This window comes from Anabrus simplex, chromosome 6, assembly GCF_040414725.1.
Source record: "Anabrus simplex isolate iqAnaSimp1 chromosome 6, ASM4041472v1, whole genome shotgun sequence".
In the NCBI taxonomy this organism is placed as follows: Eukaryota; Metazoa; Arthropoda; class Insecta; order Orthoptera; family Tettigoniidae; genus Anabrus; species Anabrus simplex.
This window is the reverse complement of record NC_090270.1, coordinates 344,448,446-344,592,624: the sequence shown is the minus strand read 5'-3', so window position 1 is coordinate 344,592,624 and position 144,179 is coordinate 344,448,446. Positions and strand designations below refer to the sequence as shown.

Here is a 144,179-nt window from a genome sequence, read left to right as displayed (position 1 = left end):
TCGCGTATCTCCGAGTATTTACAGCGACAGTTGTTACACTACCAGGGATCAATAAACACAACAACCACACCTACCGTAACAGTCCCCTACGAAAGTTGTGTTTAAAAATGTGGGAAGATATAGGCCCAGAGGCAGAGAACCATAGAGAACTAAAACTAATATACTGATCAAATAACAAAACCATTTTAGAGAACCAACTTTAGTTAAATGAAAGGAATAAAATATTTGGCCAGGAATACTCCCACGAGAAAGAAGGAAACTAAACTCAAATTTAAATTAAACGTAGAACAAGAAAATCTTTGTTAAAATAACTATAACATAAATCACATTACTCGGTTACCCCTTCAACTAGCAAACAATTATACTCAAATTTAAATGCATATCTTCACTTGGTGTACCACCAATTAATCAGAGAAAAGAATTTTTCTTTAGCAATATATCAATGATTTTCGCAGGTAGAAACGATTTACAGCTGAATGCAAGTAAAACTAGTCTTGACATTCAGACAAGGAGAGAAAATTGCCTTGAAGGACACAATTGATTATAAGACGCCCGCCTCATTCAAGTACCTGGGAATGATTCTACAGGCCATGGGTACCACTTTCACGCTATTTATAAAAGACAAGCTTGCTGCTGCAGTAATAGCCATGAATGAAATCAAGCATCTGCAGAGTCTCTCAGTTGATTGAAGATCTTTAAAGTGAAGATGTCGCCAATAGTGAGTTATGGACTACAGCTAATATGGGACCATCTTACGAAGGTTTAGAGAAAACGAAAGCTGTTTATCTAAAAAACGTTCTAAGCCTATCAATTTATTCCCTCACAATTGGTATACGAACTAGTAAGAGAAAAGTTCTTCATAGAGGACCTACGAGGGTGGATGCTACTACATTCTACACCGGCCTACGACAGTGTTCTACAAGAACTTTATTCAAAGAAAAAGGAAATATGGAGAACGTTTTATACCATGAATGCTATGATGACTCAAGACTGGAAACAATCAAATTATGAGCTACAACATGTCATGACATGATTTGCGGTACATGGCTTCCATCATAGAATATGTGACAATATGAAACATCATGATCTGCAGGAGGATTGTAAGTGTTGGCTGTGCAAGAATCGTTGTGATTGCTATCACCTCCAGGAATGTGGAAAGAGTGGTGTCCTTGACCAAATTTTGTAGTGACTAACACGGAGAACTACGTGAACATTTATCGATGTATTTATGTATATCTATCCAATGACCATTGGCTGCATTAAATTAAATTAATACTCTTACTTAATTTATTAGGAAATTATACAATAATCACACAAATGCACTCTCCAGTTTTTGACAAATGTATTTAGAAAAGGACAGGTTTCCTCAGCTAGCTGCATTACATGGATCTGTTACAACAATAATACTGTGTGCAGGCTTAGTTCAGTTTTACACTAGACCTACTAGGTGGCAGGTAGACTGAGTCATAGAGGGAGCTACATGAAGTCATTTTCTAATGGCTCTTTTAATTGCATTTTAGGCCATAGCTTATCTGATTACTGCGTAGGGGTCTTCCACAATTTCAGAAACACTAGTGAATAAAATAATTTGCATATTGAAGTTCAAATTATATGTAGTGAATGAAAGCCATGAAAACTAAAGAAGTACAAAATAGAGATTTTGGTAAAGGAAAAGCACTTTATTATAAAATATTACTTTCCTCCCCCTCTTTTCATGGGAAGGGCACAGAATACACTTATATTAACCCTGTCGTAAGAAGTGACTAATAGGCAACCTTGGCAAGACTCACATTTTGCAGTATCGTATTGGTGAATTGGACCCCTCTGTGGATGGAATTATATGAATACATCCACAGGTAATTCCTGTCGTAAATGGTGACTAATACGGTTGTGTGGCGATCGAGGGTTTGATCCATTCAAAATTTGGGAATGTGCTTGGAGAAGAGACTCTTCCGTGTGCGTCTATACACAAAAGCCTGGACGGTATCTACACCTTGTCAGGTGGGAGCTGCATATCCCTTCGTAGTAATATCTACCTGTGAACATAGGTCCCTGCGCAGCCACCCCTCTGTAATATGCAAGGGCTACATGTCTATATGGCATTGTATAACATCAGGCCCTGGGCAATGCCTTCCAAACCAGATGCGTTCTGCCTTGTCTGCATGGTGGCTGGAGAAAATCCACGATTGGTGTCTGTGGCATTTGGGGAGGATACATTCATACATGGCTGTGAAACAGTGGTGCTCAGCTGGGCTGGCATGATGTAAATGTGGGCAGCTTACCAGTAAGCATACGTCGCAGTGAAGCGAGAAATCGAACTCACTTTACAGAAAGGAAACCGTAACGTTCGATTGCAATTACGAAGCTCTCCTCCACTATTTAGGAAAATGCTGAATGGGGTACAGTATTTAAGAAAAAACGCTATAATCGCAAGAAAATAGACCTTTTTCAAGGTATTCCGGTTTGATTTATACTGCACTTAACTTGAACAGTCAGTTTTATTTCCTTATATTTATACATTCAAAGAAAACTAACATGTTATAATTTTTGTGTTATAATTTACAATTCCTTGGATGAAAATGACTACTTCCATGTTTAAAAGGTAAAATTCCTGTTATTCATTCAACAAAAAGTGATATATTTACATAATTCAACAAGTTTACAGCTTGATATTGCACAGTGTTGTAGTGTTTTGGATTTCGCCGTTCACCAAATTTGAAAATAGTATTGGAAACTTATCAGGCGTCCGATGATAATAGCTAGTCTCTTAATGGCAAGGGGGTTTCATCACGAGTGGGGACATAGATATTTTACTATCCAAGAATAAAGTACAACAATGTAAACCTATGTACCAAATAGAGGTCTTCAAATACATAACCTGATGTTATTCCTGTTAAGCATGATTGAATTGTTGGCGAGTTTATCAGATAATTTAAACCCAAGCAACCACAAGCCACGGCTTATCCACCTTAACTCTGCATTATATTACAAATGCTTCTAAAGCACCTCTAATACCGAATATTGTACGTCGTTTCATATATTACAAAAATATTTGAGGTTGTAGGCCTCTTTATCGTATCCAGTCAAAATACATAAACTGCCTCAATTTCAAACTCGTGTATCACCGCAGTGATCAAGAGTGTCTGGGAGAACTTGGCCCAGACTTCACGGCCTGTGACAGCATAAGCACATCGCCTGCCAGCCTGCCTGCTTACAGTGCTGGGCTCCCGTGGGACGAAATGCCCATTGTGAGCACCTCTGCTGTGTAACCTTCAAAGTCAGTCCAGTGTTCATAAACATTAATTACCTCAGGAGGGCAGCCCCTTGAGAATGAGCACAGCTTAAAATAGGTCCAACTTCTCTGGGTTCCTGGTTGTTACCAGAACCAATGGGAATGACTTCAAACTGGTCAAGTTAATCTTACTCAGTAGGAACATAGAAGATGCCTACAGTGAACTTGACGATCTTGAAAAGATGTTAAACGGTAGTTCAAGACATACACTACAACTCAAGCTAATCAGTTACTTGTGACGACTTTGGGTGAAATATCTGTCAGAATGGAAGAACACAAATCTCTGCACTTGGTTCGAGGAGTAATCTTTAGCCTGATCTTAGACTAATGGAGGGACATGAACAGTGGCGTGACTCGTCAAGCACATTATACGCAAAGCCAAAGGCGAGGACATTGCAATGGTACCTTCATTCTCTCTTAAGCCTCAGGTCCCACAATAGCAAGCATGAATTCATCTGCCGTGATAGCTTCATACATAACTAAATTTTAATATGTCACATAATTTAATAATAAATCAGTGCACCCTAAAAAGCATCTTAACACATTCATGCCCGTATCCAAGTTATTGCCTATAGCGCGTGACCATGCTGTGGACCATATCCCAGTTAGGCCGGATAAGGGCAACCTTGAACTGGAGCCATTCCTACGCAGCTGGGATCTATTTTGGTAACAAATATGTGCGAGAGAGATGAAGGTAATGCTTCTACTCACCAGAAACCACATGGCCACGGCGATTTTCCCTCCCAATGCACTTGTTTTTTTCTTTTTGTTTCTGAAGGTAGCCTTGCGCTGGCCCAACTAGCTGCGTAGTTGCTTTGTGATTGCACAAGCGTGTGTATAATTGCGTTCTGAAGTGTAACCATGGTGTATAGGGACAATATAAATGATGCAAGTGGTGCGAATTTACAAAGCACAGTTTTTCAGCTGCTTGAAAGTTATCTTGGCCAGGGGTATACAGTCTATATGGACAATTATTACAATAGCGTTGGACTCGCAAAACAATTACGGGAACAGAACACTGCCGTATGTAGAACGATACGATCAAATAGGGGTGTACCAAAAGATCTAAAGGAACATCAGGGAATTCTCAAATGGGGAATAATGTGAACCCGCATACAAGTACAGTCATCTCTCTCCGACATTTCAGCTTCATCTACTTCATCAGCTCCAAGTCAACATCCCACCAGCTAAGGATCACCATTTAGGTTAGATGGGAAGAGAAAAGAGCATATTCTCCTGAATTTTCCACCATCAAATAAAGTCAAGTTCCCCTCAAGAAGGTCCAAAGTGTACTTCAAAAAATTATTAGTGAAACACGCTATTTTTGTGGAAAGTGTGGTGTTCCATTCACCTAGGAAAGTGTGACATTACCTACCACACCCTACAGAGATACCAGAGGACTTCATTAAGGTATGTGGAAAATTTAGTTTCCATATTTTGTTTAGTTTAGAAGTTATTGTGAAAAGAATTCATTGTTGTTTGCTCTGCCACTAACAGCTGGAATAACTGGGTCAGCCCTTTAAATAGCCCACTCAGATGATAGGCGTGAATTTGTTAACATCAACACAATTTTAAATTTGACGTAAGATAGATGATGCTTAGAGGCAACAATAATACAAACAGTGGCAAACAACGTTTTATCAGTGTCCGTCTTGGCTAATAAACCCATCTAAGGTGATGATACGTATTTATAAGAGTGTAAAATACAGGAGGAATAGTGAACTGTTCAAGAGTGTTTCAAACTGTCCCATAAAGTGTTACATGTACATTATAAAAAACAATATCAAGAAAAGAACAGTGTATATATATATTGGACAGAGTTAATATTAGATAAGGCAATGTTTAATGATGTTAGTTCTTAAAATGAAGCCTTAATAAAGAATATCATAACTATTGTTAACCATTTGCTCACCATTTGAAGCACATTTCCAACATCATCCTCACATTCATATGTAATTTTAATACAATCAGGTACCTGAATAATTATCTTTCAGATTGAGATTAAGGCTGAAGATGCCCGTAATTAAAGGGCGAAACATGTCCCTATAATTTTATTCAAGATTTAATTTCTTAATTAAAATCTCTATTTATGTATTGAATAGGTGGAATAAATAAATTTTAATATTTATTTGACTTCATTGTACATTTCAATACGGACCAAAACATGAGAATTATAACATGTAATAGTAGAGGTATCCGTAGAAACTCTCTTAATAAAATTCTGTCATAATTAGGATAGGCTCAATTACAGTTTAGAATTGTGTAATTCTTGTGTATTCCTTTCAGTATTCAGTAATTAACAGCAGTTTTTATCCTGTTAGGGTGTTGTAGGATAAAAGAAGAGTTTGACTAAGTAGTATTGTAGTGTAGTCGTATATTAATTACGTTAGTGTCGTGTTATCTTTGAGTACTATCCCAGACAATTTGTCCCTCCGTTCCTTTATTTGCACATAAGTTATTTTATTTTTCCTTTTCTTTTCATTTTTTCTGTAAAGAATGGATAAGGAGTGCAAGTGTAGGAACTGTGGGTGTGGCGAGACATTGAAGGGTATGAGGGAGGAATTGGAGAGTTTGAGGGAGATAATTAGGATTCTCACAGAAGACAGGAAGGAAGATAGGCCTCCCTCAAACAATGTACAGGTTACAGTAGGTGTACAAGAGGGAGAGGAAGGAAAGGGGGGAGTTGTAGAAGACAGGTGGTCTAATGTTAAATAAGAGGAAGGAGTTTGCAGGCTAAAGGCTCTATTCAGGATCAGAATTCAGGACAGGTGACTGTGCGAAATCGGTACGAATTACTCCAGGTAGAACAACACAGGGAAGATGAGAAACAGGGAACTGTTGCTGAGATGCGTGGAAGTAGGAGGAAGGGAAAAGGTAGGAAAAGGAAATGTAGAGTAGAGGATAGGAAAAGACAGGTGGAACAGAGTCATGGGAAGGAGAAAAGGGAGGAGGAAGTAGCTTCTGCAGCTATCAGGAAAGATGAGCCTGACCAGGAGGGGAGAGGATCAAATGAGGTTGATAGGATTGAGGCTCTGGTCATGGGGGATTCCATCGTTAGACATGTGGGGAAAGCGTGTGGGGGAAAGGGAACCAGGGTAGAGTGTTATCCAGGAATTAGGTTGAGGCAGATGTTGAGGAAAGTAGAAGAGAGGGAGGAGGGGAAGGAGAAGGTGGTAGTGTTTCACGTTGGTACCAACAACGTAAGGCAAGCTGATATAAGTACCAACATAGTTGGGGATGTGTGGGATCTGGTAAATGCAGCACGGGTTAAGTTTAAGGAAGCGAAGATTGTTATCAGTGGATAACTGTGTAGGAGGGATACTGACTGGAAGGTGATTAGGGATTTAAATGAAATTATGAAGTGGGTATGTGGGAAACTGGGAGTTAAATTTCTAGATCCTAATGGGTGGGTAGGAGATAGGGATCTGCGCTCAGATGGCCTTCACTTAAACCGCAGTGGTATGTATAAGTTAGGAAATTTGTTTGGAAGGGTGATATGTACATTCAGGGAAACAGGGTTGTCTAGGGTGCGGTGATAAGGGTACAGAGATCTGGAAGTCAAGTAGGGGTGACATAAAAATGTTAAGTGTTGAACTGTAGAACTATTGTAAAGAAAGGAATAGAATTAAGTAATTTAATAGATATATATTTACCAGATATTGTAATAGGAGTTGAATCATGGCTGAGAAATTATATAATGGATGCAGAAATTTTCTCATAGAACTGGAAAGTGTATCGTAGAGATAGGAATGGTGGGAGGGGGAGTATTCATTCTGGTGAAAGAATAATTTGTAAGCTACGAAAAAGTTAAAGATGAGAAACATGCAATTCTAGGTGTAAGGCTCATGTCTAAAGATAATAGGCAACTTGATCTCTTTGGATTGTACAGACTGGGAAAGGGTAGTTCTGACATGGATTCAGAATTATTTGATAAGATAATCAGCTATGTGAGAAATCACAAAGGGAAGAAATGTGATTGTAGCGGGAGATCTGAATTTACCAAATGTCAGTTGGGAAGGAAATGCGAACGACAGGAAGCATGACCAACAAATGGCAAATAAGCTAATATGGGAAGGACAGCTGATTCACAAAGTGACGGAACCAACTCTAGGGAAAAGTATTCTGGATGTCGTGCTGGTAAAACCAGATGAACTCTATAGAGAAACCGAAGTAATAGATGGTATTAGTGATCACAAAGCTGTTTTTGTCGTAGTTAAAAATAAATGTGATAGAAAGGAAGGTCTTAAAAGTAATTAATTAATTAATGTTATTTGTTTTACGTCCCACTAACTTCTATTACGGTTTTCGGAGACGCCGAGGTGCCGGAATTTAGTCCCGCAGGAGTTCTTTTACGTGCCAGTAAATCTACCGACATGAGGCTGACGTATTTGAGCACCTTCAAATACCACCAGACTGAGCCAGGATCAAACCTGCCACAGTGAGGTCTGAAGGCCAGCGCCGTAACTGTCTGAGCCACTCAGCCCGGAGGTCTTAAAAGTAGGACTATTAGGCAGTACCATATGGCTGATAAAGCAGGCATGAGGCAGTTTCTAAAAAGTAATGTAAGATTGGTGGAAAACGGTAAGTAAAAAATGTAAACAGACTCTGGGATGAGTTTAAAGCAATTATTGAGGAATGTGAAAATAGGTTTGTACCGTTAAAGGTGGTAACGAATGGTAAAGACCCACCTTATTATAATAGAGAAATAAAGGAGACTAAGAAGGAGGTGCAGATTGGAAAGAAATAGAGTTAGAAATGGCTGTGGAAGTAAGGAGAAATTGAAGGAACTTACTAGGAAATTGAATCTAGCAAAGAAGGCAGCTAAGGATAACATGATGGCATTGGCAGTCATACATATATTAGTGAAAAATGGAAGGGTATGTATAGGTATTTTAAGGCAGAAACAGGTTCCAAGAAGGACATTCCAGGAATAATTAATGAAAAAGGGGAGTGTGTATGTGAGGATCTTCAAAAGGCAGAAGTATTCAGTCAGGAGTATTTACAGATTGTTGGTTACAGGGATAATGTCCAGATAGAGGAGGAGACTAATGATAAAGAAGTATTAACATTTACATATGATAACATTTACAATAAGGTACAAAAGTTGAAAACTAGAAAAGCGGCTGGAATTGATAAGTTTTCTGGGGATATACTAAAGACAATGGGTTGGGATATAGTACCATATCTGAAGTACTTATTTGATTATTGTTTGCTTGAAGGAGCTATACCAACTGAAAGGAGAGTTGCTATAGTAGCCCCTGTGTATAAAGGAAAGCGTGATAGACATAAAGCCGAAAATTACAGGCCATTAAGTTGCGTTGCATGTAAGCCCTGGGAAGGCATTCTTTCTGATTATATTAGACATATTTGCGAAATTAATAACTGGTTTGATAGAAGGGAGTTCGGTTTTAGGTACGGTTATTCCACTGAAGCTCTACTGTAGGATTCCAGCAAGATATAGCAGATATTTTGGATTCAGGAGGTCAAATGGACTGTATCGTGATCAACTTGTCTAAAGCATTTGATAGGGTGGATCATGGGAGACTACTGGCAAAAATGAAAACAATACAACTAGACAAAAGAGTGACTGAATGGGTTGCTATATTTCTAGAAAACAGATCTCAAAGAATTAGAGTAGGCAAAGCTTTATATGACCCTGGAATAATTAAGAGGGGAATTCCTCAAGGTAGTATTATCGGACCTTCATGTTTTCTTATATATATAAATGATATGAGTAAACAAGTGGAATCAGAGGTAAGGCTTTTTGCAGATGATGTTATTCTGTATAGAGTAATAAATAAGTTACAAGATTGTGAGCAACTGCAACGTGACCTCGATAATGTTGTGAGATGGACAGCAGGCAATGGTATGTTGATAAACGGGGTTAAAAGTCAGGTTGTGAGTTTCACAAATAGGAAAAGTCCTCTCAGCTTTAATGACTGTGTTGATGGTGTGGAAGTTCCTTTTGGGGATCATTGTAAGTATCTAGGTGTTAATATAAGGAAAGATCTTCACTGGGGTAATCACATAAATATGATTGTAGAGATCTCTGCACATGCTAATGAGGGTGTTTAGGGGTTGCAGTAAGGATGTAAAGGAGAGGGCATATAAGTCTGTGGTAAGACCCCAACTAGAGTATGGTTCCAGTGTATGGGACCCTCACCAGGTTTACTTGATTCAATAACTGGAAAAAATCCAAATAAAAGCAGCTCGATTTGTTCTGGGTGATTTCCGACAAACGAGTAGCGTTACAAAAATGTTTCAAAGTTTGTGCTGGGAAGAACTGTGAGAAAAGAGACGAGCTGCTCGACTAAGTGGTATGTGTGATACAAAATCTTATAATTTTGTTAATTACCACCTATTCAATACAATAAAAACGTAATAAAACTTACATATTTATTAGGTTGTTGATATGGTACATGTTTCGCTCCTTTTTCGTGAGCATCATCAGCCAATTATTATTTACTTAAGGTTATATAAGATCATGAATCTGTTCTATTGGATTAAGGTTATGCTTATAAACCTGACTGACAAATCTTATAATATTTTACAAGTCATATAACAATAAAATTATGTCTTTAAGTTAAAACATATTTGTCTAAAATCTGTCTAAGTCTAACATTTTATTGATAAATATGTAGGTTTCAAGTAGTACAAGAACCGACTCGTCTCAATAACTGAGGTATTTGAAGGAATAGGAGACCATAAGGCTGTAATAATGGATGTAGGACTCGTACCAAAAAGGCTTAATAAGAGGGTTACACAAGACAAGAAATTGTACAGAAAAACTAAAGTTGATGAATTTGGGACTTACCTTAAATCCCAATTCAGTTGTTGGATAAGTGAAGGGAGTAACGTGGATACCTTTGGGCTAAATTTAAAGGAATCATTTGGGAAGGAGAGAAGAGCTTTGTACCTGTTAAGAAGGGTAAAACGACCTCAGACCCTGTTTATTATACAAGGGAAATAAGAAAATTAAAAAGAAAATGTAGAATAGTAAACAGGACAATCAAAGAGGGTAGGGAGAGTAGAGAAACAAGAAAACAGCTAATGAGGGAACTGAATAGAGTGAAAAAGGAAGCAAAAGAGAATTATATGAATGGCATACTTCAAGAGGATAATGACCACAAAGGGAAATGGAAAAAGCTGTATTCATATATCAGGAATCAAAAAGGAAAATGAATCCAAATTCCTACAATGGTGGGAGAAGGGGGTGAACACTATTTAACAGATACCGTACTGAGAAAGCAAACCTATTTAGTAGGGAATTCAGAGATTCAGTAGATGATTGTCAAGAGTTTTTTTTTTTTTTACCCATTCTGGAACCTAAGTAGCATAACAACCTGCTGCGTCTTAACAAGAGCCCCTTTTACCACCTCTTTTCAGAGTTCCTGAAGGGCCGTCACAGCTACCGTAGCGATCCCAGGACCCTCGAAGTCCCCACTGTACTTCACCCCTACAGGCAGTCCCCTACTTTGGCTGTCCAAACTCCTTAGACCAGGGGATGGAATTAATTTATTCACACACATTTTTTTAATTTACAATAACCTGCACTGGTCGAATGCCCTCTAACACTTCATTTATTTTCTCTGTTGCTGTTTATTCTCTTCTTGAATATCTGTACAGATTTTGGAAAAGGATCAAATACTACCCCTGGTAAACCGTTCCACTCCTTCACACCCTTCCCAATGAATGAAAATTTACCCCAATCTCTTCTGCTAAAATTCCTTCTAATTTTATATTTGTGGTCAGTCCTGCCGATATAATTATTTTCCAACTGAAGCCTCTCACGGATATCTCCCCATGCTTCTTCTCCTGTATAGGCTCTATATAATCCTATAAGTCTAGTTTTCTCCCTTCTCTTACTTAAAGTTTCCCACCCAAGTTCCTTTAACATTTCTGATACACTACTCTTTCTCCTGAAATCCCCTGTTACAAATCTTGCTCCTTTCCTCTGCACACTATCTATTTCTTTTATTAGGTATTCTTGGTGAGGATCCCAAACACTGTTTGCATATTCCAATAATGGACGAACCATACTCAAGTAACTTTTTTCTTTTAATTCTTTGTTGCATCCTTTAAGTAGCCTCATTATGACATGTAATGATCTGTATGCTTTCCCAACAATGTCATCAACATGACCCTTCCAGTGCAAATTACTTTCAAATCTCACACCTAAGTATTTGCACTTGCCATCTTTTGGGATAACTACCTCATCCAAAGTATATTCAAATTCAGTTTTAAAGCTCCTGTTTGTAAAAGTTGTAACAGTTGATTTGCCTCCATTAACCTTCATATTATTTTCTTCAACCCATTGTTGGATACTTTCAAGGTCCCTTTGTAATTCTGAACAATCCTCAATGTTGTTTATTTCTCTATAAACAATTATGTCATCTGCATACAATCTTATTTTTGATGTTATATTGTTCCCTAAATCATTTGCGTATATTAAGAAAAGTAACGGACCGATTATACTACCCTGTGCAATTCCCTTCCAAACTTTCTCTTCCTGAGATACATTATTTCCTACTTTGACTTTCTGAACCCTTGAATTTAGAAATGTTTTTATCCAACATGTAACCCTTACGTCCAATCCTATTCCCTCCAACTTCTTTAATAATACATATTCCATGTTCCACTCTATCAAAGGCTTTGGAAAGATCTATGGCTATGCAATCTAACTGACCTCCTGAATCCAATTGATCTGATATGTCCTGCTGAAATCCCACCAGTTGTGCCTCACAAGAAAATTTCTTTCTGAATCCATACTGGCTCCTCATGAACCAATTTTTATCATCACATATCCCTCTCATGTACTTTGAAATTAAACTCTCCAGTATTTTACAAACTATACTGGTCAGGCTGATTGGTCTGTAGTTCTCTGGTTTCCTTTTATCACCCTTTCCTTTATAAATTGGTATTATTAAAGATTCCTTCCATTCCTTTGGTATTACAGTATTATTTATGACATAGTCAAAGATAAATTTTAAATACGGCACTATGTACCACCCCATTGTCTTTAATACCTGCCCAGTAATTTGATCACTTCCTGCTGCTTTTCCTTGCTGAAGCAGTTGGATTTCTCTGAAAATATCTTCATTTGTGAATGAGAAGCTTCTTGTTTCCCTCTGTGTCTCTCCCTCTCTATCTTCTATTTCGGTTTCCAACTCCTGACAATCATCTACTGAATCTCTGAATTCCCTACTAAATAGGTTTGCTTTCTCAGTACGGTATCTGTTAAATAGTGTTCACCCCCTTCTCCCACCATTGTAGGAATTTGGATTCATTTTCCTTTTTGATTCCTGATATATGAATACAGCTTTTTCCATTTCCCTTTGTGGTCATTATCCTCTTGAAGTATGCCATTCATATAATTCTCTTTTGCTTCCTTTTTCACTCTATTCAGTTTCCTCATTAGCTGTTTTCTAGTTTCTCTAGCCTCTCTACCCTCTTTGATTTTCCTGTTTACTATTCTACATTTTCTTTTTAATTTTCTTATTTCCCTTGTATAATAAACAGGGTCTGAGGTCATTTTACCCTTCTTAACAGGTACAAATCTCTTCCCTCCTTCCCAGATGATTCCTTTAAATTTAGCTTAAAGTGTATCCACATTACTCCCTTCACTTATCCAACAACTGAATTGGGATTTAAGGTAAGTCCCAAATTCATCAACTTTAGTTTTTCTGTACAATTTCTTGTCTTGTGTAACCCTCTTATTAAGCCTTTTTGGTACGAGTCCTACATCCATCATTACAGCCTTTGGTCTCCTATTCCTTCAATTACCTCAGTTTTATCAACAATTTCCCATGGTTTAACCAAGAATACATCTAGTAAGTTATTGAGACGAGTCGGTTCTTGTACTACTTGTGTAAATCCTCCCTCCCAAATTAACTTATTTGCCAGTTTCTGTTCATGGGCTTCACTTGCAGCTCCATTCCATTCAACTTCAGGCAAATTTAGATCTCCCCCAATTATTACCATATCATTATTATTGTTTTTATGAGTATAATCTATTTTTTTCTCAAATATTTCCATGTCTCTTTCCTCTCTTCCAGGCCTGTATGTTCCTATAATTCCCACCTCCTTCATATTATCACAAACGAATTTTATCCCTAATATTTCATCCCTTTCATCGGTAAACCATTCATGTGAACAATAAGTTCCCTTCACCAGAATACCCCCCCCCCCCCCCGCTCCCTTTTTATCTCTTCAGTCTCTACGATAGACTGTGTACCCTTCTGGAAATACTTCTCTATTACCCACCCCTTCTCTCAACCACGATTCCACTCCTATCACCACATCAGTCTTATAAGATTCCATCAATGTACCGAATTTTAATTGTTTATTTACTACACTCTGACAGTTTACCAAGAGCAATCTCAGACCCCCTTCCTCTCTAAAACTTGACTGTTGCAATTGGGTAACGTGAAATTCCTTACTTTCCTGAGTTTCATTTTCTAGTTGGCTGAGCCAGCTTGAAGCACAGCTGGCTCTTTCTACTAGTTTTCCCAGTCAGTATTATAACTCAAGGGAGTTGCCTGTTTTACAGTACATATCTTAAGATTAATAAAATCTAGAACAATATTTGCTATCTTTTGTTTACCTAAATTGTTTAGATGAAGGCCATGCTTTGTGTAACAGTGTCTCTCGAAAGCGCTGCTATCAATTACCTGTGTATTATCAAAATGTTTACAAATTTTAACCATATCTGTATTAACTTTGTCCACTTCAATGTTCACACACGAGTCTCTAATCAAATCATGCCTGTGGGGCACGTTCACTACAAAGATGTTAGTGTGAGTCAGCTTACCTAGTGTACATTTAAGTTGAGAAATGACATTCTTTGCGTCATTGTAAGGTACGTCATTCGTCCCGCCGATGATCACTACTGCATCATGACTTCCGAGATTTCTTGCTGCCTGTTCCGTGTTTTCCAATACCTTCATGATATTATGAGCCTATCATGGGAACTAGACAGACTTCCTCAGTGCTTTGCCAGCTTCATTTACATGGAAATATGCTTTGGATATTGGGCTATGTATTGTCATGTGTCTTATCCACAGTAGCTTGTAATTGTGAAGTTACTTTGTAAATATGTATATAGTTAATTTCTTTTACCTTTATCTCATAAGCATGTTTTCCTTTGCATGCGCTAAAGAAATAGTGTTCCCAGAGAGAAGGTATGGGAAACCATGGTTAAAAAGAGACTTTAGGAAAAGAAATGGTGCAAGCAATTTACAACAACTGTGTTAGCAGGGTACTGACCCCAGCTGGAAAGACAGAATGGTTTAGGAATAAGACTGGACTAAGAAACTGTGTTGGCAGAGTACTGACCCCAGCTGGAAAGACAGAATGGTTTAGGAATAAGACTGGACTAAGAAACTGTGTTAGCAGAGTACTGACCCCAGCTGGAAAGACAGAATGGTTTAGGAATAAGACTGAGCTAAGAAACTGTGCTAGCAGAGTACTGACCCCAGCTGGAAAGACAGAATGGTTTAGGTATAAGACTGGGCTAAGAAACTGTGTTAGCAGAGTACTGACCCCAGCTGGAAAGACAGAATGGTTTAGGAATAAGACTGGGCTAAGAAACTGTGTTAGCAGAGTACTGACCCCAACTGGAAAGACAGAATGGTTTGGGAATAAGACTGGGCTAAGAAACTGTGTTAGCAGAGTACTGACTCCAGATGGAAAGACAGAATGGTTTGGGAATAAGACTGGGCTAAGAAACTGTGTTAGCAGAGTACTGACCCCAACTGGAAAGACAGAATGGTTTAGGTATAAGACTGGGCTAAGAAACTGTGTTAGCAGAGTACTGACTCCAGATGGAAAGACAGAATGGTTTAGGAATAAGACTGGGCTAAGAAACTGTGTTAGCAGAGTACTGACCCCAGCTGGAAAGACAGAATGGTTTAGGAATAAGACTGGACTAAGAAACTGTGTTAGCAGAGTACTGACCCCAGCTGGAAAGACAGAATGGTTTAGGAATAAGACTGGACTAAGACAGGGGAGGGTGCTGTCACCTCTTTTTTTATTATGGTCATGGATAAAATTGTAAAGGAAACAAATGAAGCCTACGGAGATATTTGCAGATGATGATGTGATTTGGGGAAAGAAAGCAAAGAAGTGCAACAACAACTAGATGTACTGAACAAAAAAAAGTATGGCATTAAAGTCAGTACAGATAACAGCAAGACTATGGTAATGTCGAGAGGGAAAAGGCAAGGAAAGGTCACTGTGAAAATTCGAAGTCAGAGTCTGGAAATTGTGGACAGCTTCATATACTTAATAAGTGAATTAATGCCAAATGCTAGGGTGGACGTGGAGATTAGCAGAAGGGTACAGTAGTGCATTGCATTCTACCAAAGTGTAAGAAAACTTGTTTGGAGCAAAGAAGTACCAAGGAAAAGTAAAGAGATAATGTACAAAATGTACTATGTACCCATACTGACTTACGCAGCTAGGACTTGGACTTTGACTAGCAGGCAAGAGAGTAGGATTCAAGCCAGTGAGATGAAATTCCTAAGAAGTATGATAGGAATAACAGAGTGAGAAATGAAGATGTTAGGAAGGAAGTTGGAATAGGAAAGCTAACTAAGAGAACTGAAAAGAATAAACTAAGGTAGTTTGGACATGTAAAGAGAATGGAGGAGAATAGAATTCCAAGACAGATGCTGGAAGCAAAATGCGAGGGCAGGAGAGGTAGAGGAAGACCTAGAACAAGGTGGATTGAATCAGTGAAGAGTAGCATAAGAAGGCATAATTTAGACTGGGACAATATCGTGGAAGAGGAATCGTGGAAGAAAAGAGAAAGGTGGAAAAGTGCCATAAATACCCCAACCCGACAGGAGCTGGATAACGAATGATGATGATGACCCTGTATAATTTCCCTGGAGAAATTATTACAAGCATCATTTAATACCATGTAACTCCGCCTTAACCACCTAAGGAGTGTGACCACAAGTACGTTGCCACTCGCTGAGGATTTGATCGCGCAATTCCAACAAATTGCAGGAATGCTGATGTTCCAACATGTGGGGTTCAAGTCAGGTGATTTTGCAGGCAAATCGAGATGTAATATTGTAGGGGAGTGTTCATAAAACAAGTCGCATATGCGTCCAGCCCGTTAAACTTTGCCGTTGTCATCTTGAAAAATCGGGGTATCAACAGCGTACTAATGCTGCAGATGTTGATTAAAAGGCAACACCTGGTCATCCAGAATATTTAAATAAACACGCTGGTTCACGTTAGTGGTCACCTGAGTGAGCGGGCCCACCTCTGGCTTACACTCATACAGGCCTGTGGTGCACTCGACAACATGCAGGCAGCTGCTGTCCACGTTCAACGATTTCTACCCCATTTTGAAGACGTGCTGTTTATGTGCCTGCGTGAGCAATAGCCTCTTGCTAGGTGACGGACTCCAAATTTTCATTGCAGGTAGTTCCCGTCGTAATGTTCTCTCGCTAACAGGTTGGGATGTACTTTCATTCACTGACTACAGCAATTCCTGTCTGGTTTGGAAGTGATTTTGATTCACAAGCCGTGAAACGCGTCTCTGGTCCCTCATTACTCATTCAGGACGAACATTTCATGTTCCCTACGGGAATAAACATCTATATCATCTGTGGTCCCTCTCGGTTAGGATATTTTTTTGACCACAATTCTGACATGTTTCATGGCTACGTGTAGTAAACCGCTGCTTGTAAACATGTTGAACTGCCCGCTGTGAAACACCAACGCATACAGCAACTTCATGCACCGCATGGCCATGGGAACAGCCAAACGCAATCGCCCCTTTTTACTGTTCTGTCGCATCTTTACATCTATCCATATTCACATACACTATCTGCTTGAAACATAAATTTCTCACTAATCGCTACTGCCTTAAGCTCACCTAGCGGCATGGGACTCGTTCGCTGCACTATATGTACAGGTTAAGGATCCATCTGTGCGTGCAAAGTAGGGAAACTAATTTTTTGTCCGGCGAGCTTGTGTGTTTTAAATGATCCCAGAAGTATATCTGCAGACTTATTTCTCTTTTGAACAAACAATACAGCGGCTGTGCTATGTGGCATTGCATTTTGGACATAGTCTTAAAGTTTTCGCATACATTGTACAGTCATATACCAAAGTACCTAATTATGATGCAAATCTATATACTGTATATAAAATAAGATTTTTGTCTGTACATTGCTCAGAATTTCAAAAGAATGGTATTTCTGTATCAGTCATGTCCACAGTAATAAGGAAATGCACTTTTTACCTTTCCGTAATTTCTGTCTGTATACGCGTCATGAGAAAACAGCTGAAGAAAATTTAATGAAAATTGGTATATAAAGTCGGGGGATGAGTCACTACAATCTAGGCTATAAGTCATTATTAGGGCTCGGATGTTTAAGACCTAAAATTTGCCCAAATAAGCAAGCAAATATGACCTTAAAAGTGGCGAAATATGATGTAAAAATTACAAAATATGACCCGAAAATGATTAATCTAAATGTGGCCATTTTATAAGTTATAAATCGAAACAACAATTCCTTCGATACATATTTGTTATCTGAATTATTTTTTCTTACTTTCATATTCATTTTCTGAATATATATATTTAGCAGTTATTCACAGTCTATTGTCCTTGATTCACTTATCGAACATTTGTGAATACATACCTATAAAGTACTAAGTTCGCTAAGATTATCAATCACACAACATTTTAAAAGTCAAAACATGTTTGCACCCTTCGTTGGTGGTTTGAAATACGAGAAAACTAGAAATCAATCTATTTAAAAAAATATTTTGGGATGTTTAAGCCCAGATTACATTAATATTACTTAAATGCGTTAAAGTTTAAATTGAGCACCACGAAACGAAGTAAGTAAATGTCTTTCGATAGATTATGGTAGGGCGGCAGGGCAAATAGTGCAAACTCCCATAACTTTTTCATTTTTCTCTGTGGATGGTATTGAAGTGTATAACAAGATTCATCTTCAAAGCATCAGGCACGAAAGACCTCCGATTATCACTTAAAACATTCTTGTAAGAAGAGAAGCTCCTTTCTACATCACAAGACGTTATTGGTGCCTATTTAAATAATATTAAATCACTGCTGTCGAGTTCGTACTCATCTTGAAATGTACTGGTACCTTCTCCTCTAAGAACATCATTCATCTTGCACACCAGCGAAAAACGCCACTTTGATTAAGCATCTTTTGAAGTTTCCAATTTTACAATGACGCTAACTATTCCACGTGATTGTTGTTCTGAAAGTTCAATACTTCTCACAATTTCAATACTTGCATGAATTTCTAAGCTAGCAACTTCTAAGTCGTCTCACTCATCAAATACTCCGTTTCGATTCTTCGTCACCATTTATATGGAGTTCATGCCATTTAACATGGTTAATTGTAACCTATCATTTTTTTAAACGTTAATCTTTTTATCTTTCCTCAAAATTGTTATTGTGTATTATTCTGTGTCTTATGGCAAATCTAGGGTGTCCCGGATCAGACTAAATAAATAAATAATAAATTGCACTCGATATAATTCCAAAGTTCGACTTAGATATATGCCAGACTTTCTGACAAACTGCTGGAAAACAATTCCTGCACAATCTTGATAGAGGAGTCAGAGTATTCCGCTTGTATTAACTACAGATGTGATTCGATAAAGCAGTTTTGTGAATACTAGTTCTCATACGGAAAGTTGACTATGATTTTGCACAGCTACAGCCGTCGCCAAACCACCAAATTAGACCGAAATATGACGTTTCTACGAAAATAGCTCAAAATATGACCTTATGACAAAAAATAGCCAAAATATGCATTTACATGACAAATAAAAATCACTTAATTATGACGATAATCACCTGATTTGCACCAAAACCCAATCAGGCAAGAAAATAGAGAAAAAGAAAAAAATATGACTTTTCCTAAACATCCAAGCCCTAGTCATTATATTCACATTGAGTGAAATGGCAGTTTAGGGGAAGGCCTAAAATTTAATTATCAAATATTTATGTTATTAGTGGTCCTATTGATGAATACTACATAACTAAAGTTATACAGAATTAAATTTCCAATCATTTATGTCTTATACACTTTTACCGTACCAGCTATGATAACACAGATATTCATGAATTTGTATTTTTGTTGTTAAGTCCAAATCAATGCCGAGCCATGAAAAAATGGGTTAACAGAATTTAATGAAAATCTGTATAATAGAGTCATGGAATAAGAAGCTACAGTCTAAGCTATAAACAATTTTATTCACCCTGCTTGAAATGGTAGTTTCGGGGAAGGCGCCTAAAATTTCATTTTTAAATACCTATATTATTGGTCCTAATGAAAAGTACTACATAACAAAAGTTAGAGAGAATACAGCTTCTGATCATTTATGTTTTATTCACTTTTACCATACCGACTATGATAAGTGTGGTATTTCAGAGTCGGAAGAAAACTAAATGTGAAGGCCTACAATATGTATCTTATGCTGCCGCTCAACTCCGATAAATGGGATTACTACTGCGTACCTAGTGTAACAGCCCTTCTGATTATTAGTGGGGAATAGCTGAGGAGTTAGAAAACTTTCTTCTTCAGCATGCCAATCCTCTGGTTCATACATTTTCTGATAATGCTGGTACGTAACTCACTAGTTCATCATGGCTTTCCAGCCTTTCGATCCCTACTCTGACGCAATGTTTCGAATGAGCAGTGTGCACATTTAAGTAGTAGTACGACCTGGTCTAGAATTACAGTTTAGGCCCATTCCAAATTATAGCACCACAATTCACTAAATAACTCAAAATTCAACCCTGAAAAGAGCCATTTCTTAATAAGAGCTTCTTCCTCTTCACTTTTATTCAATTCTACATTAATTTTATTTTTCTGCAGCCAGTGTAGTCAATTGAGATTTTCCAACTCATCAGGTAGTCCTAGGAAACAGATTAGTAAAAGGGCATACTTTTTGCCCTGGGACTCTCCACTATTCGACGATCCACCCTGAAAAAAGACGAAGAGTGTTCATGGATCACGGCTGTCTGCGGCCTGGTCATTCCAGCTCTGGAACTTTGGACTGTTATATCGGCAGCGTAGTTACTGTTCGTTAAAAGTGAGAAAATGTGTGGTTTTTCATTTGATTGAGTATTTCATATGAAAGCATTGGTTTTACTTGCGCCATTCCTACTGACATAGTTGTAATGACCTATGTTCATTTCAGTTGGGAAAACCACTAAGACAGTCTTTCTGAAGATGTAAAAAAGCAGGTGGAGAGTGAGTGTCTGCCATTATAATGAAAACTTCCTGACTTAATTGTGACTGATTACAACGAAAATTCCCTAACGCAGTCTTAATATGAGAAAAGACATTTGGTAACTTCCCAGTCGCGTTTGTAGGGTAACGTTAAGAGCTATGCAATTTAATTCTATCTTGCTCACAACGTGTACATTACCTAACCTACAATTCCGTATACAATGTAGAATTCCGTACGGGTACATCAACTAGTACTCTATAAAATTGTAAGGATTTGCTTTCTTTGTCACCATAATGTCGGTGAACTCAAGCACTGGTCAAATGGATATTGAATGTGGGGTCTGATAAATTGAGTGACAACGATATGTACTAAGTAGCCATTCATTCGTGTACTTACTGCTGCATAATATACCAGAATGAATTGTTAACATTCATTTCCCCTTTTCCAGCTCCTGCCTCTCCTTCCACCACTCCTCTTCAGTAATTGTATACCAGTCCAGTCTTCTTTTTCTTATACCGTTCTTGACAGAGCCCATCCATCTTGCTCTGGGCCTCCCTCTTTCCCTCTTAGCCTCCAATACTTGTTTTAGTATCCTTTCTTCCTCCTCCATCCTCATAACATGTCCAAACCTTCTCAATTTATTCTTCTGCAACCAATCACTCAGTTTGTTTTACCCCTATCTCTTTTCTGACCTCAACATTTCTTACTCTATCACTGCTTGTCTTCCGTACTCATACTCCTCAGAACTTCATCTCACTGGCCTGAATGTTACTCTTATTTCTTGCTGTCACAGTCCAAGTCTCTGATGCCACTCCAGGTTCCTTACATTGTATACCCTTCTGCTGCATTATTCCACCTCCCAAATAATTGGAGTATTCAACAACCTCAAGCATTTGTGGAGACAATACACTTCCAGTTTTGTTTCTAAACAAATCTGTTCTCCGCTTCTTTCACTAGTTCCCTTGATCGCCTTCCACACCTTTACACTATTAACACTCGTATGCTTTCTTTCAATCAAGGAATGCCATCACCAGATTTTTCCATATCCCCACTGTTATTCCATCAGTAATCTCATCGTAAACATAGGGTCTGTCATTGACCTGCCCACTGCTCTTCTTTCCACCCTTCCTCTTCTCTCTAATATTTTGGCTACTTGTGACAACAGTGTAATTCACCTTCCTGTCAAGTTTCTGGTATTAGTACACCTTTACATCAGTCATCAGGTACTTGCTTTTTCCTCCATATACACCTTAGCAGCGTATATAACCAATAGGTCGTGCTGCCTTTACCATTTCCAAACATATTTCATCCATCCCTTCTGCTTTTCCTGTGCCCCTTTGTTTAATAGTCAATTCCACCTCTGTCATTGCAATATCACACTCATTTCTGGATCATCCCAATTTACCACTACACTCTCTTCTGCATCATTTCTCACATTCAGGAGTTTATCGAAACAATCTTTCCACCTATTCTTTATCTACCCTGGGACTGTTATTACATTTCCACCTTCTCCCTTCACTTGTTTTATGTAGATTTTTTCTTTTCTCTTATTTTTTATCAATCCATACATCATCCTTTTTCCACTATTTACATCCTTTTCCAACTCTTGTGTGAATCTCTCCCAACACTTTTTTTTTTTTTTTTTTTTTCCTTTTCCTCAGTTACCACCTCTTTACACTTACTTTTAATTTCCTGATACTTAATCTTACTTCCTTCTTTCCTATCTCTATTCCATTCTTACCATGCTTTCTTTTGTTTAATAACCTCCTTCACCTTTTCATTCCACCAAGGTGAAAAGATGTTGATTCCCATAGGCAATCTTTTCCTTCACTCTTGCCGAAATTGTGCCACAAATCTTTTCTTCACAGCTTACATATATATATATATATAAAACTGGATGTTGGTATATTTGTAATTAATAGACTCAAAAACTACTCGACCAATTTCACTGAAATTTTCAGTTTGTTCTTATTACATTTGAGAAGGATTATGAAGTGGTTTGAATGAAATTGGATAGGTAGTTTTATTATTATGAGTAATTTTATTTGACTTTATTAAAATGCAAAGCTGCACCAAGATTGAATCGACTTGATGGACAAATTGTTGCTAGGCAACAGCAGCTTACGCTATATCCCGATAGTCCATTAAGAAATGCTGTATATAGGAGGATGGGAACACGTCACCATGGTTTAGAAACTACCATCCCTTGCTAAGATCTTCATGAATGACGTGGCTGTTATTTGAAAATAGCAATCCATCATGCCGTGATCGAGACGTACTTTCAATATATAGGACCAACTTTGAAAGGTCTGCTCAGTTTGAAGAATGTAGCTTTATATTAGACGTGTAAAATATTTGAGAAACTGTGAAACACATAGAATATCAAGAGTGGAATGACACGAGTTATCATCCACTCCTAACGAAGAGCAACTGGGGGTTCCCAACGAGCAAAGGCGAGTCATTGTAATCTATCTATAGATCTATATACATCAATGTCATTGTACGTGGATATTTATCTATTACATCTCCTAAACCACTGGAGCAATTTCAACCGAACTTGGTACACTTGTGACTTAGTATCAGAAGACAAACTTTGTGAGGTCAAAACACCACAAGCACCCTTAAATGCGAGTGGGGGGGAAGGGGCTGATTTATAAAAATAATCGATAATAGCATCTAATCCATATTCGGGGTCGCTGCGATGAATAGTGACACTCCGGATATTTGAAAGTCCAAGTTCAGCCCCCTTTGGTGTGGGGGAGGGGAAGTGAGATATAAAAATAATCTAAAGTAGAGTCGAATCCATAGCTCTCAAGGTCGCCGCGATGAATAGTGACACTCCGGATTTTGTATCCCTTAGGGGTGGGAGTCGAGGGGGAGATACAAAAGTAATCAAAGATAGTGTTTAATCCATTGCTTTTGGGGTCGCTGAGATGAACAGTGACACTCTGGATTTTTAAAGTCCAATTTTAGCCCCGTTTGGGGCGGGGGCGAGTGAGATATAAAAATAATCGAAAATAGTGTCAAAATCAACAGTTTTCGGGATCGCAGAGATGAATAGTGACACTGCGGATTTATTAAAGTCCTATTTCAGCCCCGTCTGGGCTGGGGACGAGGGGGAATGAGATATAAAAATAGTCGAAAATAGTGTCGAATCCATTGTTCTCGGGGTCGCTGAGATGAATAGTATCACTCTGGACATTTTGTCACTTACGGGTGGGGGTCGAAGGGGGTGATATGAAAATAATCAAAAATAGTGTCGAATCCATAGTTCTCGGGGGCATTGAGATGAATAGTGATACTCTGGACTTTTTATCCCTTACAGGTAGGGGTCGAGGAAGGGGAGAGGTATAAAATAGTCCAAAATAGTTTTCAATCCACAGTTTTCGGGGTCACTAAGATGAATAGTTACATACCGGGTTTTCTGAAGTCCATATTCACACCCTCTGGGGTGGGGGACGAAGGGAGAGCAACACATAAAAATACTCAAAAATAGTGTCGAATCCATGATTTCCGTGGTAGATGAATAGTGACACTTCAGATGTCGTATAAGTCCAAGTTAAGCTCCAATCGGCAGGGGCGAAAGAAGGGACGAAGAAATAAAAATGTCCAAATGACCATATATTATGGATGTTTATATGTTGTTCCAGCATGTCAGCTAAACTTGGTAAAAATATTACTGACTATCTGGAAAAAATACTGTGGGGGGGCAAGGCACCCCTTGAAGCCCTAAAGAAGGGGGCAAAATAACTAAAAACGACCTATATTAGTGTTGAATCCATACTTCTCTGGATTACAGGAGAGATTTCAACCAAACATGGCACACTTATGACTTACTTCCAGGAGACAAACTGCGAGGAGGTATGGTAACCCTAGCACCCCTAAGGGTGGGATGGGAGGGGCTGAGATGTAAAAATAATCGAAAATAGTATCGAATCCATAGTTTTCGTGGTCGCTAAGAAAAATAGTAACACTCCAAACGTCACTGAAGTCTATTTTCAGCCCCATCGGCAGGGAGATAAGAAAGGATGGAAAGGAAATTGCCCAAAATGACTGAAATTATGGATGTATATGTGTTTCTTCCAACATAGCCCTCATACAAAATTGGTACACATATTTCTTACTATCTAAAATAATACTGTTGAGTAAAACACCCCTAGCACTCCTAGCGGAGGTGGTGAAATATGAAAATAAACGAAAATGACTTATATTAAGTTGAATGCCATCGTTTACGAGGTCGCTGAGTTGAACTGTTATACTCTGGATGGTTAAGTCTTACATATGGGTGTTTGTGGGTATGTTCCAGAATAGTTCTCAATGAATCTTGGTACACATATGACTTACCATCTGGAAGAACAATACTATGGAGATAAAACATACCAACCCCTGCTGGGGGTGGGGAATGGGAGGAGATGGCATTTGAAAATAGAAAATAACCGATATTAAAGTCTAATCCAATGTTTATGTGTCGCTGAAATGAATTGTGACAATCTGAATACCGTTTAAGTCCACGTTCAGCCTCCATTGAGACGGGAGGAAGAATGGGGTTTGATAGTAAATAGTCTAAAATGGCCGAGATTAGTGTTGAATCCACTGCTTTTGGGGTCACAAGGCTGATTGGTGACACTCTCAAAGAGAGTTGAAATCATGTACATCATATCTATAACACGACAAATACATACATGTAGTTACCCCTTATTAATTTTTTGAAAGGATCAAGTACTTCCCAGTCAATTCGAGCTTCCACAAGGAAAAAGTTTTACTTGGTGATTAAATAATCGAAAACTTGAAATCAAACACATCTAAATAACTCTAAAGCTTCATAATAGATGTTAAAAATCAATATCCCAAAAAGGAATTCTATAAAAATTCACTTCGCACATAACTAACTATTAATACTAATCTTAAAAGTAAACATTCAAAAACCAATCGGCAAAGCCGGGTACTGCAGCTAGTCCTTTATAATTGTTATACTGCATCAGTAATAGACGTCTGTAGAAATAAACAGCCTAGTCGCTTGTTGACACATATTTATGAAATGGAAAAGGCCTGTAGTTGGCTATTCGCATACTAGGCACAACATTCACCTCCGTCTACCTGTAACCCTGCAACATACTGCTCACCGCATTATGCGGGGACAATGCCCTCAATATTTCTTAGCGAGAAACAGGTGCTTGGGCTAGTCTTAAGAAAACTCAAGACCACATCTGACTGCCCATCACTAATACCTGCAAATTGTCTGCTTTTGATCACAGAAGAGCTTCCCACTGGAGTTGAGGGGTTGTGATAAATTTTTACTTTTTGGATCTTCTATATCTGCTAAAGCTGACTTTAGAAATAGTGGATTACATAATAATGTACTAACAGCCTAATTGTCTCGACTAGAAAAAAGAGTGACTGAATGGGTTGCTATATTTCTAGAAAATAGATCTCAGAGAATTAGAGTAGGTGAAGCTTTATCTGACCCTGTAATAATTAAAGAGGGGAATCCTCAAGGCAGTATTATCGGACCTTTATGTTTTCTTATATATATAAATGATATGAGTAAAGGAGTGGAATCGGAGGTAAGGCTTTTTGCGGATGATGTTATTCTCTATAGAGTGATAAATAAGGTACAAGATTGTGAGCAACTGCAATGTGACCTCGAAAATGTTGTGAGATGGACAGCAGGCAATGGTATGTTGATAAACGGGGTTAAAAGTCAGGTTGTGAGTTTCACAAATAGGAAAAGTCCTCTCAGTTTTAATTACTGCGTTGATGGGGTGAAAGTTCCTTTTGGGGATCATTGTAAGTGTCTAGGTGTTAATATGAGGAAAGATCTTCATTGGGGTAATCACATAAATGGGATTGTAAATAAAGGGTACAGATCTCTGCACATGGTTATGAGGGTGTTTAGGGGTTGTGGTAAGGATGTAAAGGAGAGTGCATATAAGTCTCAGGTAAGACCCCAACTAGAGTATGGTTCCAGTGTATGGGACCCTCACCAGGATTACCTGATTCAAGAACTGGAAAAAATCCAAAGAAAAGCAGCTCAATTTGTTCTGGGTGATTTCCGACAAAAGAGTAGCGTTACAAAAATGTTGCAAAGTTTGGGTTGGGAAGAATTGAGAGAAAGAAGAAAAGCTGCTCGACGAAGTGGTATGTTTCGAGCTGTCAGCGGAGAGATGGCGTGGAATGACATTAGTAGACGAATAAGTTTGAGTGGCGTTTATAAAAGTAGGAAAGATGACAATATGAAGATAAAGTTGGAATTCAAGAGGACAAACTGGGGCAAATATTCATTTATAGGAAGGGGAGTTAGGGATTGGAATAACTTACCAAGGGAGACGTTCAATAAATTTCCAATTTCTTTGAAATCATTTAGGAAAAGGCTAGGAAAGCAACAGATAGGGAATCTGCCACCTGGGTGACTGTCTTAAATGCAGATCAATATTGATTGATTGGATTGATTGATTGTCACTAGACTATTATTGTTGTTCATAGGATTTTAATGCACAGAGCACTATTGGAGCGCAGTAAGGCATTTTGAACAGAACAGAAATCTTCAATATTATCAATAAACAAGCAAGCAAGAAACTGGCTGATGATGCCCTAAATGAGGGCAAAACATGTCCCAACAACTGAATCGATGTTAATGTAAAGATTCTACTTGTAAAGAAAAATAAATTGTATTGGAAAGGTGGACACCTTCAAAAATTGTTTTAAATAAATATTATATAACTTTAGTATTACAAATATGTTTATTGCAGCCAACGGTCATAGAGAAAATTATATAAATATGTAAATGCTAAAATTAGACAGTTCTTGGTCTGTAATCTGTATTAGGCTTCGTCTGAGCAACATATGCCAGTTCCCACAGCAGAGCATGTGATATCGACTGCATGTCTTTCCACACAAGGAACATATACAGTCTTCACATGGTTCATGGAATTGGTCGGTACAACCGACTATGAAATGAAAGCTGTGAATCGCAAACCTTGTCACAAGGTGCCTCGCCTCATAGTTCGCTTCCTTCCAGTCAGTCGACATTGCATCTGTACTGCAGAATTCGATCCATGTGTCTTTTTTAATCATCTGGTGTTCAGAAACTATTCCTTCGTAGGCTGGCATGGATGGCAATCCAAACTGTTGACGATGATCCTCCATAAGCATTGTTTCGCTGGCACAACTTGTAGCTTAATCTGGATCAGGAGAATTTAGAGACGCCGAGGACTCGCTTCATGTATGTGGTCTTCATGGAACAAAATTTGAAAGGAAACTTTGTACATCCTTTTCCTTGAAGGAAAAATCATTCATAAAATGCAATTTTCAATGCTCCATGCACTATATGAAGTGACAAAGTATCAATGAATATCTCTGGTTGTTCATCCCTTTCAGCAAGTAGAGATATTCGCAAAACTTGCAACATTTTAAGGTAGATATTTGGGCTATCTATTGACAAATTGAAACTATTCCAGTCATTCAAGAAACTTGATTGTAAATCACCAGATGTGGCAGAACTCAGACATAGGCTCTTAATGCTGTCCTTTTTGCACAACTTTATTCAAACAACACACACAGAATTTATTCTCTTTGACTTGATGTGCTAAACGTTTCTCGAAATAAGACCCAAGTCGTATTTATATATGGAATCTACATATTTTTGGCTATCATGCTATCAGAAAGTATAAATATGTTGTATTTCCAAAGTCCTTTTCTAAAGAATGAGTCATCATTTTATTCATAGCCCATATAACTAATTTAAGCTTTTATAACCTCGTCACTAAATAAAAAATGATTCAGTGAGCTTGGTTTAGTACTTACTTCAATTGAAGCTCTGGAGGAACAGGTGTTGCCTCATAATTCTAGTCCTTTTTATTACTTCTACTACAAAATGTTTTCATTCCATAACTGAAAGCAACGGGAAACTACAGCCGTAACTAACTCCCGAGGACATGCAGCTCTATCTGTATGAATGATGTACTGATGATGGCTTCCTCCTGGGTAAAATATTCTGGAGGTAAACTAGTCCCCCATTCGGATCTCCGGGTGGGGACTACACGAGAGGGGGCGATCATCAGGAAGTGGATTCTGACATTCTGCGAGTCGGAGCGTGGAATGTTAGAAGTTTGAATAGTTGTGGTAGATTAGAGAATCTGAAAAGGGAGATGGATAGACTAAAGTTAGATGTAGTTGGTATAAGTGAAGTACGTTGGCAGGAAGAACAAGATTTCTGGTCAGGCAACTACCGAATTATCAACACAAAATCAAACGGAGGAAATGCAGGAGTTGGTTTAATAATGAATAAGGAAATAGCTCAGCGGGTAAGCTACTATGACCAGCATAGTGAAAGAATTATTGTTGTTAAGATAGATACCAAACCAATGCCCACCATAATAGTGCAGGTCTATATGCCTACTAGCTCAGCAGGTGATGAGGAAATCGAAAGAACATATGAAGAGATAGAAGATTTAATACAATATGTAAAAGGTGACGAGAATCTAATTGTGATGGGAGACTGGAATGCAATGGTAGGCCAAGGAAGAGAAGGTAATACAGTAGGAGAATTTAGATTGGGACAAAGGAACGAAAGAGGAAGTCGGCTGGTTGAATTCTGCACTGATCATAATTTAGTCCTTGCCAATACTTGGTTCAAACACTACAAACGACGGCTTTATATGTGGACGAGACCTGGAGACACTGGAAGGTATCAAATAGACTTCATTATGATTAGGCAGAGATTCAGAAACCAGGTGTTGGATTGCAAAACTTTCCCAGGAGCAGACGTGGACTCTGACCACAACTTGTTGGTCATGAAATGCCATCTGAAGCTGAAGAAATTGAAGAAAGGAAAGAATGCAAAAAGATGGGATCTAGACAAGTTGAAAGAAAAGAGTGTGAGGGATTGTTTCAAGGAACATGTTGCACAAGGACTAAATGAAAAGGCTGAAGGAAACACTATAGAGGAAGAGTGGAGAGTCATGAAAAATGAAGTCAGCAGGGCTGCTGAAGAAATGTTAGGAAGGAAGAGAAGATCAACTAAGAATCGGTGGATAACTCAGGAGATACCAGACCTGATTGATGAACGACGAAAAAACAAGAATTTTAGAAATGAAGAGGGCAGAAAAGAATACAGGTGACTAAAGAATGAAGTGGATAGAAAGTGCAAGGTAGCTAAGGAAGACTGGCTGAGAGAGAAGTGCAAGGATGTCGAAGGTTGTGTGGTCCTAGGAAAGGTAGATGCTGCACATACAGGAAAATCAAGGAAACCTTTGGAGAAAGGAAATCTAGGTGTATGAATATTAAGAGCTCAGATGGAAAGCCACTTCTAGGGAAAGAAGACAGAACAGAAAGATGGCAGGAACATATCCAACAGTTGTATCAAGGTGAAGATGTAGATAATTTGGTTCTGGAACAAGAAGAGGGTGTTGATGCTGATGAAATGGGAGACCCAGTTTTGAGTTCAGAGTTTGACAGAGCTGTGAGCGACCTAAATAGGAACAAGGCACCTGGAATTGATGACATTTCCTCTGAATTACTGACTGCCTTAGGAGAAACCGGCATGGCAAGGTTATTCCATTTAGTGTGTAAGATGTATGAGACAGGAGAAGTCCCATCCGAGTTTTGGCAGAATGTTGTTATACCTATTTCCAAGAAAGCCGGTGCTGACAGATGTGAAAACTATCGCACCATTAGTTTAGTATCTCATGCCTGCAAAATTTTAACACGTGTTGTTTACAGAAGAATGGAAAAACAAGTTGAAGCTGATGGGAGAAGATCAGTTTGGCTTCAGAAGAAATGTAGGAACACGTGAAGCAATCCTGGCTTTACATCTGATATTAGAGGATCGAATCAAGAAGGATAAGCCCACGTACATGGCATTCGTAGATCTAGAAAAGGCATTTGATAATGTTGATTGGACCAAGCTATTTAAGATTCTGAAGGTGATTGGAATCAGATACCGAGAACGAAGAATTATCTACAATTTGTATAAAAATCAGTCTGCAGTGATAAGAATCGAGGGCTTTGAAAAAGAAGCAGCAAACCAGAAAGGAGTGAGGCAAGGCTTCAGTTTGTCCCCCCTGCTTTTCAACGTTTACATAGAACAGGCTGTAAAGGAAATCAAAAAGAAATTTGGAAAGGGAATCACAATCCAAGGAGAGGAAATCAAAACCTTGAGATTTGCCGATGACATTGTTATTTTATCTGAGTCTGCAGAAGATCTCGAGAAGCTGCTAAATGGTATGGATGAAGTCTTAGATAAGGAGTACAACATGAAAATAAATAAGTCCAAAATAAAAGTAATGGAGTGCACTCGAACGAAGGCAGGTGATGTAGGAAATATTAGATTAGGAAATGAAGTCTTAAAGGAAGTAGATGAATATTATTACTTGGGTAGTAAAATAACTAACGATGGCAGAAGTAAGGAGGATATAAAATGCAGATTAGCACAAGCAAGGAAGAGCTTTCTTAAGAAAAGAAATTTGCTCACTTCAAACATTGATATCGGAATTAGAAAGATGTTTTTGAAGACTTTCGTGTGGAGCGTGGCATTGTATGGAAGTGAAACATGGACGATAACTAGCTCAGAAAGAAAGAGAATAGAAGCTTTTGAAATGTGGTGTTACAGAAGAATGCTGAAGGTGAGATGGATAGATTGTATCACGAATGAAGAAATACTGAATCGAATTGGTGAGAGGAGATCGATTTGGCTAAATTTGACGAGAAGAAGAGATAGAATGATAGGACACATCTTAAGACACCCAGGACTTGTTCACTTGGTTTTTGAAGGAAGTGTAGGTGGTAAGAATGGTAGGGGTAGACCAAGGTATGAATATGACAAGCAGATTAGAGCAGATGTAGGATGCAGTAGTTACGTAGAAATGAAAAGGTTAGCACAGGATAGGGTGGTAAGGAAAGTTGCATCAAACCAGTCTATGGACTGATGACTCAAACAACAACAACAACAACCTGAAGGAGTATGATGGGCCTCTTAAAAGGTTATGCCTCCTCTCGGGTACTTCATAAACCCTACTGTATAAGGTATAACTCGCAATTCTCTTCAGCGGGTGCGTCATAGTGAAAACAAAATCATCCCTGCATTACGGGTTACCTACCGTACATCAAAGACATACTGTAACATTGTTTCCCATTTACTGACAAAGGTGTACCATCAGGAACGCTTCTCTCTAATAATAGGGTTTGGCGATGCAGGCAAAGGAAGTAACGATTGAGGGAATCTATGGTATGCATTAGCCATGCGTCTTGGTAGGTGTGCTATTTACTGACGAGTCCAACTTAGCACATTGGGGTGAACAGCTGGCAACCAGGAATGAGTTAGCTTGAAAATTTTTAATGTCCAATAACGAACCAACTTCAAATCCCGGTCGTTCCATGTGAGATTTGTGCTGGACAAAGCGAGGCGGGACAGGTTTTTCTCCGGGTACTCTGGTTTTCCCTGTCATCTTTCATTCCAGTAACACTCTCCATTCTCATTTCGTAGAATCTATCAGTCATTAATATACATCACTTTGGGAGTGGCGACCCCATCGTAAAAATAGCCTATATATATAATTCATTCATTACATCCCTGACCCGTTCATGACTGGAAAACAGGTTGTAGGTTTTCATTTTCAACGAACCAACTATATTGGTATTATACATTTACTAAAGGTAAGGGTGTATTCTGCCTGAAAGCAGGTCTGAACCTCTGTAGAGGTGTGCCTGAGCCAGAGTTTACATACGGTAGGGTGGCCAGTTCCTTTCCACTCCTCCATTCCCTTACCCCACCCTCCCCCACGAAGAGCGCGTGGTAACCCATCCAAATCTTGACCACGCCCAATGTTGCTTAACTCCGGAGATCTCACGGGATCCGGTGTTTCAATACAGCTAAGGTTGTTGGCGTAAATTTACTCATTCAGGACAAATATTTCAGGTTCCCTATGGGAATCTACTTTCTCATAGTGCATTGGCACTGCCGGTGGCTCCAAGTAGCTTACACAGTGGCCCCCCACAGTACACACTATCCATGCGTCTTGGTAGGTGTGCTATTTACCAGCTGATGAGCCCAACTTAGCACACTGGGGCAAAACACTGGCAACCAGGAATGAGTTCGCTGGAAAATTTATAATGTCCAGTAACTGATCAACTATATTGGTATTATAAACCCTTCCATTCTAAACTACCTCACAGCCCACTCCCATCGCACCTGGGTCTAAACCTGTACCAACCTCAACTCCCTCCACATCCATCTCACTAAGTTCTGGTACAAACTTAAACTCCTAGGTACCCCATTATTCACAATGGCATTGCTGCAGCAAATACAATGGTAATACTGGAGATTTTAACACCCACTATGACAACTCACTCTGGCTTCCTCCCCCTCCACCATACACACCCTTTGAACCTATCCCTGAATCCGAAATACAATCCGTCCATTCCAGCACCCTCTATACCTTTGCTTACTTGCTGATGCTTGTTGTTTTAAGGGGCCTAATATCGAAGGACATCGGCCCCCTCTATACCTATATCCTCAAAACTAGCTTCTACCTTGCTTCCTGGAAACACACTACCATGCTCCTATTTCCCAAATCGGTAAGCCTCCATCTGACAGATTCCTACCGCCCCATAATCCTCATCACTGTCCTAGCCAAAACCCTCGTCCGTTGCCTTCACCTCTTCCTAAAATCCAACCACTTTCTCCCACCCTCTCAGTATGGTTTCCATCCAGGCCTTTCCAAAACAGACCAACTCCTCCACCTTATCCAAACCACATACAACAATTACTATCGAGCTCATAATAATAATAATAATAATAATAATAATAATAATAATAATAATAATAATAATAATATTTGCTTTACATCCCACTAACTTCTGTTACGGCTTTCGGAAATGCCAAGGAGCCAGAACTCAGTCTTGAAGAGTTGTTTTACGTGCCAGTAAATCTACCAACATGAGGCTGACATATATGAGCACCTTCAAATACAACCAGACTGAGCCAGAATCAAACCTGCAAAGTTGGGGTCAGAAGACCAGCACCTCAACTGTTTGAGCCATGCAGCCTGTCACTCTGTCACTCGTGTTGACCCCGCACTCCTCTTCAAACTCTGCTTCATAACCCTTCCTCTTTGGCTCATCTCGCCCTATCTTTCTAACCGAACAACCCAGTTCTCCTCTCCCTTCCCTATCACTCTTGGTGTCCCTGAAGGCTCCCCCCACCCCTCTTCGTTTCATTTTATCCGAGGAAGACATTCCCCAACCCCCTCGTCCCATTCAATTGCTACAGTTTGCCAATCAATGATATCGCCATCCTTGCACCTCTATTCTGTACAGGCCATCAACTGCACCGCCTAACCCTTCCTAGACTGATTCATCTCCTGGTGTGACCGCTGACACCATAAACTAAACCCCACCAAGACCCAATCCATATTTTCCACTGTAAACGCTGCAAATTCAGCATCACTCGTGATCTCTCCCAACTCCACTAGGATGGCTGCCCAGTTCCACTTCCTCTTAAAACAATCACCACCACCACCACTCCGTGCCTGTAACGCCCCCATCCGCACCCAACCCACTCTGAAATGTGTGGGCATTCACCTTGATCAACATCTGTCCTTCCGTCCCCACTTCCTGCATCTAAAAGCCAAGACTGCCACCCGTGCCCGACTTGTCCACCATCTAGCCAGCACTCATGGGGTTGTAACTCCTCCCTACTCCTTCTTACGTATCAAACCTGTGTCTCCCCCATCATCTATGGCCCATTCCAATCCCAACCTTTAACGTCTACTCCTATCCATAGAACGATGTAATGTCCGCCATGCACTTCAGACCTCTTATGATCTCTTTCCCTTCCAAAAACATGATTCGTACATCCTCATACATTTTCAATGCACCATCCTCTGTGCTCCACCCGGGATCACTCGTTACTTTCCCAGCTCCTCCGAGGTCCATCCCCTCCCTCACCACACTTCATCCAGACCCCAGAACACCTATAACGCTCTCTATCCCCACGCTAAGGTGGGGAATGACTCCGAACTCTGGCGGGACTCCCACCACGTCCATACCCTCCTTACTGTGTTCTCAAAGTCCCATCCCTGTACTGTGCATGTGGCATTCATTCAATTTCCTGACCCGGTCGTATAACTGGAAACGCACTGTGGATTTTCATTTTTCAGTATAGTTTTGTAACAGTTCTGGGGTTGGCACAAGAAGGCTTTTGTGTCAATTCAAATTAAACCAACCAATCATCGCCCAGCTCCCTCCTTATAAATACTGCAATCTTGGACTTTATAGATCTATTTGGATCTTGTTGAGTGCAGCAACAAGTGAGGTTATTCTCACAGGAGGTTACGGACGAGCTGTGCCAGCATCTAAGGTAGGTGGCAAGAATTTTTCTGTAACGTGTGAACTTGCTCATATGTGGCAACGGGAAGATACCGGTGTTACCCTCTAGCATGTAATGGTTAGGATGAGCGCATTTATCTTGATTTTTATTGTAGGCTTACTTAAATTCAGTTTGTTTTTTAATGCATATGTTTTTAGGCTGTCTGTGTATGGAGTGTAACCACCCCAGTGGGTGTCATGTAATGTCTTAAGGACGTACGAGTGTTGACCCTTGTTCATTTTGCTTTTCGGTAACTAAGATTTTCTAAATGTTTCTTCATACTTTTCAGTAATTTCTTTCCCATTTTAATCACCAACATAGTATGGCTTATCCTCCGTCAGGGGCCTTTATGCCCCATTAGGTTTTATGACAAGTCATGTCACAGGATTGCTCGAGTGGGTTCAGCATCCCAGCCAGTTTTGTTTTCAGCCTTTCCCAATTTACCTTAATTATTCTCATTCTTCTGCTCCTGTTTTCTGGGTCCTTCGGATCTCAAATTTTGTGTTACTGTCTTTCCTTGAAATAAGGGGCAACAATGTCAAGTTGGGAAAGTCTGATAAGCTTTTAATGTAAAAGTACCTGGATGTGAACTCCAGGTCCGTGAGGCCATTGCAAAACGAAGTTGAAGGTCCGATATCCTTCTCAAAGAAAACATTATTTTATTATTGGAAGCTCTATCTTCTCATTCACTGACAAAACCAAAGATGGTTTTAAGGCTAGCAAGTCTTGTATTGTAAACTCCATTCCTAATTGTTATTTTGTTTAATGTTGGTTTGAAAATAATACTGAAACAAAAAGAAAATTTTTCTGGGGAAAAACTGAACATTCAAAATTTAAGTTTTAGTGTGGTCTTTTGTTCAGTCGCCTAGGCCCTGCCGCTTCTTGCCCTCTACTTCCCTTGTATTCCATAACGAAAAGTTCTGTTTACCTACTGTAAAGAATATTTTGAAGAAGGGATTACAGTTTTCATGACAACACTGAAAGCCCATCGCAAGCAGTCGACTACTGCAGAAGTCATAGATTCGCGTCGTGACAACACTTCGCGTATTGAGGCCATCCATGTGATCATTGAAAAAAAGAGAAAAGAAAAACACTCCCCTCAACCATCCTGCAGATAATAAGGTACCTCGAAAAGTTAAACAATATGCTGGATAGCTAGCTTTCTTACCTTTTGGAAAGCAGAGTTGGACATCGGTCTAAATGGAGAAATTCCCACACAAATGCAGAGAGAGGAGACCATTCCAAACACATTACAAGATGTTGATGAGCACGACTGGAACACACGCACTGTCCCTTCCAAATTGTTGCATCAGAATACATTCCCAGTTTCCCAAAGATGATAGTTAAGGACTTGCACATACTGTACTTTGCACAAGTACTTATTGTCTGTCACAGTGTTTTATACCCTGAAGACAACACTTTAAACCTTCAGGTTTTTTCAGGGAAAGCACCAACATTGTGAAATTTGAAGTAAGATCACAGCGTATTTATAGTAAAATGTACAACTGTTATGTTGACTAGATACTTACCACACTGAATTGGGTGTTCGAGAATCAATCGATACACCTGCGAATGTGCTAATGGCAATAGAACCATAGGGTGATATTCCCAAAACGCTGCTCTATCATCATACTTTTCCTAGGCTTGTTATCTATCAAAAATGATTCACAGGCTAAGGTTTGTAGAAAGTAGATGCCATAGAAGTACAACAGAGTGTGGACTACAACTTCATTGTGTAAACCTCAGTATTCAACAATACATTAGGGTACACTAAGTTAATACGTAAATTCTTTCCTTCCCAATCTCCCTTGTACAATTCTTATTCACCTATTTGATCACTTTCCTTAGCCCTTCTCTCTATTAAACTGAGAACCTCCAACAGTTTTTGTCCTGACAAGCTATTTTATTTTATAACTTTGTTCTTTCCTTGAATATGTTCTCCTCTAGTTTTCTTTTATTTTTTGGCTACCTGAACTGTTTATAAATGCCAATGAATGGTTTTCCATTAATAAATGATTACAAGAAATTCCCGGCTACTGTGATGTCCCTTCTTCTTTGAATCTAGTATTCTATCCTGGTATACATTCTAAAATCATTTACAATGAAGAAAAGAAACAAATGTATTATAGTTAATGAATATTCATGTTGCATAAACAACAGTTGTGGATAACTTTAGCATTCAAGCATCTACTTAAGCTCAAGTGCTCACAATTTTACGATGATAATGCACAGAGCTCGATAGCTGCATCGCTTAAGTGAGGCCAGTATCCAGTATTCGGGAGATAGTGGGTTCGAACTCCACTGTCGACAGCCCTGAAGATATGCTTAAAGTAAATACAAAATTGTAATATTCCACCTTCTCAATACTAAAAAATCATTTGATGTTTTTACAAAAACATTACAATGATATTAATAGGTACTAGTTTCGGTCCACTGTGGACCATCATCAGCCTAGCCAAATTACAACAGTAAAAGACATAGTGATAAAAATAGTGTGGAGAAATGAGAGAGGATCTAGAAGGATGGGATGGTGGTGGAATGACAGACAAAAGTGAAAAACCGTATTTGCGAATAATGATAAAAGTAACAGAAGTGTTCACATTGACAAGTAAAATCTTGTGAAGTCACATAAAAACTCTTGATGAGATAGTCTTTGGTTGGCAGTTACTCCTGTGTTGCACAATTAAAATATATAACTAAGTATATGCTTCTAGAAAGTTCTAGATGTGAGTTCCACTTCAGCGTAGAGGGAAGAATTGTCCGATGAGACCAGCATAATATTAAAAAGTTGACAAAGTTGGACATGTTCTATGGTGGAATGAAAAGCTTGCTGTGTTAAACAGAAGTAGTCTCAGTTCAATCGGGACCCCAATGAACCTGGGGAAAGAAGGTAGTGTTAACGCGAGTAATCGAATAGAGAACAAGCGAGGCACCGGAAAATATAAACGATGACTCACCTTGCGCTGCGTGGAACAAACTTGCTGTATTGAATGCAACTTACGGAGTGAGCGTAGCGCGTAGTAGATCAGCAGGAGAGGGGGTAGGTTAATACGGAGGGGAGGAAAGACGTAAGTGGTGGAGGGTGGGAGGGATGGGAAAGGTTCAAGGCGGGGTGGATGGGAGATGAAGTGATGGTGTTTGTATTGTCGGGGGACTCTTAATTGACTTAAAGAAAGAATTTTGAATGACCGATTTGTTTTTTCTGTAGTAAGTAATGAAAAGGTCAAATAAAATATTGGGTTTCTCAGTTATTTCGTTAAGGTTATAGTTGGCATTAAAGTATTGATTAAATGAATGTAAAAGTTCTCTATTATATTGAGTAGAGGTCCTTTCTTAACTATTTTGAGAATGTCCATGTCTGTTTCAATATTCGTGAATTTGTGGTTATAGTCGACCATGTTGGCCGATAGCTGAGAATTTGTTGTATCTGACTCCATTGAAGTGTTCCAAATATCTAATGTTGAAGCTCCGGCCGGTTTGCCCCACATAAGAAATATTAGAGCATGTATTACATTTAATCCTGTAGACGCCTGTTTTTGTGTACCTATTTATTTTATTAATATGTGATGTGTTATGTAAGATTTGTGTGTTGTTGTTGTTGGTTTTAAAGGCTATTTTCATACCTTTTTTCTTTAAAACATTGGTGATCTTGTGAATTCCATTGACGTAAGTGAAGATGGAAAAAGAGTCATGTTTAGGTGGTTCTTTTTAAGTGTGGTCTTGAGGCGAAATTTATGTTTGTTAATGATGTTTTCTATGAAATGGCTATTGAAGCCATTGAATCTGGCAATGTAGCGGATAGTATTCACTTCGGTATGAAGATCTTTTTTATTCATAGGAACGTTGAATGCTCTATGTACAAGACTGTTATAGGTTGCTTTTTTGTGGGGGAGGGGGTGAGCTGAATCTTGTCGGATTATGACGGCTGATTGGGTGGGCTTTCTGTAGATCTTATAGGTTAAAGATTCCTGTTGTCTAGTGATGGTAACATCCAGAATATTGATTTTTTGATCTACTTCCGACTCCAATGTGAATTTAATATGAGGATCGATGTTATTAAGTGTTTGAAGTGTGGTGTGAGCATCTTCCAAGTTCTCGTTGATAACTACTAGGACATCGTCGACGTACCTGGCCCAAAGGAGAATATTGTCGAATTTATTGTTGATTTTAGTATTCTCGAGAATGTCCAGGTAGATTTCTGCGAGAATGCCTGATGCAGGTGAACCCATTGCCAGACCGTTTTGTTGATAGATGGTGCCATTAAACGTAAAAAAGTTGTTATTTACGACTAATTTTAACAATGTAATGAAATCTTGAATTTCCAATTTACTCAAATGACTATTTTTGTGTAAGTTACTTTTGATGATGGGAATTAATTTAGAAATTGGAATGCTTGGGTACATGTTTACGATATCAAAGGAGTGAAGTGAGTAGTGAGGTTGCATGTTAAATTTATTAAGTTTGTCTAATAATTCAAAGGTATTTCTAACCGATTTATTGGATGAAAAACTGTAATTTTTGCTTAGGAACTTTTGAATAAATTGTGCAGTTTTATATAAAGGGCTCGGTCTAAAATTGATGATTGGACGAATGGGAGCACCTGCATTATGAATTTTTGGAAGAGCTCTAGCCGTAGGAAGCCCAGGGTTCATACTTATAAGGTGGCTTTTTTCATGTTCAGTGAGAAGGAAGGAGGAGTTTTTAAAGTTTGTTTAAGGAGTCTTTGGATTTTTTGTGTGGGGTGTTTTTCAATTATGGAAAAGGAACTCTTTAAAAAAGTCTGATGTTTTACGGATATATTCATTATTATCGATGATTACGGTCATGTTGCATTTATCGGCCTTGGTCACGATTAGGTCGTCCTTAATTTTTTTGTTTAGGGTGTGCAGGAGCTTCAAATCTGTTTGTACATTCCTATTATTAGAATAACCACAAATTCACAAATATTGAAACAGACATGGACATTCTCAAAATAGTTAAGAAAGGACCTCTACTCAATATAATAGAGAACTTTTACATTCATTTAATCAATACTTTAATGCCAACTATAACCTTAACGAAATAACTGAGAAACCCAATATTTTATTTGACCTTTTCATTACTTACTACAGAAAAAACAAATTGGTCATTCAAAATTCTTTCTTTAAGTCAATTAAGGGTCCCCCGACAATACAAACACCATCACTTCCTCTCCCGTCCACCCCGCCTTGAATCTTTCCCATCCCTCCCACCCTCCACCACTTACGTCTTTCCTCCCCTCTGTATTCACCTACCCCCTCTCCTGCTGATCTACTCCGCGCTACGCTCATTCCGTAAGTTGCATTCAATACAGCAAGTTTGTTCCACGCAGCGCAAGCCGAGTCATCGTTTATATTTTCCGGTGCCTCGCTTGTTCTCTATTCGATTACTCGCGTTAACACTACCTTCTTTCCCCAGGTTCATTGGGGTCCCGATTGAACTGAGACTACTTCTGTTGAACACAGCAAGCTTTTCATTCTACCATAGAACATGTCCAACTTTGTCAACTTTTAATATTATGCTGGTCTCATCGGACAATTCTTCCCTCTACGCTAAAGTGGAACTCACATCTAGAACTTTCTAGAAGCATATACTTAGTTATATATTTTAATTGTGCAACACAGGAGTAACTGCCAACCAAAGACTATCTCATCAAGAGTTTTTATGTGACTTCACAAGATTTTACTTGTCAATGTGAACACTTTTGTTACTTTTATCATTATTCGCAAATACGGTTTTTCACTTTTGTCTGTCATTCCACCACCATCCCATCCTTCTAGATCCTCTCTCATTTCTCCACACTATTTTTATCACTATGTCTTTTACTGTTGTAATTTGGCTAGGCTGATGATGGTCCACAGTGGACCGAAACTAGTACCTATTAATATCATTGTAATGTTTTTGTAAAAACATCAAATGATTTTTTAGTATTGAGAAGGTGGAATATTAAAACTTTGTATTTACTTTAAGCATTGTCTCAACTCAATACGGAACCTAACAATGAAGTTTATTACTTTGAAAGCCCTGAAGATGGTTTTGCATGGTTTCCCATTTTCACACCAGCCGAATGCTGCGGCTGTACCTTAATTATGGCCACGGCTGGAATTTTTCGATCACTGACCTAAACTTTGTTCAGTTTGAGATGTCTTCTGAATTTAGTCCCACCTGTTTGAGATCCTTTCTCACCTCCCTGAACCATTTGTCCGACACTTTCGGTCTGCTGTTTAGTATTGTGAAAATCATTTTCATTAATCTCAAATTACGAGATAAGTCATTGGAAAGCATTTGCATAGAAAGCAAGCCCCCATCGTCACCATAAAACCTATCTCTGTCGGTGCGATGTAAAACACTTGTAAAAAAAAAATGCACTAAAATAGTTCCCAACCTGTACCATCTTTATTATATTTTCGTCATCAGTACTAATGCTTGAGCTTACAACTGGAACGCTGTAAGATAATGGTGTCAATTGACTATTCGTTATATTGTCATAGCATCATCATCATGAATTCTTTCCAGCAAGCTGGGTAGAATGTTTAAGAATGATGTGTCTGCATTTATTATGGTCCTGGTACGCTTCTTTCCTCTCTAGGACTTCCCATGTTTCTCCTCTCTTCTAGAAGTCTTCTCTTATCCGATCTAACCACTTTTTTCTAGGGCGTCCAATTGATCTTCGTCCCAGAACAATTGACTCATTTCAGAGCTCAACTGACAACTTGTCACTGCCTATGGAGTTTAATATATCAGTTTTGGATTGCATTAATAACAATGTCTTCAAATTTTCACTGTTGTAAGTGGATATTGATCTTGTTTTTTAAACAAAATGAAATGGCGTATGGCTTTTAGTGCCAGGATGTGTCCGAGGACTTCAGCTCGCCAGGTGCAGGTCTTTTTGATTTGACGCTTGTAGGTGACCTGCGCATCGTGATGAGGATGAAATGATGAAGACGACACATACCCAGCTTCATAATCTATCTTCTTGATACTCATCACCGATTGTCTTGTTCATTACCGGAGGCCATACTTCAGCAAATGAAGTAATCTCTTCAATAAGCTTTCCTTTGTCATGTTCTGGAATAATCTTCACTATTTTGTCCAAGGCTTTAGGAGGCAAGGTCTCTTTATTACCAAACTACTTAGGGTCAAATCAGCTAGATCAAGTACAAGTTTTTGTGCTGGAGAAATCTACTTTCTATTGCATTATTGACAGTATTTATGATCCAGTAAAATGTTGATACTCTACAACCATTTTCTGATGTAAGACCAACATTTTCAATATTTTCATCACCAGTAACTTCTCTGGGTAGCCTTTTCACTTTCTTCTGTCGCTTGTCTTTTAAATTGCTTTCTATGCAATGCTTTCCAATGACTTATCTCATAATTTGAGACTAACGAAAAGGATTTTCATAATACTGAGACAGCAGACCGGAAGTGTCGGACAAATGGTTCAGGGAGGTGAGAAAGGATCTCAAACAGGTGGGACTAAATTCAGAAGACATCTCAAACCGAACAATGTTTAGATCAATGATCGACAAATTCCAGGAATTCCATGACGAACCAAAACTTAACCGTGGTTGGACGGAAGAAAGAAGACAGGCTGCCAGAGAAAGGATGCTAAAGTTTTGGGCTGTGAAGAAGGCTTCCAGAAACATGTAACTGTTACCTAATGTGGTCTCTTATGGCCGTAAATGAAAAAAACTGCTTTTCAATACATAAGCGATTTGAACTGTATGGGTTATCTCAAATGCTTAGTCTTATTTTCCTAAATATTATAACTTCTTCAATATAAATATTTTACATTATTAGGCCAATGGCAAGAGGGCACTATGCAAGAAGGGTGCACTGAGACATATCCCAACATTTTTTCGAGGTCACGTTGCAGTTGCTCACAATCTTGTAACTTATTTATTACTCTGTGTCCAGCATGCTCCTGCAACAAACTAATGAACTAGATAATGTTTCACTGGATTGCTTCTGCTGGTAATGAATTACACTTGAAACTACTTTTTTCTTTTTGCTAATGGCTTTACGTCACACCAACACATAGCAACGATGGGATAGGAAAGGCCTAGGAGTTGGAAGGAAGTGGCCGTGGCATTAAGGTACAGCCCCAGCATTTGCCTGTGAAAATGGGAAACCACGGAAAACGATCTTCAGGGCTGCCGATAGTGGGATTCGAACCCACAATCTCCCGGATGCAAGCTCACAGCCGAGTGCCCCTAACCGTACAGCCAACTCGCCCGGTACTTGAAACTACTAATTCGAGAATTAATTAATAGTATTTGCTTTACGTCCCACTAACTACTATTACAGTTTACGGAGACGCCGAAGTGCCAGAATTTAGTAACAGAGGAGTTCTTTTACGTGCTAGTAAATCTACCGACACAAGGCTGTCATATTTCAGCACCCTGAAATACTACCGGACTGAGCCAGGACTGAACCTGCCAAGTTGGGATCAGAAGGTCAGCGCCTCAACCGCCTGAGCTACTCAGCCCGGCTAATTCAAGACGACGGTCATAACAAGACTGTGGATGTTACTCAGATTAGCGACAAGCAAGTTTCTCACCATTTAAATGCAACTCCCAACATCATTTGGTTCAAACCTGGCAGAGGGTAGTCAAATTTTTGAAGGGTGGAAGAGCGACCATCAGACACTCTATGTCGTACAACAGCAGCATGTAAAAGATCTCTGATTACACATTTCGTGTTTACCCAACAAAACTGATTAAAACTTAGCCATAGATCACCCAAAAGAGATCCAGTTTACTCTGCCATCTGGTAAAGCGGACCGTGCAGGCTGCCTAGGCGGCTGCACACGGTAGCTGAGGCATACAATTGTTATTAATACAATCTTCTTCAAGAAATGCACAATCTTGTGCAAACACAGAAATACCAACAATTTGAAAACAGGCAATATTTAATAAAATAATGGTTACTTTCTCATCTAAATGGTCACAAATAAAATCTTCTCTAACTTTCTAATAACAGAATAGTTACAGATTAAGTACAGTTTCAGCTATAGATTACTACATATGTCCGTATCGAATTTAAAAACTGGAAAGTAATCATAAATAATAATCTCAAAAGAAAAGGTGTCTGGTATTTTTATATGTACATATTCTAATATTGAGCTCTAAACTGACTTTCTTAAGATTAGTTAATAATTTATATTAATGCAGCAAATTTTTCATCTAATTTATACACAACAGTAGTACAAGGGCAGATCAAATATAAAAGGGGAATTATTTCTTAAAATTTATTGCATCAACGAAAAAAAAAAAAAAATTTTACACATATAGAGATCACTTTTCTGCACATTGTCATAACTTTGATACACATATTCTCCATCGGATTGGCAAGTTTTTGATGCCGTCCTAATAGAAAGAAGTGGAATGTCTGCAGAGCCAGTTGCGCACAAACTCTTATACACTTGCGTCATCATCGAACCGCTGTCTTCCTAGGTTTGGTTGAGTGGTCCAAACAAATGGTTGTCGCAGGGCAATAAATCTGGACTGTACAGAGTGTGTTCCAGAGGTGTCCGGTGAATTTCCTCCAGTTTTTCCTGCGTTAAAGCGGCAGTATGTGGCCTTGCAGTGTCATGGAGAAGAATGACGTTTCGTATCGGTTGCCGGCGTCGCTTGTTGTGATATGCAGCTTTTGCTTCATCCAAAAAAGATGACAGTAATAGGCTGCATTAATTGTCCTTTGTTCACGAAGAAAATCCACCAGCAAAATGGCTGCGGAGTCTCAGAAAACGGTTGCAAGCACCTTTCCAGCAGATGGATGTGTTTTGGCCTTGACCGGAGCTGCTTCGTCTCTTTACCGCGACTTCATGCTTGTTTCTTTGACTCTGGAGTGTAATGATGCACTCAAGTTTCATCACAAGTCACAATACGACGCAAGAAATCCTCTCCCTCATCGTAGCAACTCAGGAGTATCTGACAAACTTCCTGGCGTAAAGTTTTTTTGTTCCTGGTTGAGGAGACGAGGAACCCACCTGGCAGACAATTTTCTGAAATGGAGTTCATCTCGGACGATGGTTTGAACACTTCCGCAACTTATTCCTACAGCTAAAACAATTTGCAACATTTTTATTCGCTGATCTTCTCCAATAATACTACGAATTGCAACCAATCTTGTCTGCAGTCTCCTTTCAAGAGGTTAATTTTCCACAGCTTGCCTTCCTGCCACAATTTTTTTAGCCCATTCATACACTCAAGTCTGCGAAAGCATTCCTTCCCGAAACTGTGCGTGGAGCAGTTTCAAAATTTTGGAAGTTTTGCTGCCCTTTCTTGTGAGAAATTTGATCATCATGCGTTGCGCAACAGATGTGTGCACCTCTTGCTCACTCATGACGTACTGAAGCAGCGCAGCTCTCCACCGTCGTTTGTGCATGCAAACCCCTTCTCCAGACACCCCCATCAACATCCTGGCAAAGTCCCACCTCAGAATTATTATTACCAGCAGCAGTACATTCAAATTCCCGTTTATATTTGATCTGCCTTTGTACTTCAAACTGATATCTGGAAGAATAATCTATATATATAAAATAAGAGTTTTGTCTGTACATTGCTCGCAATAAAATGGTATTTCTGTATCGTGTCCACTGTAATAAGGAAATGCACTTTTTACTTTTTCAAAATTTCTGTCTGTCTGTATGTGTGCATGTATGTACACGCATCACGAGAAAACGGCTGACGAGAATTTAATGAAAATCGGTATGTAAAGTCGGGGAATGAGCCACTACAATCTAGGCTATGAATAATTTTATTCATGCTGAGTGAAATGGTAGTTTAGAGGAATGCCTAAAATGTAATTCTCAAACATTTATATTATTAGTGGTCCTATTGATAAATACTACATAACTAAAGTTATATAGAATAAAATTTTCCATCATTTATGTCATATATTTTTACTGTACCGGCAATAACAACATGAATTTTTATTTTTGTTGCCAAGTCCATATCAACGCCGAGCCACGAGAAAATGGGTTAACAGAATTTAATGAAAATTAGTATAGGCCTATAAAGTCGGGGAATAAGAAACTACAGTCTAAGCTATAAACTATTTTATTCACCCTGGAAGAAATTGTAGTTTAGGGGAAAGTACCTAAAATTTAATTTTTAAATATCTATGTTATTGGTCCTATCGAAAAGTACTACATACCAAAAGTTATAGAGAATACAATTTCCGATCATTTATGTTTCATTCAGTTTTACCGTACCGACTATGATAAGTGTGGTATTTCACCGATGGAAGAAAATTAAATGTGAAGGCCAACAATATCGAAAGTGCAAGCAACAATAACATTACATTGCATATCTGCCAACTTTACGAAACCAAAAATCAGGAGATTTTGATACGAAAATCAGGAAAAATCAGGAGATACAATTGGTCAAAACTGCTTATTCTACATGTCTTGAGAAATACAGGAGTACTATGGTATATACTATAACACTTATCTCAAAACCCAATTGTTGCTATACGACTCTGCAAGGGTAAGTATGTGAGTGAAATGATCGGTCTCTGATAAGCCTACCGAAAACAGTATGAACTCATGATCCACACGTGTTAATAATCAGTCATGCACTTAGATGACATTACTTAGCAAATACACAGATTAATATATTGCATCACGCGCCCGCGCGATTATGCGAAGCGCAACGCCATTTCTATCAGGAATAAATTAAAATTCGCCAGAATAATCTCCAAATGGCTCCTAAAATCTTTGAAATGCTGTCACTAAATAACTAAAAACTTGGCAGGTTCGATCCTGGCTCAGTCTGGTGGTATTTGAAGGTGCCGAAATACGTCAGCCTCGTGCCAGTACGTAGAACTCCTACGGGAGTAAATTCCGGCACCTCGGCGTCTCCTAAAAATATAAAAGTAGTTAGTGGGACATAAAGCCAGTAACAATATTATTTACATTACCAAAATAGACACCAAATCTAGCGACTAGTCTCTAGAATCGACTAGACTGAAGTGAACGCAAACATAGCACGCGAGAACGAGACATTTACAATCGATATATGCGTCGCGATATACAGGTTTCAATAAACATCGCACATTCGCGCGAATTTCTCGTATTAATACACGTAGATATTTCATTTGAAAGCGGCCAATGAGCGAAGGACTTCCGGCCACTGGCGTACAATGGTGAAATGGTGGGATTTGAAAACAAATGTTTGATGTTATCCAAAAATAAGCTAAAATCGGGAAAAAATGATAGAATAATCGGGAGGCGGGAAAAACTGTCGAAAATCGGGAGTCTCCCGCGTAAATCGGGAAAGTTAGCAGGTATGCATTGACATGATCTTTGTCTCTTATGCTGCCACTCAACTCCGATAGATGGGATTACTGCTGCGTACCAAGTATAACAGCCTGACTGAACATTGGCGAGAAATGGCTGGGGAGTTAGAAAACTTTCTTCTTTAGCATGCCATTCCTCTGGTTTATACATTTTCTGATACTGCTGGTACTTAACATACTGGTTCATCATAGCATTCCAGCTGTTCAATCCCTACTCTGATGGGCTGTTTTGAAAGAGCAGTGTGCCCACTTAAGGCAGAGGCTCAGTAGTAGTAGTAGTAGTAGTAGTAGTAGTAGTATGACCTGGTCCAAAATTACAATTTAGGCCTATTCCAAATTACAGCACCACAATTCACTAAATAACTCAAAATTCAACCCTGAAAAGAGCCGTTTCTTAAGAAAAGCTTGTTCCTCTTCATTTTTATTAAATTCTACATTCATTTTATTCCAAATTGGCCGTGAAGAGGGGGTTTCTGCTCTGGCTTGGAGAAAAAATTTGCCTCCAAGTCAAGATAGGTTTTCCGCCGCCAAGATATTGAATTTCGATTTTCCGACTCATCGAGTACTCCTAGGGACCAGATTAATAAAAAGGCATAGTTTTTGCCCTGGGACTCTCCACTATTCGACTCTCCCCGCCGAAAAAAAGACGAAGAGTGTTCACAGATTATGGTTGTCTGAGGCTTGGTCATTCACGCTCTGGAACTTTGGACTGTTAGATTGGCAGCGTAGTACTGTTTGTTAAAAGTGAGAAAATCTGTGGTTTTACATTTGATCGAATATTTCATATGAAAGCATTGCTTTTAATCGCGCCCTGCCTACTGATGTAATTGTAATGACCTATGTTCATTTCAGTTGGGAAAACTACTAAGTCAGTCTTTCTGAGGATGTAAACAGGCAGGCGGGGAGTATGCCTGACATTATAATGAAAATTCCCCAACCTGACTGTGACTGATGGTATGCAAGCGGGCCTACCTTTTCAATGAAAATGCCCTAACCCAGTCTTCATATGAGAAAAGACGTTTGGTGAATTCCCCGTCGCATTTCTAGGGTAACGTTAAGAGCTATGCAATTTAATACAATCTTGCTCACAACGTGTACACTACCTAACCTAGAATTCTGTATACAGTGTAGAATTCCATAGCGAAGCATGGGTACATCAGCTAGTTATTTATATTTAAAATTTAACTCTGCTAATAAATCTATATATATATAAAATAAGAGTTTTGTCTGTACATTGCTCAGAATTTGAAAAGAATGGTATTTCTGTATCAGTCATGTCCACTGTAACCAGGAAATGCACTTTTTACTTTTCCGTAATTTCTGTCTGTCTGTCTGTATGTATGTACACACATCACGACAAAACGGCTGAAGAGAATTTAATGAAAATCGGTATGTAAAGTCAGGGTATGAACCACTACAATCTAGGCTATAAATAATTTTATTAACTCTGAGTGAAATGGTAGTTTAGGGGAAGGCCTAAAATTAATTTCTCAAATTTTTATATTAATAGTGGTCCTATCGATAAGTAATACATAACTAAAGTTATATAGAATTAAATTTCCGATCATTTATGTCTTATACATTTTTGCCCTACCGGCTATGATAACACAGATATTCATGAATTTGTATTTTTGTTGCCAAGTCCATATCAACGCCGAGCCACGAGAGAATGGGTTAACAGAATTTAATAAAAATCGGTATAGGCCTATAGAGTCGCGGAATAAGAAACTACAGTCTAGGCTATAAACAATGTTATACATCCTGAATGAAATTGTAGTTTAGGGGAAGACGCCTAAAATTTAATTTTTAAATACCTGTGTTATTGGTCCTATCGAAAATTACTACATAACAAAAGATATATATAGAATACAATTTCCGATCATTGTATTTTATTCTGTTTTACCGTACTGACTATGATAAGAGTGGTATTTCAGAGTCGGAAAAAAACTAAATATGAAGGCCTAGAATATCGAAAGCTCATAAAATTTATCAACAACATAACATTGACCATTGTTTGTTATGATGTTCTTTCTCGCTCATACTTCCACTCAACTCCGATAGATGGGATTATTGCTGTGTACCAAGTATAACAGCCTGACTGAATATTGGCAGGAAATGGCTGGGGAGTTAGAAAACTTTCTTCTTTAGCATGCCATTCCTCTGGTTCATACATTTTCTGATACTGTGGTACGTAACATACTGGTTCATCATAGTATTCCAGCTATTCGATCCCTACTCTAACGCACTGTTTTGAATGAGCAGTGGGCCCACTTAAGGCAGAGGCTCACTTAGTAGCAGTAGTAGTAGTAGTGGTAATGGTAGTATGACCTGGTCTAGAATTACAGTTTAGACCTATTCCAAATTATAGCACCACAATTCACTAAATAACTCAAAGTGAAGAGGGGTTTCTGCTCTGGCTTGGAGGAAAAATTTGCGTCTAAGTCAAATAGATTTTTCCGCCGCCATTGTACAGAATTGAGATTTTCCGACTCATCGCGTACTCCTACGAAACAGATTAGTAAAAAGACATAGTTTTTGCTCTGGGACTCTGCACTATTCGACTCCCCCCGCCGAAAAAAGACGAAGAGTGTTCACAGATCACGGCTGTCTGCGGCTTGGTTACTCCAGCTCTGGAACTTTGGACTGTCGGATCGGTAGCATTGGTTAAAAGTGAGAAAATGTGTGTTTTCTTTTAATTGAGTATTTCATTTGAAAGCATTGCTTTTACTGTTGTTTATAAGTTTCATTTCCGTATTGATGGATATTACTTTACATGAAAACAATATATATACAATTCTCCACCTTATCAATACGAATTTATTTTACATTACAAATATTCAAGACTAGTTTCGACCCCTATGGGGTCATCCTCAGTTGACATGCATTGTAAATTGTTCATAAAAACATCACGTATAGTGGTAAAAGTTTGGTATGTCTAGTACATGACTAGTGTGCATTGTTCATAAAGACACATATTACCTTACTGCTATTACTATCCAATTTTAAGTTATATAGTATGGAACACAGATATATTTGTGTAACTCAACAGTGACAAGTTCAAATATTTACAGAAATGGCTGTTGATTAGTCACATGATATTACAGAACACAGGCTTGAGCATTTTTGATTTAAGTATCAGTGCAACATCTTGCTTTTTTACATACTAGAAGCTAAATACATTTTGTAAAGTCATTACATTCTGATTGAAACTTAGTGTGAGGTTAAAATTGAATAAAAATATATTCTAATGTGGACATTAAAATATTGTTAAAATGGGCATATAATCAAAAACAGTGATATGTATGCCACACATGTCTAGTATAAAAACTCATTACATTGATGCTGTTAGTGTGCAGTACAGCATATACACTGATTTGGAATAAATGGATTTGTACATATATTGTTCCAGCAAAGTGGATCCATAAAATGTATAGGTAATTAGTATTATAATGATCCACTGCAAATTAGGTAATGCTGTTGTTTATCTGAAGATCTATTGGCAGCTACAGATGTTAAAGTTATTAAAAATGTTAATGGAGCATGTTTTCTTCCGTAGACGCGATGTTTAAGATTGGTGGCATTAGTCAAATATGATGAAAGTTATGCGTCTTGGTGCACGTTGGTTAGTTCTGGAAGCTTGTATGTAATGAGAAACCAAGGTGGAGTGTCTGGAAATAGAAATAAAAGTGTGATAATGTTGTGGATAGAAAGTGTGGTAGTGAAACGTATGTCGTTTACTTACGTAAAGTGCTGGAGCCGTGCGTTCTTAGTAGCTGCCTGTTGGGATCTGGTGCGCGTAGCTCTGAGATTGTAGTTAGCGGCGGTAGAGGGGAGGTTTGGGGGGATAGGTGGAGTGTTAGTAATAGGAGTGGGGTTGGAGGGGAGAGGGTTTTGAGGCGGTTGATTTGAACATATCGATTTTTGCTTGTTTATCCTTTTGATATAGAAATCTTTTAATAAGGGAATTACTGCATGAAAAAGGATGTTGTTTCTGTCTATACTTTCATTTAGGTTGGAGTTTGGATTCACATATTTGTCTAAATTTATGTAAAATTCTTCTATTATACTGAGTAAGGGACTTTTTGGGTTCATGTTAAGGATTTGCATGTCGTTCTTAATGTCTGTGAAATTATGTTTTTGATCGTCAATATGCTGACCCATAGCTGAAAAATGTCTGTGTTTGACGGCGTTTACATGTTCATTATATCGTATTAAAAAACTTCTACCGGTAAGTCCTATATAGCTGGCTTGGCAGTCGTTACATTTTAGGCGATAGACTCCTGAATGGTTGTATTTGTTTGTGTTATTAACTAATTTGGAATTGTATAGTATGTTGGTGTTGTTGCGTGCCGTTTTGTATGCTATTTTTAGGCCTTGTTTTTTGAAGATGTTTGTTATGGGATGTATATGGTTATTGTTATAAGTAAACAGTGCATATTCTTTTTTATTTTTAGTGATTCTGGTTAGCTTGGTTTTAGGTTGGTTTTTGACTTTATTGATGATCCGGTTTATCATTTCTCTTTTGTATCCATTTTGTTTTGCTATTTCATGGATTGTGTTTAGTTCTTTATTTAGATTTTCTTTTGAAAGTGGAATGTTGTATGCTCTATGAATCATACTATAGTATGCAGCTCTTTTATGGGCATGTGGGTGGGTGGAGTCTATCTTTATTGTATTTGATGTATGGGTAGGTTTCCTATATATATTGTATGTTAGGTGGTTGTTATGTCTGGTTATGGATATATCTAAGTAGTTTATGGTGTTGTTGTGTTCAGTGTCCATGGTAAATTTAATGTGGGGATCTATTTTATTTAGTTGTTCTAGGATTATGTTTTCATTAGTATGTCTGTTGTCCATGATTATAAATGCATCATCGACAAACCTGCACCAATAGATTATATTTTCTATTTTTTTAATTTCTTGATGTTCTAAGTGATCCATATATATATCAGCTATTATGCCTGATATTGGTGATCCCATGGGTAGTCCTTTTTGTTGATAAATAGTGTCATGGAACTTGAAATAGTTGTTATTGATAGCAAATTGTAGAAGTTTAATAAATTCATCTATTTCCAATTTGCTTAGCTTACTGTGGTTATAAAGGTTGGATTCTATGATAGTGATAGTTTTTTGTGTGGGTATATTAGGATACATGTTTGTTATATCATATGTAGCTAGCTTGTAAAAATGTTCTATTCTAATATTCTTAGTAATGTTGCAGAAATCTATTGAGTTTTTTATGGTTTTGTTTGCTTGAAAAACATAATGTTTTTTGAGGAATTTTTGTATGTATTTGGATAATTTATAAATAGGGCTTGGTCTATAATTTATTATGGGTCTCATAGGAATGTTGTTTTTGTGGATCTTGGGATAAGCTTTAGCTGTAGGTATCCCTGGATTCATGGTGGTTAATTTTGCAGTTTCCTGTTCGTTCATAAGAAAATTGGTGTTTTTTAGGAGAATTTTTAAGTTTTTCTGGATACTGTTAGTGGGATCTTTAGTCTTAATTTGAAAGGTTTCATCTTGAAAGCAGGTTTTTGTTTTTGTTATATATTCCTCTTTATCCATAATAACTGTAGTTTTTCCTTTATCTGCCTTTGTTACTATTAGGTTATTTTGCTGTATTTTATTTTTGAGTACCTTAATTTGTGTTTGGTTTGTGATATCTTGATTCTGAGGTTTTTGAGTGATCTTATCAACATATTGTGGTAGTGTTTTTTTGATTTCATATCTAATTTCATTTTGTTTTTCTTTGGGGTATTTTATTTAGAGCATCTTCTGTTTCAGTAATAACAATATATGTACAAATCCATTTATTCCAAATCAGTGTATATGCTGTACTGCACACTAACAGCATCAATGTAATGAGTTTTTATACTAGACATGTGTGGCATACATATCACTGTTTTTGATTATATGCCCATTTTAACAATATTTTAATGTCCACATTAGAATATATTTTTATTCAATTTTAACCTCACACTAAGTTTCAATCAGAATGTAATGACTTTACAAAATGTATTTAGCTTCTAGTATGTAAAAAAGCAAGATGTTGCACTGATACTTAAATCAAAAATGCTCAAGCCTGTGTTCTGTAATATCATGTGACTAATCAACAGCCATTTCTGTAAATATTTGAACTTGTCACTGTTGAGTTACACAAATATATCTGTGTTCCATACTATATAACTTAAAATTGGATAGTAATAGCAGTAAGGTAATATGTGTCTTTATGAACAATGCACACTAGTCATGTACTAGACATACCAAACTTTTACCACTATACGTGATGTTTTTATGAACAATTTACAATGCATGTCAACTGAGGATGACCCCATAGGGGTCGAAACTAGTCTTGAATATTTGTAATGTAAAATAAATTCGTATTGATAAGGTGGAGAATTGTATATATATTGTTTTCATGTAAAGTAATATCCATCAATACGGAAATGAAACTTATAAACAACAGTGGAAAAGCCAACCAGGCAAGAAGAATAGCACACAGATATCAAAATCTGAAGATTAAGATCACAAATATTGTCAAAAACATCACTTTCTTAAAACAATGCCTACTTAATAATCTAACTCCTAAATTTCTTAGGAAATATAATAATAAACATAGAAGCACATATCAAACCCAAAACACCCAAAACAAAACCAATCGAATATGGCTGAAAGAAGAAATTAAATTCATGTATAGGAAAAAACAACACCTAAACACACAAATGTATGAAGCGCACCTTAAAGCCTCACATGAGCTACCACACACATACTGGAGCAATTTCCAACAAATAACTAACGAAAAGATAGAAAACATAGCCATACAAAAGCAGAATACCTTAAACAAGAAACTTAACGCACTCAAGACATCACTAAACCAAACCAACCATACACAACATAGACAACATATTACTGTTTCTACTGATAACAACCAACATATTTTCCATCCCCCACTCCAAAACCTAACTAACACAACATTCAATGAAAAAGAAACAATTATACTGAGCAAGGGACCAAAACATAACTGGAAAAACAATTCAGTATTTGAAAACATAGCCACCATTATTACTGAAACAGAAGATGCTCTAAATAAAATACCCCAAGAAAAACAAAATGAAATTAGATATGAAATCAAAAAAACACTACCACAATATGTTGATAAGATCACTCAAAAACCTCAGAATCAAGATATCACAAACCAAACACAAATTAAGGTACTCAAAAATAAAATACAGCAAAATAACCTAATAGTAACAAAGGCAGATAAAGGAAAAACTACAGTTATTATGGATAAAGAGGAATATATAACAAAAACAAAAACCTGCTTTCAAGATGAAACCTTTCAAATTAAGACTAAAGATCCCACTAACAGTATCCAGAAAAAAAAAAAAAAAAACTCCTAAAAAACACCAATTTTCTTATGAACGAACAGGAAACTGCAAAATTAACCACCATGAATCCAGGGATACCTACAGCTAAAGCTTATCCCAAGATCCACAAAAACAACATTCCTATGAGACCCATAATAAATTATAGACCAAGCCCTATTTATAAATTATCCAAATACATACAAAAATTCCTCAAAAAACATTATGTTTTTCAAGCAAACAAAACCATAAAAAACTCAATAGATTTCTGCAACATTACTAAGAATATTAGAATAGAACATTTTTACAAGCTAGCTACATATGATATAACAAACATGTATCCTAATATACCCACACAAAAAACTATCACTATCATAGAATCCAACCTTTATAACCACAGTAAGCTAAGCAAATTGGAAATAGATGAATTTATTAAACTTCTACAATTTGCTATCAATAACAACTATTTCAAGTTCCATGACACTATTTATCAACAAAAAGGACTACCCATGGGATCACCAATATCAGGCATAATAGCTGATATATATATGGATCACTTAGAACATCAAGAAATTAAAAAAATAGAAAATATAATCTATTGGTGCAGGTTTGTCGATGATGCATTTATAATCATGGACAACAGACATACTAATGAAAACATAATCCTAGAACAACTAAATAAAATAGATCCCCACATTAAATTTACCATGGACACTGAACACAACAACACCATAAACTACTTAGATATATCCATAACCAGACATAACAACCACCTAACATACAATATATATAGGAAACCTACCCATACATCAAATACAATAAAGATAGACTCCACCCACCCACATGCCCATAAAAGAGCTGCATACTATAGTATGATTCATAGAGCATACAACATTCCACTTTCAAAAGAAAATCTAAATAAAGAACTAAACACAATCCATGAAATAGCAAAACAAAATGGATACAAAAGAGAAATGATAAACCGGATCATCAATAAAGTCAAAAACCAACCTAAAACCAAGCTAACCAGAATCACTAAAAATAAAAAAGAATATGCACTGTTTACTTATAACAATAACCATATACATCCCATAACAAACATCTTCAAAAAACAAGGCCTAAAAATAGCATACAAAACGGCACGCAACAACACCAACATACTATACAATTCCAAATTAGTTAATAACACAAACAAATACAACCATTCAGGAGTCTATCGCCTAAAATGTAACGACTGCCAAGCCAGCTATATAGGACTTACCGGTAGAAGTTTTTTAATACGATATAATGAACATGTAAACGCCGTCAAACACAGACATTTTTCAGCTATGGGTCAGCATATTGACGATCAAAAACATAATTTCACAGACATTAAGAACGACATGCAAATCCTTAACATGAACCCAAAAAGTCCCTTACTCAGTATAATAGAAGAATTTTACATAAATTTAGACAAATATGTGAATCCAAACTCCAACCTAAATGAAAGTATAGACAGAAACAACATCCTTTTTCATGCAGTAATTCCCTTATTAAAAGATTTCTATATCAAAAGGATAAACAAGCAAAAATCGATATGTTCAAATCAACCGCCTCAAAACCCTCTCCCCTCCAACCCCACTCCTATTACTAACACTCCACCTATCCCCCCAAACCTCCCCTCTACCGCCGCTAACTACAATCTCAGAGCTACGCGCACCAGATCCCAACAGGCAGCTACTAAGAACGCACGGCTCCAGCACTTTACGTAAGTAAACGACATACGTTTCACTACCACACTTTCTATCCACAACATTATCACACTTTTATTTCTATTTCCAGACACTCCACCTTGGTTTCTCATTACATACAAGCTTCCAGAACTAACCAACGTGCACCAAGACGCATAACTTTCATCATATTTGACTAATGCCACCAATCTTAAACATCGCGTCTACGGAAGAAAACATGCTCCATTAACATTTTTAATAACTTTAACATCTGTAGCTGCCAATAGATCTTCAGATAAACAACAGCATTACCTAATTTGCAGTGGATCATTATAATACTAATTACCTATACATTTTATGGATCCACTTTGCTGGAACAATATATGTACAAATCCATTTATTCCAAATCAGTGTATATGCTGTACTGCACACTAACAGCATCAATGTAATGAGTTTTTATACTAGACATGTGTGGCATACATATCACTGTTTTTGATTATATGCCCATTTTAACAATATTTTAATGTCCACATTAGAATATATTTTTATTCAATTTTAACCTCACACTAAGTTTCAATCAGAATGTAATGACTTTACAAAATGTATTTAGCTTCTAGTATGTAAAAAAGCAAGATGTTGCACTGATACTTAAATCAAAAATGCTCAAGCCTGTGTTCTGTAATATCATGTGACTAATCAACAGCCATTTCTGTAAATATTTGAACTTGTCACTGTTGAGTTACACAAATATATCTGTGTTCCATACTATATAACTTAAAATTGGATAGTAATAGCAGTAAGGTAATATGTGTCTTTATGAACAATGCACACTAGTCATGTACTAGACATACCAAACTTTTACCACTATACGTGATGTTTTTATGAACAATTTACAATGCATGTCAACTGAGGATGACCCCATAGGGGTCGAAACTAGTCTTGAATATTTGTAATGTAAAATAAATTCGTATTGATAAGGTGGAGAATTGTATATATATTGTTTTCATGTAAAGCATTGCTTTTAATCGCGCCATTCCTACTGACGTCATTGTAATGACCTATGTTCATTTCAGTTGGGAAAACCACTAAGACAGTCTTTCTGAGGATGTAAAAGGGCAGGTGGAGTGTGAGTGTCTGACATTATAATGAAAACTCCCCAACCTCATTGTGACTGATAGTAGGCAAGTGGGCCTACATTTACAATGAAAATGCCCTAACCCAGTTTTCATATGAGAAAAGACGTTTGGTGAATTCCCCGTCGCGTTTCTAGGGTAACGTTAAGAGCTATGCAATTTAATACAATCTTGCTCACAACGTGTACTCTACCTAACCTAGAATTCTGTACACAAGGTAGAATTCCGTAGCTAAGCACGGGTCCATCAGCTAGTAAAGAATAAATCCTCTACTAACATAAAGAAATAAATGAACTGGAAAGCCAAGCTTTCAGCCAAATTGCATTGGCCTTCATCAGGGCATGTGAAGTTCTGCCTCCGACAGTCAGCAAAGAAATTCTTTGAAGTAACGTGGAAGTCGTGCCCTTACTATCGATGGCCTACCCCTTTAACTGGACTCAAGAATCGTTGCGGTGTGCCGTGGTGGTTGGGAGGGAAGTTACTCTCTCACAGCTCTCTGTCGACAGTTTCTTGAGTGCGTCCCGCTGTGTCATGGTGGTGTTATGCATGTATTTCTGCAGTACAGGTCTCCACGTAATTGATAACTTGAAGCCGTCTTCCCTGTTGATGTTATTTGGGCGCAGCTCTATCTATGCCTTCCCTCACAAGTCGAGCATAGAAGTCTTATACATGTGCAATGACCTTCGCCTATAATTCTAAGAAATCATTGTTACAGTTAGGTTACCTTCAACATTTCTCAAGCATATCTATTTCTCTTCTAAAAATAAATGTAAAAGTACTTTGTCGCAAGGCAGCCTCTGCATGAGAGAAAGTATATCAGAATCATTTGAAAAGACACATTTCATGACCAACATTAAAGAAGCCCCAAGATACATAGAAACAACAAGCAGTGATAAAGTTGTTAAATTCAAATATCTTGGTGAGATTATACAACCAAATGGGCTTGTTAAAGAAGCAAACCGTGAGAGCGCCAGAAAAATGGAGCTTGCATTCCACCTTACAAAAAACACACACAACAAGAAAGCGATCTCTATTAGGACAAAACTATGCCACTATCAGACAGTAATTCAACCAGAGTGCTTGTATGCTTCAGAATGCCTGGGATTAACAACCAGGAAAGACATTGAAGAAATTGAGAAGAAGGAAAGAAAGATTCTAAGAAAAATCCTCAGTCCAAAGAAATGTACTGACACATATCGATTACGCAGTAACAAAGAAATATATAAAACATGCAGTAGGATCTCAGATGTCATTCGAAAGCAAAGAGTTAAATTTTTTGGACATATTTCAAGAATGCCTGATGACAGACTTGCCAAGAAAATCTTTAACCACTTCAATAAGCCCAATAGGAAAGGCAGCTGTTATGAAAAATGGTTTGTTAACACGAAGAAGGATTTGCAAGAAATGAACATCACACATCAAGACATCCACAATAGAACCACCTTCAGAAAAGTTACACACATTTAAGGGTTTCCTAGAGCCAGAAACAGCGACCAAGAAGAAACAACAATGGACGGCTGAAAGAAAAGAAGCAGCAAGCAGGAGGATGAAGGAGTATTGGCGCCAAAGAAAGTTTAAATCATGAGGAGTTATTTATGTGGTCCACAGCTGGCCAAAATCGATAAAAGAAGAAGAAAGTATTCTGATCCATCCAATATTACCGATTTTCTTCTACAAAATTAGGAACTGTTTTTAACTAGTTTTAGTGAGCTGTTTTATGAATTTGTGCTTGTGCAACTGGGCGAACATGTTTCTCACCCAAACAAGATATTATAGAAATTAAGTTGTACAACAACATTTTTATATGGTTTATATTTTTTTGGATAAAATACCATTTAACAGATTAATTACTCCTAGTTTCTACTGAATATATCCTGAGCGTGTTATAAAAGTGAATATGAATCTGTAACTTCTAATCTGACATCTAAATTTAATGATAAAGATATATGGTTGAAAGCACAGTATTCTGAATAAGACATATGTATGGCTATCACATTATATGAACTGCTGCCTTGAAAACAAGTGACAGGACACAAGTTCTTTTTAAGCAATGTTTATAAATCGTGAATAATATCTCTTACATTCTTGTACAATTGACACTAAATAAGCATACTGAAACTAAGGTACTACTCTGTTAGATGTTGTGATGAGAGAGAGAAAGGGAGGGGTTTCCTACAACATTTTAAGAACCTCTCCCCATGTTTAACTGGGGACAAGAGAGTGAATGGGCCACAATTAAAGTGACCATTCTCAGTTTTCAAACCATGCACCAAAATAAAAGGGCATACCTTTTCTTTATGGATAATCATTATTTAATAAAAATAAATACCAATGTAGAATAGTTTAATTTTTGCAGCAGACTAATTTTGAAATATATGACAATTTGGTTAGTCTAATAATACTATCACAACACTGAGTTGCACACAGTATGTATGCCTATGGCATGTATAAATATATATTCTCTTTCTTTACTAAACTTTTACAAAAGAATGATGAGCAAGATAAATGTCATACTGATAAGGAGCAAGCAAGTCATAATACTGAATAACACAAATGTTGTGAGGAATTTCGTACATCTGTATGTATATTCTTGAGGAAGCAAGGAAGGGTCATGGTTACAAATTCCATGAATAAGAGTTGAAAATCAGTAAATATCTAATTTTTTTCCCCCAAGAATATTCTGACCACATTACTTTGAACAGAAAAAATCTTCTTTGTATATATTACTAGAAACACTGAAATACAAGCTAACTGGACAAAAAATTAGTCATCCTAGTAACAGATGGATCATTAAGGCTGTACAGATGGTGCAGCGAATGAGTCCCGTGCTCAACCACATGCGCACTGCCTCTACGTAAGCATAAGGCAGTAGCGATCAGTGAGAGACTTATGTTTCAGGCGGAGAGTGTACGCCAACATGGGTAGATGTAAGGATGTGACGAGAGTGGCAAAAAGAGGCAATTGTGTTTGCCCGTGCCCATGGCCATACAGTGCATGAAGTTGCTGGATTTGTTGGTGTTTCGCAGCAAACTGTTCAACATGTCTACAAGCAGTGGTGTACTACACGTGGCCACAAAACAGAATTGTGGTCAGAAAAAGATCCTGACTGAGCGGGACCGGAGATGAGTTTATGACTTGTGAATCACAATTGCTTCAAAATCCGACAGGAATTGCTGTAATCAGTGAAAGAGGGTCCATCCCAATCTGTTAGCAAGAGAACATTGTGGCGGGAACTGCATGTAATGAACATTTGGAGTCTGTCACCTCGCAAGAGGCCATTGCTCACACATGAACATAAAACCGACTGGCGGAACGTAATGTGGTCTGACGAATCATGTTTTTGCCTGTGTTCCAATGACTCATATCGCAGAGTGCACCAAAGCCTAAATGAAGCATTTCACCCTGGATGTAGGTCTGTGATGTTTTGGGGCTGTTGTTTGTATTACAGATTGGGCCCACTCACTGAGGTGACCATTAAAATGACCAAGTATGTTTATTTAAACATTACGGATGATCAGGTGTTGTCGTCCAGTCAACTCTGCATGATTAGTATGATACTGATACTGCGATTTTTAAAGATGTCAACAGCAAAGTTCATTGGGCTGGACACATTTGTGACTGGTTTTATGAACACTCCCCCATCCTATTACATCTTGATTGGCCTGCAAAATCACCTGACTTGAACCCAACTGAAAATCTGTGGGACAGGTTGGAAGAGTGGGTAAAACGCCGACTTCAGCATCCCTGCAGTTTGGTGGAATTGCGCGATCAAATCCTCAGCGAGTGGCTTAACCGGGATGGGACGTACCTGCACAACGGTGCGGACTCGCTTCGTAACCGAATCCAGGCGGTTATCAAATCCGGAGGCAGAATTACAACAAAATGAAAAGACCTCCCAGGGTGACTAACTTTTTGTCCAGGAGCTTATTTATTTCACTTTGATGTATTTGTTGCAATGAAAGGAAGCCTGTAGTTTTACGTACCCTTTAACATCAGGACCTCTAGTTTTATGTGAAACCTGAATCACCTTATATTTCACAGACACGAGGCTGATGTATTCGAGTACATTCAAACCTGCCAAGTTGTGCTCAGAAGGCCAGCGCTGTACTCAGCCCAGCATGAAAAGAAAAATTCCACACTGCTGCAAAAATATGACAATTCCTTATACAGTACCTGTATTTCCACACATGCTGCAGAAATCTCCAGACAGTATTTAACATCTGCCACAGAGTGTTTCAAAAAAGGAGGTCACCAAAGTCACTGTACAGCAAAGAGAAGTTACAATTTTGTCAGTAGAGTCTAAAAATACCCTATACACTTTCTGTTGGTATGCCAGATCAGTATTGCAACATCCTTGTTATTTTGTACTTTACATTATTCAGTTACAGCAATTACAAGAAGCATAGATTACCTTGCACTGAAACAGTGTCCAAGTTCCAAGCACGAACCTTTACAGATTTTAGGGGCTAGGCATTAAAAAGAATGCCAGAAACTGAGCTAATTTAGTCATGTAAGAATATTATTACCAAGTCATATTTTATAACCGAACACTATGATCTTTATTGACATTCTGGATTACTAATAACACCCTACAAAAGAAGTTTCCAAAGGCAAATTATCAGAAAGAATTGACCCTCACGAGGAATGCTGTGTTTCTTTTAAAGACTGGATGTCCAGGAGGAAGTTGGTCAAGGTAATAATACTACAGAGAAGGATAGTGAGTTTCATACCTTGTCAGGCCAACACGTAGAAAGGTATCTTCAAATTAGTCACTTTCTTTCATGCCAAGAACATACAAATAACTGGTTCACTTGCAATGTTGCACAGGTTATAACCTTTCTGGTAACATACATAAAACTCACTAAAACTCAAATTTATATAAGTTAGACTGCTAAGTCATATAAACAATGGAATTGTAAACAGATGATGATGATGATGATGATGATATGGAATTTAGCCTCTTGCTTCATTTTGCATTAGGGGACTAAAACTTAAATTTCATTTGGTTTGCAATCATAGGAGTAAATACCAGATGTACGTACAAGCCTTTTCCGGTTTCACTAAGAGATGGCACCAGCGAACAGTACGCAGTTTGTTCACATGACCTACCAACACACAAAAGTTGAGCCTGCCAAACACTAGCATCTGTGTTGTATCGTTCAGTGATCGTGTCAACGTTTGTGCTTAAAAAAGAACATTTGTGGCAAGCATTGCTTTTCTTATTTAATCAAAAGAAAAAGGCTGTGGAAAGTCATGTGCGAAGACAAGCAATTGCAGGCATTACTGAATGATGACCCAACTCAAACTCAACGCTATCGCCAAGAAATTATTAATTTAAATCATGCATTGATCAAAAGATGACCGGAATGTGCCAGAAGACATGGCAAAGTGATTTTGTTATATGACAATGCGCAGTCTCACACAGCAAAACCAGTGAAAGACACCTTAAAATTGCTTGGAGGGGACATCCTTCCGTACCCGCCGTACTGCCCCGACCTGGCGCCATCCTACTGTCACCTCTTCGTATCAATGGGACACGCGCTCGCAGGGCAGCACTTCATTTAAATCAAAGAATTTCATTTTTGTCCGTATTGAACTGAGAATGGAAGATAGGAAACTTAAAAGGGTCCACCTTTTCAATACAAATAAATGTTATAGTTTATTTACAACATATATTTACACTTGGAACTAGTTTCGACGCTGTTTGGAGTCATCTTCAGCCAAAATGTGGGAAATAGGCTAGCATGTAGACATTTATATTACAAGGTGTTGCACTTCAGCAATTTTGAGGAAGTTGAAAAATGGCTCGACAAATGGTTTGCCACAAAAGACAAACAGTTTTCCTGGCACGTTATTCATAACTTACCTAAAAGATGGGCGAAGTGTGTAGAAGCCAATGGCCAATATTTTGAATAAACAAAAAGTTATGCGTTTTCTTTACCACAAAAACCGGCAAAAAACTTATGCATACACCTGGTATTAAGGCATTCCTTAGATATGAAACAAGGTCACATTCTTACAACAATTTAAATTGAATTCAAAGATTTGTGAGGGACAGTACTGAAGAAAGAATGTACACATAATTAGGGAAAACAATGTCTTCCTGTTATTCACACACTTAGCAACTTTCATACCATTTACGAGTCATTTGTCATGTATCTATATACAAAGTGCCTATACAGCTAGGCCCTTATCACCCATATCACAAAAATAATGCTGAATTTCTTAATCAGTAAAGGAATCATTCATGAAAGATCATTCAGCACAACTGGTAAATCAGAACACTTGTTTCACTAAATTACTAGGGTGAAATGCTAATTTATCAGTTCCTCTGATAATATTAAAATATCATGTATGTAGATTCTTCCAAATATTGTTATTAAAGTACATTTGACTCTCATAAAATCATAATTAAAAAGAAAACTCATCATGTACAGAAAATAACTATCTTCAAAATCATTGTCTTCCTTCTAGTATGAAAATATGTTCATATAAGAAACTTTAAATATTTAGGACAATAAATATAAAGTCTTGGAGTAAATCATACGTATTGAAGTATGTTATCACACTATATAATTAATACAGAGAATGTTTAATATTTAAAATTATCACTAGCATTTAACAATTAGCTAGTTGGGTAACTTGTAAAATCATATCTAGAAAAAAAAAAATATGTAACAACCACAAAAATTAATATACTAAAATAATTCAGAATTCTTGTAAATATTCATCTCAGATGAAGCACATGTTTTTATACATAAGTGATAAAAGATCACCATACTGAAATAGTAAAATCTGACATCAAGTTATCAAAACATGAACAAATAAAATTTAGATTCACATCAGTTCATCATTATACTGATGAATTATATCATACTTATTCTACAGCTCTTGGCTAGCCATCACATTCTATGAGTAACTTAACATGAAAGGAATGAATCATACATCAGACTGTCACAAAATGATTGATATACACCCACAAGTTTGAACATTACCTCTCACTCAAAGGCAATCAACAGTTTAGTATCTGTCTTCTCATACCACGAATAAGAAACTGGAGGGACCAGGAACTGGATGGATACAGACAGGATGGTATTCCTGGCTTTCCTTTAACAACCATAATTATTTTTTAAGAAAAGGAAGTTTTTAAGTGTCACATCACAAAATGATGAAGCATGTACCACAGTCACATACTGGTACTTGTAAATTTCCAGTTTTATTAATTTAATATGATATCACAAAATGATGAACCAGTTTGAAATCACTAAAATATTTCCTGATGTCACTTCTTCTTCAACTGACTACAAATCCATTCAAGACCTTGATAAAGTCTGGAAAAAAGAAAGAAAGAAAAGTAACAACAGTATGAAAATAAACAACACAACATTCAAGTTACAGGAAGATTCTATGCTCCTTAACCACTGTATGATGGGACTAGTTCCCCAAATGTACTTCTGAGATTTTCTCAGTTCCTTTTCCTGCTTTCTATGCAATAAATTTCTTAATAATGATGCTTGTTGTTTAAAGAGCCTAACATCTAGGTCATCGGCCCCTAATGGTACGAGATGACATGAGATGAAATGTAATAATTAAAATTCCAAAATTCATCCATTGATCAGAATTCAAAACATCATGAAGAAGAATGAATGAATATAAATTTAATCGGCGGATCCAACTCATAATAATGAAAGTTAAAATAATTCCAAAATCCATCCAATGACTAGAAATCAAAAAGAAAACAAACAATGATTATGAACTTAAGACAATCAGTGCATGCAACCTCCTATGCCTCTCCTTCCCATAGAATAACAACAATGGTATAAACTGAATAAGGGACTGCTTCCAAAGCAAAGTCCTAAGGCAATGATGCTTGTGTAAAAGGGTCCAAAATCCAGATCACCGGTCCCTCATAATGGTACCAACTGCTGGTGAAGTAGAACCATGGTGTTCCTCATGTAGTGGTACTAATCACAAGTAACATAGACTCACGGTGTTGCTCACATAATGGCACCACTCACAGGTAACACTAACCCATGGTGTTCCTCACATAGTGGTACTAATCCCTGGTAACGCAGAGCCATGGTGTTCTTCACATAGTGGTACTAATCACAGGCAATGCCCAGACCCGTGGTGATTCTCACATAATGGTACTAATCCCTGGTAACGCAGAACCATGGTGTTCTTCACATAGTGGTACTAATCCCTGGTAACGCAGAACCATGGTGTTCCTCACATAGTGGTACTAATCCCTGGTAACGCAGAACCATGGTGTTCTTCACATAGTGGTACTAATCACAGGCAATGCCCAGACCCGTGGTGATTCTCACATAGTGGTACTAATCCCTGGTAATGCAGAACCATGGTGTTCTTCACATAGTGGTACTAATCACAGGCAATGCCCAGACCCGTGGTGATTCTCACATAGTGGTACTAATCCCTGGTAACGCAGAACCATGGTGTTCTTCACATAGTGGTACTAATCACAGGCAATGCCCAGAACCATGGTGTTCCTCACATAGTGGTACTAATCCCTGGTAATGCAGAACCATGGTGTTCTTCACATAGTGGTACTAATCACTGGTAACGCAGAACCATGGTGTTCCTCACATAGTGGTACTAATCCCTGGTAACGCAGACCCATGGTGTTCTTCACATAATGGCACTAATCACTGGTAATGTAGAACCATAGTGTTCTTCACATAGTGATATTAATCACAGGCAACGCCCAGACCCGCGGTGATTCTCATATAATGGTACTAATCATGGGTAACGCAGACCCATGGTGTTCCTCACATAATGGTACTAATCACAGGCAACACCCAGACCCGTGGCGATTCTCACATAATGGTACTAATTACGGGTAATGCAGACCCATGGTGTTCCTCACATAGTGGTACTAATCGCGGGTAATGCAGACCCATGGTGTTCCTCACATAGTGGTACTAATCACAGGCAACACCCAGACCTGTGGCGTTCCTCACATAATGGTAATAATCACAGGCAACGCCCAGACCTGCGGTGATTCTCACATAAGGGCACCACTCATAGATAACGCAGACCCATAGGGTACCGCACATAATGGTACTAATCGCGGGGAATGCAGACCCATGGTGTTCCTCACATAATGGTACTAATCACAGGCAACACCCAGACCCGTGGCGATTCTCACATAATGGTACTAATTACGGGTAATGCAGACCCATGGTGTTCCTCACATAGTGGTACTGATCCCAGGCAACGTAAACTCGTGGTGTTCCGCATATAGTGTTACTAATCATGGGAACTGTAAACTCATAGTGATACACCTACGATGATACTAATCACAGATCCATGTGTTACCACATAGTGCTACTAATCGCAAGTGAATTCGACACATGGTGTTCCTCGCATGATGGTACTAATCACAGGTAATCTCATGATTCAAGATCCATCATTCCTTGGACAGGCAGAGGATACTGTGGGTGTATTCTTCATCTGCATCCCCAACCCACAGGGGGTACTATATTTCTTAGATGATAAAACACTACTAAGCAAGTAATTAAAAGACTGAGGGATAAATTCCCTAATGATGCACCTCCATCTCATCAAACTAGCAGTAATCCAACTGACGAGATGAATGGATGTGAAATGCTGATTGTGAGTAATTATACTGGTGTGCTATAGGAAGGTGGCACTGAAGGAGTAAAGAACATTCAAATTTTATCATTTAGACTTTCACGGCCCGTGTAACTATTCATGAGGTATATTTTTGGGCTTATGCCTTGTAATTAATTATAAAAACACATTCAACGCGTTTCGAAACGGACCTGCCTTTCTTCATCAGGAGACACAGAGAAAATGAAACGACGCATAACAGGTTCCTAGGAGAAAGCAACAAGGAACTTGAAATGGTGCCCTAAGATGTAAACGGGATGCCATTTTAGCCCCAGATAGACAACGAATGGCAACAGCAAAGCATTACTCTCTAATGGTGCTGATAATAGGTAGCCATGATTCGCTAAGGTTGTAGCCTATATCGCGGTTGAAATTATCTGGGTGTTTACGTATTTCAACCGCCTCCCTGATAATTCTTGGGCGATATTGCTATATAGGGGCAAGAACATCCACTTCATGGAACAAAACATCATGACGAGGTGTTAAGGCATGATCAGCAACAGCTGATTTATCAGGTTGGTTGAGTCTGATACATCTGGTATGTTCTTTGATGCGAGTCCCCTCTCTCCTGTTGTGGCTAATTTCTTCATGGAAAACTTCGAAGAGAAAGCTTTGTCATCGGCACCTTGCAAACCGAAGATCTGGTGGCGTTATGTGGATGATACGTTCGTCGTATGTACTTGCATCAAAGAACGTACCAGATGTATCAGACTCAACCAACCTGATAAATCAGCTGTTGCTGATCATGCCTTAACACCTCATCATGATGTTTTGTTCCAAGAAGTGGATGTTCTTGCCCATATAAAGCAATATCGCCCAAGAATTATAAGGGAGGCGGTTGAAATACGTAAACACCCAGATAATTTCAACCGCGATACAGGTTACAACCTCAGTGAATCATGGCTACCTATTATCAGAACCATTGGAGAGTAATGCTTTACTGTTGCCATTCGTTGTCTCTATCTGGGGCTAAAATGGCGTCCCATTTACATCTTAGGGCACCATTTCGAGTTCCTTGTTGCTTTCTCCTAGGAACCTGTTATGCGTCGTTTCATTTTCTCTGTGTCTCCTGATGAAGAAAGGCAAGGTTCCTTTCGAAACGCGTTGAGTGTGTTTTTATAATTAATTACACGACACAAGCCCAAAAATATACCTCATGAATAGTTACACGAGCCGCGAAAGTCTAAATGATAATATTAGAAACCTCTATGGGGAGGATATTTTCGATTAATGTCTAAATTTAGTAGATTACGACGCAAGAAGGTGTGTCTTATTTCCTCTATCACTTTTCTCCTAAGATGCCGGGACCACTATATACTCCCAAATTTTGTTATGTTTAAGCATACCTTCAGAACACCAAAAGCTATGCGAATCTATCGTCGTACAAGCAAGGCGTTATTGATAGAGAGGATACAGCAGATGCATAAGGAGTTGGATTTAATCTCGAAGGAGTTGCTTCAGCTGCATCTACGCCTCTCAAACTTCGTAAATGAGGAATTATGGAAGGTCTTTGATCGTATTACTGCAGTGCAAGCCAACAGCACACTAGATCTGGTAAGGGGCAGGCATATTTCCAAATATGAAAGGTTATGTCAGATACAGAAACCACATGCCATTAGACCTGATGCCAACAAAGTTGTCGTAAATTTATCCAGTATACCCTTGAATGAAACCCAACAGGCAGTTCTCGCTAAAGGTCTAAACTTTGCTGTAGGGCCTAGAAGAATTCCAATTGAGGAACTTATTACATCTATATAATACTCGGTACATAACCTCACACCTGAAGAAGCTGAGGAAGTTAGACAAGAATGTTCCAGAGTTCTCAAGACCACTAATCCACCTAAGTCCAACATAAAACAAGGTGAAATCCAGGCGCTAAAAGATCTAAGGGACAATTCTGATATAATCGTTCTCCCCGCTGACAAGGATAACGTGACAGTGGTGATGGATAAGGATGATTATGATAACAAGTTCTTGTCTTTGTTAGCTGATCCCATATACAGGATTAACAGTCATGATCCCACAACTCGCTACTCAAATGCGACCCTCAAATTGGTCAAGCAATCTGCTATTCCAGAAGATACAGCGAAGAGTCTCCTTCCACGGGATGCTATTCCTCCGAGACTATATGGGCTTCCTAAAATACATAAGGAAGGTGTTCCTCTTAGGCCTATTGTGAGTACGATTGGTTCCCCGACATATGCCCTTTCTAAATATTTAGGTAGTCTACTTCAACCACACCTGGGTAACACCCCTTCCTATATTAAGGTTTCCACACATTTCATTGAGAAGTTAAAAACTATATCACTTCAGCCAAGCGATATCTTGGTGAGTCTCGACGTGGTGTCTCTGTTTACGAAAGTACCTGTTGATGGTGTTATGTCTCTCATTAATGATATTTTCACTGAAGAGATCGCAAGGCTTTTCTACCACTGCATGACCTTCTCCTACTGTCTATGGAATGGGAAATATTATGAACAGATAGATGGCATGGCCATGGGAAGTCCTCTCTCTCCTGTTGTGGCTAATTTCTTCATGGAAAACTTCAAAGAGAAAGCTTTGTCGTCGGCACCTCGCAAACTGAAGATCTGGTGGCGTTATGTGGATGATACGTTTGTCATATGGACGGAAGGTGAAGACAATCTTAGTCACATTCTGGATCACCTTAATCGCCAGCACCCTTCCATTTGTTTCACCATGGAAATGGAATCTGACGGCAAAATACCACTTTTAGATGTTCTCGTCACCAAGAAAGAGGATGGATCTTTAGGACACAGCGTGTATCGTAAGTCTACACACGCCAATAGATATCTCCACGCAGATTCTCACCATCATCCTGCCTAGAAACATGCTATCCTTAAAACTCTGACTACCAGGGCCAGGAGGATTTGTGAAGTATCAGCTCTACAAGAGGAAATTAACACCTTGAGAACCACCTTTGAGAGCAACGGTTACAGCAGAGCTTTGATCTCAACGGTTCTTAAATCGACACATAATCGGATGTCTGTTAAGAAAAAAGATGTAAAAGGAACTGCTTACCTACGTTACATACATAACACGACGGATCGTATTGCTAAAATCTTACGTAGGTACCATGTACGAACTGTTTTTGGAACATCAATTAAGATTAGGCAACTCTTGCGACCAACTAAGGATAGTTTGCCTAAATTGCAACAACCTGGTATCTACAGAGTTCCCTGTACTTGTGGCAAGGTTTATATTGGGCAGACTTCAAGAACGGTATGTACTTGCATCAAAGAACATACCAGATGTATCAGACTCAACCAACCTGATAAATCAGCTGTTGCTGATCATGCCTTAACACCTCATCATGATGTTTTGTTCCAAGAAGTGGATGTTCTTGCCCGTATAAAGCAATATCGCCCAAGAATTATCAGGGAGGCGGTTGAAATACGTAAACACCCAGATAATTTCAACCGCGATACAGGTTACAACCTCAGTGAATCATGGCTACCTATTATCAGAACCATTAGAGAGTAATGCTTTACTGTTGCCGTTCGTTGTCTCTATCTGGGGCTAAAAGGGCGTCCCGTTTACATCTTAGGGCACCATTTCAAGTTCCTTGTTGCTTTCTCCTAGGAACCTGTTATGCGTCGTTTCATTTTCTCTGTATCTCCTGATGAAGAAAGGCAAGGTTCCTTTCGAAACGCGTTGAGTGTGTTTTTATCATTAATTGCACGACATAAGCCCAAAAATATACCTCATGAATAACATTCAAACTGTCAACAGTCCCTATCATCACAGGTAATTATGGTTCTGTACTTGGAGGCCTTCGACTGTCTTGGTGGGACAACACAAAACCCAAGAAGGTCAAGGACAAGACCAGGGAAGTATTAATGAATAAGCAGATAAAGAGCTACTTAAAAACTGCTGTTTGTGGCCGTCATGGATGCCCTGATGAAGGACTTGAAGAAAGAACTAAACGAGAGTTAAATGCCTTGGTGTTCGTTGATTATGTTGCTATTTGGGGGGAGACAGAAAAGGAGGCACAAGACCGGCTTATCAATTGGGTTGCCGAGTTCAATGATTTTAAGATTAAAGTGAGCAAAGCAAAAACTGTTGCCATGAAAATAAGTAGAGATAATACTGGCTGTCAAATACAACTTGAAGGACAATACATTACAACAGTACAAGAATTCAGGTACCTTTGGGGCGAAGTCTCAAACAAGGGTGGAGTAGGGCAAGAAGTACTTAACAAAGTGGTCAATGAGTCTAAATACTATAACCTCATACATCCCCTGATCTAGGACAAGAAGGCACCCTTATAAACCAAAACGTCCTTGAATAAATCATATCTTACTCCCATCCTCACATATGGCCTTGAAACTTGCATGTAGCAGACTAGAGATCTTAGTAAACTGCAGGGCTGTGAAATGAAATTTCTTAGGAATGCCATGCAGAAAACATTGCACAATCATGTGAGAAATGGAACATAGACGTAGAGAGTAGATGAGGGGACTGGATAGTGATCATGGAGGGTGAGACATACAAGGACAGACAATGCTGGCGAGAGTATGTTCAACACCACACCTCCTGGCAAGATGGGTTACATGATGATCATAATGACAGATTGAATGACATGAGACTGAACTTTATTCAAAAGAAGTTCAAATTCAATGAACTTAGAAAACAATTACTGTATTATGAAAAAGAGGTAAAGAAGCTTGAAATGGAACAGACACAAGTCAGGGAACATATATCATAATATATGGACTAGAAGATTCGGGTAAGGAGAAGTTGAATGATATGCTGGAAAAGTAACTTGATCAGGGAGAAAGTACAAATTGACTGCAATGAAAATGACATCGACAAGGCTTTTAGAATAGAGAAGAATACAGGAAGAAGTCTATATGGTGCCAGAGGAATTTCATGACATGAAAACACTAGGCTTTCACCAAGGTGAAGCACGGAACTCTGGGCTGAAGGCATTTATTTGCGGAAGCTAACTGCAGCCTGACAACTTTATCTAGGGACTCGTGAAATTTGTAAAAATGGAGGCATCCCCTCGCCCCTCATGTTACAAGATCCACTGTTATTTGTTCGCAGGATGGGTGTGTGTTTCACACCACTGCACAACACCAACAGTGCTGTCAGATATTATGTTATTCGCATTCCACTGCAAGCATTCACAGAGCAAAGTTCCATAAGGCGATCACTCTGACTCGTCTGCTGTACGCTCTTGTGTTAAGAATTGACAGTCCGGCAACACTGAGCTGCCCTGAAATGTACATGGGAATACTTGTCTAACGTAATTTGTACATAACGCAGTTCGGTGTGAAATTTGAATGTGACAGCAGCATATGTGGGCGTTTCTCTGTTAAAGGAGTCTGTTTTAGTTGTCATTTATCACAATGTCTACTCCCACCAGCAAGAATAAAGTAGTTCATAGTCAAGGGAGAGAAACTGTAGCGAATGTTACAGTTTTTCCTGATTCCGAAAAAGAGAGCAATTTGTTTAGTTTACCAGTCTTGCAAGTGAGCTGCAGAAGCAACCAGCAAGTTGGTAAGATTTATAATGAAAATCAGAAAGGAGCTTAAAGTGGCTGAGGAGAGTGGAATAAAATTAAAGTCCCCAAGTAAGAAGCAAAGTGTGAAGAAACGCATTGTTCTGGGCAAGAGTATTATTTGGAGAAAAGTACAGAAATTTTATACCCCGAAGAAAGAAGTTCTGACTTTCCAAAACTTGTGTGTGCTACTTAAAAATGGCACTGAGTATGGAGGAAGCAAGGGGCAACTTAGACAAACATAGCATTTGATCAGTTTTCGATTTTAGAAAATGTCAGAACAAAAGAAATATTCTTATGGAATCAAGTTATGTGTTCAAGAGGTCCTGTTTGCCTAAGAACTCTGTGGGTAAATTACAGATTAGGAGAAAACAAAAGAACAGGCATATATCTTGATAAAACTTTTATACGCCCAACACTGTCAAAAAATACTGGCAGGATGAGGCAACACTGCCAGTGTTTTAACATCTGATAGTGCTCGGCAAAGAAAACAGGGGACTATCAACAGCCAAAACTTCACGGCCCAGCTACTGAAGGCCACTATTATTGTTATGGACAATGCACCATATCACAGCCAGCAAAAAAATAAAGCACCCACTTCAAGCAGCAAAAGAGGAAACAAAGATGTGGCTATCTCGAAATAACATAGATTTCCCACCAGATACCAGAAGCTGTGAGTTGCTTGATACTGTATGGCATAAGAAATCAACCCCAACGTTCACTGTAGATGAGCTTTTAAAATCTACTGGGCATATTGTAATACTGTAACAAGACTGCCCCCATATCACTGCAACTTAAGCCCAATAGAATACATCTGGAGAAGTGTGAAAAGAAAGGTCACCAAGAAAAACAAACCACTCAAATGCAACATAGAAAACACACCAGAGAACAGGTAACAGTGTAACAGCAGATAAGCGAAAGAAGACTTGTGAGCATGCGGATACACTGTGAGCTATTTACTGGGAGAACGATGTTTTGCTAGATGATGTACAAAACCAGCTAATCATTAGAATTAGTGGTGAGAGTGACAGCGATTCAGACAGCAGTGCTGGACCAGATGAAAATGACTCCAGGAGCAGTGATTCAGTTGACAGCCAAATCTCTGGAATTGCACCTTTGGAGTAGGACAGTAATGGTCTCTACTTGGTTGTGGTTCACCATTACATTTCCACCCTGAAACACATAGCTTTTTAAAGGTAAGGATGTACGATTATTTCATTTTTATATTTGATTCATACGATAAGTGTTCCATTCCCCTTCTTTCATCAATCAATCAATCAATCAATCAATCAATCAATCAATCAATCAATCAATCAATCAATCAATCAATCAATCAATCAATCAATCAACCAATCAATCAATCAATCAATCAGTTAGTCAAGGCAAGATAAATCAACATTCAGGGTAGGGTATCAATAAAGATGTTGAGAGGGAGATGACACACAGCAAGGAGATACCACTAATTGCAAAAGGCACTTGGAATAAAAAGGGGATGAAGAGTATATGTGAAAAACGGGTACAGAGGAGAAAGTAATTAGCTCCTTAACTGAAAGTATTATACAATTCGAAAAATCCTGGGTCACTTGAAATAGAGCAGCGAGTATATGTGAAAAAGGGGTACAGAGGAGAAAGTAATTAGCTCCTTAACTGAAAGTATTATACAATTGGAAAAATCCTGGGTCACTTGAAATAGAGCAGTGAGTTTTTCAGACATACCAATGGAAATATAATATGACATAAAGGTTGTATAAATATAGAAGGAATACTGAGGATATGGCAATGACTGAAACATGGCTCCCAGAAGGATGTGGACTACAAATATCAGGTTATAGCATTTGTAGTAAAATGAAACAGCGGACAGTATGTAAAGGTCATTATGCAGGAGGGATATCTACGTTTGTAAATGGAGCACTAAGTAAACAGGTAAAATGAGCATCAGACTCTGATAAAGTAGTCTGGGAGAAGATAGTTAAAAGAACCAAAGGAGAGAGAGAATTCATCATAAGCTTCTTTTACAACCCTCCACAAGGATCACCATTTGCAAAGAAAAACTTCTTTGATAACCTCATTGGTGAAATAAACCAAATTAAATTAATGAAGAAGTGGCGAAAATTCTAATGGGAGATTTTACTGTAAGGATGGATAATAAAACTCTGGTATATGATAAAGTACTAAATGAGATATTAACAGAAGGAAAGATAATTCAAGATAAAGAATGCAACAGGAATGAAGAGAAATTAAATAAAAAATAAAAAATAAAAAAATGTCATGAAGAAATTATCACAAAATATTAGAAGAATATAGAGAGAATTTCATAAGGATATAATAAACTCTATAGAAATTAATTATCATAACACCAATTCTGAAGACTATTATAAAATTTTAGAAGACTACAGAAATATGCCCCTCCTACAATAATGTTGAAGATGAAGATGGAAAAATGGCACATAATAATAGTGGAAAACCTAAGGAACTATTACAAATTAACATAAACACCCCAAATTTAATAACACAGACCACCCAACATTTCAAGAATTAGAAAAAGCACTCAAAGAACTTAAAAACTATAAGGCATGCGGAGAAAACCAGGTTTTCATAGAGATATGGAAATATTCAAGTAACACTTTGGGATCTCCTTACATATGGCTTTAACAAAAATTTGGATTACTGAACAATTTCCAGAACATTATACAATGGCGTCAACACACCCTCTTCACAAAAAAAGGAAAGGAGAGTAACCCAGAGAGAGGATTATCTCTCTTGGACTGCACATATAAGATCTCATATGGAAGGATTAAAGATCATCTAGAACAAGAGTTAGGAGAATAAAAGGGAGGCTTCAGACTCTAGAGAAGTTGTGCTTAACAGATTATCACTCTAAAATTGTCCGCCTCCGTAGCGTAACGGTTAGTGTAATTAGCTGCCGTCCTCGGGGGCCCGGGTTCAATTCCCGGTACTGCTAGAAATTTAAGAATGACAGGAGGTCTGGTAAGTGATTGAAATGGTACATGCAGCTAATCTCCAACGGGGGTGTGCCTGAAAAAGAGCTGCACCACCTCAGAACGAGGGCACACATTTTTTTTTTTAACTCTTAAAATTAATAATGGCATAGTACAGAAACAAAATAAACCTATAATAATGTCTGTTGACTTTAAGAAGGCATATGATTATATACACAGACCTTCAATTTTTAAAAATTTTACTGAACTTTGGACTCTATTCAGAATTAAACTAATAGAGCTTACTTTAATATAAAATCAAAAGTAAAATTTAAAGGAGAAGTTTCTGAACTATTTTTGATTAAAACAGGTTAAAGACAAGGAGAATTTATCACTCATTAATAAATCACCTTGGGAGTGGCGACCCCATTGTAATAACAGCCTATATACGTTTCATTCATTACATCCCTGACCCGGTCAATGACTGGAAAACAGGTTGTAGGTTTTCATTTTCAAAGACAAGGAGACCTTTACTCTTTAATTATGTTAGAATATATAATGAGGGAATTGTACAAGGTCAACCCAAAGAACATAAAAATTGGAAGTTCCAAATAAAATTTAAACTTTAAACTGTTTAGGATTTGCTGATGACCTTGCTATGTTGTCCAACAACATTCAGGAAACTCAACGCCAAATTCAATCTCTACAAGAAACCGATCCACCACTGGTAACTTAAGTAAAATAACAATTGATGGACAAGAAATAAAAATTGTTGATAAATTTAAGTTGTTTGAGACATCAGTCCATAGACTGGTTTGATACAGCTCTCCATGCCACCCTATCCTGTGCTAACATTTTCATTTCTAGGTAACTATTGCATTCTACATCTGCTCTGATCTGCTTGTCGTATTCATACCTCGGTCTACCCCTACCGTTCTTACCGCTCACACTTCCCTCAAAAAACAACTGCACAAGTCCTGGTTGTCTTAAGATGTGTCCTACCATTATATCTCCTCTTCTCAACAAATTCAGCAAAATCAATTGATCTCTCATTAATTCAATTCAGTATATCTTCATTCGTGATTCGATCTATCCATCTCACTTTGAGCATTCTTCTGTAACACCACATTTCAAAATCCTTTATTCTCTTTCTTTCTGAGCTAGTTATCGTCCATGTTTCACTTTCAAACAATGCCATGCTCCACACGAAAGTCTTCAAGAACATCTTTCTAATTCCTATATCAATGTTCGAAGTGAGCGAATTTCTTTTCTTAAGAAAGCTCCTCCTTGCTTGTGCTAGTCTGCATTTTATGTCCTCCTTACTTCCTCCATCGTTGGTTATTTCACTACCCAAGTAACAACATTCATCTACTTCCTTTAAGACTCCATTTCCTAATCTAATATTTCCTGCATCACCTCACTTTGTTCGAATGCACTCCATTACTTTTGTTTTGGACTTATTCATTTTCATCTTGTACTCCTTTATCCAAGACTCTGTCCATACCATTCAGCAATTTCTACAGATCTTCTGCAGTCTCACACAAAATAACAATATCAGCAAATCTCAGGGTTCCTCTCCTTGGATTATGATTCCCTTCCCAAATTCCTCTTTGATTTCCTTTACTCCCTGTTCTTTATCAACATTGAAAAGGAGGGGGGACAAACTGCAACACTCCTTTGTGAATCACTGCTTCTTTTTCAAAGCCCTTGATTTTTATCACTGCAGACTGACTTTTATACAGATTGTAGATAATTCTTTGTTCTCGGTATCTGATCCCGATCACCTTCAGAATCTCAAATAGCTTGGTCCAGTCAACATTATCAAATGCCTTTTCGAGATCTACGAATGCTATGTATGTGGACTTGTTCTTAATTCGATCCTCTAAGATGAGACAAGTTCAGGATTGCTTCACGTGTTCCTACATTTCTTCTGAAGCCAAACTGATCTTCTCCCAATTCAGTTTCAACGTGTCTTTCCATTCTTCTATAAATAATACACGTTAAAATTTTGCAGGCGTGAGATCCTAATGGTGCGGAAGTTTTCACACTTCTCAGCAACCGTTTTCTTACGAATAGGTATAACAACATTCTGCCAAAAATCGGATGGGACTTCTGTCTTATTCATCTTACACACTAAATGAAATAACCTTGCCTTGCTGGTTTCTTCTAAGGCAGTCAGTAATTCAGAGGGAATGTCATCAATTCCAGGTGCCTTGTTCCTATTCAGATCTCTCAAAGCCCTATCAAATTCTGACCTCAAAATTGGATCGCCCATTTCAACAGCATCAACAGACTCTTCTTGCTCCAGAACCATATCATCTATGTCTTTCCCTTGATACAACTGTTGGATATGTTCCTGCCAACCTTCTGCCTTGACTTCTTTCTCTAGAAGCGATTTTCCATCTGAGCTCTTAATATTCATACACCTAGTTTTCCTTTCTCCAAAGGTTTCCTTGATTTTCCTGTTCGCAGCATCTACCTTTCCTAGGACCATACAACCCTCAACATCCTTGCATTTCTTCTTCAGTCATTCTTCCTTAGCTGTCCAGCACTTTCTATCCACTTCATTCTTCAATCGCCTGTATTCCTTCCTGGCCTCTGCATTTTTTGAATTCTTATACTTTTGTCGTTCATCAATCAGGTCTAGTATCTCCTGAGTTATCCACTGATTCTTAGTTGATCTTTCCTTTCTTTTTAACTTCTTCAGCAGCCCTAGAGATCTCATTCTTCTTAACTGTCAATTCTTCCTCTATCGTTTCCTTCAGCCTTTCCATTCAGTCCTTGTACAACATGTTCCTTGAAACAATCCCTCTTTTCTTTCAACTTATCTAGATCCTATCTCCTTGCTTTCCTTCCTTTCTTCCTTCCTTCAATTTCTTCAACTTGAGGTGGCATTTCATAACCAACAAGTTGTGGTCAGAGGCCACGTCTGCTCCTGGGAAAAATTTTGCAATCCAACACCTGGTTTTTGAATCTTTGCCTAATCATAATGAAGTCAATTTGAAACCTTCTAGTGTCTCCAGGTCTTGTCCATGTATACAGCAGTTGTTAGTGGTGTTTGAACTAAGTATTAGCAAGGAGTAAATTGTGATCGGTGTAGAATTCAATCAGCCGACTTCCTCTTTCATTCCTATGTCCCAATCCAAATTCTCCTACTGTTTACCTTCTCTTCCTAAATTCTCGTCACCTTTTACATATTGTATTAAATCTTCCATCTCTTCTATGTTCTTTTGATTTCTTCATCATCCGCTGAGCTAGTAGGCATACAGAACTGCACTATTGTGGTGGGCATTGATTTGGTGTCTATCTTGACAACAATAATTCAGCCCTCATTGCGATTGTGATGACGTGGCTCAGATGGTCCACCATGTTGTAATGATGTGTCCACTTCGGAGCTTCCAGGGAGGATACCACGAACTTCATGCAGCAAGTGAAGAAGCAGTGAATTGGCTAAATTCTCTGCACATTAAATTATAAGTTAATTACCATTGATTGATCCTTTGTCCGATTGTTGTTTTTATCTACTTTAAGTGTATATAGTTTTAAGTGTGCATATATATAGTTTCTCTTTACCCTCTAAATGCAATACGAAATAAATAAATAAATAAATAAATAAACAAATAAATAAACAAATAAACAAATAAATAAACAAATAAACAAATAAATAAACAAATAAACAAACAAACAAACAAACAAACAAACAAACAAACAAACAAACAAACAAACAAACAAACAAACAAATAAATAAATAAATAAATAAATAAATAAATAAATAAATAAATAAATAAATAAATAAATAAATAAATAAATAAATCCTTTCACTATGCTGAATGTAGTAGCTTACCCACTGTCCTATTTCATTACTCATTGAACCAACTCCTGCATTTCCCTTGTTTGATTTTGTGTTGATAATTATTCTGTAGTTGCCTGACCAAAAATCCTGCTCTTCCTGCCAACATACTTCACTTATACCAACTACATCTAACTTTAGTCTTTTTAGATTCTCTAATCTACCACAACGATTCAAACTTCTCACATTCCACGCTCTGACTCACCGAATGTCAGTATGATTCTTCCTAATGAATGCCCCCCTCTTGTGTAGTCCCCACCCGGAGATCCGAACGAGGGACTATTTTACCTCCGGAATATTTTACCCGGGAGGAAGCCATCATAAGTATATCATTCATACAGAGAGAGCTGCATGTCATCGGGAATTAGTTAGCAGTATCAACACAGCTAGGCCATGCTGAGTATTATTACAAGGCCATATCAGTCAAACATCCAGACTGCCGCCCTTGCAACTTCCGAAAGGCTACTACCCCCTTTTGATGAACTATTCATTAGTCTGATCTCTCGACAGATAATACGCATCCGATATGGTTGCCCCTGCGGCTTGGCTATCTGCTTCATTAGGACACACAAGCCTCCCCACCACAGCAAGGTCACATGGTTCACAGAGGAGGTATTAAGTATTTAGGGGAAATTATAACTTATAATCTTAATGAGATACTAGCTTGACATAACAGAATATATAAATTAAACAAAGCAAATTATATTACAAAGACTACATACAACAAAAAAAGTTTATTACAGCAGCAAAATTAAGACATTATAAAACAGTCACACAGCCAAAAATAACTTATGCTAGTGAACTATTAATACAGTACAGCTGAAACAGACAAAATACTTAAGACAGAAAGAATAATAATTAGAACATGCATAAATAAACAATATCAATTTAATCGACAATGGAGAATAGTATAAAATAAAACAGTTTATAAGGAAATTGATTTTGTATTGAGCACGATTAGGATAAAACTTATATCATTCTTCGGACATCCTATCTCTACACCTGACACTAGAATTAGCAGAAGAAGAATTGAAAAATTATGGAATAGCAAGACCAAGATTAAATGGATTATGGAAATTAAGGATGATATTAAAGAACTAGAAATAACAACAGACGATCTTAAAAACATATTGGATTGATAGTAAATCAAAAAATCCTTTGTATACTTGACTAGTGGTCCAATGTAGGCCATAAAATAAATATATATATTTTTAATATTGATTTTATGTCCCACTACCTACCTAAACAGTTTTCAGGGATACCAAGGCGCTAGAATTTTGTCATGCAGGATCTTTTACGTTCCAGTACATCTATCGGCATGAGGCTAGAATATTTAAGCACCTACCAATATCACCAGGCTGAGCCAGGATCAAAGCCACTAAGTTGGGGTCAGAAAGCCAATAGGGAGCTTAAGTTATGTGGTCGATTCAGGAGAGAGTACCAACAATGTAGCTATATCATCTAGACAGGCTACAGTTCATCATTTCTCAGTTGTTAGTTGCACACAGGTAAAGGAAAACAAAAAGGAAAACAACAGGTCACTAATGTACAGAAACCGCTGATACAACATAGAGAAGAGAGATGAACATAGAGATGAATTTAGGGATTATTTTAGGGAGGAAACTTTTGAGATCATGAAAGAAGGTCATGAAAACATTGAAAACATGACAGAGTTATATTGATAAAGACTTTAATTTTTTTTACAATGTGCTTTGTGTCGCACGACACAGGTAGGTCTTATGGCGATGATGGAATAGGAAAGGGCTAGTGGTGAGAAGGAAGCGACCATGGCCTTAATTTAGGTACAGCCGGAGCATTTTCCTGGTGTGAAAATGGGAAATGATGGTAAACCATCTCCAGGGCTGCCGACTGCTGGCAGTGGGGTTTGAACACACTATCTCCTGAACGCAAGCTGATAGCAACATGACCCAAAGCACACAGCTACTTGCTCGGTTGACGGAATAATGGTGGAGCTGATAAAGCGGGCAGGGGACGAGGCGATAGACAATATGACTCACATTACTACTCAGATCTGGAGGACGAAGAACTTACAGGAAGTCTAGACAGTACAGTAGGAGATTACCAAGCGGGATTCAGGAAAGGTGATGATGATGATGATGATTATGATTGTTGTTTAAAGGGGCCTAACATCTAGGTAATTGGCCTCTAATGGTATGAAATGCAATGACAATTTAAAAGTCCAAAATTCATCCATTGACCAGAATTCAAAATGTGATGAATGAATGGATGAATATTAACACACTGCAGACCGAGTGCCCTTCACCCCATGCACAGGACTGTTTCCGGCCACTTCCCAACTACCCCCAAGCTGAGTGCATGCATTCATATAAACTGTCAGCATTTCACTAACCTTTGAAGGACTACTGTGTTTTTTCTGGAGGCCTTCCTGAATAGTTGTTGAAAGTCAGGTAGTAAGTATTTGTTGAAATTTATTTCGGCTCATAGTTTTCGGAAATATGGGTGTTTTTATTAGGAGATCGGTTGGCCAGTAATCTTTCAGACATGATTTCTTCACCTGCGCTATCAATATACATAAAGGATTTTTTAAAATTTCCCTGCTAGTGACATTAGTCCACTTTAGTGTTGTAGGGGATATGTTATGAGAATGTGAATTCTGCTCATAGTATAAGTTTGTCATCTCAGCTATATACTGAAAAAAATCCTCACCAAACATAAGTCCTGCTACTTGTCCTATGTTTCCAGGTTCACTAAGCAGGAGCACCTTCAAAATCTTCTAGCACAGGTTCACTGTTGTCCATAACCCAGTTGTCAGAAAAAACTACATTTTAGAAATAATAATAATAATAATAATAATAATAATTGTACCGGGCGGTACACCTCTACACCGTTTATTTAAAAATTGCGCCAGTTGAAACTCCTCTTCTGGAGGAAGGTTGAACTTTATCTATTCTATTAATTCTCTACTTTCTCAGAAGATGTCACCACGTGGAAAATTTTGAGTTTTTGAACTGTGTCACTTTTGATGTGTTTTTGTTTCGCTTGAAGTAAGAAGTGTGAACTTTCTCTTCTAGAGGACACTACTGAAGATCAACAATAGTGCGACCTAGTGCGGAGTTAAAGAACTATTTTGTTGGAGAAATTTTTATTTCAAAAGTTTGGGTTTTGTTAAATTTCTTTCTGTTATTGTTTAAGTTGGCTGTATACCCCTCTTTTTCCCCTTGTTTTAGATTTATCCAATCACGAATTTCTTAAATTAATTTCTATCCAATCAGATGTATCTTCCCCCAACTTGAATATGTTGCTGGGGCCTATCCAATAAAAACATTGTGGGCGGGTGTTTTCTTTCCCCTAACGCCTAGAAACTTCCGCGAGAGTATTTAAACTGCTGATTTTAGGGTCTCGGGGCCACTTTTGTTCCATCTCTCAGTGTGTAAAGTACATAGCAGGAGGCGGGAAGCGCCTCTTTCTTCACCAGCTGTTCAACTTCAGGTAATGGCCTCTTAATAACATCTTTTCTAGCTAGAGTTGGCAGTTTAACTCTCGCGGCGGGTTCTAGGTCTTCCACCATGTAACTTTCCTTTCAAATGTAAAAGCAACTAGGTATCTATTCTATCTTTCAAACTACATATCGGGATAGAGAGTGCTTAACCCTCCCGAGCTCCCACTCACATGGTTTTGAGGTGAACTTATTTTTCGCAACCTATTCTTCAGTAATGTAATGTAAGTTTGTGTTTTCTTAAGTCACCTCAGTAGTATGGGATTAGCCCTTGCATCAGCGGCCTAAGAGCCAACGTAGGTCTTAGAAACAAAGTGTATTAAGGAGTGCAAGTTCGCCTCCTCTCAAATTGTGATTTTAGAGGTCACGTAATTAACCTTCTTTTCATTTATTAGACCTCAGTAGATTGGGTATTTCTCCCCTGTGTTTTGGTCCGTTGAGGACAACTTGAAGGTGGAGTTTGGTGTAGCCTTTGAGAGGCTTAAATTTTGAGAGCGTGGGGCTCTTTTGAAAATCGAGTGTCATATGCCTCGTGGAGGCTTTTTAGTGTAATTTGGAGCAAGGGCTCCGAGGTATGAATGGGGTTTTCTGCCCCTCTGTTGAAACTAGTGTCTTTGAGGTAAAACTGGGCTGATTGCCCAAGCATTGTGTTTTCGGGGCTCGAAGCCCAAATCCTGTAAATATTGTGACTCCCCGTTGATTTGCTACATTGTACCTGCCATGCTTGTTATATCTTTGTTTTGAAAAGAAAATATAACCTTGTTAAATTTTGAAATTAATTTCTCTTTAGTAGCTTGAGATCCATTCACCACCCAGCACCTTCTTTCACGCCTACCTACCGCTAAAACACGGTAACAAGTGGTAGCAGAGCGTGGTTGAATGGGTCTCAGTTTAGCCCCTTTTGTCGGCTAAACATTGCTTTGATTCGAACTCTAACAATTTTCTCCGTTGCTGGAATTTTTTGAGTTTTTCAAAATTGTTCTGTCATCATGCCCGGCCCTCGTGATGTTCTCCTCCTTAACTATTTGCGCAAAGAGGAGTTGATATACGAGTTAACTATTAGAAATGTGCAATCTGGAGGCACGGTTGCAATCGACACCAACAAGCTTAGAGAGTCCCTTGATTTGCCCATTTCCATCCCCAATTTGGGAGAGAAAGAAATTGATGACTCTCTTTCCACGATCGTCGAGAATATTACTGGGCTAGCATCTGTAGTCAGCTTTTTTGATGAAAACGATCCGTCTCCTAATCAAATTAAGCGGGTGCAAGGCAGGCTGTATCACTTTGCAAATAGAGTTAATGATCTGTTGTCTCTAAAGGTGAATGACGTTCAGAGGAAGGACGCTAATACGCTCCTTGAAACTATTTCTGAATTGTCTAATAAGGTCACTCAATTGCTAACCGGCGAAGTTCCTCCCAAAACTGATCCACCCGCCACGGTGAATGTAGGTAACGAGGAAGAGCCTCCTCAGGGAGAAGTCAATAGGAAAACCATAACTGCTCAAACTATCTCTGCCCCATTAGACAGCGGGTCTGAACGCCGTGCATCATTGAGTAACATCCGTTCTGATTTAACTTCGTTGCCATTGAAACCTTTACCTACTATGTCACCTGGGTTTAGCAGCTTGCCTCATCCATTGGCAATGTTGCTAAGAGGTATCTCTAAGTTTTCTGTCAACACCACTAGTGATGTAATTTCATTTTTAAGATTTCTAGTGGAATTTCAGGATCATGCTCTTGTTTTTTCTCTTTCGCCATGTCAAATCTTGCAAATTATCTATCCGTATGCTATTGGTATTCTCTCTGATAAAATCGTAAGAGCCATTGCCGAGCAATCATCTATTGAGGATTTCCATGCCCATTTGCTAGCTAACTTTATCCCGGCTAGGGCCAGGTCCTCCCTGATTCAGAAGTACTATTACCGTGTACAGCGCTTGGATGAAAACTTGGCTGATTTCATACAAGATATCAAATTCTACACTAGGGTGTTTGCTCTGCACTTTCCTGAAGATCAGATTGTACAGGCTATTGTAGAGGGAATTTCACCTCCCTATAGGTCATATTTGTGTTTCGCGGCGTGCCCGCAAACGTTCTCTGAACTTGAAGCGTTAGCCGTCTCTGCGGAAGGAGTTAGGTATGCCGATTCCTTGCGCGTGGCAAAAGAACCCCCGCCTTCTGTTAGTAACACTCGGCCTCCACCTCGCCGACCAGTCAATCCCCGTAAATGTTATGCGTGCGGGTCGCCTGACCATTTGCGCAACAAGTGTCCACTGATCAAGTCAAGTGGGACAAGGAATGGAGCAGGGTCATCACAAGGCTGTTTTAAGTGTGGGGCCTTCTCACATATCGCCAAGAATTGCCCAAACTCCAATAGCACCCCCTCCTGCTCAACTTCTGGTGCAAATTCCACCTATGCCAATAATAAAAAGTGACTAACGGCTTCGGCTGAGTCGACTAATTCTGCTTTCCAAGGCTCAGCCCCGGGCAAAAAGGTCAAGAATTCAGGGAATGAGCAATCTTCAAATTCATTTTTTGAATGCCCCAGAGAGTGTCTTAGGATTGCGGCGGATACCCCCGCACCTGTTCCTTTTCTTAAGATTGAGTTAAATAACGAGCCTATAACAGCTCTCTTAGATTCAGGCAGTGTTTGTTCAATTATTTCGGCTGAATGGTATTCTAAATTGAAATCTGTTTGTAAACTCCCTAACTATGACTCATCTCCTGTTAAATATGTTTCGGCTAATTCATCTCCATTAGAAATTCTAGGTTCCTTACATGTCAAAATTCGTGTTTTTAAATTTACATGGAAATTCAAATTGTTTGTGGCCAAGCATTTGTCTTGCCCCATCATACTGGGAGCGGACTTCATGTCTCACACTGGTCTGGTGCTCGATCTTCAGAGTAAGTCGTGCACATTCAAATTTGCCTCTAACTGTAAAATCCCTCTATTAAAGTGTAATTCTGCATCATGTTCATCTATTTCGCCTACCCAGGATGAGATGTTGTTAGACCTTAGACATCTACCTGAGGAGCAGGCTGATAGTATTCGTAAATTGTGTCAGTCGTTTCCCGAGGTGTTCTCTGATACTCTTGGTGTTACTGACCTTATTGAATACAAAATTGAGGTCACGGATTCGATTCCTGTTCGCTTTCCACCTTATAGGCTGTCTCCTCCTAAAATGAAAGCTCTGAAAGAAATCATCGATCAGATGTTGAAGGATGGTATTATTAGGCCCTCTAAGTCAGCGTATTCTTCGCCTATTTTTCTAGTCCCGAAACCCCAAGGAGGCTTCAGGCCTGTCATTGATTACAGGGCTCTCAATCGGAAGGTGGTGTTGCAATCTGTGCCCCTTCCTGACCTTCATTCTTGTTTTTCATGGTTTCGTAAGGCCAAGTTCTTCACTATCTTGGACTTGAATCAGGCCTATAATCAAATTCCCCTTGCCGAAGAGTCTAAACACCTTACAGCGTTTGCCACGGACTGGAATTTATATGAATACAACCGCGTGCCTTTCGGGCTCCCCACGGGGGCAGCTGTGCTTACTAGGCTACTAGATAGGGTCTTCTCCGACATCAAATTCGAGTACTTATATCACTATTTAGATGATGTTGTCGTATTTTCAGAGACTTTTGAAGAACATCTAGATCATTTGCGAGAAGTTCTCGATCGCCTTCGTAAGGCTGGGTTAACTGTTAAGTTGTCCAAGGTTGCCTTTGCTAAGCCCTCTATGTCATTCCTAGGGCATATTGTGTCACCTGATGGTGTAGCTGTCGATCATTCTAGAACACAGGCCATCCGTGATTTTAAACCTCCTAAGGACATCAAAGGTATCGCTAGATTCATTGGTATGGTGAATTTCTTCAGGAAGTTTATTCCTAACTTCGCTAATAGAGCGGCACCCTTAAACCTTCTTCGTAGGAAAGGCATCAAATTCGAGTGGGGACCTTCTCAACAAGCCGCTTTCGAAGATCTTAAATTAGCTCTCTGTAATGCCCCTGTACTTGCTATGCCTGATTTCTCGAAGAAATTCATCGTCCAAACGGACGCGTCGTCGTCAGCTGTAGCTGCAGTCCTTCTTCAAGAGACTGAACTAGGGAGGCGTCCCATCGCCTATGCATCTAGGACTCTATCGGCTCAAGAAGCCAAGTACTCCATATATGAGCTTGAAGGTTTGGCAGTCTTATTCGCCTTAGAAAAGTTCCGTCTCTATCTGGAACACGTCAAATTCGATCTGGAGACAGATAATCAAGCCTTAAGCTGGGTCTTAGGTAGGCCGCGTCGTACAGGTCGTATAGCCCGTTGGGCCATCCGTATTTCTGCCTTCCAATTCGATGTACGGCATATCAGAGGTACTGAAAATGTTGTTGCTGATGGACTCAGCCGTATGTTTCATAACGACGTCGAGACCCACGAAACGGTCGACAGTTCATCACCTCCCGAGTCCATACTATCTGGTGTTAATGCCATCTTAACAGATGCTCCCATGCTTTTTAGGGATATTGAGAAATACCAACGTGAAGATCCGACGCTGGCTCCGATAATGGAAACCCTTTCTTCTGGGGAACATGTTGTCCCTTATGTTCTGAGGAATGGTGTTCTATGTTGCCCATCGAGGCATGATAGGATGATGAAAGTTGTTGTTCCAGCTGTTCTTGTACCTATGATCTTCAAGTATTATCATGAGACCCCATTAGGAGGGCATCTTGGAATCTTTAAAACTCGTGAGAAGATTCGTGAAATGTTCATCTGGAAAGGTATGGACGGTGAAATCCGTGAACTTGTAAAAGCTTGTAAATCTTGTTTGCTCAGTAAACCCACCATGTCCACCAAGGTAGGCCTTTTGTCTTCGCATCAAGCGTCGCGCCCCATGGAACGTCTGTATATCGATTATGTGGGACCCTTCCCCCAGTCAAAGGGCAATGCTAACAAGTTTATCTTTGTGTGCGTAGATGGCTTTACTAGATTTTCTTGGTTATTTCCGACTAAGCTGGCTACCGCTCAGTCCACCATTACTTGCCTAAATTCTATTTTTGCTTCTTTTGGTCCGTGCCAATACATTGTATCTGATAATGCTAAAGCTTTTACATCAAATCTGTTTCGTAAATTCTGTTTTGACTTGTCCATCTCGCATGTAACTACATCTGCTTATTACCCTCAACCATCTTTGGCTGAACGGGTTAACCGTAATCTCAGGTCCGCACTCATTGCCTATCATCATGAAGATCCTTCCAGGTGGGACACGTCCCTGCATTGGATAGCTTTTGCTTTGAATTCGGCGGTTCATGAATCTCACAAGTTTACTCCAGCTTCTTTGATGTTTAAGTTTGTTCCCAACTCGCCGCTTTCTAACCTCTGGTCTCTGAATGACATTCTACCCGAGACAATAGATCCAGACAATATTAAAGATCTTTGGAAGAAGGCTAAAGCCAATCTTAAAGTGTCTCATGAAAAGGTTAGGGAAAGGTATGATCGTGGACGGAGACCCACCCCTTTGAAGGTAGGCGACCAGGTTATGGTCAAAAATTTTGTTCCCGCGGGCAAGCTTGCCCCCAGATTTCATGGGCCTTGTGTCATTCTCGATTTTCTCACACCGGTTACCTTATTGTTAAGTAATCCAGCCACCGAGAGGATATTTAGAGTTCACCTGTCCCAGGTGAAACCGGTGTAAATTCTGTGTTAACTTGCTTCATATTATTTTGAAAGGATATGAAGGTTATATTTTTTTTTTTTGAGTTTCACTTTTAAGGCATTCTGCCCCTTCTGTAATATTTTGGTTTTAGATGTAAGCCTTTTGTACTACCTGCCCCGATCCGTTAAACTGCCATCCTGTCCTTGCCACGGCCATTACCACGCTCCCGTCTCCTGCTCCACTCTACACTGTGGCTTCATAATAGTAAATGCCATGGATATCTACACGCCGCTGGCCCCTCAACCTCTCCACAAGCCTGTGCCCTCAAAGAAGATGATAGTCCAACACAATTCTGCCGCCTAGCTTTAATGTTTCAGCGCCCCCGCAGCCGCGCAGCGCCGTGCAGCAACTGGGGAGGGGGATGGGCCCCCTCCTCTCCAGCGAGGACGACATGTGCACGGCGAGCCGGAGCTCACCTCCCGGCCAAGGCTGATGTGCGGCGCACGACCTGCTACACGCCCGCAGCCTGTATCTGTTCACCGCGGGCGCGGCGTACTTCAACACCTCTGCTCCCCTCGTAGTGCGGGCGAGCGGTATCTCAGGGTACTTGAGGGGTCCGAGCGGCCTCCGTTGGACGCAAGCTGCAACGGCCGGTCTGGCCATTCAACTTAGCCTACATCAACTACATAGACATTTCTGTTCAACCTTAATTCCGCTTCATGGGAATTCAACAGCAATATTTGGTGGACATTGCAAATTTTTCCTTCAATTTCAAGTATTAAATGTTTATCTTCAGAAATTCAACTTTTACAAACATAAAGACTTTCATTCACCTGCAACAACAACATTTTGAAACTGAATTAAGAAATCTTGTAAATGCTTCTGCTATCTATCTTCGTATCAACATCATTACTTGGACTTTGTTTCAAACTGATTTCATGTGTCACCCCTGGAGGAACTTTTGGGGGGGGAGGTCTGTACCGGGCGGTACACCTCTACACCGTTTATTTAAAAATTGCGCCAGTTGAAACTCCTCTTCTGGAGGAAGGTTGAACTTTATCTATTCTATTAATTCTCTACTTTCTCAGAAGATGTCACCACGTGGAAAATTTTGAGTTTTTGAACTGTGTCACTTTTGATGTGTTTTTGTTTCGCTTGAAGTAAGAAGTGTGAACTTTCTCTTCTAGAGGACACTACTGAAGATCAACAATAGTGCGACCTAGTGCGGAGTTAAAGAACTATTTTGTTGGAGAAATTTTTATTTCAAAAGTTTGGGTTTTGTTAAATTTCTTTCTGTTATTGTTTAAGTTGGCTGTATACCCCTCTTTTTCCCCTTGTTTTAGATTTATCCAATCACGAATTTCTTAAATTAATTTCTATCCAATCAGATGTATCTTCCCCCAACTTGAATATGTTGCTGGGGCCTATCCAATAAAAACATTGTGGGCGGGTGTTTTCTTTCCCCTAACGCCTAGAAACTTCCGCGAGAGTATTTAAACTGCTGATTTTAGGGTCTCGGGGCCACTTTTGTTCCATCTCTCAGTGTGTAAAGTACATAGCAGGAGGCGGGAAGCGCCTCTTTCTTCACCAGCTGTTCAACTTCAGGTAATGGCCTCTTAATAACATCTTTTCTAGCTAGAGTTGGCAGTTTAACTCTCGCGGCGGGTTCTAGGTCTTCCACCATGTAACTTTCCTTTCAAATGTAAAAGCAACTAGGTATCTATTCTATCTTTCAAACTACATATCGGGATAGAGAGTGCTTAACCCTCCCGAGCTCCCACTCACATGGTTTTGAGGTGAACTTATTTTTCGCAACCTATTCTTCAGTAATGTAATGTAAGTTTGTGTTTTCTTAAGTCACCTCAGTAGTATGGGATTAGCCCTTGCATCAGCGGCCTAAGAGCCAACGTAGGTCTTAGAAACAAAGTGTATTAAGGAGTGCAAGTTCGCCTCCTCTCAAATTGTGATTTTAGAGGTCACGTAATTAACCTTCTTTTCATTTATTAGACCTCAGTAGATTGGGTATTTCTCCCCTGTGTTTTGGTCCGTTGAGGACAACTTGAAGGTGGAGTTTGGTGTAGCCTTTGAGAGGCTTAAATTTTGAGAGCGTGGGGCTCTTTTGAAAATCGAGTGTCATATGCCTCGTGGAGGCTTTTTAGTGTAATTTGGAGCAAGGGCTCCGAGGTATGAATGGGGTTTTCTGCCCCTCTGTTGAAACTAGTGTCTTTGAGGTAAAACTGGGCTGATTGCCCAAGCATTGTGTTTTCGGGGCTCGAAGCCCAAATCCTGTAAATATTGTGACTCCCCGTTGATTTGCTACATTGTACCTGCCATGCTTGTTATATCTTTGTTTTGAAAAGAAAATATAACCTTGTTAAATTTTGAAATTAATTTCTCTTTAGTAGCTTGAGATCCATTCACCACCCAGCACCTTCTTTCACGCCTACCTACCGCTAAAACACGGTAACAATAATAATAATAATAATAATAATAATAATAATAATAATAATAATAATAATAATAATAATAATAATAATAATACCCATGTGGGGATTTACCGGTTACCTCCATCAGGCGCGTCCCATTGGAATTGAGGAAGCTCGCTGGCTCTGCCGCCAACAGAGTCAGAGGGTAGTAGGGAAATCAAATACCACCGTGAAAAAAAAAACTGGTCTCTTGCCAGCGTTACGGCGAAGACTGGTAAATGACCAGAAGCCAGAAAACATCTTGAGGCAACCTCTAGGGCTAACAACCCTAGTTGTAAAGGGATGGGTACTCGTCCAAAGCAAAGTCAAGTCAAAAAGCATGATGGCACAACATTTCAAGAAACATACCCCAGGGGGTAAATCTTCGGATAAATCCCTTGTTGTGAACGCCACGGCACACGAGTCTCGTTCGGATTCTGGGGGAGACTTGACATCATGCAAGAGACGAGTCGGAGTGTTTCGGTGTACCCCGAAGAGTCAAAAACTCAGGCCAAAATCTAAAACCTTTCTAGCAACTTTCAACATAAATTCACTTACACAAACTGGCAAGCTGAAAACCCTCACCAAAGCTCTTCACGAAAATCAGATATCCATAATGGCCCTACAGGAAACAAGGTACCCAGATGAAGAGATTTTTGAATCCGAAGGCTACCGATTTTTCAAGAGCAAAGCGCAAAGAGGAATCCTCAATGGAGCTGTGATGCTTGGAACTGCGTTTGCTGTTAGAACCAAGATCCTTAAATTGGTTGCAAATTTCGAACCTGTGAATGACAGATTGTCTATACTCACAATTAAATGCGCGAACAAAACTTACGCCCTAGTTAACGCACATGCTCCTACAAACGATAAGAACAAATCTGATCCAGACAAAGTTGATAATTTCTGGGACCTACTGGATGAAAAATTAAACAAAATCCCCAAACACCATGTCAAGCTTCTTTTGGGTGACTTCAATCCCCAACTAGGTCGTGAACAGAAGTACAAGAAAGTTATAGGAAATTACCCTGCTCACAAAAGAACCAATCCCAACGGCAAAAGACTGGTGTCCATTTGTGAAAATCACAACCTGCAGGTCATGTTGACCCACTTTCGCCATCTACCCATAAAGCAAATGACTTGGCGGTCTCCCGTCCAAGCTCTTGGAGAGTTCCAAATTGATCGTGTTGCAATCTCTAGGAGAAACAGCCCTGAGATTATGAATGTCAAGGTAAAGAAAGGCATCAATGTGGCCTCAGATCATTACATGTCTCTTATCAAATTCAAACCAATTCCCGCAAACACAAGGAAGACAACCAAAAGATCACACGCTTCGACAATGATAAACTTCGGCAAAGGGTCGAGGAGTTCCAGGAGAAGGCTAGACCAAATGACTGACTTTAACAACGCCGAAAGTCTCCTTGTTGAGGCCGCCAAAGACGTGCAGAAATCAAGAGAAGCAAAAAAGCATACCTGGTGGAATGGTAGCTGCGAATCAGTCCTCCAAGAAAGACTCAATGTGTGGAAACAGTACTACTCTACGAAATCAGAAAATGATTGGGAAACCTACAAAGCCCAACATGCCCAAGCAGCTAGGGTGTTCAGAACTGAGAAACGTAAATATGAAAAATCTCTCATTGAAAAGATGGAACAAAACTTTAGGAAGAATGAAAGGAGAGAGTACTACAGAGCCTTCAGACGCAAACTCACTGGCTATAAACCACCATCTCTATGCTTTGAGCGAAAGGATGGCACGCTAGCGACGTCAAATGAAGGAAATTGCAGCATTCTGGCAGATTATTTCAAGAATTTACTTAATTGCTCTAAACCGCAAAGCGCCATTGAGACCAAGGAACCCTTACTCAGGTACCCAGATTCCAGACCACCCGACAGAGATGAAATCAAGCGCCACATTGCCCGTCTCAAAAATAACAAAGCGCCGGGGGAAGACTCAGTAGTAGCAGAACTATGGAAATATGCCCCAGAGGAATCACCTGATATCTTCTTGCAAAAGCAAATAGAAGAAATTTGGAACAAGGAGACCCTACCCGAAGATTGGAAAATAGCTTTGATCCATCCATTACACAAAAAAGGCAGCATGAAGAACATCAACAACTGCAGAAGAATATCTTTGCTACCCGTGTCTTACAAAATTCTATCACTTGCCATCCTGGAGCGTTTGGAAGCACAAGTCGAACATCAAATAGGTGAATACCAAGGAGGGTTCAGAAAAGGTCGCTCAACAGCTGAACAGATCCAAAATCTCAACACGATCATCAGATATTGTACACTAAGGTCCAAGCAGTATGTGTCTGTCTTTGTGGACTTCAAGAAAGCGTACGACTCCATTGACCGGGAAGTCCTGCTAAACATCTTAAATGAATTTGGAGTTGATTTGAAACTGCTGGCATTAATTAGAGCCACTCTGACCGATACAAAATCCAAGGTGAAGTTCCACGGATGTCTCTCGCATTCCTTTGACATCAAGACAGGAGTCCGACAAGGTGATGGGCTATCCCCGATACTCTTCAACTGTGTTCTTGAAAAGATCATCAGAACCTGGCGGGTGAGATTACAGGAAACCAACTACAGTCCATTGAGAATAGGAACCACATCCAAGGGGATCGCAACAGACTGCTTAGCATTTCCCGATGACATTGCTGTTCTCTCAAACGACATAGAAACTGCTAGAGCTCAAGTTGAAATTTTAAAGGAAATTGCCGAACAAACTGGTTTGCAGATATCGTTTGAGTAAACAGAAGTAATTACTAACATCAAAGAGGCTCCACCAAAACTCCATACAAAATACGGGGACATCACCCGAGTAGACAAATTCAAATACCTGGGTGAGATCATCATGAAAAATGGACTGGACAAAGAAGCACTTCAGGAGCGAGTACGCAAACTGGAAATAGCCTACCAAACATCCCACACAATCTACAACAAAAAATGCCTTTCCCAAAACACCATGATACGTCACTATGAAACAGTTCTGAAGCCAGTAGTTCTATATGCAGCCGAAACCCTGTCTCTAAATGCCAACAAAGGACTCCTTGAAGAACTGGAGAAAAGAGAATGCAAAATTGTGAGAGGAATCTTGGGATCAAAGTACAGAAATGGAATCCATCAAAAGAGATCCAGCAAGATAGAGAAAATTACCGACACAATCAGAAAAACTAAGATGTACCCACCAACATTCTAAATAAAAATAAAAAATAAAAAAAAATTGACTCAATTGAATTAACTAAAAGATTAATATTTTACATGTGATGTTTTTGTAAATATCTTTTTTATATGTATGTCAACTGAAGATGATCCCTTACAGATCGAAACCGGTCTTGACCTAATTTACCAATTTTGAAGTAAATAAATCTGTGTATTGATAAGGTGGTGACTTTTAAATTATCTTTATACTGTGATACCAATCAATACGGAAATGAAGCTAATAGATTATAACAATCAGAAAAAGACGGGCACGATTTTACGGTCATCTGAAAAGAATGGACGGAAGAAAGTTAACTAAAGAAATCTTTTACTTTTTTGATTCAAACCCCAAAACCACAATTCCCTGGTTTGGAAATACCAGAGAAGATCTGCAAATGCTACATATCTCAGCTGAAGATGGCCTTAACAGAGATCTCTTCCGCAAGAAAATATTGACGAACGGGCTAAACCGAGACGAGCAACCGAAGAGAAGACACGGTGCCCCTTGGACAGAGGAGTGTAAGCAGCCCACTCACAAAGAATGAGGGAAATTTGGGCTCTAAAGAAGGCAAAGTTCAGTGTCAAATGCAACAAAACTTAACGTGGTCCTTGATGGCTCCAGCGAATTATATATATATATATATATATATATATATATATATTATAATAATAATAATAATAATAGTATGGCCTAACACAATTATCACACTCGTTTTGCGCCACGCGAGTTCCACACCTTGAAGATAAGGCTATATCCTCGTAATCACTCGAAACATTTCCTTTAGAAGATATTTCATCATTGAACTTTAAATATTCAGCATCACTTGGACATTTGGAGCCTGTATCAGCACATAATTCACGAATAATTTCATCCCTGTCTAAACATGTGCGATCCCTGGGCACCACCATCTTGCAAACTGCATGGCTCTTTAAACTCTGTAAACATGTCAGAAAATGCAAAGAAAATCTATGATATGAAGAATAATAAAAAATAAATGCTACTATCGAATGTGTGGAACCATACATAACAGAGATATATCACCCCTGACTTCCAAATAGTTCTGGTATATCTCAAAAGATAGCACTAAACTTCAGTCTGCTGCTAATACGAGATAACTCGGGACTGGTCCACAATGCTCGGCCAGGCAAACACGAGTTTTCTCGGGACCGTGGGTACAAATCACAGGCAACGTAATCGCGTGATGTTCCACATATAGTGGTACTAATCAGAGGTACTGGAAACCCACAGTGAACCACTCTCTGCTGCTACTAATCACAAACCTATTGTGTACCTAACATAGTGGTACTACTCGCAAGTAAAGGCAACCCACTGTGTTTCCCGCGTGATGGTACTAATCATAAGTAGTCCAACAATACTAACCACTATTAAATCTCCAGAAATGTATAATGGTTAGACCACAAATGCAGCATAAGATGCTGCTCAGTTTGTAGATGAAGGAAGAAAAAGCTTTAGGATAAGGAATGCAGATGGACTGAAGAGTACAAAAACTCAACTGGGTGAAGAGGTCCAGGATATTAAAATGGAATGCAGATAGACGAATGCAACAAGGCTACAATACAGGAACAGTGTGTAAAGATGGAGAAAATACATCCCAATGAAAGGACATGGAAACATGAAGATATATAAGCAATGTGAGCTATCCATATTGTATGAGAAATGACACATACCCTTCTCCAGTGAGAGCACAGCAGGACTGTATTTGCCACCGATGTTTCTTTATTGAAGTAAGATCTAGTTGCTTACTAATTTCAGCAGCTGTCATAGAACCTTTCAGATCCTGTTTATTGGCATATATTAGAACAGCAGCCTTGGAGAGTTCCTCATGAGCCAACATTCGATACAGCTCCTCTCTAGTTACTGCTAGACGCTCCCGGTCAGTGGAGTCTATCACTACAATTATGAACTGTAACATCATAAATAAATACGGTATGACAAGAAATTCAAATAAAACTACAAAACCCAATTGTACACCATTTGCTATGATATCAACAAAAATATTTCAGCCAGTTGAAGATTTTTTACCAATTTGATAAACATAATATCAATTTCATGCAAGTTAACCCATTTTCTCTGGACAGAATAAATCAGTTTTCTGTTTAGAAGCATTACAGACATTAAAACAATAAATCAAGATTTTATTCGCACAGCAATTAACAAAAGAAATGCAATAAATTACAATGTTTACTTCTGATTTCCAACAAAGCTCATACTCTCATGGTCATCCAACAACAGGGGTAATTACATAACACACGCCAATATTCTGTCAACACTCCACTCTACTTAAAACTATGACTCAGATTTAAAATTAAATGGCCCAATCACAATCAACATGTCAATATTTCAAATAGTTTGATCTTTTACAAGATATATAAAAATTTTGCTACAAATTCAATGTCCTTAGACACCACCAGCATTAAAAGGCATACAAGTAAATAAATAAACTTCAATAGATACTTTTTTAGATTATATTCCAACGTGGTTCCTGCAGTTATGTCGTGAAACATGAACAATGGAATATAAGAGGGCATCTTGGGCATGTTCTGAGCTGTGGCCCTCCACGAGCCCAGCCGCAAAGCACTGCCCAATCCACCATCGTCTCTAAACCAAAAAGGTGAAATTTTCACTGTCAGATTAGTTTTAGGAACCCTCAGACTTACAGGAGTGATGTGGGTCCCACTTTCATTTAACAGGGTAGGGACTGCTTGGAAACAATTCAGCAAATGTAGTGGAATTTGATGTGGGGCTTATGAAAGAAAGAACTGGCTAAGTCAGCAAAGCGGATGGATGGATGTCTGATGCGTTAGGAGTAAATTATATACGGGTAAGAGGACAACGAGGAAGAGACGGGAGATTCAACAAGACAACCTCTCCGGCATGCATTTCAGTCGCCTAGCTTCGGCAATCCAGGCGGTATTTAAATTTACTAGCACAGTGAAATTTTGTAGCATTTCACAAAATGTTGCATATTTCAGAAACTATGCAAGTTAATAACACTAAATTTGACTTACCAACAGTATCTTCAATATCTCTGCATGTGAATAGTGAATACTTGTAAAAGATTCACAAAGTTTGTACATTTTTATTCCAAACTCCACAGTTACCAGTGTAATATACTGTTTTAAGCCTAACCAACCTTTCTACAAGATCAAAGATTCATTAATTGTGATGTTTTTTGATCGAAGATAGGCAGACTGAAATCTTGGGTTCTGTATTTAGAGAGTGTTTTGAATTTGGAATAATTTTGAAGGGCCTGTATAATTATCAACTGTTCTATTATCAACAAAATTCTCTCTGAATCAGTGGTAAGAGTGTCGGCCTCCAGACCCCAAGATAACGGGTTCAAACCTGGCAGAGATAGGACTCCATGTCGTACAATGTTGGCATGTAAAAGATCTCTGGCAACACATTCGGTATTTACCAGACAAAACTCAGCCACAGAGTGATCCGGTTTACTCTGCCATCTAGTGGGCCGAGAGTAAAACTGAATGCCAGATGGCATCAAATTAAAATGCTTGCACAAGATACTTGAGGCTATACGATTATCATCAATTCTTTTTAGCAAAATGCACGAATCGATCGTATTACGAGTCAAACCAGTCTCTTTTATAGCTTGCAGAAAGTTTGGCAACTTCAGAAATGCATCGCTACTGAAATAAATTCGCAGGCCAGGCTTCTGCACTATAACCATTAACATATTGCGACCAAGTACGACATGGACTCCCGGCTACTAACACACGACCTTGGCTTCCAGACGTTCGCCTGCAAGCATTACTCAGCATTACTGCTATTCTCCTCTAAGAAATTCATAAGCTCCCTAACAAAGAAGAGTAAAAACTAATTTAAAACACTTGCAAAATCCTTCTGAGGGCACGTGTGCAGTAAACAGTATTTTCCGCTTGCCATATGCAATATAAAACTCGTGTCATGCCCAGTCAATGATCCGCATTTAAGGTTGTTGCCCACGTGGCACATTACCTAGCCTTTTCTTAAACGTTTCCAAAGAACTTGGATATTTATCGAACATTTCCCTTATAAATTATTCCCATCCCTTACTCCTCATCCTATAAATGAATATTTGCCCCTATTTGTCCTCTTGAATTCCAACTTTATCTTCATATTTTGATCTTTCCTACTTTTAAAAGCTCCAATCAAACTTATTTGTCTACTAATGTCATTCCACACCATCTCTCCACTGACAGCTCGGAACATACCACTTGTACCATGTGTAACTTCTGCATGCTATTGAAAATATGAAATGAATAAACGGTGAGTGAAATAAGTATAAATACCAAGACTGGGCACCATCTGTAAACAATTACAGGAATATATAACTATGTAGAGCAATGAGCAACTCCCTCTCTCAAGGCGACGGTCATCAGGCTGATGAAGCTCCAGACTTACTTTATAACCTTACCTGTTTACCCCTGAAATTAGATGTGGGTGGCATACCAGGTTCATCCTCACTCCACTGATAAAAAGATTTACTGCAAGTTTCATACCATGACTTCACTCCCAAAATAATAAAAAATATATAATAAATACCACAATAATCATCACTTGATGAGACCCACACCTGATTGCCGTCCACAAAGGCAACTTACAAACAACTACAAAAAAAACCCGACATAAATCATTACTTGACGAGACCTACTCATTTACATAAAATCAGCTTCATGGTCCGTATCGCACTTCAATAGATTCACAATTAAGTATTTATTTATTTTCCACCTAGTCGATACAACGATTGATTAATGCAATTTAATGGTTAAAAGTGGTACATGTTTTGTAAATTATCAACATCTTCAGCCATGTAACACTGTTTAGATGAAAAATATATAAATTGACAAAGTAATGCTATAGAGGAAATGTCCTTAAAATTAACATAAGATTGACAACCAATTTTAAGGACACTTCCTCTAAAGCATTACTTTGTCAATTTATATATTTTTCATCTAAACAGTGTTATGTGGCTGAAGATGTTGATAATATACGAAACATGTACCACTTTTAACCATTAAATTGCATTAAGCAATCATTGTATCGACTAGGTGGAAAATAAATAAATACTTAATTGTGAACCTACTCGTTTGTCGTTTACAAAGGCAAATATACACACTACTACCACCAACAAAATTATTACTTTCACTAGATATACATTTCTTAACCTACCTCCAGGTAAGAGTGCCACTACACTCACTACTGTTAAAGAACAAAAATCATATTCTGATAAAGAAAAGTACGACGACTTTCTCTATGTACGGATGCAACCTTCTTTACAAACCTTATTTACACACTTCATCGACGTCTTGAGTCCTTCCCAACTGCCGCACAGGTTAGTGTGACGCCTCAAGTTTCTCCAACTGAAACTGCACACTCGGCCGACGATTTCCTTTACCAAGAATTATTAGCTCTGTGGACAACCACACATCCACTACTGACGCCTCACCACATCCATTGTACATTATCTCGTAGAAGAATTATAGTCTAATTATTATACAGGGTTGGAATTAGAAATAAACGCTTAGTAGCGTCTTTTACACAACGGCCACCAGAAACTTGTAGCATCTGCGACATTTAACGTGCTCACTCCATAGGTAAAATATACTTAAGAACAATAGAGCATCGCCTAGGAATCTGCGCAAAGTAGCTCCCGCGTGCCGGTCCGAGTGAGAAACATACAGAATCAAGAACACAAACACAACCAGAAACAGAATCAGAGTCAGAAACAGAATGACTTGCTGCACTCGCGTACATACTTATATAGGCTTGCTGCACGTGGTTATAGCATCCTGAAAAGTTTACTAGTAGCAACGCTCTCACAGGCACTTCTTCACACGTCACTCAGTCAACCCAACCTTGCTTAAAACAAAGCCCTCATATTGGCTATCGTGCGTCTGATGTGACATCAAACGTCCACTCACGTACATCCACATTGATCCACTCCAATCTTCAGCCTGTACTACCTGCCATACCTCGTGTTTCCAAGCCACTTTGTTGCAACACATTCAACAGACTTCAACCGTCCTTCCCGATGTAGTCGCTGTTTTCCCGGTTGCACAATCCTTACGGCTAGACCATATTTACAGACTGTTACCCAAACGGAAATTTATACAAAATAAAATGATGCACACATGCAATATTCCCTAACCACATTCTTCTTATAATATTACGTTTTTACATTCTAAATAAACAAAATTACATGATTTTCTTGACTTTAACATTACAAATTATTTTACGAAATTTCCTAACCTAAAATTTGGGGATCGTACTTTCGTACGGTTACAAATATAAGTTTCGTATTGTCTGTATTGATGGTTCCTTCATTCAATCTATAATTCAAAGGAGATGTTCCATCTGATCAATACAAAATTTAAAGATCAAATTGTATTTTATATTTAAAACGCTAGTACTAATTTTAATTGGGTCATACTCAGCTAGATACATAAATTCATAAATACAGTGGAGTCCCGTTAATCCATACTGTCTGAGACCGGAGTCTGTTCGGATTACAAAATTTTCTGATTAACTGGAGAATAGCTTCTACTGTACAATACAGAGCAGTACATAATTTGGAACGCCCTTTCTTCATCAGTTGCATTAATAAAACACTGTAGAAAATTATGGTAATTAAGAACCCGTATGGGACAAAACGAGTGAAACTAGGTTAAAACTTGTCTCTTAAAACTGTTAAAGTACGGTAACGGGTTACACTTTTGTTTTTTAAATGTTTATTTGAAAGTTCTGCTACTCTCCCGGTAGTAGTGCTGCAGAACATGAACACCCAACTCTCTGGGCGATTCTGTCCTCTTCAGTTAGCTGCTGGCTTTGTCTCAGCTTACTAGCAGAGCTATACTGTGATAAATTTGATTAAGTTAAGGCTTGAAAATGGCAAGCAAGTGAAAGCACAAGTCTTGTACTCTTCAAGAAAAACCTGAAGTGCTGAAAAGAGTTCGATAAGGGTGACAGTGCATCAAGATTATCTGTCGAGTTTGGTGTTGGAAAAGCTACATTTTCTGACTGGGAAAAAAAAAAAAAACGCTCTAAAGTTGAACAGTTTCATACACCATCGTCAGCACACATCCTTAAAACCTGCCAAACATCAAAAGCGTCCAAATTCATAAACTTGGTGAAGTGCATTATTTATGGTTTTCACAGGAGAGGCAAAAAAGTACTCCATTAAGTAGACCTCTCGTTCAAGAAAAGCTGCTTCAATTAAATAAATTATCGAAAGGAGCTGTTTCATTGACTGCCAGCACTGGATGGTTCGATCAATGGAAGGAAAGGCCTGGAATACGTCAGTTAACAACAGGAGAACAGTTATCAGGTGTTCCTGCCGCTGCAGTGAATTTAATGATTTGGTAGCATCAGGAAATTATTCACCGCAAGAAGTGTATAACGTTGATGAAACGGCCCTTCCCTTGCATCTGTATCTGGGTTTAAGATCACTGTATTAGCATGTAGTAATGCTGCAGGAACAAATAAACTGCCCCCGATGGCTATCGGCAAATCAGCAAAAACTGTAACGAACACTCTTCCAGTTTACTACAGGATTCAAAGAAAAGCAAGGATGGATGCATAACTTTTCAAGGAATGGTTTGAAGAACAGTTTGTTTTCTCAGTAACAACTTATAGTGTAAAAAGTGGTTTGCCTTCTCAGGCATTGCTCTTAACTGACGATGCTCCATCGCACCCAGCAGTGAGTGAATTAACTTGTGGTGAAATAAGAGCAATTTTCTTGCCTTCTAATGTTACATCAATATTCCAGCCAACGGACCAGGGCATTCTACAAAATGTAAAACTTGTGTATAAACAGAAAATTCTCAGGTACGTGATTGAGAATGAAAGTTCACTTACTATTCTTCAAAAACTGAAGAACGTGGATGTTAAGGACGTGGTTTTCTTGGCAGCAGAGGCATGGGAGGATGTCAAGTGAGCAGTTCATGAGGAAAATGTGGGAGAAATTGTGGCCGAGTCTCTCATTCATCGAGAGTCCAGTGGAAGGGTCTGCATCTGCCAATCTCCTTGAACTTGTTCAATAAATTCCTGGGTGCGAGGAATCCAATGAAAATGACGTTAGTGAGTGACTAACAGACCAAGAAATTATTGTAGCTATGGTGGAGAAAAAATCTGGAGTTGAAGAACAGAATGACGAAGAAGACAACAATGAACTTGCCTTAGAACTTGCTGTACGCTACGTCGAGCAACACTCCCCTGCTATGCCCACTGATGTGATCTTTATGAGACACTGGTTAACACTGCATCTTCTTGTAGGTTTCAATGACTGCGGCAAAAGAAACTAACAGACTTTGTAAAGATAAACGACCAGTGATTGATGGTTTAAGATGTGTAATTGTGTTTACAATAAGTTATTCTAGTAAAGTATGATTAATAAAATGCACGTAAATCTCCATTTTATAATATGTTCTTTCATTTCAATAAGGAGAAAAATTTGAAAAAAATTGAATATTTCAGTTCAGTACTAAAAATAGCACTCTTTGCTGTAAAAATTGTTAAAGAATTATTAAAAAATATCACAGTTTTCCAAAAAATGTTAACTATGGTTGTAAAAAGATTCTTGTGTGCACCAGCTGTTGTGAACTGTCCTTCACAAATAGTATAACCTTCTATATATTAAAAAAATTTACCAAAAGCAGCTTTGTCCAGTCCGTTCTTCATTCTTTTTTTTATTCTCTGGAATTACCTACCGGTGAATCATCAGACACGGATAGGTCTCTAAGTTCAGTTCACTTTGCGTAATCGTAAAATCAAATCATTAAATGATCACTCCAATATTTGCAGGCGAAGGCAATACATTCTGTACTTAGCAGGTTGTATTAATACTCTGATATACTGTATGTGATTTTCATCCTTAGTAATGTGATTCCATGCAGCCACGTATGATTACTACCTGTAACACCTCTGATCATGGAAGAATACTCTTCTTTGCTGGTTCTCTGACCTTCTCCAGCTTCTAAATACACTCAACAGATGGCAGAATGTTCCTAATAACTTACATGCTGCTAAGAGTAAACAGTCTCAGACGGGAAGGTATTAAGTCGACTAGCCCTCTGTATGGCCATTAATAAAGCGGAGGGACAAACTCTTAAAAAAGTGGGTGTCACCTACCGAACCAGTATTCAGTCACGGCCAATTGTATGTTGCACTATCTCGGGCAAGATCCAGATACGGCCGAATGGTCGAAGCACAGTGAATATTGTATGAAGGAAGTGTTATATACTACATTACGAATGAATCAGTTATTATGTCGTCGTCATCATCGCTGACCAACTCCAGTTTCCCAGGTGTGGTATACGAGCCCCATTCTTCGTTCACAATCCGCTCCCAATGCTGACCTCTCTCCTCTACATCGTTCTTCACCAAGTCTCTCCATTTTTTCTCTAGGTCTGCTCACTGGTCTCTTTCCCCTTATTTCTCTTTCATACTCCTTTTTTTTTTTGCAGACCTATTGGCACTCATTCTTTTCACATGACCAAACCACTTCAGTCTTGCCTTTTGGATCTTCTGGAGTAAGGTGTCTTCTAGTCCTACATTTTCTCTGACTTTTTCATTCCTGATTTTATCCCTCCTGGTCTTCTGGATCATTGTGCATAGGAACCTAATTTCTAAGTTTTGAGTTGTCCTTTCTTGTTAATGAAGTGGTTTCAAGGCTGTATGTGAGGATAGGGGTGTAGTATGATTTATACAGTGTCATCTTGGTTTTGAGTGGTACCCTACTTGTTTATTCCCATAGTAGCTGTCTTACTTGGAGGTAAAAATATATTGCTTTGCTGATTTGACTGTTTACTTCATATTTAGTGATCTACCGGTATTAAATATTCATAAAACTATTGAAAAGGACAGGAAAAATAAAATGACTACGACAAGCATATCAAAACGAGTTATCTGACCTGCTGCGGAGCAGTACGAGTCCTCTAGTTTGTATTTAAAATGTGTAGAAATACAGTATATACAATTCTGTGCAACTTAGCTTAATGCAGGTATAGTTTGTTACATGACTTGAGGGAACATCCGCGGTTGCTATGAAGATATCTATAAAATTGAGAACTGTTACTGGTTGAGGAATCATCTATATGTGTATCTACTGCAAGTTTGGATTGAAGTGAACAGATGGATGTACCCTCGGTTCCATGTGGGCCTGTTTCTGTGGTCACTCAAATCCAGATTTGCAATAGATACAAATACTGTTGATTCCTTAATCATCAGTATACCAAAGGAGAACATCACCTCTTCTATTCATAGCAGTTATGGATACCATTTTAAAGGAACTAAAAGGAAAAGGTAATAAAGATCTTCAGACTCTGGTGTTTGCAGACAATGTGGCAATATGGGATGAAACAGAGGAGGGAGTGCAAAATAATCTGAATGCATGGTGTAAGACGTTTAATGATTATGGAATGAAATCGACCCATCGAAAACAGTAGCACCGAAAATCGGCAAACAGAATGTAACATAAATATACAGGACCACCAAGTTGAAGTAGTAGCCTACATCAGTTCAGATATTTAGGAAACATAATGGCTAATAATAATAGAGCTGAGATAGAAATAACAGACAGAGTAACCCAAGGCTCTAACTTTTACAGTATCGTTAGACATCTACTATGGGATGAGAGAAGGTCCCACAAAGAACAAAAATGACCCTGTAAAAGTCATATTTCATTCCCATCCTTACATATTCTCTGGAAACCTGCACACTAACATCAAAGGATTGTAGTAGGATTCAAGCTGGTGAAATGAAATTTCTTAGAACTGCCCTCCAAAAGACATGACTTGATCACGTGAAAAATGATGAGATCCGATCTAACCTAGATTTAAATGAATCAATGGAAGAAAGACTTAGATCATCTAGACTTAAATGGTTTGGGCATGTTAAATGAATGAATAGCACAAGATTACCATGTGCTTATTTGGAAAAGAGAATAACAGGTAGAAGACCAAGAAGAAAATGGATGGACCAACTGAGGGGAGAAACGTGGAGAGAAGAGGATGGAATTGGGAACCTGTCATGGACAATAAAATCTTTCTGAATAGGCAACTCTGGAAGATGCTCGTTTTCAAACACCCTACCCAGCTCGCTGGAAGGGTAAACCGATGATGATGACTGATGAACTGGCAACAGTTCTCAATTTTACCGCTATCTTCATAGCAACCTTGCATGTTCCCTCAGGTCATGAAACAAACTATAGCTGCATTAACACAGCTCTTCCTCTTCCGACGCAATGTCCACATATGTGGACAAATATGTTCTATTCCCTGACTAACAATGAAATACGAATGTCCCTCCAATTTTACTTTGAGTGTGTTCTCAAAGGATCTCTCTTTAAACTTCACTGTTTTTCAACATTCTATAACCTCCTTGGTAGCACTCAGCAAGTTGGCGGGAAGTGAAGACATGAATACATCACAGGACACCTGACTTACAGGTAAATACTTGTTAATACTTCATTTACGGGCTTGTCTGATAAACTCTTTCAGTTGGTTTCTGGTAATCAAAGACCCGAACTGACGAATAATGCAGAAATGTATTATTGTTCTTATTTGGTGTCGACTGTATGTGCATGCAAATTATTTTGTCCACAGATGTGGACATTAGGTCTCTATAACAATAGCTGGGTAAGACTATTTGTCCACGCATGTGGACATTTGGTCTTACCAACAATAAGTTGCTCAAGGTAATGTGCAGTCCATGTTGCCATGGTACCTAATTTAACTAAATCTACATTAATCTAGAACACATATGGAAAACTCTCATAAATAATCATACTTATTTAGTTACACAATCAATTTGTTTCTAGGTTTGCCGGTCATCTCCCTCTAGCCATGGATGTTAAAGACGTGCAAAGATCCGAAATCCTGGCTGCAATGAAAAAAAAAAAAAGCCTCATTCTCTGCTTAACATGCAAAGTCTACTTCTGCCGTCTTAAGGACAGGACTTGTTTTGTGCATTTCCATACGTAAAAGGGAAGAAAACTTACAGTCTGTTACTGAAATAACATGTAAATATGTGTTTCTTTTCTGTGTTCATGTCAGCTGATTCAAAAGAATACAATACATTTACAATTTATTTAAGCTGACTCCACCCTTTATTGAAGTTAACACATTATCATACTTGAAATATTAGCGGATTTCACAATTTATTCACAAAAGTGAACATGAGGCATAGACATAATGCAGACCTAATGTCCACATTTGTGGACAAATTATATTAGAAACGTCTGACGGTATAAAATATAAATATTGGTACATACTGTTCATTTAGGAATATAAGAGCTGAAAAATGTGGATTTCATCATAGTTGTCCACTTGCGTGGGCGTTGGGTCTGAAGAGGATATACCATACTTCTACGCAGTTTAAGTACAAAATGTTCACACTATTTGCGAAGGACAGTTCACAACAACTGGTGCACACAAGATACTTTTAACAACCATAGTGAGCATTCTATGGACAACTGTGATATCTTTTTAATAATTCTTTAACAATTTTTACATCAAAGAGTGCTATTTTTAGTATTTAAGAATTTATGTATCTAGGTGAGAATGACCCAATTAAAGGGTTAAAACTAGTACTAGTATTTTAAATATAAAATATAATTTGAACTTTAAATCTTGTATTGATGAGGTGGAACACCCCCTCCTTTGCATTATAGATTGAACATACCACTTAGTTGAGTATCTCATCTCCTTACTCCAAGTCTTCCCTGCCCAAAGTTTGCAACATTTTCGTAACACTACTCCTTTGTCAGAACAAATCGTGCTGCTTTCCTTTGGATCTTTTCCAGTTCTCGTAACAAGTAGCCCTGGTGAGAGTCCCATACACTGGAACCATACTCTAAACGAGGTCTTAAGCCTTTTCCTTTACATCCTTATTAGAACCTGTAAATACCCTCACAACCATGTCAAGAGATCTGTAACCTTTCTTAACAACCTGGAATACCCCAATGAAGATCTTTCCTTATATTAATGCCTAGGTACTTACATTATACTATGAACACATTCATTAAAACTGAGGACATTTCCTCTTGGACTTTTCACCCTGTGTACCATCATACCATTGCATTCGCTCACAATCCCGTAACTCATTTACTACTCTATACTGTATAACATCATCCACAAATAGCCAGTTATTTACTCAATTACATATATATTTTTATTGGTCCAATAATATTGCAGTGTGGGACCCCTCTCCTAATCATTACAGGATCAGGTAACACTTCACTCACCTACTCCAATTCTCTGAGTTCTTTTTTCTAGAAATTGGCCACCCATTCAACCACTCTTGTCTATTCCAATTGCCCTCATTTCACTCAGTAATTTCCCATGGTGTAAACGATACAGTCCTATTACCTACTGAATCTAAAATCTATATATATAAAATAAGAGTTTTGTCAGTACATTGCTCAGAATTTGAAAAGAATGGTATTTCTGTATCGGTCATGTCCATTCCCGTAATCGAAATACTGCATGAGCACAGGAGACAGTTTTATATTCCCATGATTGCTGCCATCCGTACAAACACCAATGTATGATACGTCTTTGACTTGTTTAATGGCACTTTCTACAAAGTGAGGTCCAAGTACATTACTGACAATGGCCTCAGACTTTGTACGAGCACAGTGAATATTTTTCCCTATTTCAGAATTAGGAAATAATTTAGATGGAAGCTTAGACATACAATCCATAGTTTTGTAGCTCCCATGATGAACAGCATTGTGCTACACAAGAATTCCCTCTGCAGCAATTGCATTTTTGTTTATTGATGTGTTATTTTTAAAAAATGTCAACACATTATTTGAAGTTGAAGTTGATGCACTTTGAAAATTAGCTTTATGTTTGCCCATTGTAATGTGACTTTCTAAATCCATAGCTCCACAATTAGCCACAGAAACGTATGTTCCTGGGTTACATACTAGACACATGGCTTCTTTGTCGGTGCGCCCCTTTTTGAAGCATTTATATCTTTTCTCCAATTCAGCAGTGAACTTAAACTTTCTTTTCCCCATAATACATTTAATGTACCAACACATCACAACAGATATTGCAGAGTAGATCACAAGGATCGTGGCACAACTAAGCAGCAATATGGACGAAAATTATTTGTCTTTAGCTTCCATTTCTGTATGCTATCGTCAACGACTATCGACTTTGACCAGTGATAATATACTAGTCAGAGACTACAGGAATTTAAAAAGTTCAAGCTTCAGCTGAAGTCAAAGGTTATGGAATAAGTGAGTCTAAGTTCACAAAAATGGGTTTCCAGTTGGAAAAAGTTCATTTTAACATTAGACGAAAATACGGACAACCAGCAAATAATTTAAAAATAAATACGGACGCCAGGACAGACGCTAAAAATAAGGGCATGTCCTGGTAAATACGGACGTCTGGTAACCCTAGTTCGAACCCACTATCTCCTGGATGCAAGCTCACAGCTGTGTGCCCGTAACTGCATGGCCTGCATATGGAGAACAAACCTGGGAGGCTAGAAGAAGAATATTAGAGTGTAGGGTGGGATTGTGAACCAAGAAAATCACAGTATGAAATAGAGGTTCTGTTTGGCACATAAGTGAATGATGTGGATAGATTTAGCAGTTGCAGGAATTAGAACAGTGAACTTATGCTTTGAGGGAGCAGATGAGGGAAACTGACAAGTTTTATGAAGCACTGAGAGATGGCGCAGTCGAGGTTAATGGCAGCCTCAATGGGCGATTTCAATGTAAGAATTGAAAACAGAACTGAAGCATTTACTGGCCATCTGTGGCAGTCAGCAATTCATTCTTCAAGCATAAGACTATTCACTGCAAACCTATGAGGGTTGTAGTACCAGATTCATAACAGACCGTCATAACTGACTTTGAATTCAGAAAATATATTATTAGGAATTTACGGATATTCTCGGGAAATTTGAATGATGTAGACCACTATCTGATCTCCAGTAAATTACCGGTATCATCAGGTCTATGAAAGAGACAGCAAAGTCTGTTTGCAGAATAAGAATGCTGGATAATGTCCAGGTCAAGAAGTACATGGATACAGTTGGTGTTAAGAATAGATTATTATAATTATGTTATTGGTTTTATGTCCTAACTACTTTTATGGTTTTCAGGGAAGTGGAGGCGCCAGAATTTTGTCCCACTAGAGTTGGTTTACTCGCTGGTATAACTGTCACAAGGCTGACGTATTTACACAAATTCAAATACCGCCAGATTGGGCCAGGATCAAATTTGCCTACTTTGGCTATGAAGGCCAGTACTTCTCCAGTCCGCACCAAAGAATAGACAATAGGGAGATTTAGGATACAGAAAGACAATGGCAGGCATACAGGCGTGCTGTAGTAGAAACTACAAAGGAATGCCTTGATACAACAGCGAGAAAAGATGGGGAAGGAGCACTATTATTGGTAGAATGAAGTTTCATGGGAGGTTGTAAAAAGAATGTATACATATGCATCAAAAATGGCTCCAAACTAGAACTATTATTGAGAAAGAACTTGATGTGAAAGAAAACAGCAACAAACACAACAACAGTGTAAATTCATCAGACTTAGCAAGAATTGAAAGGTTGTTACCTCTGTGTTACTGTAGTATGTACTCCATGCAGCTCGTAGTGACTGCTGGCCTCCAAGATCCCACATAATAAAATGAATATTCTTCCACACAACTTCTTCAACATTTGAGCCAATTGTAGGGGAAGTATGCACCACTTCATTCATAAGGTACTGATACAAGATGGTTGTCTTGCCAGCATTATCAAGACCAACCATCACGATCTTATGCTCTGAAAGTAACAACACCAGTGAGAACAGTTAAAAAAAAAAAAAAAAAAAGGGATTACAATTCAAAGTCATACATAAAGGTAGGTGGGTAAGCAGAGCACTGCATCATGCTGCCCGCCTGCTAAGGCATTAAGTCTCTAGGGTTTGACACCATGGTTAGTCAGTTTGTGTCCCTCTGGTGGAAAAAAAAATGTTATCACCAGAATGTTGACCACCAGAGTAGGAGAGGTGGTGGTATACAATTTCTAACCACTAGATTTCATCCCAAAAGCCTGTATTAAATTCCAAACCCCTCTGAAGTGTTCACATGGAGTAAGGGCATATGACGCTATTAAAGGCGATTCGTCTGTCGACCCCATGGTGTTATTTGACAGCAGTAGGCTATGTGCTGGCACTGGGTTTCACCACCTCCCTACCTTATTTTCATCATCATACACACAGACATGTAGAAATACCTGCACTAGGCGAGCCAACATGTCTTCAGACAACCCCAGCACTAAAAGCCATATGCTCAGTCAACAGGACTACAAACAGTATAAAAAGTATAATGTATTTTCTATACTTCTCAAAGCAGAACGATCACCTTATTAAGAACACCTGGGTTGTGACAGTTTGTGACCAATGATGTGATATCACAAGGTGACAACACCACGAGCGGCTGAAAGATAACGTGCTGACTTCTCCTCTGCGCGTCAGATGATATTATTTGATGGTGATGGTTAAAGGTGGTAACTCAAGCAACTTTGACCATGGACATAACTGACGCCTGACAATAGTCATTCTTGTTAGCTGTTCCCATACCACAGTATCGAGAGTGTACTAGGAGTAGAAGAACCACCGACGGACATCGAGCAGAAGCTCAAACTGTGGCCAGCCACTAGACCAGCAAGGCAAGCGTTGGGTGTCACAACTGATATCAGAACAACGATGTTCTACACAGGAACATTTGACTCCACTAATAAAGCATTTCAGAACGAACATGGGACGTATCTTGCGCCGACTCTGGTTCGAGAGCCATACACCAATAATCTGACCCAACGTCATCAAACCACGCCTCAGGTATCCCCAAGAAAGGTGTCACTTGGCTTTGGACGCACGGACGAGGGTTGTCAGGAGTGATAACTTCCATTTCCTGTTGCACTGTACCGGCAGCCAAGTCCACATCTGGCATAAACAGCTTGAGGCATCCAACAGGCCGGTGATAGCAGTGTCAGTCTGGGAAGCAACATGACATGTCAACTTCACCATGCAATCTCCACTCTGCCATGGTCCTCATACCCCCCAGACTGTAACCCATCAAACATGACTAGGATATCCTGGAACACACTGTGCGGCTTGCTCCTATGCCTCCACAAAATGTGCGTTAACCACACTAGATGCTGTAGCAGGCATGGCTTGGACTGGACGACATGCATCTCTTGGTGGGATCTGTCCCCTGACGTTTGGAAGCCATGATCGCCAGCAAAAGGGGACCAACCCGAATGAGGTGTTCCTAATAATAGTGATAGTTCAGTGTAATTTGATATTATAGATTCAGCCTTGTGATACAATTCAGCTTGAAGAATATTGTTTATGCAGGGCATACTCGAAAAACAAACAAAAAAGAAAGATAAAACTGACTCAGTCTATTGACAATTCAATTAAGTTCTACTGAAAGCTAGTTCTATACCCTGTATACGGTAATAAACCTCTAGCCCAGTCACTCGAATAAGAATGCAACTGGTGAAAAATATAAATCACTGTAGGCTAAGTCTAACATTGTTCACTCATGGGCCTCATTTGCTTCTATTGCTCTTACAATGAAATTCTTAAAATATGTCTAATCAACGCTGCTTGCATATAAACTTAGAGAACATGTGAAAAGCTTCCGAAAAGAATTTGGCAATAATAAATTTGGGTATTCCTTGAGTAATAACAAGACTTGTCTGAACTTTCTGACACAAAAGCATTAACTTTTATTAATTACATCTACACAACAATTTTTATGTATTGAATAAGGTGGACCCAAATTATAATAAAAGTTGTAATCTTGGACCAATACGGACAAACAATGAAGTTTATTCATTTAACAAAAGCATCATTTCATTAAACTTTTTTACACATGAGATAAGTTTCAAAACATTGTTTAAATCCATAAAGTCCTTATCAGAACCAAAACTAGGAAGCAGATGCCACAAAGCATTTCCTTCATCTTCGGAATCAAGTCAAAATGACAGGAGGCTTAAGCTCGGGGAGTATAGAGGATGGCAGAGCACTTCCCAGTCCCATCGAGCACATAACTCAGCCACTGGTTACGTGCGCCCCAGCATTATCCAGAAAATGACTGGAGGAATCTGCAAAAGTATCGCTGCTGGTCGCAGGTTGTGTTCTAAAAATGAACAGTAATGCTGTGGGGTATGGTAGGTATGAGTTAGGACAACACTTTCATAGTTGTACACCAGAATTAATAGCAAATTCACATTGCTGGGGTTCTTGCAAACTGCTGATTTTCATTTGATTGACATTTTATTTTTGGCTCAGACAATCAAGCCCAGGTCTCATCTAGCATTAATGATAGCACGTGAGCCTTCCTTTAAAGAGCTCCAACTGGGTTTCTGCATCATCTTATCATTGCTATGTTTCCAATTCCATTCAGTGGTGGGAAACCCATTGCAATGTAATCTTTCACATGCCCAGACGGTCCTTCAGGACTTGGGGCACGGTCTTAGACATTATTCTTGTCTTGGGCTAACATTACCAACAAAGCACCAATAACCTGAGCATCATCATCTCTGACACCAAGGTGGCCTGGACAAGGCATGTCAGCGTTCGTCACTGAAGACTTTTACCCACAGTACCACTGTTACTTATCTTCCATGGTAACAGCGAGCAGTTCGTATATTTCATATGAGTCAGCCAGGAAAATTACGCGATTGCTTGAAAGCGGCAGATTCGAAAGAGACCAATCACAAGTTTGGAAGCAAAATTGCGGAATGCAGGGATCTACAGAACAAACGAATTCAGACCAACCGACTTTGATTTTTACAGTGCTACACCATCATTGATTTAACTAGGCAATCTGTTATAAAGCCATACTCCACATTTTTGAGATGAAAAAGAATTAATTCATGTATTTAAAACTACCTGTAGACAGAAATAGTAATTAATTTCGATCTAATAAAGTAATAAATATAATTTCATCGAGTCAGCATTTTCTACCAAGTAGGCAGCTGGGCCATTGCATCATCGTATCAGTGGAGATTCCCGAGGTGTTACTAATACAGGAAGTCTTGTGAGCGCATGAGGTTTTGAGACGCTATCAGATATTCATTCTGCTCTGAATTGTTAGACTGTGCGGGATGGAACTCCTTATAGCAAGCACATACTGAATTGTGGTAACTTTAACAGTGACGATTTTTTTTAACCAAGTAGACAGATTTATATCGTGAAATGTGAGACATCATGTAACGAGTAATATGCATTATCTAGGTGCAAGTGATATTATTTAATCACGGAAGTGTACAGTACAATTTACAAAGCAATTACCTTTGCTATATATAATCATGTATTACATTGCAGTATGCCAGAGTGCGGTTTTTGCACAGGATTGTTAATGACGAAGACGGTATTTATTATCGATATCTCCAAGCCCGTGTATTCAGTTTGCATTCACATAGTGCAAAAACTGTAATTGGTACGCGTTCCGTGATCACGAAGACTGTGTGCGCATCGTTATTTACCGCTCGGTATAAATTAATGGTGTGTGTGCGGGAACACCATATCTCAAAGACGGTGATGGAAGAAACAAGGACCATCAGTGTATTTTGTAACACCATGCAGTGTGTTGCAATGATGGCATAATTTACGCAAACGTAGCGGCCTGGGGACCATGATGAAAGCTGAGACGACACCAGTTAAGTTTATCTTAAATTATAGGCATGGTTAGATAGAGGAATTAGCCTAGTTCGATCGTAATGTAGTTTAATTGTAAATGTCAGTCTTTTTGTGGCTGAGCTATTTTTTTAATATAATGTGATGTTTCAGAGGAAATGCATGTTCGTTCGAACCCTGAAGTTTTCTTATTATTTTATCTTTTTATTAGATGGAAAAGAGGGAAATGATTAGGTGTACATAAGGATATGTGTTTGTCATGAGGTTACTGTGTATTCCAATTTATGTTACAAGATGTAGACTCTTTCATTAAGGAGGCTGCACAACCTAAAAGTTATATGGGAATAAATTTTAGTAGGGAACAGTTTGTTTGTTTGTTTTAAGGCATGTAGCAAGTCTTACAGGTGTTTGCATGGCAGATGTAACCAGCTTGAAAGTGCATCGTTGAGTTAGTGTCTTTCAGATAGGCAAAGATGACCAGCTAATTGTCAATGTGTTGTGATTCTATGAGAGAAAGGCAAGATTAGCCTAATAAACTGAGATTTATATAAATGTGTGCTAAGACAGGACGGAGGTGCCTGCTAAGTATTATAAGGGGAAAATATAATGGTGTTAGCTGCGTAGTTAGAGAAAGGCTTGATTTGCCTAGAATGTTCATTGATACTATGTGCCGTGTGTCATATAAAGTAGCCATGTTGAATTGAAATGTGTAATTAAGGCCTAGTAATGTGTATTGAAAAGCATCGAGTTGAGTTCGAGGCCTATTGATTGTATAATGAACAGAGCAGTGATTTGCAGCGTTAATATGTGTCTCCGATATATTAGACTCTCTCAGGCAAGAATTAAGAATCCAATTAGCTGACATCTCTTGCAAGGCAGGCTGTCTCATAGCTGGAGTGTCAGGAAATTTATGATACGACGTGCAAGATGATCTACCCTCAACATGTTTAACTGAGCCAGGATTTCCTTGTGATTTCTAATAAGGAGGAGTTTAGCATCTCAAATTGTAATTCAGATATGCGGGTACACAGTGATATCCTGGGTTTTTTTTTTTCCTTTTGCAAGATATTTACAGGTTTCTTTGAAGTGTTGCATTTATATTGATTTGTGTCATATATGTTTTTGATGTTTATGTCATTGTCATCGTGGTTAAAGACTTGTATATGAGCCCGTAGCTCAATTTGATGGGAAGTCTGTTATTTAAGCTGTCCAATTGTAACAGAAAGGTCTGTTGTAAATTCAGTGTAGTTTTAAGTAGGAACCCCTAGAACAGAGTGAATTGTTTATAAATGTTGTAAATATAACTTGTAATATGGACTGGATCTAGTATAATTCTATTCTGTCGCAGTATGTCTCAAACGTTTATCGAAATTATATCCATCAGGATTTATTAAGATACATTTAACTGCGCCGACTCAAAGCGAAGTAAATTTTGTAAATATTTTTAATATTAATACGGGATATTGCCCGTCTTTTCACGAAATGTATTAATACATTACATACATACATACATTCATTATCATTATAGACTGTTATGCCTTTCAGCGTTCAGTCTGCAAGCCTCTGAGAATTTACTAAACGTCACCACAATCCTCGATTTGCAACTAGTGTTGTGGCCTCATTTAGTTCAATACCTCTTACCTTTAAATCGTTAGAAACCGAGTCTAACCATCGACGTCTTGGTCTCCCTCTACTTCTCTTACCCTCCATAACAGAGTCCATTATTCTCCTAGGTAACCTATCCTCCTCCATTCGCCTCACATGACCCCACCACCGAAGCCGGTTTATGTGTACAGCTTCATCCATCGAGTTCATTCCTAAATAATTTTTTAATAATGTGCACGGCACATATTGGTAATTTTGGCATTTGTTTGAGCCATTTTAAATCGTTTTACTTATTAATTTGTTTACTTTGCAAATTTCCATTATGTTCTTAGACAATAAATGTATCTTACCCCCTATTTTGTATTTTATTCATGGAATTATGCTAATGTTTCCCGTTCACATACCTATGGTATATTTATACTGAGATTTTTTTAATTTATTTTAGCCCTGATCTTACTTTTTGCTAACCGAACACGCAGCTCTCCGACGGCAGCGGTAGACTATTTTAAAACGGGAACGGTACAGTAACTACTCACCTTCAGACCACCAGCTCACAGTATGGCACATGCCAGGAAGGCTGGATGGGAGAGTCTTGTACTGTGAGGTAGATTAGGTAACAACCTAACATGTGGTATAGGCGAGAGATTCTGGGTTAGTTTCCTGGTGTACATACAAAACTGTTGCAACTATTAAAATACCGCTTGTAAAGAAAAACTGCTACACAAAATTTATCATACACATAACTGATACTTTCTTTCTTGACCTTATCGACAGTAATTTTTTTTATCTCAAACAGCTCCAAGGTGAACTCCAATCTTACGGAGATGAAACTGAATATAAAAATTATATGACGTAGTGTATCTGGGATGTGTGTATTAAAATTATCAGAGCTGTCTTGCAAGAACTGGACATTCATGAGATGGAATGGCCAGCAGTGAGCCCCGACCTTAATCCCACTGAGCATGCGTGGGATAGGCTCACAGACTCACCAAGACCATGAACAGGCTCTCATTGAAGAATGGGACCTGATACCGCAACGTGACCTCCGTCGACTTATACAGAGCCATGCCACGTAGGTGCCAAGCTGTGATAAATGCTCGTAGAGGACATACACCATACTGAAGCTCTCCAACTATGATAAAATCCACCCTGGAGGACTGTTCTAACTTTGTTTTCACCCCTACTTGGACATTTCTATTTCTGTTTTGAAAATGAACACGAATCCATCGATGTTCTTTTGTATCCCTCAACAGTAAAGGATAAAGGTCTAGTTGGTAATATACCTGGGTGTGAGGTATTGTTTCGTAGAGGATGGCATATGTTCAAAAACATGTTCCCTTTATTTTTTTTTTGAACTGTGTGTTATTATTATTGATTAAGTGTCGATACCCTATTGCCAGATGGTGAAACTGACTCAGATTTCATAACCAACATACCCTTAGAATACCTACACTCCATTATGCCGTCTGGAATTACTCCAGATGTATTAAAATTGAAAGTTGGTACAAATGTAATATTTATAAGAAATATGCTCACGGCCTTTGGTTTTGTAAATGGAGTGTGTTAGTTATTTACATTTTATGGCCTTCATTGGACCACTCTAGCCAACTTTATACAAAAAATTTTTTAATTTCCTGTCAGCCCAGTACTTCTTCATTCTCTCTGATCTTATCCTTCTTTCTTCATTGGAAATCATCCTTCCTATTGTCTGTTTGTTGATTCTGATTTGCAGTCTGGTTGGTTTGTCTGTGAGTTTCTTGATTTTGTCGGTTTTGTTTCTTAGGTCTTCCACTGTAATTTGTAGTTCATTCATATCTTCCTAGATTTCTGTAATCCACTTAATGTTGCACTTACTATTCCATCATTTTTCTATTATTCTCCTGATGATCCTGTTCTCTGGTGTCCTGATTAGACGTCCAAAAAATGAAATGCGTTTCTTCCCGATTGAGCTCATTATTGGTTCTATTTCCTTGTAGACAATTTCATTAGAAGCTATTCTCCAGTGTCCATCTTTTTGGTATGATTTGTTGATGCATGTTCTAATGATTCTTCTCTCTATCTTGAGTATTTTGTCTATTTGTGCAGTGTTAGTTGTTTTGAAGATGGTTTCGCTTGAGTATGTTATTTCTGGTTGAATGACTGTTTTGCAATGTTTTAATTTTGTTGCTATTGACACGCCTTTTTTGTTGTAGGTATTCTTGGTGACATATTGTGCTCTGGTCAGTTTATTTATTCTGTTATGCCATGCTGGCTTTTCATTGAGGTTATATGTTATGATTTCTCCCAGATATTTAAATTTATGTACAATTTGATTTCTTGGTTTCCTATGGCAATTTTGTTTATGAGTGGTGGGTCAGTAAACATGATTACTGTCTTTTCAAAAGATATTCCAAGACCAATTTTCTGTGCTATTTCCTGTAGTGATATAACTTGTCTGGTTTCCTGAATATTGTTGGACAAGAGAGCAAGGTCATCGGCAAAACCTAGGCAATTTAAACTTATGTTGTCTTTGGGTCTTCCAATTCGGATGTTCTTAGGGTTACGCTACTCTTGTACCATTCCCTCTTATATATTCCAAGGCACAGTTGAACAGCAGTGGTGACAAGCAATCTCCTTGTATTAAGCCTGTTTTTATGATGAATGGTTCAGAGAATTCCCCTCTGAACTTGACTTTTGATTTAGTGTTGGTTAAGGCGAGTTCAATCAATTTGATTAATTTTGGATGGAGCCCAAAATTTCTTAATATTTTCAACATTGAAGGTCTATGGATACAGTCGTAAGCTTTTTTAAAGTCCACGTCGTAAGCTTTTTTGAAGTCCACGAAGGTTATTGCAAGAGGTTTGTTTTGCTTCTTGTAATATGCTATGGCTAATTTTAAAGTGATGATTTGTTCTGCACAGCTTCTCCAAGGTCTGAAGCCTCCTTGGTATTCACCTAATTCTTCCTCTAGTTGCTCTCTGATCCTCCTGCATATCTGCCAACTTTACAAAACCAAAAATCGGGAGATTTTGATCTGAAAATCAGGAAAAATCAGGAGATACAATTAGTCAAAAGTGCTTATTCTATGTGTCCTTCGCAATACAGGAATACTATCGTATATAACACTTATTGTCAAAAAATGCTTTCACAGCCGCAGATCTTAAAATCACAGCAATAGAACCCGCTTTTGGGTGGTTAGGCCGTGTGCATTATGCAGAGTTTCGTCCAGACGTGCCATTTGGACTCATCAGCTGGAATGGCACGCCCCTCCAGGACTCTGCTTAGCAGTAGCAGACCAAACTGCGTGGCCTCGCTGTGTTAGCAAATCAAGTTTGCTAACCTGCTAAAGGAGAAATCATTTCTCCGTTCAAAAAATGCTCCCCCATTGGAGATACAATGTCAAAAAATGCTTTCACAGCCGCAGATCTTAAAATCACAGCAATAGAACCCGCTTTTGGGTGGTTAGGCCGTGTGCATTATGCAGAGTTTCGTCCAGACGTGCCATTTGGACTCATCAGCTGGAATGGCACGCCCCTCCAGGACTCTGCTTAGCAGTAGCAGACCAAACTGCGTGGCCTCGCTGTGTTAGCAAATCAAGTTTGCTAACCTGCCAAAGGAGAAATCATTTCTCCGTTCAAAAAATGCTCCCCCATTGGAGATACAATGTCAAAAAATGCTTTCACAGCCACAGATCTTAAAATCACAGCAATAGAACCCGCTTTTGGGTGGTTAGGCCGTGTGCATTATGCAGAGTTTCGTCCAGACGTGCCATTTGGACTCATCAGCTGGAATGGCACGCCCCTACAGGACTCTGCTTAGCAGTAGCAGACCAAACTGCGTGGCCTCGCTGTGTTAGCAAATCAAGTTTGCTAACCTGCTAAAGGAGAAATCATTTCTCCGTTCAAAAAATGCTCCCCCATTGGAGATACAATGTCAAAAAATGCTTTCACAGCCGCAGATCTTAAAATCACAGCAATAGAACCCGCTTTTGGGTGGTTAGGCCGTGTGCATTATGCAGAGTTTCGTCCAGCGGGTTCTATTGCTGTGATTTTAAGATCTGCGGCTGTGAAAGCATTTTTTGACATTGTATCTCCAATGGGGGAGCATTTTTTGAACGGAGAAATGATTTCTCCTTTAGCAGGTTAGCAAACTTGATTTGCTAACACAGCGAGGCCACGCAGTTTGGTCTGCTACTGCTAAGCAGAGTCCTGGAGGGGCGTGCCATTCCAGCTGATGAGTCCAAATGGCACGTCTGGACGAAACTCTGCATAATGCACACGGCCTAACCACCCAAAAGCGGGTTCTATTGCTGTGATTTTAAGATCTGCGGCTGTGAAAGCATTTTTTGACATTGTATCTCCAATGGGGGAGCATTTTTTGAACGGAGAAATGATTTCTCCTTTAGCAGGTTAGCAAACTTGATTTGCTAACACAGCGAGGCCACGCAGTTTGGTCTGCTACTGCTAAGCAGAGTCCTGGAGGGGCGTGCCATTCCAGCTGATGAGTCCAAATGGCACGTCTGGACGAAACTCTGCATAATGCACACGGCCTAACCACCCAAAAGCGGGTTCTATTGCTGTGATTTTAAGATCTGCGGCTGTGAAAGCATTTTTTGACATTGTATCTCCAATGGGGGAGCATTTTTTGAACGGAGAAATGATTTCTCCTTTAGCAGGTTAGCAAACTTGATTTGCTAACACAGCGAGGCCACGCAGTTTGGTCTGCTACTGCTAAGCAGAGTCCTGGAGGGGCGTGCCATTCCAGCTGATGAGTCCAAATGGCACGTCTGGACGAAACTCTGCATAATGCACACGGCCTAACCACCCAAAAGCGGGTTCTATTGCTGTGATTATAACACTTATTGTCTCTAAACCAGACTGTTGCTATACGAGGCTACAAGGCTAAAAATTACACATCTCTATTCCCCCACAGAAAGTATGTGAGTGAGATGATCGGTCTCTGATAAGCCTTCCGACAATAGTATGAACTCATTCTTCACACGTGTGAATCAGCCATGCACTTAGATGCTATTACTTAGCAAATGCATAGATTAATATATTGCATCACGCGCCCGCGCGATTATGCGAAGCGCAATGCTATTTTTATCAAGTAATAAATTAAAATTCGCCAGAATTGTCTTGAAATGGCTCCTAAAATCTCTAGAAAATTCACTAGTCGCTATTTTTGAAATTCTGTCGCTAAATTACTTAAAAACTCCAAATCTAGCGACTAGTCTCTAGAATAGACTGATGTAAACGAACACGAACATGGCACGCGAGAACGAGAGATCGACAATCGATGTACACGTCGCGATATACAAGTTTCAATAAACATCGCACATTCGCGCGCATTTCTCGTATTAATAAACCTCGATATTTCATTTGTAAGTGGCCAATGTGCGAAGGACTTCCGGCCACTGGCGTACAAAGCTGAAATGGAGGGATTTGAAAACAAATGTTTGAAGTTCACAAAAAATAAGCTAAAATCGGGAGAAATAATAGAATAATCCGGAGGCGGGAAAAACTGTCGAAAATCGGGAGTCTCCCGCCTAAATCGGGAAAGTTGGCAGGTATGCTCCTGTATAGGATTCTGGAGAAAATCTTGTATGTGCAGTCTAAGAGAGAGATACCTCTGCAATTATCTGCATGGAGTGTATATGATAGAGAAAATTATAAAATTAGAAGTCATTACAGGTGCTTCCAAGAATCAGGTAATTTATCTACCTAGGATTGATTTGGTGTCTACTGACAGTAACTTGCCTTTCAAATTTAAAAGGAGGCAGTTCCCATTACATCTTGCTTTCACAATGACCATTAACAAATCACAGAGGCAAAGTTTTGACAAAATAGATATTTACTTGTTTTGGTGCATCAGTTTTGTTTTTAGTCTTTGCTCAGAGCAATTGCAGGCCACTAGCAAGAGTTTGGTTGAATTGTAGTGCATTAACAAGATACAAATTGAATTAAATACTTTATAGGAAATGTAGAACCTCAAGCTGAGAAAATAAAAAGAAACCAACTAGGCCTAACTGAAAAATGAAACCTTAAGAAAGAGTGTTAATCTGCAACCCAGTAAAATGTAGCACTGGGCGACATCCAGAAAAAAAGGGTTGCATGTTTTTAATATTTCATACTTAATTGCAATGATTCTGAATTACAAGTATGTTTATTTCTTATATTTGTTAGGCTATATTAATCAACAGGCATATTGGCATTTGAATAGTTAATTATCTTAAAAATTGATGCATACTGGTACTAATTTGATGACAATAGAATTTTCCAAGTTGATTTATTAATCAGAAGATGTCCACACGAGTTCAAGGTCTATTTCAAGGAATATGAGAAGTTCTGAAAATGACATGTCAACTTTTTTAAATCAACAAGAATAGTTTAACAAGAACAGAAGAAAACTTTTATGACAGACACTTTACTGAGAGTTTTAAAATAATGTTTCACCCACTCATGTTACTCAATCACTATATTCATTCATTCATTCGTAGATTTTAAGATGTTTTCCAGTGTTTTATTAAATGCATTTGGCTCTTTTGTGATGACCAAAGGCTCTAACTTTTACAGTTATTGTTAGACACCTACCATGGGATGAGAAGGTCCCACAAAGAACAAAAATGACCCTGTACAAGTCATGTATCATTCCCATCCTTACATATTCTCTGGAAACCTGCACACTAACATCAAAGGATTGTAGTAGGATTCAAGCCGGTGAAATGAAATTTCTTAGAACTGCCCTCCAAAAGACACGACTTGATCATGTGAAAAATGATGAGATCCGATCTAACCTAGGTCTAAATGAATCTATGGAAGAAAGACTTAAGTCATCTAGACTTAAATGGTTTCGGCATGTTAAATGAATGAATAGCACAAGGTTACCATGTGCTTATTTGGAAAAGAGAATAACAGGTAGAAGACCAGCTGGAAGACCAAGAAGAAGATGGATGGACCAACTGAGGAAAGACGTGGAGAGAAGAGGATGGAACTGGGAATCTGTCATGGACAACAAAATCTTTTTGAATAGGCAACTTTGGAAGATGCTCGTTTTCAAACATCCCACCTGGCTCAGTGGAAGGGCAAACTGATGATGATGACCACAGTAGGTCGAAACATGTACAAAACATAACATGACTAAACTTATCTCTTAAATTGTGAGTGTTGGTCCATGAAGTACTGAGAAGTGGACCCGAAAAATTAAAACTCGTAAGAATTGAAACCACAAAATACCTCTCAGGGTAAAACTAGATCACGCCCATCATACGGGCACAAAGCGAAAATTATGAACCAGTAATAACCTCCTTCGCAAACTCGCTCGCACTAGATGGGGGGAGCAGCCCAGCATTATGCAGACATCTACTTTTTCTCTGCTGCTCTGCTCCAATCTGGAGAAATTTTGCAAATGCTGTTCAAGAAGGCATGGCACTCATAGAGAGCTGCTTACAACCAACGCCAATAATGGGCATAGCACCACCAGACATGACAAGTAGCAGCAGAAAGTGAAGAGACGAAACAAGAGGAAGACCTGAGGCATCTTATGTATGGTTTACTCTTTTTTCTATCAAGGATGAAGTCAAGAAAGAGCTTCCTCCCAACAACAGCCCTTGTTTCATCAGCCGAAGGTCGTTGGATTGCACCGTAGAAGAAAGTAACACCTGGAGAACAATGGCCAGCAAAGCGGCAGGTTTTCACATGCCGTTCAGAATGTGCAGGACTCTCAACCGACTGAGAATTTGAATACCGTAACACAATGCGAAGTAACTCTGAAGAAATGGGTTTACATTGGTGATGAAAAATGTGAATGTGGAGAGGCAGGATTCAATACATCTGTGACCACCTGAGTAAACCATGCAACGAGGATGTTTAGTGCAAATAGCAAGGCAATTAATCAGTGGAAAAGCACAGAGTAGCTTATTAACTGTAGGATATATACCGTATACTAGCTGTAATACCCGATGCTGCCTTGGTAAGTTATATAAAAGAGTTTGATTCAACGGTAGTGCATTAACTTTTGCTTTACGTCGCACTGACACAGATAGGTCTTACGGCGACGATGGGACGCAAAAGGGTTAGGAGTGGAAAGGAACAGCCCCAGCATTTCCCTGGTGTGAAAATGGAAAACCAGGATTTGTATCACCTATTGTAACAATTGATATTTTACAAACTATTTTGTACTTTTAGAATAGTACTCTCTTTGTTTTTAAGTTTCAGATTTTTTTCACTTAAACTTTGTCCTCGTGGCGGCCCAGATTGTTCGGGAAGTAGTTGATCCTTTCAAATAAATAAGTGATAACTGCATGTATTCACGCGTAGCACTACAGATAATACATAATTTCAACTGTCAGCAACAGCCTAGTGAGTCTGAAAACTCTGGATTCAACACTATTCTTTATCATTTTGGACATTTTCTTTTTCACTCCTTCTCTCCCCTATGCTGATGGAGGTTGAACAATATCCAAAGTGTCACAATTCATCTCAGGGACCCCGAAAACTCTCGATTCAACACTAATATTGGTCGTTTTCGTTTATTTTTACATGTCACTCCCCTCCTCAACCCCACACCTAGAGGTGTCTTATACACAGTTCAAAAAAATTAGGGGAACATGTTTTGCAACGTCTGGTATGTGAACGTTAATTTGGTAGATGGGGTTCCAATGGTACTACAACATACCTTGAGACCTTAGCTACTCAGGGTATGTCAAATCGAAGTCATACTCCATCTGTAGACGTAGGCATGCATTAAACTGTCAGGTGATCCCTCAAAACAAAGAGAACAGCGGTGCGTCCATGTGTCGTTGCGAGGTACACAGACTACTGCGGTCATTTGAGCAATTTCTACATCAACCAGCACGTCCCATGAGACACCTTAACAAGGTTCAAGTTGCAAGGGCCGTCACTTTGATCCAGGAAGGATAGACTTTTCGTCGTGTTGCTATGGATCTCAATGTCTCTATGTCAGTTATTCACCGCTTGTGGAATCACTACAATGAAACAGGCCAGTTCATAAGGAGGGTTAGACAAGGTCGTGGACGCATGACAACCCCAAAGGATGACCGATATCTGACCATCTGTGTGTTGCGGCGTCGTTCAGCAACTGTCAGAGAACTGTAACAAGACCTTAAGAGAGTCACTGGAGTCACGGTGTCTGACCAGACAGTAGGGAACAGGTTAAGAGAAGTGTCCTTATGACCCAGACGTCCTGTTTGAGTGTCCCTTTTAACGTAGCAACATCGCGCAGCTCGCCTTCTGTTTGCCCGTACCCACGTCAACTGGCAACTTCGCCAACGGGGACCTGTGTTGTTCACAAACGAGTCCAGATTTCCCCTGGCACAGCGTGTGGAGGTCAACATGCATGGAGACGCCATGGTAAGCAGTACACGCCAAATGTTGTCCAGTAAGGTGACCGATTCAGACAAGGTTCTGTAATGGTGTGGGGTGGCATCAATACTGATAATGTATGGATCTTGTCGTCGTCCGTGGTAATTTTACCGCTGAGAGGTACATCAAGCATATAATACTACAACATGTGTTGGTTGATGCATACAGTGTTGGCCCTAAATTCATACTCGTGCACAACAATGCCAGGGCTCATGTAATAAGCATCACCAGAGCTGTCTTGCGAGAACTGGACATTCAAGAGATGGAATGGCCCGCAGCGAGTCCTGCCCTTAATCCCATCGAGCATGTGTGGGATAGGCTTGACAGAAATGTTCGTGGGCGTCCTGTACCACCACAGACTTTCCAAGACCACGAACTGTCTCTCATTGAAAAATGGGACCTGATACCAGAATGTGACCTCCGTCTAATTATACGGAGCATGCCACGTAGATGCCAAGCTGTGATAAATGCTCGTGGAGGACATACACCATACTGAAGCTCTCCAACGGTGATAAAAATCCACCCTGGAGGACTTATCACTTTGTTTTCGCCCCTATGGACATTTCCGTTCGTGTTCTGAAAATGAACATGAATCCATCGATGTTCTTTTGTATCCTTCAATGATAAAGAATAAAGGTTTAGTTGGTAATATACCTGGTTGTGAGGTATTCTTTTGTGGAGCATGGCATACGTTCAAAAACATGTTCCCCTAATTTTTTTGAACTGTGTACCTATAATTTTTTCCCCCACCGGGCAGAGTGGCTCAGATGGCTGAGGTGCTGGCCTTCTGACCCCAACTTGGCAGGTTCAATCCTGGCTCAGTCTGATGGTATTTGAAAATGCTCAAGTGCATCAGCCTCATGCCGGTAGATTTATTGGCACATAAAAGAACCAATGCATGACAAAATTCCACACCTTGGTGTCTCCGGAAACCTTCAGAAGTAGTTAGTGGGATGTAAAAAGAATAACTTTTTTTCCCAGACAGTAAGTCATATGTGTACCTGGTGTGGTTGAGACCTTGAACATTCTCTTTTATTTTTTATTTTTACAATCTGCTTTATGTCGCACCGACACAGATACTGTAGGTCTTATGGTGATGATGGGATAGGAAAGGGCCAGGAGTGGGAAGGAAGTGGCTGCAGCCTTAAATAAGGTACAGCCCCAGCATTTGCCTGGTTTGAAAATGGGAAACCACGGAAAGCGATCTTCAGGCTGCCGACAATGGGGCTTGAACTCCCTATCTTCTGAATGCAAGCTCACAGCTACATGCACATAACCGCACGGCCTAATCTGTCTGTATTTTCCTCTACCGGTATCTAAGCAATCCTGAAAACTATGAATTCGACACTAATATTGGTTGTTTTCAATTATTTTTGCATGTCGCCCCCTTCCCACTCCATCCCCCATATTATGAGTCTTAGGGGCGTCCTACCCTTCCAGTATTTTTTCAAAGTCCTATTTGTACCAAGTTGGTTGAAATTGCTCCATGCATTCCAGAGCTATATTTTTTTTGCTATTTGCTTTATGTTGCACCAACACAGATAGGTCTTATGGCGACGATGGGACAGGAAAGGCCTAGGAATTGGAAGGAAGCGGCCGTGGCCTTAATTAAGATACAGCCCCAGCATTTGCCTGGTTTGAAAATGAGAAATCATAGAAAACCATTTTCAGGGCTGCCAACAGTGGGGTTCGAACCCACAATCTCCCGGATGCGAGCTCACAGCTGCGCGCTCCTAACCGCACGGCCAACTCCCCCAGTGCAGAGCTACTGTATATTAGAACCACACATATACATCCATTTTTATATATACAACGGCTGATTCAGAGGCCATGGCAATGACTTTTTATCTCCCAAAAATATGCCACCACCAAACATTTGAAAGTGCATCATGTAAATTTCATTACGCTGATGGCAGATAGGGTATGGGTGCATCATTTCCACCGTGATCACACTCTGTATATCAGTTATTTGATGATGATGGAGCATAAAGGAAGTAACCAAAGTCAAGCACCTTCGTCCATGTACTGACCTCGATCAATATTCAGTCCAAATTCCAAAGAACCAATCTCCCAAACTTTTTAATGAAACATTTGTCAAATGTACTAAACAACAATTATGAAATAAACTTCTCACAATTACTATTAAAATGTATCTTCTTTTCTATATACAAATGGTTCATGTTGTGGGTTACTGTAGTCACGTCCTAGTTCGTGAAGCATGGGCAACAACTGGGTGGCCTAATAAGTGGTTCTGAGAGTCGGCATACCAGTTATGGAATGGGAGTGGGCATCTCAGACATATTCTGAGTTATGCCCTCCTTGTGCTCAGGTGGCTAGCACTATATAATCCACTGGTGGTCACTAACCCATTAGAGGAGAGTTGCACAATGTGTAAGCAAAGGTAGCATCCTGCTTCATGAATTTACTGAGCTCAGAACATTTTAAGCAAGCCTTGGACCTATGGGAGTAACAGAGCCCCACTCCCATCTGACAGGTGAGGGATTTTTCGATGATACAGACCACTATCTGATTTGTAGTGAACTAAGTATCTTTAGGCCTAGTACATAGAAAGTGAAATCTGTCTGCAGACAAATAAGGGTAGAAAATCTCCAGGACAAGGAAATTAGAAGTACATGGATATGATTAGTGAAAAGTTCCAAACAGTGGACAATCAAGCAGCTTTAGGATATAGAAAGAGAATGTGTGGCATACAGGGATGCTGTAGTAGAAACAGCAAGGGAATGTCTAGGAACAACTGTGTGAAAGGATGGGAAAAATTGAACATCATGTTGGAATGAAGAAGTGAGAGCAGCTTGTAAACGTAAAAAGAAGATGTATCGGAAATAGCTCCAAACAAGGACTTATGCAGACAGGGAATCGTACGTAGACGAAAGAGTCCGAAAAGAAGTCATGGAAAGATTTTGGTAATAACCTGGAAAGGCTAGGTCAAGCAGCAGGGAAACCTTTCTGGACCGTAATAACCTTATGAAGGGAGGGAAAAATGGAAATGAATAGTGTTTTGGGTAATTCAGGTGAACTCATAATAGATCGCAGGAAATCACTGGACAGGTGGAAGGAATATTTTGAGAATCTTCTCAACGTAAAGGGAAATCTTCCTGGTGACGTTACAGACAACCAAGCTCGTGGGGAGGATGACTATTACGGTAGTAAAATTACACTTGATGAAGTGGAAAGGAGGGTAAATAAACTCCTTTGTCATAAAGCAGCAGGTATAGATGAAATTAGACCTGGAATGATGAAATATAGTGGGAAGGCAGGGAACGAAATGCCTTGATGATGATGATGATGATGATGATGATGCTGCTTGTTGTTTTAAGGGGCCTAACATCGAAGGGCGAAATGACTTCATCAAGTGATAGAATTAGCATGGAGTGTTAGTAAGATACCTTCTGATTGGACACAGGCAGTAATTGCACCTGTCTAAAAGCAAGAGAACAGGAAGGATTGCAACAACTATCGAGCTATCTCACTGATCAGTATACCATGCAAAGTGTTCACTTGGAAAGGAAGATGTGATCAGTGTTTGAGAGGAAGTTGGATGAAAACCAGTGTGGTTTCAGACCACAGGGGGGCTATCAGGATCAGATTTTCAGTATGCGCCAGGTAACTGAAAAATGCTACTAGAGGAATAGACAGTTATGTTTCGTAGATCTAGAGAAAGCACATGGCAGAATACCAAGGGAAAAGATGTTCGCTGTACTGGGGGACTATGGGACTAAGTGTAGATTATTAAAATCAATCAAAGGCATTTATGTTGACAATTGGGCTGCAGTGAGAATTGATGGCAGAATGAGTTCTTGGTTCAAGGGGTCAGACAAGGCTGTAATCTTTCACCATTGTTTTTCATAGTTTACATGGATCATCTGCTGAAAGGTATAAAGTGGCAGGGAGGGATTCAGTTAGGTGAAAATGTGGTAAGCAGTTTGGCCTATGCAGATGACTTGGTCTTAAGGCTGATTGTACCCAAAGTCTGCAGCCTAATATCTTGGAACTTGAAAATAGGTGCAATGAGTATGGTATGAAAATTAGCCCTTCAAAGACAAATTGATGTCAGTAGGTAAGAAATCCAAGAGAACTGAATGTCAGATTGGGGATACAAAGCTGGATCAGGTAGATCATTTCAAGTATTTAGGATGTGTATTCATCCATACTTGCTCCCTCGAGAAAAGACTCTCACACGCACAGAACGACTGCCGTTTGTTTACTTCTCGTGGCCTTCTCGGGAAGGATGTTGTCATGCGGTGCACAATGCTGCCAACCTCTGTACTTAGGAATTAATGGGTGGTGCTTGAGGAACTAATAGGTGGTGGTGGTGATTACTGTCACATCATTGGTCTGGACTGATTCTCGCCGTGCGGACGGTTAGAATAGGATCTGAACAAGACCAGTGATATAGGGACAAGCAAAGATGGTCTGAGGGTGTAAGCCCCAGGTTAGAGCTGCAAGTGGCCTTAAGCCTCTGCTTTCGTGTGCAAACACCATTGGTCTGGACTGGTTCTTGCCATGGATAGGACCCGGACAAGACCAGTGATATAGGAACAAGCAAAGGGGGTCTGGAGGCGTAAGCCCCAGGTTAGAGCCGCGAACCGGCCCTAGGTCTCTACTTTCCTGTGGAAACACCACTGACTATGATAACTGATGGGAATGAGATCACGTGCCACTTTACGTTGGCCAATAGGAATGCAAGTAGCTACTTCAGCAATCAAAATGGCATGTAATGCTCTTCATTAGGTTATAAAAATAAATGTATTCCTGAGGGCGGGATGGTGGGTTCCTGGACTTGCATCTCTCCTCTGAGACGCATTCCAAATAAGATTTCATTAATTTCCACTAACTTATAACAGTACAAAAATCTAGTCTCGAATCGTCAAATTTTACCGTGTATTCTCCCAGGATGGTAGTATAGTAAGCAAGATTGAATCAAGGTGCAGTAAAGCTAATGCAGTGAGCTCGCAGTTGTGATCAACAGTAAGAAGGAAGTCAGCTCCCGGACGAAACTATCTTTACATCGGTCCGTTTTCCGACCAACTTTGCTTTACGAAAGTGAAAGCTGGGTGGAATCAGGATGTATGTTTGTATGTTCGGTCCTCAGCCCTAAGGCTGGTTGGATCTTGAACAGCTATGTCATCAGCTGTCATAGATGGCCTAGGCATCACTGAAGATGCGTACTAGGGAAATGAAGAGCGAGGTAGTTTCCCATTGCTTTCCTCACCAAGCCAGACGTTTCTATTACATATCAGTATTCATAAGTTAGACGTAACAGACATGAAAGTAGCAAGAATGATTGCTAAAACAGACAGGTGGGAACAATGACAGGAGGTTACTCAGAAAGAGGAAATAAAAGCTAAGTTAGGAATGAACTCAATGGATGAGGCCGCATGCATAAACCGGATTCAGCGGTGGGGTCATGTGAGACGAATGGAGGAGGATAGGTTACCTAGGAGAATAATGGACTCTGGTATGGAGGGTAAGAGAAATAGAGGGAGACCAAGACAACTATGATTAGACTCAGTTTCTAACAATTTAAGGATAAGAGGTATAGAACTTAACGAGGCCACAGAACTAGTTACAAACATAGGATTGTGGCAGCATTTGTTTAATTCACAGAGGCTTGCAGACTGAATGCTGAAAGGCATAAAGGTATGTAATGAATATGTATGTATGTATGTATGTATGTATGTATGTATGTTCTATAGCCTATACATGGTCCTTAGGTGCAATCTCCAGTAGGGGAAAGTCAAATTAAATTAAATAATTTGTTTTCTTTAACTGTTTAGTGTTTTGGACATATAAACTGAATTATAAATTAAAACTTGAAGTGGAATTATCACATTAGGCCTAGCTCACAAAGTAATGTCATTTAATCAAAAGATCTTAATGGAAAACTACACCAGAAGCTTCTCCCACAACATAGCTTACTAATTTTGCAGTACTAGGCTATATGCATTTACACAAAGAAACTTCACTTCATTCCATGTATTTCACAGGGTTTGGTGGAATCAGTATGGCTCACTCTAGGTTTTGACTGGGGGTGAAAAATTCACCCAGTGATACAAACATGTCTAAACATTGGCTTTTGGATGGAAAGCTAGCAGCTAAGGTCAAAGAATATCACACAAAAACACCAGCAGAATAAACTTTTCACTCCTTTAAACGATATGTTGAACCATTTCCAATATTTTAAAAGAGTACTCCAAACTCCCACTCAGTCATTTACTTCAAAAGTAAAACTCTAATATCAGCATTGCTCTAAAAATCTTCCTCAAATATTGATTTAATTCTTTAATAGAGTTTCAACATGGATAAAATATCGGTCCCATATACGAGTATTACATTCCTTCAAAACAAACATAATGCAAATTATGGGCATTTCTTCTTTAATAGTAAATAATATTCCTTCAATATAACAAGCCAAGACACTACAAAAATATTAGTCTTGATAATTTTTGCCTAGCATTCACAAAATGATATAACAACTAAAAATAAGAGATACAATCTTTCTCACCTTCTGTGCAAAATGATATAACACTTTAAAAAAATATACAGATACAATGCTTCTCACCTTCAGTGCCAAACAAGCTCCAAATTTTTGTGAACAGTAAGCCCATGTTTGTTCTTGGTCCAAGTTACAATATGTCACAATTCCCGATGTCAACTACAAACATTAAACCATATCAATGATATGGAATACAAAGTATGTTAAATATTCGAACGTATCACAAACTGCAAGACACTTTCACTAGGTGGGATTCTGTTACCAATAAGGAATTAAGAAATACTGGAAAGACAGATCCATTCATAAAAACACGAAACAAATTAGAGGAGATTCATCTCTCGTTCAGCGTTCGACTCGGGAATTCATGTTTAAATACAATGTTCGTATGTTGAAGCAGGATGGGAGCATTTTTTCACTGTATAACCATAACTGAAATATTAGAAAACTCGTATAAAGTAGGCCATTTGTCGCACATCGATGACCATGAACGCTGCTGCTGTCTGTTACTATTTACACTAAATGTCAAAGACAGTAAAAGGTTAAAAGTAATAATAGAAAACTAGAACCACAGGTGTTCCCTTCGAAAATCAAGAGATCGTAGATGTCAACAAATCCCATTAGTTCGTCAATCACATCCAGACGTCATTCCCATGATATCTAATCTAACCACTAAACCCAACCCCGTGTTCAACTATACCGTGACGTCATGGGACAGATGTTATTTCTTTAAATCGATTAAATTATGAATCGATGGTGACATTAATTTTTTTCTATTGCCTTCACGACGTAATCGACCACGAAGCATAAGGAGAAATAACGGGATAAATAAGAAAAATCAGTCTCGCAGATCATTTTACCCGAAAGAATAAACTTTCTGACACAGATATTTTTCATTACATATTCCACTTCCTGTGTATCTTCTGTTCTAAATCGCTGGTAGTTTGATTATCATTTATCCATTTGAGAAAGTACCAGTACATTGTCTTCGCAAATAGTAACTATATGACTGTACTGCTAAAACGCCATGTCTCTATAAGAGATTTTTTTTTTTGGTAGGTTTTTCTGTTGGGGGTGTTGGTTGGATCACTGCCTTCGTGATCTTTGAACGACGATCAGATACGATCAGACCCCACAACTCTGTTTATCCAATAAGAGAAGGGTTCCGGTATTTGAACGCTGCGATCGCTCAGTCAGCTGTTATTTACCCACATCTGAAAGCCTCAGCACCATACCTATTGCTAGTATGGACAGAACTGCTGAACAAATGTCTAGAGACAGGGAAGATTCCATCATCTTGGAGGAAGTCAACCATAAAAATGCTCTATAAAGGAAAAGGAGAGGTGAATAGACCTGAGTCCTACAGAGGAATTGCACTGGAACAAGTAGGTTTTAAACTGCTTACGAGATTGCTGACGCAACGCATAGGCACAACAGTAGATCCGCTTTTGCCGGAAGAACAGTATGGCTTTAGATCAGGCAGATCAACTTTGATGGCAGCTGGAAATCTACTTCAAGACATCCACCGAGCAATTGCCGAACATCGAGGGAAGATGTATGTAGTTTTCATTGACTATACCAAGGCCTTTGACAGAGTAAACAGGACAAAGATGCTGAAGAAGCTGGAAGCTTTAATTGGAAGAACATGGCTGACAAGACTAGCAGTAAATATATTAACAGAAAATTTCGTACAAATAAATGACAACCTTTGCACGTCCAAATGGATCAGCCAAACGATTGGAGTGCTTCAGGGCGACCCATTGAGTCCATTACTATTCAATGTCCTAACGCATGATGTGACAGCTAAGATCAAGAGATGCACTAAGAGTGTAAACGCATACATATATGCCGATGACATGGCATTGGCCTCAGAGAATAGAGATGAATTACAGAGTGCGATGGATCTCATCACAGAATGGGCAGATGAGAATGAAATGGCGCTAAATATAAACAAAACTGAGTTAGTAGTATTCAGAAAAGGTGGTAAATTAGCAAAACAGGATTTTATACAATGCAAAGGACAGAGGCTCAGGAATAGCAATGCCTACAAATACCTCGGAATCACAATTCAAGTAACTGGAACGTCTTTCTCGATACACCTGAGGGAAAGAATAGCCGCAGCAATTGGGAACATCAACGACATCAAGCAACTACCACGCCTGTCCCTGGAGACAGCCATGCGACTTTTCGTAATCAAGGTTATGCCTGTAGCCACATATGGTCTGGAGTTAATATGGGAGTTCCTCTCGAAGAAACAACTGCAAGAATTGGAAAGTCTGAAAGCGAGGTTCCTCAAGCGAGTTCTAAGCGTCTCGAAATACACTCCATCTCGACTAGTCTATGTATTGGCGAGGGAAACGTTTTTAGTGGAGGATGTAAGACTTCACCTACTGCTACCATCCACAACAAGTTATCGAGAACTCTTACAAGAACTAAAAGAAAAAAGAGCAGATATTGGGATGGATTTGTACGGGACAGACGCCATGATCAACCGTGAATGGACACGCACAGGATATGACTTACGGCATACAGTTACGAGGTTTGCCATACATGGGTTTCATCATAAAGTATGCCAGACCTTGAATTATCATGAACCAGGCCCGGATTGCGTGTGTAGACTCTGTGACCAACACTGTGAGAAGTATCACGCTTTACAGTGCAAGCGTAGGCAACAAACGATCACCCAGCTTGCTAATGAATAGTGGAAATGACAATTAAAAGTGCAAAAAAAACATTGTGACAATAAGTGGAAAGATATTTTATTTTATTTATTTCTTAAAATGGCCATTGGCTGCAATAAAATTCTTATTATTATTTACCCACGCATTTCCACGTGATTCCGTTGCTTAGAATTACCTAGGCTAATATCAGTGATTATTTACAGTCATCACTCCATGCATAGGCGTACGCTAGACCTGTGTGTATTATAGCTTGTCATTTTAATGCATGCATGTATTGCAGGAATGTTATTACCGTATTTCGTTATAATGGTTTTGTTGAGTGTCGTTTTTTTATGCGTTACAACATGGTTTTTTCAGCTAATATTACGCATCATCCTGTATTATATTGTATTTTATGGCAATATCATTACAGTACGGGTAATAATATTTAAGAATCCATGCTGTCGGTAGAACGAGTATGTAAATGTCTAGGGAAGCATAATACGAAAACTGACTCCGAAATACCATTTGATATTCAGTGACAAATCAGCTGGTGGATATCTCGCAATGCAGTTCGCCATTGATTCCGCAGCAGTTTTCGGCACGGCAGAAATACCAAGCATGTTTTTTAAGTAAGTAGCTTTTATGACCATACACGAATTACATTTATAATTAAACACGAACACCTTGCTTACACAAATACTGTATTGAAAGTGTCTCATGATACACTGTCATAAAACAACCTCAACAAAGAATAACACAGTTCTATATAACTGCAGTGGTCGACATGCGCGCATTCTACTGGGATATAACAGTCTCCCACGCTTATTTTGAAGAAGAGAATTTGGTGATCACTTAAGTAAGATAGTCCTTAAGGTACTGCGGCGGACGGCGTGTCCTATCTGGTCGGCAGGTTAGGTTTGTGGGTGGAGGTCCGTTTTCTTCTGCTTCAAGTCTTCGATTTTGCATGTCTTCTTCTGCCTCAAGTCTTTAATTACTGTCAGGGATTGGCTCATTCATCCAGACAGTGAAGATGAAAGGTTGTTTAAATTCAGGATGTTCTTCTTGTTGACTTGGGCCTAATTTCTGATCAGTGATTGTTCCCGTCTTCTTCGGAACCTCCGTCCTAAGTATTTAGTCAATATGTCTTTTGAGGCTATAACCATCGTCTAGCTGAATCTGGTAATGTAAATGACCGAACTTTTCAATGACTACTCCATACTTCCATGACATTTTATTCCTTTCATAGAATTTCACTTGGACACTGTCTCCCACTCTTAGATTGCGATGTCCATGAGTCTCCTCTTTATTTCCTTCCTGTTTGATTGGGCGAATAACGTCTAGTTTGATTCGTAATGGCCTGTTCAGGTACAATTCAGCTGGTGATTTTCCACACTCTAGAGGGGGGGCACGATATTTCAGAAGTATCTCTTGCACTTTTCTGGATATAGACAAGGGCTCATTCGACATAGCTTTTAGTCGACGTTTTAGCGTCTGGATGTTTCGTTCAGCCATTCCGTTAGTTTCTGGATGTCCAGGAGCTGTGAATTTTTGGAATATACCGTGTTCCCTACAGAAGGATTTGAATAGGGCACTTACAAATATTGTAGCTTTATCAGAGACTATCCCTATTGCGAATCCATGAAATGAAAATATTTATCTTAATAGCTCAATTGACTTCGCCGATGTGGGAGCTTCTCAAATTACTTCGATTTCTGCTCACATGGATTTTGCATCAACAATTAGAAAGAAGTAGAAACCTTGAAATGGACCTGCATAATCCATGTGGACGCGGCTCCAGTTGTCTGTAGGGACGTCCCAATGGTGAATCGATGCTTTCGCTGGAGAGGATCGAATGTCAGCGCAGGCCTGACAAGATTTTACCATTTTTTCAATATCCTTATCGATATCCTTATGTGTGTGCTATGCAATTCCTTCAGGACTAATGGCTGGAGCTTTGACGGAATGACGACTCTTTGACCCTTGAATAAGATTCCATCATCTAGTGTGAATTCACTGTCTATGGATTCAGATGACATGAGCTCTGCTTTGATTTTTGATAACAATTCATCGTTTTCTGTTGAAATTCGAATACTGTCAGGATTTAATTTCGTGGTTGCTATTTTAGCGATAGTTAAATAACAGAGTTTATGAACTTCTTCACTGAACACTATATCTTTTGAAATGTGTGATTGAATGATCGCTGCTCTTGACAAGCAGTCAATGTTGGTATGTTCTGAACCTTTTTTATACTCAACTTCATAGTCAAATTCCGAAAGAAATGATGCATACCTCACACCCTAGCAAACGTCATAGCTGGTAATCTTGAATTCTGATGGAAGATTCTGGTAAGTGGGCTATTGTCTGTTATCAACTTAAACTTGCGTCCAAATAGATACATATAAAAACAGTTGACAGCGAACATAATTGCTAGACCTCACGATCCAGCTGGGTGTAGTTACGTTCAGCTGAAGACAAGGACCTTGAAGCAAATGCGATAGGCTTTTCAACATCATCAACAATGTGTGACAGGACTCCAGCAATACCTGTTGGACTGGCGTCACAAGCTAGAACCAGTAGTAGATCTGCATTATAAAGTATCAGCACTCGATCACTTGCAATCTCGTCTTTTAGTCTGGCAAATGCTGATTCACAAGAACTAGTCTAATGAAACTTCTTATTCTTGCGGAGAAGCTGCCTCAAAGGGTAGGCCATAGTTGAAGTATTTGGAATGAATCTTGAATAATATGTTGCCATTCCAAGAAATCTTCGAACATCGTCTGTATTGACCAGACACGGCACTTCAAGTATTGCTTTAACTTTTGCTGGTGACTTAATGATTTTATTATATTCAATAACATGGCCCAGATATTCGATGCTGGTTTCAAAGAAAGCACACTTCCTCTGATTTAGATGTAAGCCGAACTCTTTGAACCTTTGAAGGCAGGCAAATAGGTTTTGTTGACATTCTGTTTTTGTAAAACCATGAATAATAATGTCATCAAAATATGAAAGAGTTTTTGATAGTCCAGATAAAACTTGATCTATGATTCTATTAAATTCGGACGGAGCTGTTTTTATACATAAGGAAAGACGATGCATGCGATATGTACCTCGACGTGTTGATATGGTTTGTATCTTACTGCTCTCTTCATCAACCGGGAGATGAAGATATCCTTTATATATATCCAGGCGGCAAAAGTACCTCGAGTTTCTCAAGCTATTTAGGATGTCATCCACTTTCCGAATTGGATAGTTTGCTGCTACTAATTTGTCATTAAAGCCTATCTTTTAATCAACGCGAAGTCGAACCCCGCCATCGGACTTTAGAATCACTACTATGGGCGAACCCCAATCACTGTAATTTATTTTTGAGATTATCCTACCTGCTTCTAAATCGTCTAATTATTTTTATACTTTCTCCTGTAAGGCATATGGAACGTCACGTTCTTTATGAACGACTGGCTAGGCATCCTTACGGAGCTGAAGAGACACTTTCAAATATGGCACACACCCTATATTTTCGTCGAAAATTTCTGGAAATCTCTTGACTATTTCAGTAATACTACCGACTGACTGTATATCAATATTACTAGTATTTGATTCCGCTTCACGGTCAATTTCTTGAAGATTAACACCAAGGTGATGGATCCAGACACACTCCAGAAACGGCTCGAAGTCGTCCGGTACTACATATAACTCTTCAGATGAAGTTCTATTCTGATAAGAAACAGTAACGTTAACCTTGCCATCAGGTAAAAACACATTCTTAGTATAAGAACGAAATGCAACATCTGATTTCTGGAGTTGTACACGTAAGTCAAGCGCTTTGAAACTAGAACGTGATAGCAAGGAAAAACCCGCTCCAGAATCTACTTCAAATCTCTGTGGTATTCCTTCTATAAGAACTATAGCATAAAATTTCTTCGCATGTGGATAGACATGATATTGAAAAATGTCCATTATATGGCTAACACAGAATGTTTGAGTAATATCTTCTTCCTGAAGAAAATGAGAGTCGATTTTGGAATTGCTTCTCGTTGCTAATAAAGTACGTATGCACACTTTCTTAATATGACCGAGTTTTCCACATGAAGTGCATTTCAGATTGTTAAAATCAGTCCTACAGTCCTTCGCTAGATGATTGTCTCTACCACAACGTAAACCATATTTTGAATTCCCAATTCCTTGTAGTCAATTTTTGATCTGGCCTTGCTTACCGGTGTTGCTTGGCTTTGATCATCGTGAGATACGTCCTGCATTGATTTGTGATTGATTTTTTTAACAAAATCATTATAAGTAGCCTTGTATACAGCTGATGGTGATAGTTCCCTGCTGTCTAACATACATGCTTCAAGAGCGACAGATTTTGTTATAATTTCGTTAAATTCTCGAACATTTGCCTGGAGTATTTGTTCACGAATTGAACTGTCATAAATTCCCCTAATGAATTGTGCTCTTAGAAATACATCTGCAGTGCTTACCTTATATTCACATGTAGAATAGAAGCCGCAGTCAATTGTAGCACGCCTTAATGTAGCAACATAGTCAGCAATAGGTTGATTTTCAAGCTGATAAGTGGATAAAAACCTATGTTGGGCTTCAAGAACTTTCTTCTTAGGACAAAGGTGTTTTTCTAGAGTTTCAATTAAATTTTCATAATCGAAATCACTAGGTGTTCTTGGTGCCATTAATGCAGATAATGTGTTATAATTCGTAGATCCAATTGAATTAAGTAGCATCTGAGCGGCGTATTTCTTGTTGGTGAACACATTTTTTCAATTGTAGATAGTTTTCAAAACGTTGCCGGTAATTTCGAAAGTTCTCTGCTTGTGGGTTGAAACATTCGAAGGGTGGAATTAGAAATGCAACTCTCATTGATATTGTTAATCCCGCAACACTGAATAAGCTAAATACTACACAACACCAAGCATTACGTACTTGTTTTGGTGCATTAAAATCTACACCGACGAATCCTTTGCAAGTGGAAACGGGAGAACCACCACCTCATATTCACCGGCAGTGCCTTTCTTCCAAGTACCTACTACGACGTTTAATATCAATTTCTAATCCTATTGTACCGAAACTCCAACTACTGTATTAAAGATACAATTCGTATAATATAAGAGATAAAAGAACCCCGGCTCTAATAAGCGCATTCCAACACGTATTGGCATTAAAAACCAATATCATAAGGAGCACATACCTCTCCCATTATACAGTATCGTATGAAGTAGTCCAATTCTACCCCGATACTATAAAAGCTACAACTACCAGTTTTGCTTTGCTGCAGTAGAAAACCTCTACGTTTTCATTAACCTCAAAGAACGTCGTTTATCGTACTCTAATATTGGTAATATCTATACCGATGGATCTAAGAATTCCTGCGGAGTAGGCGCAGCGTTTTATTATGAACGAATACAACACATTGAACTACACTGAAGAAATTGGAAATTGCAACACCCAGAAGGAGTAGTGCTACATTGCTGCAATTGAACATGCAGGACGAGTGTTCGGTTGTAATTCGATGATTACACATTCAGGTCCCTCTGACCGCAAGTTTGGACAACAATCAATACAGGATGTGCCCACCACGAGCTGCAATACATTGATGAATTCGTCGAGGCATGGAGTCAATAAGGCCTTGGGTCTCTTCCTGAGGAATTGTGGCCCATGCTTGCGGCACTGCACGGGTCAGTTGTTCCAGAGTTGTGGCTGAGGACGGTTGGCCAGTTGTCGACCCATCATGTCCCACACATGCTCAATAGGACTGAGGTCCGGGGATCTGGTGGGCCATTCTAAGGTTGTGATGTCGTGGAGAGATTCTCTGGAGATGCGTGCAGTGTGAACCCGGGCATTGTCCTGCTGAAACATCCCATCAGCAATGTTTGCCATCATAGGAACAACCACTGAATTGAGTACCCTATCAACGTACCGTCGAGCAGTCATATTGCCCTCAACAAGCACTAATTGTGATTTCACATTAAAGCCAATAGCTCCCCGGACCATAATGTTTTGGTGTTGGCCGTGTTTGCCTCTCGACAATAAGACCTGGGGGTTCCCTCTCCACGATACGTCGGCGCACACGATTCCGGCGATCACTGCGGACAAGACAGAAGCGCGATTCATCACCCTCACCAGGATTACCTGATTCAAGAACTGGAAAAAATCCAAAGAAAAGCAGCTCGATTTGTTCTGGGTGATTTCCGACAAAAGAGTAGCGTTACAAAAATGTTGCAATGTTTGGGTTGGGAAGAATTGAGAGAAAGAAGAAGAGCTGCTCGACTAAGTGGTATGTTCCGAGCTGTCAGCGGAGAGATGGCGTGGAATGACATTAGTAGACGAATAGGTTTGAATGGCGTCTATAAAAGTAGGAAAGATCACAATATGAAGATAAAGCTGGAATTCAAGAGGACAAACTGGGGCAAATATTCATTTATAGGAAGGGGAGTTAGGGATTGGAATAACTTACCAAGGGAGATGTTCAATAAATTTCCAATTTCTTTGAAATCATTTCGGAAAAGGCTAGGAGAGCAACAGATAGGGAATCTGCCACCTGGGCGACTGCCCTAAATGCAGATCAGTATTGATTGATTGATTGATTGATTGATTGATTGATTGATTGATTGATTGATTGATTGATTGATTGATTGATTGATTGATTGATTGATTGATTGATTGATAAGAGGGAAGGAAGCGGCCGTGGCCTTAAGTTAGGCACCATCCCGGCATTCGCCTGGAGGAGAAGTGGGAAACCACGGGAAACCACTTCCAGGATGGCTGAGGTGGGAATCGAACCCACCTCTACTCAGTTGACCTCCCGAGGCTGAGTGGACCCCGTTTCAGCCCTGGTACCACTTTTCAAATTTCGTGGCAGAGCCGGGAATCGAACCCGGGCCTCCGGGGGTGGCAGCTAATCACGCTAACCACTACACCACAGAGGCGGACTGTACTACCCTATGCCATTCGTCGACCCACGTCGATCTTTCTCGACACCAGGCCAGCCTTACACATCGCTGTTGTGGGGTCGATGGAACACCTTCTGCAGGGACACGGGCTCGTAAGCCAGCTGCACACAGGCGATTACCGATTGTTTGTTGTGTAACGTGGGGTGCCACAGCTGCACGAATTTGCGCTGCTGTTGCATGGGGTTCCATCTGGGCCATCCGAATGATGCGGCGATCCTCTCTCACAGTTGTCTGTCGCGCTGGGCCTGTGCCAGGTCTACGAGTGAGGGTACTTTCATTTGACCACTGCTGCCAAACACGTTGTACCGTAGATGCCTGTCGGCCAACACGTGCAGCGACAGTCCTTAGCGATAATCCAGGCTCACATAGCCCAATTGTCCGAGCCCTCTCAAACGGCGACAGTTGTTGATAGCGTGCTCTTCTCTGTCGTCGAGGGATGTTCGACGGGGAACACTTCACTGCACAGACTGCAAGTCAACTACGCTACACCAGAGTCCGTATACTGGGGTTGATTCCTCCACGACCAATCACGTGGGGAGACCTGTAGTAACAATCCAATGGGTCTGAAACATTGATCGTTTACATACCTACATGGCATCGTTCCATATCTTGAAAATCAACACAAACGACCAATGCCTTCATGGTGTTGCAATTTCCATTTTCTTAAGTATATATAAACTTCACCCGGATTTCTCTATATTCACAGCAAACTTATAGCGATAAGACAAACACTACTGTATATAAAAAACGAATCAATCCCGAATGCCAATATCTTCACAGATTTACTATCAGCATTACAATCTATCCATTCCTCTAAATTCACGCTTAACTGGTATGTTTATAATGTTAAACAGCTACTATATGACCTACATAATACTGGTTAACAGATTACGATTATATGGATTCCGGCCCATAATAATATTCCCGGTAATGAAAAAGCGGATAAAGCTGCCAAAGAAGCATCACTGCTCAACACCCCTCCAATGATATTAATGACTCCAATAACTGATCTCAACACAATACTAAAGAAACATCAAAAGTCAACATGGCAACAGTTCTGGAATGAAACTGCAAGAATAAAAGGGATATTCTATCACAGAATCCAACCATCTCTGCCAATCCAACACTGGTATCAACGAACAACATATACACGGCGTCATATAATAAATATTATTAGGCTACGTTTCAACCATGCGCTTACGCCCATGTATAGGCTAAGTATCGTTTCAACATTGTCAACCAACCGATATGTCGGAGTGGTTCTAATGAGGCGGATGCAAATAACGTCATTTTACAGTGTCCGTTATATATTCAGGCTCAAACACGGTTACTTACAAGTCTAATACGTTTTCGACTAGCGCTTCCAACAAGTGTTGATTGTCTTGTTTACAACCCGACACTGGAGGTAATATACACAGTAAACAGATTTTTATATGATACAAAAAGCATACTATAAGGAATTCCATCCGTTAACCTTTTCATTAATAGTTGTGTCATTTAGAAAATTCTTACTTCACACTGCCAACTATGCCTACTTAATATTTGATTCGGTTTTGTTTAATATACAACTCCAACAGGTACTGAGACTCTTGTTCGCACTGCTACTGTCATTCGTCGACTCTATCACATGTGTCATAGTGCGTTGTTCTCTTGTTAGAAAGATCCAGATTCTGTAGTTAAGGTTTAGGGTAACACGTCGTTCGTACTAACACAGGTTCCTGGTACTTTTCACATACACATTAAGCAATATCTACATCACAACCCTCTGATTTGTGTTATCCCATCCTCAATACCAGATCCTTTAGTTGTTGAGTTACATTCTATGTCCCTCCCAATTGTAGACCCATTCCAGTATGTTACAGTAGCAAGACGCCAGGATCGGTTCCTTCGGCGTGAAGGTATAGTACCTTGTGTCCACGTGGTTACTCCTAGGTCCATTCCCCTTACACCCACATGATGTAGATTTCTAATGATCATTCCTCTCTAAAGAACCAGAGAAACAAGGAAATGCCATTTGGTCCTTGTTTCAATGACGGTGAAATCCTGACATTCACCTCCCCGCGGTAGAGAGGGGGCAACGACTGCATATAAAAATAATATTTTATGTGCAGGCAGCTAACGAATGAGGGGACCGATTATCTCCCGGTATAAGGAGATCCCCTATACAAAGTGCCAACAGTCTCTTTGAGAGTGGATGAGCGGGTATTGGTAAGGGCACTCTATTGTCCTGGGGAAAAAAATTGTTCACAAAGGCGGAGGAACCAGTTTGGTAAACGGCATTAGGATGCAGAAGGCAACGGGAAACCACTGCATTAAAGATCCTGAGAGATATTCCAATAAATCCACATGGCATGGGTGCAATGTCAAGATCGGAGCTGGCCGTGTGGATCGTCTACCTCCGTTTGGAGACGACGGCTTAAGAAGAAGAAGAAGAAGAAGAAGGAGAAGAAGAGATCATTGTCCTAAAGTACTTTCTGAATAGTTGCATTACTTCCACATATTAAGGTACGATCCCTACATAGTAATAACCAAGAAGTTTGCAGTTTTACCAGCTTTCAAATCTGTGAGATAAAGTGTTTATTAGTCATCATAAATAAGTGGTTTTGAGTGTTGTGAAGTGTTTCATGGGAAACTAACCGGAGAGGACGTGCTGGTTCCCGGTGGCGAGTGGATGTGTGGTTATCGGAGCTAGCGTTCTATTCAGTGTTGTGTGCGAGTAGGCTCGGGTTCGGTGGTGTCTTTCACTTTTGTTTGTTTTTTGGGCGTGGTGTGAGAGTTTGTGAGTATTATATTTTTTTGCTAGTTGCTTTACGTCGCACCGACACAGATAGGTTTTATGGCGACGATGGGACAGGGAAGGGCTGGGAGTGGGAAGGAAGCGGTCGTGGCCTTAATTAAGGTACAGCCCCAGCATTTGCCTGGTGTGAAAATGGGAAACCACGGAAAACCATTTTCAGAGCTACCGACAGTGGGGTTCGAACCTACTATCTCCCGAATACTGGATACTGGCCGCACTTAAGCGACTGCAGCTATCGAGCTCGGTGAGTATTATATGGGTTAGTTTCCCAACTCCCTCCAGACCTCATGGCGGAGTCGAGTGGGGGACAGGGTATGGAGGAGGAGTCTATTGAAGTTGATAGTCGTGAGTTCTCTATGGGGGAACACACTGGTGTTAAATGACATCAACCCACGTAATCGTAACAATGCTCCCTCTAAT

At 39.1% G+C, this 144,179-nt stretch overlaps 1 protein-coding gene across 1 annotated transcript; it reads right to left on the bottom strand.

Moving 5' to 3' along the window:
- Window positions 1–59,757: 59,757 nt before the first annotated feature.
- Arl5 (ADP-ribosylation factor-like 5) lies at window positions 59,758–132,059 on the bottom strand. The gene is made up of 4 exons (XM_067148917.2): window positions 131,404–132,059; window positions 109,777–109,985; window positions 95,862–96,097; window positions 59,758–64,762 (listed from the first exon to the last, which is right to left on the bottom strand). Exons 1-4 carry the CDS (start codon window positions 131,447–131,449, stop codon window positions 64,714–64,716), a joined length of 540 nt encoding a protein of 179 aa, XP_067005018.1. The 5' UTR covers window positions 131,450–132,059; the 3' UTR covers window positions 59,758–64,713.
- Window positions 132,060–144,179: the final 12,120 nt, after the last annotated feature.

Coding starts and splice junctions, on each gene's coding strand:
- Arl5 (XM_067148917.2), bottom strand. CDS start 131,449: ATGGGCTTACTGTTCACAAAAATTTGGAGCTTGTTTGGCACTGAAG. Junction 109,986..131,403: donor GAGCTTGTTTGGCACTGAAG/GTGAGAAGCATT, acceptor TGTTACTTTCAG/AGCATAAGATCGTGATGGTT. Junction 96,098..109,776: donor CATACTACAGTAACACAGAG/GTAACAACCTTT, acceptor ATGATGTTACAG/TTCATAATTGTAGTGATAGA.